The sequence below is a fragment of the Columba livia genome, chromosome 2, assembly GCF_036013475.1.
Source record: "Columba livia isolate bColLiv1 breed racing homer chromosome 2, bColLiv1.pat.W.v2, whole genome shotgun sequence".
Lineage (NCBI taxonomy): Eukaryota > Metazoa > Chordata > Aves > Columbiformes > Columbidae > Columba > Columba livia.
The window spans coordinates 132,702,639-132,846,817 of NC_088603.1; the positions used below are offsets into that span (position 1 = coordinate 132,702,639).

Below are 144,179 nucleotides of genomic sequence, written 5' to 3' on the forward strand. Positions count from 1 at the left end.
AGCTTTTCTCAGATTTCCTGAGGCAATTTATTCCAGTGCTTGACTATACTCACTCATTTTCCTAATGCATAATTTAGACAGGACTAATGTGTAACTTATCACTAGATGAGAAAGCAGTGTGATCAGAGAAAGGTGATATTTCTACCTATCTCTAGTAGGACTGTAATGAAAGAGTAACACAATTAAGTCTCTTGAAAGAGCTAACCCAGAGAGACCTGTGTCCATACACACGTGGATGCGAGCATGGCAGCAGTGAACTCGTCAGGGAGCTATGCAAATGTGGTGGTGGGAAGTGCTGAGGTCTGACATTTTCTGAAGTTTCTCCCTCTCTAGGCCCTGGGTGTCTTAGTCAGTGCTAATGAAGTGACGCTTCCTCCACACAGGTTTCACAGCTCTGGGACTTCACCTGGAGCACCTCCTTTGGCAGCAGCGGCAGAGCTCACTCCCTTCCTGCAACACAGATTGGCAGGACGAGCAAACTCTCCTTATAAATCATTCAGTTGTGGAGCACTCATGCAAGATGATGAAAACTGGCTTCAGTGTCTTCTTTTGCTTAATGAGTCCAGGCTCATAAATTGCACTTGCCTGCAGATTGCTCACAGTTTTCCCCTGTTGCAATGCCCTGCTTGGTGTGAAAAAAGGTTTAATTGCACTGGAAAGCAAGACTGTGATTTTTAGCCTTGCAATTAGCTGCTCACATCGAAGCTTGGAACAGTGTGTCTGGGCCTGGCCACAAGCCTTGCATCAATATTTTATGTAATATTTGCTTTGTGAAAAATACGTACACAAACTTTGGCTAAAAACGCAGACATCACCCTCCACCCTCAACCACTTTTGTCAGGAATCATTCTCACTTTCTGTGACTCACCAAACATTTCACTTCTCCACACAGCAGAACAAGTTCAGCAGGTGAAGCAGAGCTGACCCTGCCCTCGGTTACACACGCTTTGGTGTGTTACCACCCTTCAGGATGTGAGCAAATGGTGGTTTGAATCCTTTCCCACAAAGAGAAGAACAAACCCTGTAACCCCCCTCTTGGTGGCTGCTGAAGAGCATTCAACATTTCCCACATAGCTGCATTTTGAAGGAAAGCAGCAGCTTCTGCTGAATCCAACTCTGGGAGCTCAGAGTGACCCTGTCTGCCCACCAGGCAACCAGGGAAGGGCCTGGAGGGGTTTAGACAAGTGAGGGCAGGAGCTGAGCTGCACATTGCCGCCCCAGCGGGCCCAGCAATGGAGCTGCTGCTGCAAGAGGGGAGGTCACGCCAGAAACCCCCATTCCTTCCTGGTGAAGTATGAGCAAAGATTTTGAGGGCCCCAGCTGGAAAAAGCTGGATGTCATTTTAAATTTAAATTGCCTTCCCAAGTACTCACAAGAAAACTACAGATCCAACAACTTCCCATGGCCCAGTGCTGTGAGCTAGCTCCTGAATGAAACTTAGTCCTATCACACCAATAATGTGTTGATGTTGATTGAGTTGTTGACTGCTTTTAAAATTGTTATCCTGCATCTTAGAGAACAGAGCATCAATTAATTAGCATAACCTTCTTGCTACTATTCATCAAAGAATTTTAATCTAGTTATAGTAGTTTACTACAAACTTTTCCCCAGGGAGTTTCAGACTGTGGAATTGCTAGGTGTGCTGAATAAGTTAAGTATGTGCATTTCTAAGCCATTCAGGAGTATTTTAGTGCCTAACTCCCACTGAGTTTCTTATCTCCTTTGTTTTCATTTCAGATGTGGTTAAGTTAATTCTGGAAAATTAATTAACAACCAGTAGAGAGAATCTGAGATTGAAAGCAGCTTGCATGATCATGGCTAGAAAAAAAGAATTCACAATCAAAAGCTGGAGAAAAAGGGACGCTAGGAAAACAAAACAATAGACCTCAAGAAAGTGGATTTGACTAAAATTTAATGGGAAGCCAATGAGAGGAAAGGGTAAGCTAAGGAGAATGGCTGCCACTCAGAACAAAGACAGGTACAGATAAACTCAGACAGGACACAGAGGCAGCTTGTTTCTTTGTCTTTTCATCACTGTCCTCAAATGGAAAAGAAAAAAAAAAAAGGAAAGAAGGTCATATTAATAGCTACAGAAAAAGAATTAGCATGAGCAATTAGGGACAGGATCCAAAAGACCAAAGCATGAAGGAAGATGCAACTTGAAAAAGATGGCAAATAACAAGAAATACAGCTATAGATGGCCTTAAGTAAGAGAAGAGCCAGGCAAGGGGTAGGCCTCTTCTTCACTTACTAAACAGATGTTGAGAAGGCAAAACCAATCATTTCTTCCTTTTGCTCAGCTTTCCATAAAAAGTTCAATGATGAGCAAATCTATAACAATTAATACTAGCTGAAAAAAAATGAAATATTTCAGCCTGGCATAAGTGAAGAATGGGGCAGGGAGATCTTGGAAGGTAAAATTCTTAGAGGTTTGATGTTTCATCATGGCTGATAAAATGCCTGGTATGATATTTAAGGACAGGCTGAAGCAACCTCAGTGGAGAGCATACAGGAGGGGAACAAAAATTCAGGAAAAATACCTGCCCTTGGGAGAGAGGGAGAGAACTGGAGAGGAAATAGGGAATAATAGGCCTTACTGACAACAAGTGAAAAACTAACTGCAAATATCTGGTTGATGAAAAAAATTCTGGTACTTGCCAACATAGATGTCAGGAGCAAATTACAGCAGTTCAACTGTACTTTTTTCTTCAAAAAGGAAATTAATGTTAGGGAAGAAGCAATATGCCATCTGTCCTGACTTTAATAGGGTCTTTTGACATTTCCTTTCAATGCTTTTGCAAGGGTGTTAAGAAGGCACAAGTAGGATTAAATTAGTAGAAAAGTACAACAAAAACTGTATTTCTCCATGATTTGCTGATTTGGTGTCAAAATGGAAGGACTGGGCTTTCTGTAAGGCCCTTACTTAGGTTCAACTCTGTTAAGTTTTCTACTTGATACAAGAACAATTTTTGACTTATATTCTCACTCAGGAGCTCAAGTTTAGCAAGATTCATTTTAGATACTACTAAAAACATTTCCTACAGTAAGCAGCACAAGGAGAAGGAAACAATTGCTGAGTGTCTGTCACTGGAGGTCTGTCATAACAGCTTAAACAAACATCTGTCAGTGATGGACAATTGTATGTGACCCTGACTCTTCTCTCCTTCCCTCCCTTTTTGATGGGATGAAAAGCACTCAAAAGAAAATACTTTGATTGCAAATGCAATAAAAACATATTTTTTACTGACTTTAAGAAGATAATAACCTTCCCCTTGGCTTGTGGAGGTAGGCACTTACACAGCTTTGAGAATCAAAGACTCTATCACATCAACTGCTGGTGATCTTTGTGAAGATCACTATTTATCTCTACTTTTTTATCTTTATTTCTAACAGCTATAATAATAATTAAATTCAAATATTACTGTTGTGGTTTGTGTTATACCTTCTTGCTTTGCAGTGGCATAGCTGAAACACTGATCAGTCTCTGGATTCTGTTAATTAAAGGAGGAACATTCATGACAGAGAACTATCAAAAAAATGTTATTGTAGTGGGAAGTTTAAGGGCTAAATGGAAACGCAGGCATCTGCTCTGGTGCCTGCTGGGGCAGCGGGTTCTGCTCTGACAAAGCCCTGAAGTCTTTGCACGTTCTGATGTGAACAACTGTAATGGTGGCCTTCATGGAAGGGTGAAAATTACTGAGCAAAAGAAAATGTTCTGCTGAAATACACTTAGAGAGAAAGGCCTTCCAGTTGGGAGCTGCCAGTCTGGGAACTAGGCCTAGGAACAGAAATACCCTTGAGAAGTGCAGCTGGCACCTCTGAAGTACAGCTAAAAACCAGAAACATCCTGAAATACCACCAAAAAGGCCCCAAACAAGAAACTACATTATAATTTATCATCTGAAAAAAAATTGAACCAGTGTGGGAAAAGAGAATGGATCTAAAATAACAGTAAATAGCATCATCTATTGGCTGTTCCAGATGAAAAATTGAAGTCAACAGCATCTATTGGCTGCTCAAGGTGGTGATGTCCTACACCCTCTTATGCCTCTATGATCTAAGAGGGAATTGTTTTTTTCTCCAAAACAAAGCCTCTCTCTCTGAGAACTTCCCATGCCGCATGCATTTTTCCTTTCATAAGCAGGTTGAATCCCACACAAACTTTCTACAAGCTCTTGGATGCTTACCAGGGATGCCTATCTGGCTCCAGGCTTGGTGACACAGATCATCTCCCAAGTGAGACTCTGTCTGTTTATTTTATTGGGCCCCCTTTTGGCCCAGTTTTGGGGTGTGTCCTCCCACCTTGGGGATGGTTGGGTTCCCCTCTGAGAATGGTTTGTCCTCTCCTTTGGGATGGCTTGGCCCCTTCTGAAATCTGTCTTGTTCACTTGATACTGGTATTATATACCCATATAAGTAATCTTAGAATGAATCATAGAATGTCCTGAGTTGGAAGGGACCCACAAGGATAATCGACTCCAACTCCTGTTCCTGCATATGACAACCCCACAGTTCACACCCTGTGTCTGAAGGCGTTGTCCTGTCTCTTCTTGAACACTGTCAGGCTTGGGGCCATGACAACCTTCCTGGGGAGCCTGTTCCAGTGCTCCACCACCCTCTGGGTGAAGAACCTTTTCCTAATGTCCAACCTGAACCTCCACTGCACATCTTCCTGCCATTCCCTTGAGTTCTGCTGTTGGTTGCTGAAGAGAAGAGTTTGGTGCTTGCCCTTCCTCCTCCGCTTGTGAGGAAGCTGTAGACCACGATGAGGTCTCCCCTCTGTTTCGTCCAAGCTGAGCAAACTAAATTACTTCTGCCACTCCTCATGAGGCTTCCTCTCCAAACCCTTCACCAGCTTTGAAGCCCTCTTCAGAACACTCTCCAGTAGCTTTATATCTTTTTTATCCTGTGGCACTCAGAACTGCACACAGTGCTCCAGGTGAGGCTGCGCCAGTGCAAAGCAGAGCGGGACAATCACCTCCCTGCCCGGCTGGCAATGCTGGGCTGGATACACCCAGGACACGGTTGCCCTCTTGGCTGCCAGAGACACTGTTGGCTCATGTTCAACTTGCCATCAGCCAGAACCCCCAGATCCCTCTCTGCAGAGCTGCTTTCCAGCATTTTGTCCCCCAGTCTGTATGTACAGCCAGGGTTGTCATGTCCCAGGTGCAAAATCCGGCATTTGCCCTTGTTGAACGTCATGCGGTACTTATCTTTCATATCTTATGCTGTATTGTAGACAAGTTGCTTCACTAAGGATAAGTTTGTGGTAACCTGTAACAGCATACACCTATTTGGCTGTTGCTGTCATTGGTTGTTGCTACAATAGGTTACTGCTATTATTAACTGCCACCATACTAATGATTGATACTATATGATTTATTGCTGATCATAATTTGTAATAGCTTGAGAGAGATATATATTCACTTTATTAATCATAGGTATATTTTCTAGCAGTGATTTTTGTGGTATTTGTGCTAATCTGTAATAAGGTAGAGAAATTTAGTGGATAAAAACCTCTGTGTCCTTTTGTATTATGGAGTCCTATCAACCCAGCCATGATCTTCACGCACCTGCAGGCCAGTTGTCCTTTAGGTCGTGACATATTCCCAGACATGTGCTTAGTTTCCCTAACTGTGCTCCATTGACCCCACTGGGAATACAAGTGAACCTAAAGGTAAGCATGTGACAAATTTTTTTGCTGGATATTTATGAAGCTATAAATATCAATAGCATTCCATCAACAGACAGGGTCATGTAGGAGGTTCAGGGAAGGGAAAATACACGCGTTCATCAAATGGCTTGTCATCCACTAAAGACACTTGATAATAGACTAGCCTCTTCATTCAGACCTGTGGTGTTGCAGGGTCAGGCTGCTGAGCACGCAGCCACTCACAAGGTGAGCTGCAGCTGAAGAAGAAGCCGGTGATCTGAACGTGTGTCCCACCCAGGAGCTGGGGATAAAGGGATCGTTCACCAGTGCTGCCTGCTCCTCTCCAACAAAATGTTGGTTGGTCACTGCTAGAAGTGGAGGCTCGGTGATGTAAAGAATTTAGGTGGTGTTGAGCAGAAAATACTTGACACCAGGTATCCCAGCCTAGCCATGAAAACAGTGAATTGGTGTGTACAAGTTAAATTAGTATTTACCAAGTTAAAGTTTAAGCTTCTTCATACATTAATTTATACACTAATTTTAGCTTCTCCAAACTATTTCTATTTTGATGTATGTGGACATTGGCTAGGTAATAAATACGTATAGTATAGAAGTATATGGATTTGGGCAGAGTAGCTTGACCTTTTCTCATGATGCCACCAGGAGTCATTTCTGCGGCTCATGAATACACAACTGAAAGTTCCAGCATGAAATCAATGGAGTTACACATGGAACTACCTTGCCCTTCCAGGTTTCCTCCCCTACTTTCAGTCACATCAAATTGCGTCAACTGCAGTCTGGTTTAATATGACAAAGTACCTAGTGTATGTCTCTTCAGGCCCACCTACGTACCTGCTGTGAATGTGTCTGCCTTCAAAAGCCAGGGAACTGAGAGCCAAAATGAAACCAAACCAAGCACACTCTGTTGCATGAAGCTTTTGTTTACCCAGACATCTTCCCTCTAGCGGAAAGCTATTGCAAAACGTTCCCTCTATCATTAACTTGCAATATCTCTGCCACCGTAAGACAGCCCTCCCTTACATGGCCTTTTCAAAAATAAATGCGTCCTGTCTTTAAAGCTATTTCGGTCTGAGTTCATTAAGTTCATGCCGTCTCTGAAGCTGACAGGAGACATTACAACAGGCAGGGTGGGAGTGGACCTATGGTTACTGTACTGCATTTGGAAATGCCATGGGTGAATTTTCACAGACTGTAATGGAAGAGTCACACATCTGAGAAATTGACGACACATGTCATCTTGCACATCCCAGAAGACATGAAGCAAGTGGGAAAAGAGAAAAAAAAATCCAAAACTTTAATGAGTACGCTCAGGTAAAGATTAGTATAGCAGAAAATTTGATATGTAATTGATACAATAAAATTTCTTCCCCAAGACATCTTAGGCTACAAGGAAGACTATTATTAATCTGCTCACAGTATTATCTATGAGTCTTGCTGCTATAATCCAAATAATTCTATTGATGTATTTGAAAACCTCACTTATTTTATTTGGTGCTTACGTTATCTCAACAGCTGTAATTTGATCTGGGAGGTTTTTATTGTAACTGATACCACCTTTAGGAAATCATTAATCTCTTTATAGGTTAAAAGCATAACTGAGTCCTTCCTGCTTTGTCATCTTCTATTCCATCTTCTATGCAGATGGTACCTTTGCTTGTGAAAGTTAAGTCAATATAATAGTTTAAATATTTGTGGAAAAACTAGCTGTTCTACTAAAAAAAAACTTAATTTTTCAACAGATGCAAATGTCTCTTTTCCAGAGATCACGCTCTAAAAGCTTCATTCTGGATTACCTCAGAACTCCAGGGCTCTGTGTGGAGCAGAGCCGCATTGTGAAGCTGGAAGTAACTGGTTTTAGTGGTCATTTCATTTTCCAGGTATTCACTCAGACTTGTTACCACAGAATACAAACTAAATAAGAACTGAGAGGTTTCATACAGTTGGCCCATTAAATGTACATGTGCGAACATCTCCACACAACTGCCATGGTTATACTAACCCTCTACAATGAACCTCAAACTCTTTCGTAGTCAGGAGACTCACCTAGAACGTAGGCCTGAGTCTCCTCAAGCAGAGAAGAAACTAAATGTGGACTCCTGTGAGCACACTCTGCTTCCTGCACAAGGCAGGGGAGTCTACTAGTTATTAATTTTCCATGATATTTAAATAGAATAATGGAGAAATTAACTGAACAGGGATGCACACTAGTAGAAAAGATATTTTCTCTTTTAATTGATTTGGTTGACTGAATAGCAGTGTTTTTCAGTGTCAGGTGCACAAATGGCTGTTGATGGGAATCATTATGTCTGGATTTGCCCTTCCTTCCTTGCCTGCTATTAAGATCTAAGTGCCTACAGCAGTAAAGCTTTTAAAGCCCCCTGCTATGACATTTTATCATTATGAATTCCATTTCAACATAGTGAGCTGAACAAGGTGAACAGATGAAGTGGGATACAATTTACTTTTACACAGCTAATATGTTGCTAATTAGACCCAAATAAATATTGACACAGGAATTTCTAATAACATTAAACCTTAATCTCTTTTAAATGTATTTTACTGGAGGACTGTTCAGAACTGTAATCACAATTTCAAGTATAATGAAGCAGGAATAAAGGGAGTTTTTATTATTTTTAGCTTTCAGTAGTGAGGTGAAAATAACAAGTATTTTCTAGCTGTTTACCTACATCAGGCCAACGCAACCATCCAGTAAAATGGAGGTTTCTGCCATTCATAATAAATAAAGTCATTATGATGAACTCATAAACTTCAATTAACTTTTTTATTCTGGAAAAGCTATAGAAAATTGAAAATCTCTACACAGGCTTTCTATATGGCTATATAGAAAAACCATACAGATGTCACTCTGCCTGTTCATCATGGAGCTGGAAATGAATGACCTTTCTAGAACTAGAAAAATTCCTTGTAGGTACTAATATAAGCTGGTCCCAAACTAGGACCTCTTGTCCCTTCTGCAGCTACCTGCTGCTGTTGGCCTTCTTTGCCCAGATCCTCTCCTGTCTCCCACAAGATCACACATCCCATGCATCCCCCAAGGTGACACATCTCCTCAGTTGGGATCTCTCTTTCTGCAGCTATTTTTCCTCAGCCAAAGTCCCCACTGCCAGAAACAGCATTCGGAGCTTTTCTCTTGTCTGAAAGGGAATTTACAGCTAAGGGTAACTGGAGAGACTGCAGATGTCTCGCAACACCATAGAGAAGTCATAGTAGGAGAGAGACATATCACATTGATTCCACACTAGTGTCCCTTGCTGATTTCGAGTCACTGTGGTGGATGCACTCGACCCTCCCACCAGCCAAACCAGCAGCAGTTTAGTCCAGGCTCCAGAGCAGGGAAGGGCCTGAGCCAAAGCCAGGCCAAGAACTCCTTCCAAGAGCTCCACAGGGAAGCAGAATGGCACATTGAACGCCGGTGGCTTGTGGGCACAGGGAGTCTCATGGATACCTTTCCTGCTGCATGCAATTTGACTACAAGTCAACCACTTCATTCTATAAATATGGCAGCCTGGATGAGCCCACTTTGAGCTCTCCCTGCTAAATAATTGAGCTGTATAGCAATGGTTTTACTGCTCACAGGTCAGTAAATGAGCCCAATTCAAGTTCAATGTTGAGCATTTAGCTTAAGTAGATGCACACCAAATGTAATGGATTATTAAGAGATATAAGTTTGTATGATTTTTAGTGTACTCTTTGATTCATGTTACTTGGTAGACTAGATTTGCTAAAAGTCTAAGCTGTAAGGTCCTGCTTGTGTTTACCAAAAGCAACTGCAGACTACACTAAACGCCTGCAAGATGAAGTCTAGCTTGCCTTTTGCTGGAAAAAAAGGAACTGACTGGGAAAACAATGATCCAAGGCTAACACAGAGACATTACAGATATCTGCATAGTGGGGTCTATTTTGCACTCCACTGAGAAAAAAGGACTTATCCAAAGGATATGGACCAAAAACAATGTTTACAACTGAACAAAATAAAGGCCCCACGTGGAGTCAGAGAAAAGGGGTCCAATGGGGAGCAAAGGACCTGGTGGTAAAATTTTGCTATTGGACTGGATCTTGGTGTGAATGGTCTGTAAAGATATAAAAGTAGTAGTAGTTTTGTAGTTTTCTATGCTTGGGCAGACCTCTGCGCAGGTATCTAGCTTGAGCCAGCCCTTCTGCTGTTCTACTCCATTAAATTTTTTATTTTCTGAGAATCTTGTCTCCTGAAAGTCTGCTCTGCTTATGGTCATAAGGCCTCGCCTGAAAGTTTGCTGCTGGAGTTCTAAAATACAGACTCGGGAGCAAACGCTTGTCAGGGAAAGAGGAAACCTGACAGTTTGCACCACAACGGATATGGCCTCGCCTGGAAGTTTGTCTCCAGAGCTTCAAGGCAGAGCCTCTGGAGTGAACAGTTATCAGGGAGGGAAGATGCCTGAAAGTTTGCTTTGTGAATGGGTACGGGCACCCGGAGAGAAGGTAAGCAGCATTTGGCTTGGCATACTTCCCCCGTGCAGAAAATAATAGAGTGAACCTGCTGCAGAACTCTTTTCAGTCACGCTTCCCTTTAAGAAATCTAAACATTGTTCTGCAGCAAGCAGAAGTAAGGAAGCCAAAGTCCTCAAAAATGTAATTATTTTGAATAATTCTCAGATATGCTCTTGTATCCAACAACAATTACAGAGAGCAGAAGGACGATGGGAGGGAGCAGTGGAAAAGGGAATCTTAATCTACAATAAAAGGAACCTTGGACCGTCTTCTGGTGTTTTCCTGGCTCCGGCTGCCACCTAGTGTTGTGTCAGGCACGGTGAGGTATGCGGTGTAAATCCTCTCGGAGATTAAACTCTGCTTTGTACACACGGGCAGCATCAATAGTACTAAAACCACCTCTCTGAGGGACATCAGGGGAGGAAGATTTAGCACAGCCAGGTGATAAAGAATTCCAATCAAATTAGTTTCCAAGCATTCGTGGTAGAATCCCTTCTGAATTAATGCAGAATCAACTGCTTGACATAGTTTTAAATGGGGTCTCTACTGAGAACAGACTTAAAAAACCATGAACTTGATCTTCCACTGCATAAAAAGGGGACAGGTTTCTGTTCTTGTCTGCCGCTGTGGTACAGAAGTTGTATTTTGGGCTTCTTTTCCTTTTACTTAAATGGGTGTACATAAGGCCTGATTCCTAACTAAAGCAACATTGGTGTAGGGAGAACCGTCTTTGGTGTAAAACTAGTCACTGCAACTGCAAGCCAAGTGTAAGTATGACACACAATGTTTAAATTCAATCTAATGTAGCGTTCATTGGCACAGGCAACCGTGTTTCCCCAAAAATAAGACCTACCCTGAAAATAAGCCCTAGCATGATTTTTCAGGATTTTTGAGGATGCTCAAAATATAAACCCTACTCCAAAAATAAGCCCTAGCTACAGTTCACTTTAAAGTCCATTTAAATAGTGTCCAGGCAGCTATACATGTACAAAAGTAAAATTAATTGACAACAGAGTGCAGCAGAACAGATGTGACAGAATATGGTAACATGACTATATTTGAACAAATGTTGATTTTCTGTTCAAGAGCAAATGTAGATTGATGTTCATGGAAAAATAAGACAGCTCCTGAAAAAAAGCCCTAACCCATCTTTTGGAGCAAAAATTAATATAAGACCCTGTCTTATTTTTGGGGAAACAGGATATAAGCTTCTGGAAGAGGATGTATATACACCACTATTTTTAGCATCTTACTAGCTTGAATTGTGCTAGGAAAACATTTCTTCTCTACTGCCAGAGAGCTATTCCATCCTTCACAAACAGGCAAGAGTTTGCAGCTCTTTAATACAGGGGTATAATGTGATCTCAGCTGAGCACACTCTTGCAGTTTGTTTGTTCTGGATGCCACACGTGGCTTTGAAGCGTGTTGGGTTTGTTTGCCCTGTGTTGTAGCAGGTAGACAGCGGGCATGGAGGACACTTCTGAAGCTCCTGCTGATCTTTGGGAAGCCTTGTGTGAAGATTGAACAAACTGAAGAGTGGTGTGACAGACTACGTTTGCTGTCACTTTTGGTGCAGGACAAAAAGTAATCTGGAGATCAAATGGATTATCTTGTCCAGATGTGGCTGACTCCAGCTCTGGCAGAAACTCCTGAGATGTCATGACACTGACAATGTCCTTCTAATGCCTGGAGCTTGTGTGAACGAAGGAAGCTGTGCTAGCTGCTGTAGATCCAAAACCAATTTGTTGTTGGAAAGCTGACTGTCAGCACTTTAGCAACAGGATCAGACTTGTGAAGCAATTACTTCACTCACATGTAATGAATAGAGCTGAACTGGTAGCTGGCTTTGAGAGGATGAGAAACAAGAAATGAAGAGATCTGTCCTATTTACATTGTTTTGTATGAGGTCGCAGGTTGATGTTTTGTAGCTAGTCAGGATGCCTAGTTCACACCTGGTATTAGACTATGCAGAACTAAAACCATAGCTTTGGGTCACAGATACGATGAGGAATAGCCCATATTCCACCGGGGGGCACAGGGGGCAGGAGAGGGATTTTCTGCAGGGTCGTTTAACAGAACTGGATGAGAGCCTGAAGCCTTATATGACTTTGGCAGTATTTCATGCTGGGAAAAGCTCTGAAGGATTGAATCTCCTGGAACCCTCTGCTTTGAAGGAGCAGAGCTTTGCAGGTTGTCATAGAAAACAATCACAAACTGTCAGTGGATCAATAAATGGAGAGGACTAGCAAACAGTGATTATAGCCAGGCTAAGGCTACCTCCCCTTTTTCATACCTATCAGTGCTAAAAAGTAGTATTACCTATTTTGTAGTACTGATTTTAGTACTTTAGTAGTACTGATTTGCAGTACTTTAGTCTCGTGCTAAAAATCAGTGCTCCTACTCTGAAAACCTTTGTAAAGAACAGCACTAGGCTCTGCAGCAACTATAGCAATGATGTTGACCATTCAGTCAAATTCTCAAAGAAATGTGAAGGGACTGGTTAAATTAAAGGGACTGGTTAAATGTGGTCCTCTAATTTCCAGCAGTATTTTTTGGAACTTTTCACTTGCTCCAGTTACTGAATCTATTTGTCTCATCTTCTCCTTCTTGCATGTGTAAGTTTTGAGTTAAGATTCAGAGTAAGTTCAGAGTTAAGATTCAAACCACAGCAGAATTTGCCAGCTGTTGTCACGAGCTGTTCACTGAAAAGCTATATAGGAAAGCTTTCCATTCAGTGAGTTGTTCATGTCTCCATAAGGAATATTGATGATTGTGATTTGACAGTCTTATCTGTTCAACCTCTGGTAATTTGTTTTCCTTCCCAATTGTCTCATTGCCCAGCAAATGCTATCTTTATTAAATATATATTTTAAATTATTAAAAAATCTGAGATGATTGTCACTCTTTCAAAGCAAGAAAATCAGGTATTTTATTGTTTTGAACATTCAGGGACTACCTCTCACATATAATCGCTTAAAAGCATTTTGAATACCCAACAATCACAACTTCTCTGTTTTACTACAAATAACACTTACTAAAACCATTTGTGAAAATTGCAGGCTAGCACAGAACCAAAAAGTAAATGCCCTTAAACTTATTACATTTCAGTGTCCTTTCACATGATGAAAGAAGTGGCCACATATTACATGAAGAGTTAACTGAGAGGATAATGCTTAGCAAACTAACAAACAGGGATTTCTCATCTCATTGGAAGGGAGATTGAAGTTAAAAAGCAAGCAGACAGTTGATAAAAGGTGCTACTACAGAGTAAAAAAGCAAAACTAGGCCAGTCTCCAACACAAACAGAGAAGATCATGATGTGAAATTCATGTAAATCTTTCCTCAAAGAGCACTATTAGAAAAGCTAACAGTGAGAAAGTGACACGCTTCAGCCAGCTCATGGGCCTCCAAAACAAATCACAGGCACAATAATCTGTGAAGTTCAAGCTCTGAGGTTAGAGATGCTTAAGGTACCATGGTCTCACAGGAAGGTGTTGGAATACTCACTCTAAAAACCTACTGCAGGTATATTAATAATCCCACTTCTATAAAGGTATAACAGTTTATTATCTATATACATCAGAGGCCAAGAAAGTGTTCAACTCAAAGTTTGAAGCCCACAAATCCAGCTTGTTGAGACCCAGCATTGTCCTCTGAGAAATGTTAAGAAAGGATGCACAGCTGAAGCCATTGCTGCTAAAGCAGATTTATTTTGAATGTGTTCTCCCATCTCAAAGATTTTAGACATCTCTCCGTTTCACAAATAAATCAATTTTAAAAGTTATGCAGAATTAGTTATACAAAAGCCACAGAAATGGTACAGTAGACATACTTCTCAAGACATTGATCCCACGTCATTTACAGCAATAAAGTTACAGTGAAATGCTCAAAAGAGTTTATATCCTTGTCAGTAGGAATTTAAAAAGTAAAATTAATGTAAGTCTGGCTTTTAGACAAGACCTTTAAATAGCAGGCTGATCTCACTAACGTTTATCATCTGGCACTAGATACAACTTCAAGTCACATATTTCTGCAAAATCTGCAAAAATCAACTGATATAAATGCCCGAAATTTATAATAAGAGATCTGTTGAATCTTGAAGACAGAAAACACCATCTTCCAAAAAAAAAAATAGTAGGACTCAGGTTTTCCAAAGCATTGCTGTGTCTTGACTGGACCTCTAATGAGACAACTTCCTTTAGGAAACTTTATGCACAGAAAAATCAGTCTAAAAACTGGTTGGTTTTTTTTCTTTAAGTGCATTAATTATTTGAACAGGAAAGTGATACTTTTAACAAGCTTAAATAGAAAAAAAATCAAAGAACCAATGTAGTTTTTGAAGTTTAGAACAATTGACACCAAGTATGAAATTACTAATATTTCTTAGATTTATAAACCCTTTAGGTTTAGATATGTATCTTCTTTAGTGTCTGTACACTCTATAACCTTAGTATCAGCTGATTGTAATGGCCAAACACGAATCATACTTCATCTTAATTTAGAGTAAGTCCATTTGGTGAGAGAAGGTGTGCTCAGAAATTTCTTCTGGGAGAGGCACATATTTTCTGGCACAAGAACAACTATTTTTCCAACTCTAATGAATTTGCAAGCGTACTGGCCACATTAGAGGCTAAAGGAGAGACTGTGTTTAACTACCATAAGAAAGGTAGACTACAAAAACAGTGACAGTTCAGTAATAAAGGCTTTAAATTAGAGCAAAAACTACAAGGAACTAAAAAAAGATTGGAAACCTGCAAACTACCTCTACAAAGAAAGAATGACTGATTCCACTGCAGAAAACAACAGATGACATACACAAAGACTGGATAAACAGTAATGCCTTCATCTTTCAGGTTGAGGATCAGACACAATGCTGTGGTGTTTAGACAGTGAATTTTGTTTCCTCACTTAGGGAACTAGAGATTTTTATTAATTTATACATAGACAGTCTCTTGCTATGCCTTCCAGTGTAGTATAAAACTTGAAAATATTAGTTGTACATATTTGCTTCTTTTAATAGATCTTTATGTAATTGTGATGTTAAATAAAATATTTAACAGGAAAAGCACTTAGCACCAGCACTGAAAGACTACCATGTATTTATCTATCTTTTTATCAGGTTTGCAGCATTAGAACAACCAACACATAGCACTACAAGACAACGTTATATAATTACATTTAAGGTGTAGTTTTGGTATTCAGTTGGTTGCATCATCCCTTTTCAGAGGAATTATTTGAAGTGCTTTGGCTATTCTCTCTGCTATAGCTCGACTACTTGCTGCAATTATTCTTCGAGACATCAAATCAAACGGTCCACCTGGAAACCAAATCAAGAAAAGAAACTAGGTTATAGCTGGAGAAAATTAAAAGTCAGTAAGAAAATGAACATTGAAAGAAATAAAGTGTAATGATACATCACTATTTAGAACCAAGCTTTGACCCCGTATAAAAATGCACTTATCAGAACAGATATCTCATATGAGCTACATATAAATTCTCTTCAGTGTATGTAGTCTTTTTTCATTCTTGCAGGTGCTCAGCCAAGGGAGTAAAGCCTGACTTGCAACTTAAGCTTATCGTACAACTGACGGTCTATTAAATGGGTTCTGTCTTTGTTAGCAGGATGGGAGCCCTGTTCAGTAGCAGTAACTTGGAAAGAGGATGGAAAAACCCCTTGGTCCTCTCATTTCAGCTATGTTTTGCTCCCAGTTAGCTATTTAGAAGGACAAAAGGGTAACACACATGCCTGTGTCTTTACCTGATACATCTAGCAGCACTCCCCCTGCTTCAGTAATAATGATTCCGGCCCCTGCCATATCCCAGCAGTGAATCCCCATTTCATAATAGGCATCAGCTCCACCCGTTGCCACAAGGCACATGTTCACAGCTGCAGTACCCACGGCTCTAATCCTAGAGGAGACACAGTTGTTTGTTTAATTGAGGACAGTTTGTAAGGAGGTCACAATGTCTGTGTACGCTGCACAGAGAACACAAAAGCATCACACACAAAGTGAACTGAGCTAGAGAAATGTAATGGAACGCTGCAGTGAAACAAACAAAAAATTGGGAATAGAGTTTGGCGTAAGTAGCTTGAAGACCCCTCCGAATTAGCAATTTTCCAGAAATAACATTTATTATTTCTACTGAACAATTTTGTTTTAGAGTCAAAACACATCTTAAACCACTTCTTAACCTAAAATATATTATTGAAGGCACCTAACCATGAAACAACAACATTTGCATTCTGAATACAAGACTTTAAGTAGAGGGTATGCTGATGTCGGCATTGAAAAAAATGTTACTTCAGATTCTCTGATGATGCTCAGTAAGCATCTCTACTTTGCAAAAAACCCTAACAGCAGTAATAAAAAAAAAATAATTACACAGCATAAATGTGGTCCTGATCACAGAATCACAGAATGTTAGGGATTGAAAGAGACCTCAAAAGATCATCTAGTCCAATCCCCCTGCTGGAGCAGGAACCCCTAGATGAGGTTACACAGGAATGTGTCCAGGCGGGTTTTGAATGTCTCCAGAGTAGGAGACTCCACAACCCCCCTGGGCAGCCTGTTCCAGTGTTCCGTTACCCTCACTGAGAAGAAGTTTCTTCTCAAATTTAAGTGGAACCTCTTGTGTTCCGGTTTATACCCATTACCCCTTGTCTTACCCCTTGTCTTGCCTGGCTCCACCCTCGTGACACTCACCCTTTATATATTTGTAAACATTAATAAGGTCACCCCTCAGTCTCCTCCAAGCCAAAGAGGCCCAGTTCCCTCAGCCTTTCCTCATAAGGGAGATGCTCCACTCCCTTAATCATCTTTGTTGCCCTGTGCTGGACTCTCTCCAGCAGTTCCCTGTCCTTCTTGAACTGAGGGGCCCAGAACTGGACACAATATTCCAGGTGTGGTCTCACCAGGGCAGAGTAGAGGGGAAGGAGAACCTCTCTGGACCTACTAACCACCCCTCTTCTAATATACCCCAGGATGCCATTGGCCTTCCTGGCCACAAGGGCACAGTGCTGGCTCATGGTCATCCTGCTGTTCACAGGGACCTCCAGGTCCCTTTACCCTACACTGCTCTCTAATGGATCATTCCCCAACTTATACTGGAACCTGGGGTTGTTCCTGCCCAGATGCAAGACTCTACACTTGGCCTTGTTACATTTCATTAAATTTTTCCCCGCCCAACTCTCCAGCCTGTCCAGGTCTCACTGGATGGCAGCACAGCCTTCTGGCATGTCAGCCGCTCCTCCCAGCTTAGTGTCATCAGCAAACTTGCTGACAGTGCACTCTATTCCCTCATCCAAATAATTGATGAATATATTGAATAACACCGGCCCCAGTACTGACCCTTGAGGTACTCTGATAGATACATCAAAATCCTTGTGTTACAAATTCCAGTTTATTTTTGGAAACGTTAATGCACTTAGCAAGTTTGACTTGTACAGGTAATTGCCATTATTTCAATTATCATTAAAATGTCCATTAAACTGTAACTGATAGCAGCTAAGATACTGCAAGAAGCAACTCAAATAAACTGCAGTCTCAATTTACTGTTTATGAATAAAATATCGAATTTGTACTGGCCAAATACCTAAAATGCATTCCTTACTCACAATTCAGCATATATTCTTAATGACATCAGATGACTTTTTGGAAGTACAAAAAAAATCTACATGCAAAGTTTCAAAACAAGAATCCTGAGAATCTCAGGATAAAACTATAGGCCCTTTTAGATCAGAAACGTGAGCAGGTTTCAGTAACAAAAAACTGTCTATTGAAAACAACTTTAGACATAAAATGGTTTGTGGAAATGCAGGTTTTGGCTTATCTGGAGAAGAAGTGAACATAACCAAAACAAGAACAGTTGAGGGACAATTTCAACAGGGTGAAAGAGGAAAGAGAGATCTATTTTTTCTTCTGAGATTATATATATAAATGATTTACATTACAACAGGGAAAGAAAACTAATACATGTAATATACTTTCTGTTTATCCAGTTTTACTCCTTGTGTGCTTCTGAGAAAAAAAACCCACAACATTGTATTTAATTTCTTTAACTAATAAACAATACTTTTCAGTCCTACAAGACCAAACCTGCTTCACTTCTCAGCACTGATTGTTAGGGTTCTCTCACATACGTCCCAGCTTGAAAAAATTTAACACAAAGTTTCTCTGCAGAAGCTACTAAACAATAACATGTAAATCATATTTCACATTTAAGGCGTCAAATGTAATGCAACCAGTCCTTCCTAAAACTGATCATATTTACATATTTACAATAGTAACACTATCAGTAAATATAAAAACCAGGAAGTATCTTACCCATGAATAGGAATACTGAGAAGTCTTTCCATGTTAGAAAGAATTATCTTTATAGTCTCTGGATCACGATTTGATCCCAGTTCTGTTACTAAAAGGGATTTTGTAATATCTGGAAAAGAAACAAAACCTCACTTTTCCAACAGTACAACTTGATAGTAACAGTAATTAGCAGAGTTTACTTCATTGCTTTCTTAAAAGACTGAATAAAAGGTATTTTAATGTAAATATTACATATCTTGAATGTATTAAAAATCTGTCCTTACATGGAAAAAATGACAGGAAAAAGAAATACAGCAAACAAATAATGATGTGGTTCTATTGTGCATGTCATTAGTAAATAAAATTATATTGCTATAAAAAGTAGAACAGTCCTCAGATCTTTAAAGGTCCCACTTTAAGTGTGGATTTTACTTTACATATAGTGGTAAGTATACAAGCATGACACTGATTTAAACCATTAGTTTACACATGGAAGAAGTTGGATTGTTTGGTAGACTGGTTACAGACTCTCAAAAACAATCACAGAGGGACTACAGACACACAGAGAATTAAAAGCAAACAAATCAACCACAACACGCAGAGAACAAAATCTTCAGTTGCTGAGTCCCGATTTTGCAAAGATCACAATCATGTTATATGCAAAGAGCACATAATAGCTGTTTCCCAAAAGTGAACAACCCATGGCCAAAGAAGTTGGCTTTGCAAAACAAAACTACGCACTAAGAAACAGGAATCTATCTAAGTGTAAAACTGTTGATGTCTCATTTGCAAAACAAATGTAATTACTAAAAATAAGTTACTCAATTTGGCTTACCTTCTTGGCCTGATACTTGAAGTTTTTGACCATTGCAAAATGCACCTTTTCCTTTTCTGGCTGTATACATCTTGTCTTCTATACAACTATACACAATTCCAAACTCTATCTAGAAGAAAAAGTAAAGATACATTATGGTTTTTTTCCCTTTTTTACTATTTACTGTGAAAATACAGATCTTAGTTATAAGTAGCAACAAGAAATTAATTTGGTTTTGCTTGATTAGATATTAAGTAAGAAAAAAATATACCTTTTTGTTTACAACAAAGCCAATTGAAACTGCCACAAATGGAAACCTACAAAACAAAACATTTTACTAATTTATAGTGAGATACTATGCTTCTCTCATAACCATGCTTATTCTTAATAAAAACAATGTTCAGTTAAATGTAATGTACATTTGAAAAAGAAACTGGGACTATATAGGAAATTATTAATTTTCTGGAACTTGCACAATTCACTGTGAAAACAGACCCCACAACACTGATTACCATTTAAAATACAGACTTTTTCACCCACCAGCTCAAAGACTGCGATCCCTGTTGCAGCCAGTTACAGCTGTTACTAGCTTGGGGACTGTCATTTTACAGTCACAGAATACAACAAGCCTCTGTGCTACTAACCTTTCTCAGAAGCAACAAGCTGGCCCAAATGGTCTCACCAAAAGAAGCACGTCACCTCTGCCCCCACCTCCACTTTCTCCACCAAGGCAATGAGAAAGACAGATATTGAAGTGAGAAGGATGAACGGGAAGAGTGAGGGCAGTGGGAGTACACAGGACACTGTGGGCTGCACTCCAGTCTTACCAAGTTTTTAGCAATCAAACAATTATTTTTTTTTTTTTTTACTCTTCAAAATTTGCAGTTCCAAAACATTTGCTTTAATTACGATCTACAAAACATACAAACATAAGTCTGTAAATCCAGCAGAATGGGTTATTTTTGTATAGATTTTGAACACATCACTTAGCAGGATTCAGCAGCTGTTTAAAGCCATAAAGCACATAGTGGCAGTCATTTCAAATTCGGAATCAAGTACACTCAGAAAAGCTCACCACGGCCAAAATCTATCACATTTCAAAGAGAGAAGGGATAGGTAGTCAGCATTACACCGAAAGTCCCCTCCTGACCCTAGTGCAAAATGCCACTAGGTGATCACTGGTGATATTCTCTTCTCTTTCATAGTAGTGGCTCCTAGACCTCAGTGAATTTGAAATTTCTTAGAAATCAGCCCTTGGAGCTGTTAGTGCTTCTCACCAAAGCCTCTCTGAAGAGGCTCCAACTCCTAATTCTGAGTCCTGTTGCTATACTGTTAAAATCTGCCCACCTATCTTTGGCACCTGTGTGTGCCAAAGGCTGCTGACCCTTGCTATAGTACAGGCCTCTCATGGAACAACTGCTGTTGGTTACAGAGTGACACTACTGTAATACTTTCAGAAATACTAAAATTATTACAAAAATTGTCCAGTGGCTCTCAATAATGCAAATAGTAATTTGTAACTATTAACAAGTTCATAGTACCTCTTCTGAAGCAATTTAAAAGTGAAAAAACCTTACTTTCATGGAACTGGAGAGAGAAAAAAGGTAATCAGTTGTAGCTGCTAACATAAAAAAAAGAGAGGTGGACCTGTGTACGAAGTTCGTAGTTCCATCAATAGGGTCTATAATCCATGTGGGGTTATCTGTCAAAATGCTGCCCTCTCCAGCTGCAACAGATTCTTCTCCGATGAAGCTACAACAGTAAACACATTTAAAAGATATGAAGAAATTGTTTAAAAGGTCTGAATTACACCACTGTCCTTGAAATTAAAATTCGTAAAGTGAGATGTAGTTTTGGTACCACCAGTGATCATATGTTAAAAGTTGAGAAATACACAATTTATCTGAAAAGCACCAACCACATCTGATGAAGCTTGCATCAATATTTACGATGTCAGAGATAAGTACAATATGTGTGGAAAAGGACTTTATATTTTAATATCCATCACTGGCATTTAGCGTTCAGAAGTTTTCATAACTTTCTCCAGTAACAGCAGCATCAAATTTTGGTCAGAGTACTTGTAGCTATTTATACCTTTCAGTTTATTTGTACTACAAAACACTATTTTCCAGCTTGTGTTTTAACTGAAGAAAGCCTTTGTGGTCATGTGCACCTGGTTATATCACTGCAGTATCTGCTCAATCTGTCTTATTTGGGTTGAAATCAGATTACAAAGTTATTAGTCTCAAACCTGTTCAGTTTTACAAGCATTACAAAAATTATAATGTGGTAAAGGGATGAAATCCAAACCAGGGCTCCTCCTGAAGAAGATGGCAGAGTGCACGCTCAACCGTAATACTAAATCCAAGGGATACACAAGGCACAATGCCACAGGAACCCAAATTTCACAATTTTTCCTGCTCATGAGAGTATTTGTTTTGAACTGCAAAATTACTGGGATGAGTCTAAGAAGGTGGAATTCTCTTCTATGCCTTTTGCATGTTGTTAAATTTATCACGTTACTCAACCTATGAAAAATACGCATCAAACACACGCTTTCCTCCACAAACATGTAAAATGAGGAAAACTGCTGAGAGTAAACAAATCAGGTCTCTTTAATGTTAATTAGGAGTTTTATGATTAACTATGGAGGTGAAGATGATTGCTCAGAAAGAAACAGCATGTTTCCAAAAAGAAGCAGATATTTGCAAAGAGAAGAGAGAGACTGAATAGCTATCAGGTGGATGAGTAATTCGTTAGAAAAAGAAACTCAGTACCAGTATTTCTAATGTGATACCAATTATATCATATAAAAAGAAGCTAAAATACTCTAAAATGCTATTTCAATGTCATTCCCTAAGTCTGTATCACTTACACTAATCTGATTAGGCTACTGACATTTTGCATCACCTCAGTTGTTCCAATTTTATGCATAGTTGTTATATTTCACATATACAGCTACAATAAGAAAATCTTCAAGAAAATGCAAGAAAAATTAGCAAACCCACTTTAAGGAAACTGTATTAAACTCAAGTCATTATGTCAAAATGGGAAAGAAGTCCCGTGCAACTAAAACACATACAATTCACCCCTCAAGAACAGATATATTTTGGAGGGCAGGAGGAGGAGTGGGAAGGAAAAAAAGGAAGAGTGATTAAAAAATGAATATTTTATATGACAGACTTTCAGTTATGCAGAATCAGAACATCCTGTCTTCTAAGGACGTTTGATGTTCTTAAACTGTATGAGATTCGCCAAAGGTGCACTCAGTACCAATGGGACCCATTAAGCACAGACGGCAAAGACATGCTAGTTCTAACAGCCAACAGCAGACAAGAAGTTTGGGTTCCAGGTATCTTGGGGCCACCTTTGATTCTCCAACACAAATAACAAAGAAGTTATTTACAGCTCGCTTAACTTTCAGCATGAGTCTTAAGCAAGGCTAAACTCATGTCAGTAGTCCCTGGAGACACCTTGTTTTGTTACTACAGCCCTCTAATATAATGATAAAATCAGCTACCAATTTATTTAGAAACATTGAGACTTAAACCCACTACTACCATAAATACTTAATATACTGATGGGAAGGGAGATTTTGTATCTTTCCAGCACACCAGTTGTAATGAAATTTTACCAGGCAAAATCACTAACTTTCCATTTTCTTCTCCCCTTATTCTATGAAAAGCGTATTGATAAGAAGTCATACCTGTGAGAAGGATATTTTTCTTTTATCAAAGAAATGAGAAAGTTTTCTACTTTTTGATCAGTTTCTGTCACCAGATCTACTGGTGAACTTTTAGTCATAACAGATACTTTTTCTTTGAGTGCTCCACGGACTATCTGTTAAAAAGAGGAAGAAAAAAAAATAAAAAAAGGGAAGAGAATAAAACTTTCTCCATTAACAGTATGGAAAATATTAGTTTTCCCCAACATTTGAGCATAATTTTTACTGTAATCTTCTATAATGCCCACACAATACACAAACACACGCAGCGACAAAACCTGGATTTAACTGCAGGAGCTGGAGTTCACCCTTGCATCTATCTCCAATCCTTACTAAGCACAAACTTTACATGTTCTTAAATCTATGTAATACAAGAACCACTGGCACATGAAACTGAGCTCTATTTTGTTAGAACAAATTTTAGATTTATAAAGTTACATACCAGTGTTAAATGAAACACTTAAGACTGAGCTTAAGTCAGAAAATTTTAGCCATAACCTGCATTTGTGATCTTAAAACTATCAGAATCAGCTTAAGCAAGAATCCATACCGTACAGTCCGCAAAATTATTTTACTATAACTTAGAAGATTTTCTGAGGGAAGACTTCAATGAAGTCATTGCAGGGACAATGTTCTGCAGATTCTGTGGCTCCAGGGGACAGAATCAGTACTTGTGCAATCTTGTCTGGCTGCAACAACATTCAAATGTACCAAGCAGAACTACCAAGAGTCGAACATTTGGTAAGCGCTCTTATGCTGAGGCTCTGCCAAGATTTTCAAACTCTTTCTTGTTCTAAGCCTTCTTAGATCACAAATGGGCAAAGTACCACCACTGCAAGGGATGCTTCTTATTTACAGAAGTAAAACAGTCTTCTTAAAGAGAACACAATATGGTATCTTTTGCCAACAACAAGCCACTGCATAAAGTTCACTGAGGTGTTCACAAGACAGACAGTCAAGAGCTTTCCCGTAGCAAAATAATAAGGTGGGCAGGTACAGTTTATTAGCAGAAACAGAGTTAGTTTTTGTTTACCACAACTCAGATTTATTTTTTTTAATCAAATTTAAGGGACAACAGATACTCCTCGGTCTTTAATCAGACTCTGGTCCAAAGAAAGATGCAAAATTGTTTTCTTAAATTAACCAAGCTGTAAACATGAAAGACACTCCAATCTTGAACATCACCAAATAATTCTGCTAATTTATGTTTTTGACAAAATACTCCTCAGAAGACTATCCAACATCAAACTCCTTTAAAAACTACATACATACTAGACTCCGTAAATAATGTTATTACTTATAAGTAGTTTATACTTACCTCCCCGGCTTTCCTTGCTAAATCAACTGCATAATCCATACATTCTTGCCAAGGATCTGCCATCTTTTCTTAGATATGCAGCCTACCAAAAGGATAGATTAACACAAAAATTATTTTGGCTATGTTTTTTTCCAAATCCTAATTTTCTGCCTTCCCTGTTCTGGACTGCACTGTTTTCTCCTTACTGGAACATGGAAGTTTGTCCTACACTTGACTTTGGGAAAAAAAAAAAAAAAGTATTAAAAGCTTAGTCTATGTTACCATATTTTTTCCCCACATTTTGTAATCACCAACAAGGCATGACATCAAAACATGTACAGAAAGTCCATTGAAAGATACAAGAATTTACAAGGCTCTACATTTAGACACTGACCTCAATGTACATAAAGGCTCTGAAAAGCAATAGTGTGGTTACACACAAGCAACTTCATAAATACAGTGTACAGCTCAGGGCCTTTTTGCTTAAAAATACTAGAATCTTCAGTGTAATTTACTGTAGAAGACTGCTGACATAGAGCTGAGTCTATTTTTAAGTATGGTTTAAATTACTTTGAATATCTTAAATTAGAAGATTAGTATCTTAAACCCCAAATCTATCCTTTCTGGATTTCAGTCCTTCATGCTTTGTTCTAGGGGTTTATTCCGAAAACAAATATGAAATGGTTTTGATTCTACATTAGAAAGTTACAAGATCCCATAGTCATTTAAAAGTGTATTCTATATTCTTAAATATTATGAAGCAATACAAGCTACCTTATTCTATGTATCTCTGCTTCTCTACTTTAATAAGCAATGTGAAATACAAAACAGCATATCATACATTATTTTTGATACATCCCCAACAGTCCACAAATCCGTTCAATGCTGCAGTGGTATTCTGAATTTTGGAAGTCTGTTTCATTTTTGAGACCTAACCCTTTCAGAAGCCTTCTGGGTACTTCCTGCTTCAGCAATTAAGTCTTTAAGCAATGACCTGAGTAATAGTTTTGTAACACTTGCAGATTCGCAAATAGAAGGCAAATTACTATTAAAAAACCAGCACTAAAACAGTAGCAAAAAATCTGTGCAATTAACACGATCCATGAGTCCCCAAGTCCAGTCACCCTGATCTAACGCTCCTTGCCTTGTTCTAAATAGCTACAGATGGCTAGAAAAGCTAGGTAAAATGGAAAGGGTATGATGCCTCATTACGTTAATAATGCTCTTTACTTTTGGAGTGTAGGGTCTGTTACATAAATGCATAAATAATTTGTCAGGACACAGAACTGAGTACAACAGCAGTGAAGTTACTGTCATCCATAAAAGACAGGTAGCGGTAGTGGCGCCATAAGTACACTGACTGACATCCAGTACAGCCAGAAGAAATAAAAAATCATTTACATTGAAAACCTCACAAAACTGCAACTCCAAAACACGTTTTCTGGCTAAATACCAGCGCCTACATGGACTGGAGTAAGCGTATTATTTTTCCGCAGCTTAGTTTTGTCCTCTCTGGCTTCCCCGCGACGAGCTTGTCCCACAAGCTCAGGCCGCGGATACAGCGCAAAGGTTCGGATCCCGGGTCAGAGGTTCGGATCCCGGGCCGGCAGGTCTGAGGGGCGGCCCGCGCTGCCCGACCGGGCTGAGAGCGCTTCAAGCCCTGCCGAAGACAGGGCCACGCAGCCGCCGGAGCAGCAGCGCATCCTCCTCACAGTGCCCCGAAATGGCGTCGCAAGGAGCAGGAAAGAGCTCACCGTTGCCGCTCTCCGCCGCTGTCACCTCCAGGGCTCTCTCCGCTCCCGCTGGGGCGCGCAGCCGTCCAGTGCGCAGGCGCCGGGGAAGCCGTTAACCCCGCTCCCTCCCCGGTGCTCAGGGCCTGCACTTGCGCCTGCGCAGTGGGTGCTGGGGAAGGGGCGTGGCTGCTCCCGCAGCGCGCAGGTAGAAATTGCGGTTGAGGTGTTGAAAGTAACTTTTAATGTCGACTTCCAGTACTATTCAATATATTCATCAACGAACTGGATGAGGGAATAGAGTGCACTGTCAGCAAGTTTGCTGATGACACCAAGCTGGAAGGAGCGGCTGACACGCCAGAAGGCTGTGCTGCCATCCAGCGGGACCTGGACAAGCTGGAGAGCTGGGCGGGGAAAATTTAATGAAATATAACAAGAGCAAGTGTAGAGTCTTGCATCTGAGCAGGAACAACCCCAGGTTCCAGTATAAGTTGGGAAATTACATATTAGAGAGCAGTGTAGGGGAAAGGGACCAGGGGGTCCTGGTGGACAGCAGGATGACCATGAGCCAGCACTGTGCCCTTGTGGCCAGGAAGGCCAATGGCATCCTGGGGTGTATTACAAGGGGGGTGGTTAGTAGGTCAGAGAGGTTCTCCTTCCCCTCTACTCTGCCCTGGTGAGACCACACCTGGAATATTGTGTCCAGTTCTGGGCCCCTCAGTTCCAGAAGGACAGGGAACTGCTGGAGAGAGTCCAGCACAGGGCAACAAAGATGATTAAGGAAGTGGAGCATCTCCCTTATGAGGAAAGGCTGAGGGAGCTGGGTCTCTTTAATTTGGAGAAAAGGTGACTGAGGGGCAACCTTATCAATGTTTATAAACATGTAAAGGGTGAGTGTCACGAGGATGTAGCCAGGCTCTTCTCAGTGACAGCCAATAAGACAAGGGGCAATGGGTGCAAACTGGAACACAAGAGGTTCCACTTAAATTTGAGAAGAAACTTCTCCGTGAAAGTAACAGAACACTGGATCAGGCTGCCCAGGGGGGTTGTGGAGCCTGCTTCTCTGGAGACATTCAAAACCCACCTGGACACATTCCTGTGTAGCCTCATCCAGGTGTTCCTGCTCCGGCAGGGGGATTGGACTAGATGATCTTTCGAGGTCCCTTCCAATCCCAAACATTCTGTGATTCTGCAATAATTGTACGTGTTGGGATGAAGATACCTAAATGCTCTCCCATGAAGCACACGCTTGGCGGTTAGCTGGGCTTTCAGCTGCTGAAGGCGCCGCTTGACACAGCGTTATTCAACGTGTGGGAAAAAAAAAGAACCAAAGCCCATGAAAAAATAATGTGAATGTGTGTGCAACAGGCCACTAGAAGTAAAATGGTGTTTAATCAATTCAGGCACCGTGCTTAAAAAGAGTAAAAGCAGCAAATTTCTTACAGATGCAGTTCTTCTCCATTACGTCTTGACTTTTTCCTCAAAATTTGTCAACACCCCTGAAACAGCCTCTTTGGCTCCCTCACTAGCCCCTCCTGCTGACAGTTCTGCTAATGAGAATGATATCAAGTCAGCAACCAGATACAACTGATATTCTTAAAATATGCAGTAAGCAGATTTTCCAGAAAACGCCCTAGCTTTCAAACAAATTTTTGAAAACAATTTCCAGTTCAAATGATGCATTTTCAAGATTGCTATAATTAAAATTATATAGAAGGAAAGAATAAAACTTTCCCTTACAAGACTGACTGATACCAGTTTCATTGTTTTTCTTACGTCTCTTGACCCTATTTTATTTCAAATAAAGCTGAAACACTGAGGTGTTGTGTTCACAAATGGCAACTGATGTAATTTACTGTCAGATGCCAAATAGTGATCTACTGTAGACAGGACAAGGGTTGTGGTTTGCTTTATAGCTTAAAATGATCATAAAATGTCTGCACCACCACCATTAGCAGCCTTATCCCATTTCCCCATTGCCAGTCCAACCCAAAACTAGGCACTTCTTCAAGGCCAAACAGGGGTAGTTTTGTCCTTCTTTCCACATCGTCTGAGATATGGTTTCCATTCCTAGCGGGGCTGTTGCGTGGGATGAGTCACTGTGTCTTTTCATGTTTCCTCCTTCCCATTTTGTAAACAGGAGTAGTCACATAAGCCTGTTTTTTAAAGTATTCACAGTCCTTAAAGAACGGCAGAGATGATGAGGTATGGTTTTATTAATTATTTTGGAAGTCATTCTGTATGAGGTTACAGTAAAAGCACACAGCCAATTGAAAGAGGCATTTTGGCTCTGATTCAGTTTTTTTTTGAGGCAAGCTGCCAAATATGCCTCAGAACAAGCTATATTGGACTGCACCAGTATTAAGCAAAATGGCTTATTTGACATCATTAACAGTATACTTAACATTATAGCAAGTGTTTTACATGCTTTGTAAGGGAATTTCAAATTCTGCATTAATCCTAAAATCAGCAAAAGTAAAACAAACAGAAATGCCTGGAATTCCTCATAAGTGTAATAATATCCCTATCACAAACCATAATTTCCATTCCAGTTGAAAGGAAATTTTGTATTTCATGTAAGAGGCTACTATAAGGAGAACTGATCTGCAGGGAGGTTTATTATATGTGACACCTGATAAGCAAGAGGAACAGAGGTGATCTCTTGGTAAAACTCTTCAAACCAGACTGATCGCACTTCAGGGCACATACTTTTCTGTCTTCCTGAAACAGACACACAAAAGGATGAAAATAAAAGTATGCGAGATTACTGCCCGCTTTCTTAGTGTGACATACTATTTCTTGTTTGCTACAGCTTTGCCCAGCTGATCTAAGTCACATATCCAAGCAAAACTGAGCTCTTGATGTTAATATAACGCTTTCTGAACTCTGTTATGTATATCACAAGAATATGCCAGGCAATTTTGTAACAGTATTTGAACTGTAACAAGGACAGGAATTGCTACCAAGAGCATTCTTGGTGGTAAAATGTTTGCAAAGCCTTGACCTTGTGCATTCTCTAAAATTACTATACAGATATAACAACCAAAAAGCTTGATGTTCACCTATTTTCATAGTGTGGCTGAAAGTACTGTTTATTATAAAATCACTATGTGTTTCTTTTGACAAATTCATCCTCTCAGGTAACTTTGCAAGCATTTTCTTTGCATCTACTAGAGCTTAGTTTAACATTTTATTTATTAACTTCGAATTGGAACAGTTCAGCAACTTCTAAATGCACTCCTGTAAAATTAACAATGGTTTCAAATGTCAGATGTCTCCTCCAAAGTATGGTTGTTTAGTTGCTTTTGTTTTTTTGTTGGTTTCCTGCCCCTCCCCCCTCCCCCCCCCCCCCAATCCAGTTGTTGAACATTCCCTGTGAAAATGTGCTAAGATAATAAGCTTTAGAAAAATAAAAAATTGTATATGCTACATAAAGATATGCTGGAGTCTAAACAACTAAAATGTGAGCAACTCCTGCCTAGACAAGATACTGAAGCTCTGGGAAAGTTTCTGCTTTTGTTCCTGGAGTTATTGATTGGGACAAGTTTTCACCTCTCTTCAATTATGTCAGACTAGCTTAATTTGGCTTTGCTTCACAGTTTCTGAAGACTGAGTGGAATGAGCTTCTACATACAAACCCAGACACATTCCTGGAATAAGATGAAAGTAAATGTGAAAGATTTTTGGAGTTTTATCAGCTGTGAGTTGCCATATTTGTACTGTCATTGACAGACTGTTAGCCCTTAGCATTAACTGGCGATTGATGAAAGCAGCCTTCCCAGGAAAATCTTTGAGATCTGCCCAAAGATTTACTTCCTGCATCCCACATCTATCTTCACCCTATCCACAAAAAATATTATTTTAACTGTTTTGCCTGCAAATGATAGGGCAGAATAATCAGGGGCATAGGAAATGAGTAAGGAGAGAATGAGGATTTTTTTCTGAAAAAAAAAAAAAGACCCTTTTCTGTAGCAGCATTTTCCACTTGCTTCAATAGCAACAGAGGGAGTGAGTTCACTTTGGGGCTCTTCCCCAACTCACTTGTCTCACAGTAATAATTGGCCTCTGATTGCGTATTCCTTACCACAGCAGCCTGAGATGAAAAGAAAGGTGAAGAGAGAGTTGCAGAGGAAAGACAGAAAAGAAATAGTAAGAGAAAAGAGAACTGGAAAAGGGAGCTGTTCCTCTTAGGCTGGAAAGGGAGATGACAAACAGCTGAAGAGATAGTCAGGGAAAAGTGAAGAAATGCCTGTGTACTTCCCACTGTCAGGAACCAAAGATTTCCAAAATATTCAGCCACTGAAGACCCTTTATGGAAACCAGAAGCACCCTCCTTTTTGTAATGTCCACACTGCATCCAGTAAAATAATTTATCAATACCCAAGTCATGTTAAAAGTACAGTATGGAGTACTGTAAAGCAAAATAAGAACAAGCGTGACACGCTTACTGAGATGTTTATGCAAGTCTAGTGAACATATAGTGAACCTACAGGTATCTCTAAGTTGTGATACAGGTGTACTACTTGGTAGTACAGAAGACTATGACACTTTACAGCCTCTGGAACAAGACCACATCACTCTTCTGCCAATGGAGAGTACCTTTTACATTGTCCTTTTTTTTTTTTTTTTCAATTGCAGCTGTATCTAAAATGCGTATGTCAGGCATTGTTATCTGTTTTCCAACGGCTACACATGAACCAGAATGTAGCACTATAGCCAGTCGACAATGGTTCTCTTTAGGCAAGAACGTAGTAGAAGAAGAAAACCTGCAGCATTTTTCTCAGTGGACACAGTGGCTGAATCAGCCAAACCACCAAATCCAGATCTGAGAATTCCCAGGTGACTGTGGTGTAGTGTCCACCTCCGCTTGCAGGTCTGAGTACTCCTTACTGCCTTAGGTCAGCTCTTTGAACCAAAACTCCATTTCTCACAGGACAAGCAATATTCCTTAGCCTTACATGCCTTGCCATCCCCATAGAGTTTGTCCCTACTTCTGTGTATGTCCTTCAATGGTAGGAAAACGTCCCTGAAATGCATCACATTGATGTTTTTGAACAACGTAGATAGTCACCCTGTAGCCCAGTTATACCTCCAGACATTGCTGAGTATGTTCAGTCATGTTGCATGTACAAACTGAAACACCCTTGCAAACATGAGAACAGCACATTAATTTAGTTGCCTGAAAAAAAATGCCCCATGTCTGAAAAAGAGCTCATTTCAGTCTTGTCAAAAGAGGAGTGAACACTGATCGAGCAGTATGTCAGGGGGGAAACAGAGATTTCTTCCCCTCTGACTGCTGCACCATCATCACAAGCCACAAGGTGACTTCAATAGCAATGCATCACACCTTACATGCTGCAGCTGATGGCAAGTGAAAACCTCGCTAGCCAATTCACTATCAGATGAGTAGGTTTGCCTCAGTAGTTCATTCACACTACACAGGACCATGCAGTGGTAAAAACACAATACAGCTTTGCACATGGAGCTTAGGCTTGTGCTTTCCACTGCTCTGTTTGCACCCATTCATACATTGTCTCTTCTATCATTACAGAATTGCCTTCCCAGCTCCTCCCACTTGAAGAACATTGGCTAAATAATTGCAAATAGATGAAAGCAAATTGAAGGAATTGGTCTTGAAAGCATTCTCCTCTTCTGGCTTAAACAGAAAAAGGCTCAAGGCCACTGCAGAATGAGTTTAGATTGTAACAGGCCCGTTCAATAAAGGTTGTACATCAGAACTTACAGTTAGGAGAGTGAAACATTAAACATTTTTATGTTCCAGCAATTCAAAACACCTGTAATGTGATAAAGATAAATTTGTGGTTCTTCCTTGTTATGTTCACTTTGAATTTACAATCCAGTTTTGAAGTCTGCCAAAACATATTAAAAAAACTGGAGCACATCAACTACTGATATTCGGAACAATCTTCTTAATAAGCACCAACAATTTCAAGACACTGACAACTGAGAAAGCCATTAATTCTATAGGTCATACTTATGCAACCAGAGGTGTAACTTCTTTATGAACCAGGACTGTAAACAACTGCTTCAGAACATCTGAAGTCCATGAGCGCTGAAGAGGAAGCAATAGATACCCAAGGCTGGAAATGCCAGGATGAAACAGAAAACCATTTAATGTTATACTTCTAGTTAAACTGTATTTCTTCCTCTCTTATATTTCTTCCTCTTTTACACAAGAATTAAAAAATGATAACTAAGTTCTTGTTTTAGCTCCCACCTAATCACACAATGACAGAAGACAATTGTTCTTGGAGATGTAAAAGAGATTTTGTAATAGTGTAAAGTGTTTCTTCAGAGAACTGAAACACTGCAAATGTACATTTTATTTTAATACATACTTTTCCTATCATTTACAAAACATATTGAAGAAAACATTGACATTATACAGCTAAACAAAGCAATAATTTATTCCAGAAAGTGAATACCTGTAATATTAGTTATTATAGTAACTAATTTTCCTTTCAGAACATAATTCTTCTGTCAGTCATGCAACTGAGAAATTGATGTGAACTCTGTTTTTACAACTGAGGACAGATTGTGGCATACCAATGATTTTAAAAGAAAACTGGATTTGGTTTGAATACCACACTTCTAAAAATATCTTTTTTCTTTTGTGGTAATTTACTGATTAACTAAAGTATGACCCTGTATCTTCTATAAATAGAGCATCATTATCAAGATACTCCAAAATTATATTTCCACCATTGTACAATGGATATTCTTTATCAGATAGCCATGTTTCCAATGTGTGCTCAAATGGCAAGGCTTGTCCGGAGGCAGTATGGCATAGTCTCAATTTCTGTAAGACAAACAGCACAAAATTTAATATCAAGATTTGCCCGAGATGCAAGAAGCAGGGTGAGGGAGAACAAAAGGGTAAATATAACCAAATAAAATAAACAAACCAAATAACCAATAAATAACCAACAAATAAATAAGCAAACAAACCAAAACCAAACCCCAACAACCTGGAAGATGTTTGTTATTATTAATGATTTACCTGGGCTGTTGATTTGTTGTTGTTATTTTTAAGGCTTGCTAAGGAAGCTGCAGAATCTACTACTTTGCCAATACTCCACTTACTGCAAAAGAACATGGGCTTGCTTTTCTCTTTGTTGCCTTTTGGTAAATATACTTGAAAGTAAATTCTTTCTGTCTAGGAAAACATGAAAAAGAAACAAATTATTCAAAGAACAAATGCATAATTCCAGTCATACACATCTAATAGTTTTTTCAGTAAAATCTTAAACTTCAACCCCCAAATTACTGACTGAACCTTGTTTCCTAGTCCAGCAGGACCAAGGTCCCATTTTACTGCTTAAGACAAATGACAGAGATCAAGTCCAATCCCCTCCAGCTGCAAGCACACACACAACAGCTTCAAGTTGCACCAGGGGAGGTTTATATTGGCTATTGGGAAAAATGTAATCACTGAAAGGGTCATGAAGCACTGGAACAGGCTGCCCAGGGAAGTGGTAGAGTCACCATCCCTGGAGCTGTTTAAGAGACATGTAGATGTGGTGCTTAGGAACATGGTTTAGGGGTAGACTTTGCAGTACTAGGTTTACAGTCGGACTTGGTCTTTTATAACCTAAATAACACTCTGATTTTATGATTCTACATAATGGACAGTAAGTTCAGAAAGGTGGAAAGAACATCTTTTGCCAGAGTCTCACAGCTAGACTGTCATATATAGACAGACATGAAAAGGTGTCTGCCCTGGGTTTACTAGACAATAATGACTGCCCTGGGGAGAAAAAGCTGTGTTTAAATAAGCAGTGCTGGCTCTTGGCATCAGTGTAATGTCTCTAACTGGAATGCAAAGGTAGTATATATTACAAAGGTGAACTATATTACAAAGGGACAAGAGAAGCAGGACCCAAATCTTGCTAAAATATAAGTGACCACAACTTGTACAACAGCTAACACAAGAGCCATCCTTTTAGGACACACACTAACATCACTGAACAGCCATCAGTGCTCTGGCACCTTCCTACAGTTGCTCCTCCAGTTCCACGGAGGATGAGACAGTCTCCTACAGTTCACTGGAACTTATTCCACAAAACAGCTCATTTTACTGTTGCATCCCTAAACTATGGGATATGCCTCCTGGAATTTCTGTGCCATACCCAAGAAAATACTGGTCAGTCAGGAACACAACAATTAACACGATTTTGCAAGCATGGCCCTCCTGTTTTAACCTGGTCATTGTCAAGAAGGGTAACACATAAGTCTGACACCAAAAGAAGTAATCATTTGCAGAAATCTAATCTCAAAGAGGTCAGAGAAAAGGTATTTCTAAGATAGCCTGATTTTACTGATCTGTAGAATAAGAAAGGTCAGGAAGGACCTTTGGTGTCATGTGGTCCAAAACCATTCTCAAAGCAGGTGGAATTTTAAAGCTGGACCTAACTATAAAGGTAGATCAGATTGCTTCAAATCAAGTTCAGTCAAGTTTTGAATATCTCAAAGATGTAGATTCCACAAATTTTCAGAGCACATTGTTCAAAAGTCTGACCACGCTCACTGTGATTTTTGTTCCTGTTATCCAATTAGAATTTCACATGTTGCAGCTTGTGCTTATTGGCACCTGTCAATTTTCCATGCACCTCCAAGACAAATGTGTCAATCTTCTCCCTATAGCGATGAGAGAACTAATGTGTCTAAGATGCATCCCAGAAACTTCATACTCAAAAAGTCTGTCTCCAGACTGGACGGGAGGTGGGCAGAAAACTGCTAAAAGGAGTCCAAGAAGCAATTTAAATAGAGAGAAGTGCTGAAGGGTAACAGGATTAATTTTTCAGTGTTAGACATATCACTGTTCTAGATGATTAAACAATTAACGCCCAAATGAGAAAATGAATAGTATGAGAAATTGGCATACAGTAATTTGTGCTACACTTTTTAGAGCTTACTGGCTTTGGAATTAGGAAGCAACTCTTAAAATTTTCCTAAATCTATGTTGAGGGTGGATTTTTAAAATTATGTTACACAATATTTGAAATTAATCACTTTCCCTCCAGCACACTTTTAATAAAGTGCTACTATCTGTGCAGAATGCTACAGGCATGTCTTTGTGTTCGGATTTCTGCCTAAGCAAAGTTATCCAATTTGTGACCATGACAAAGTACAAAGAAGCTCATAAGAGGACTCAGTGATAGAATAGCTGTAGTTGTTTTAAAAACTATAATTAAACGTACTCTACTAACACCTAACAATAAGACAATCACACAATGTTTTCAGTATTATCACGGTATTATTTCAGTATATAAAAATCGATGTAAGAGGCCTAAATTTGTCGTGTTCCAACATAACAATGTGGTGAAAAGTAATTTAATACAGGCCTTTTAAGAGGATGAATAAGCACAGATCTTAAGTGAAACCCTAGATGAAAGAATCAATTTGTCTCAGCATAATCCTGATATTTGGAAAAGGCCTGAACACCAGGTTCGGCTGGCCACAATAGTGAAAAACCATAAGGAGTCTGTGAAATACTTCAAAAATCAAATAAATTAAAGGCTAAAAGAAACAGGAAGCAACTGTCATAACCTTTTTCCAACTCAAAGGCAGGAACAGCTGACCTCAGGCACTTCATACCTCATCCAGAGATGTCTGCTACATCTGAGTAGCAGAAATAAGAATGACTCTTTGCAGAACACAAATCTCAGTTTTATATGAGATGGGTTCAATCTGACTGGTACAGAGTTGTGCAAATGGTGTCCTGGCTGTGTCAGGAACCTCTCGGTATCCAGCATGAAACACATAACATTCAGATGGGTTTGCCATATGTGACTGGTACCCCTGCTCCTGACCGCTGGGAATAAGGTCAGCATAACTAACACTATTTTATAAAGCAAATGGATGCTCTCTGCAACCATGATGGCCACGTATCTGTTCCCTCTCCCCTCTTCCTGATGGCCGTGAAGACCTTGCACACCAGGCAGACAACTTCTCCCCCCCTCTATCAGCCTCAAGGTTCCTGGGCACCAGACCAACTACTCTTCTCCCTACCGTCCTTGAAAGCCCCAAGCACCAGCCAACCCGGTGGTGATGACCCTGTCACAGAACAGGGAGCGCAGCAGCACACAAAGCACTGCACATAAAATGAAGCACTTACAACCCCTAAGTTGGACTTGGACCAGAACTGCTGCTGGACTGCAAAACCCTTGATCTCCCAGTGTCCAGGGACACGTCCACCATCATCTGCTGCCTCCCAGGACTGAGAAACTCATTCTTTTACATGTTTTAAGTCTAGATGATGAGTGGGATATTGATACTGCAAGCCAAGTATTAAGATTTGACTGCAAAGGGTCCAGGTGACTGGGAACCATAAGCTAAGCTGTGCTGTAAAATTCTGTCCTATGTTACTTATAAAATTGTGCTACAACAGTTCCGATTATAAAAAATTTGTGGTACTCTAATAATAAAAGTCTATGCTATGCTGATCAAAGTCCGTTAAGATAATAAAGCCTTAATTGTAAGTACAACTTAATGCTGTTGTCTTCCTGCCAAGGATCCCCAAAAGAACCTGTTTGTTCCTGCAGTGTTGGGTGACAGCCGTATGGCAGGCAAATATATTTCTGCTATAAAGGAATTTACCCCAACTGCTCCGAACTCTACACAGACACCATTTAATAGCCACAATATTAGTCAGATTATTTTTGCGTGCCAGGCTGAAATATAAGTGATCATGGGTTTGAAGAATTAAATCCAAACCTGAAGTGAAAGATCTAGGTGAAGAACAAGAAATTTAGAAAACTTGCCATTTTCCTTTGGGAATTCAATTATTGAAAACAAACACGACTGACCTGAGGCAAGGACTTGTCCCCACATGCATGCATTTTCAGTTTCATTAATGCCACTTTTGCTGCTGTCTCACTGTTTTTTGCTCCTTTAAGTTTTTTGCTTTTTGCTTCTTCACTTTTTTTAGAATCTGAGAAGAACATTATTCCTTTTAGTGTGATGATTCAGACTGTCTCCTCAACATATATTGGAATTAACCTGTCAGGCCTCAGATCTCCATCCCTTTAATGTCCCTTCCACATCCTCCTGAGGCCATGATATCAGGTACTCCTATTCAAGAATATCTGGAATTGTAAAGGAGTTCTGAAACTGTCACATTGAGAAGTAGATCAACACTATCATGAGGTGAACACAGGTTGTAAAAGCCAAATAGATACAAGTTCTTAAGTTTCTACACCTGTGACTACCACAGCATTAATACAGCAACAGTTTCAAGTCATCCTTTCTACACATAATCACACTGCTCAGTTAAGCAGAGCTGTTCATTCTCTCTCCTGTCCTAGAACTTGTTTAAAAGCTGCAAAACATTACACTGTAGGCTCACTTTTTTTGCCATCTTGGTTGTATAGGTATAATCCCAGCAGACTGGCAAGCACACCCAATGCATTATTTGCACATGAATTAATATGCAAATAATAATGGCTCAGTACAATTAATTACATTATAGTACGTATAGAATGAGAACAAGACAAGAGTTCTTAAAGGAACCTGAGCCTCATTTAATCTTTAAAGATGCTCCTTATAGACATACGCTGCTGTTGTCTTGTCTCAGTCCAGGTGAATGGTATCACATGCTGACGTGAGTTTATGGCTATTTAAACAAGGAACTCCCATCCTTTCTTCTTATTTGGTCAAACCTGAACCCTTGGAGTTGGTCACAAGCTCAAATAGCCTTCTGAAGAAAACTGTAGAGTATGTATCCCACCATACTTGCCTATAATATGTTTAACTAGCTGCTGGGTGGCAACCATCCGAGGTTGTGGCGTCTCCAGTTTCTCACATTCATGGTCTGATTGATGGCGGTGTCTGTAAACAACAGTGTAAAACTTGTATTACCTTTTCCATACACTAATGAATGACTATTGATGCTTTAACACCCTGTTTCACTCACCTTAGGCAAAAATGTTTCTCACAGCAGGGACATAAAACTGGCAAAAGTTCTTTTCCATTGCAGCCCTTGTATGAGCATGGGTAAGATCTGTGCTGATCTGTTTTCACAGAACTGTTTCTTATATTCACCTAGACATTAGTACAAAATATTATGTGTAAATGAACAGATATTACAGATCCAAGTTACCACCCCCGCTTTCCAAAAGAACTGTGCTAGCTCTCCATGCTATGGACAAAACTAGTCCAGCAATTCTCTTCTAATTGTGTCCTGGTTAAGTTTAGCTCGGAGTTAGAAAAAGAACCATCATCCTACTCAAACTCAATTTACTTCCGACAGGCAGAAAATTCATTTATTTCAGCTTGTCACATTCTCAGTTAAATAATTAATATTTATATACTATATGTACTTATCTAATAAAAATAAACAGTTAAGTTGCACAAAATTCAATTTTAAGGTAGTCATATATTACTAGATTACCTCAGAACACCCATGAGCATCCCGGCTCCTGTGCTGAAGGCTTTGTGGCAAAAGAAGAAAATATCACACTGTTATCAACATTTCAGGAAAAGAAAGCTGCATGTCAAAACATTGAAGTGATATGAAAATTTTTATCATGGAACACTTCAGTTAAATAATTAATCTTCTCCAAAACTTGTTCTAACTTATTTGCATTTCACAGATTGAATGGATTGATCATATTCTTCCTGACTGTGTACATTTAGCTCTTGGAACTTGTGCCCCAAGATAAACTATTTCAAGAGAATAAGAATATTAGCATGTTTAAGAGTTCAGCTCAAAGCAACTGGAGGTTGTCTGTTTTAATGGATTTTGGAATCACAACAGCATAAAACCCTTCAAAGCTTCTAATATGTTAAAGTGAAATCTGCCCTCAGTTTATCAGGAGATACCTTAGCTGCCCTCTGCTAATCTGAAGTGTAAATCAAAGTACAAGCCTGATTTGAACATTAGAAGAAACAATAAAAAATATTCCCCCTGCTCTGGAAAACAAAACAGGGCAGAACAGGGTCCAAGCTAGATGGCTTCCAAAATAATCTACCCGTATTCTAGAAATACTCCCACTGATTCCCAGCTCTGCAACAGCTGCTCCAGAAGAATGTGGCAAGTGTGAGGATTTTTTTTAACTAAGCTGAACTGAGTTACAGAATGTTTCACACAACATTCAGGTCTACACAACTGTCACACTGAGATCTCTTCAGAAAACCAACTTAATTTCCTTTTATGACAAGGTAATCCACCTAGTTGCACTAAGAAAGCCAGTAGATGTGGTGTTTTATTTTAGCTTTTGATACTGTCTTTCACAGCATCCTTCTGGATGGACTGGTCTAGCTGGGTGCTGGACTTTCTATGATATGTTGGATGAGCAACTGCTTGATGGGCTGAGCTCAAAGAGTTATGGCAAATGGGGTTATATCAGGCTGGTGACCAGTCACCAGTGGGGTTCCCTAGGGCTTGATTTTAGGACCAGTGTTCTTCAATGTTTTTATAAAGTATCTGTACGCACAAATCAAACACGCATTAAGTAGGCGGAACTGCGGGCTCCCTTGAGGGTAGAGAGGCCTTACAGAGAGATCTGAATAGACTACAGAGCCAGGCAATCACTCACTGTATGAAATTCAGCAAGAGCAAGTGCCAGATTCTCCACCTGGGAGGGTAATCCTGGTTATACAGGCATATTAGGGGACAAGAGGCTGGAGAGCAGCCCTGAAAAAAAGAGGTCTGGGGCTCTGGGTTGATGGCAAATTGAATATGAATCAACAGTGTGTCGTGGCAGCCAGAAGGGGGTAACCATGCCCTGGGATGCATGAAGCACAGCACTGCTGGCTGTTTGAGGGGGGCAACTGTCCCACTCTACGCTTCACTGGTGCGGCCCCATCTCGAGTACTGTGTGCAGTTTTTGGTGCTTCAATATAAGGACATGAAACTATTAGAGAGTGTGTCCAGAGGAAGGCAACCAAGACAGTGAAAAAAAGGCCTTAAAGGCAAAGGCTGAGCTCACTTGGTTTGTTCAGCTTGGAGAGTGCTGAGGGGTGGTGATCTCATGGCAGCCTACAGCTTCCTCCAGGCAGGCAGTAGTGAAGGAGCTGGTGATCTCAGCAACAGGACACAAGGAAATGGAATGAAGCTATGTCAGGGGAAGTTCAAATTGAATATTAGAAAAAGATTCTTCACTGAGAGGGTGGTTGGTCACCGGAACAGGCTCCCCAGTGAAGTGGTCACAGCACCAAGCCTGTCAGAGTTCAAGGAACATGTGGATGACACTTTTAGTCACATGGTTTAGTTTCAGGAGGAGCAGGGAGATGGACTCAATGATCCTTACAGGTCCCTTTCAACTCTGAATACTCTATGAACTTACCAAAAGACACCTGAACAGCCATCACATACAAAGGGGAGAAAATCTGAAACAAAGAGATTTGTTTTCAGTTAGACAACATCGTTGTCGTTTTGCTAGTAGTTTCTAGCTTAACTTTTACACAATTAACTTTTTCTTACCTATGTCATAGGGCCAGTATCTTTACAAGGACACTTAGCAACTTCATCTACACAGTACCTAGAAGGGGCTTTTGTAACACAGTTACACTGTTAACACCTCTAGTGTTACTGAAAAACATGAGTAGGTAAATTATATTTAGATACATTGCAAAAGCCAGAATTATGCTTTAGTTTTGTTTTTTTTCAGTATCAAATGTCGAAACTAGAACATTTGGTTAGCTGTCAAACTCACCATTTATCCTAAATACTAAATTTATTGTGAAACCACTCAGCACTGGATATTTTACATTTTTGTTATATGGATTGCCAACTGGAGACACTATCCCTTCCAGAAAACCAGCATCTCCTCCATTTGACAGTCCTGATGATCCTCCTCCTTCATACCGCACATACAGTCCTCGTGTATTTAAACTGCACATACTTTGTAAGTCTCTGCACATCCCCCCATGTACCGCATCACCTCTTGCAAATAAAACCACTTCACTGCCTGCTGAACTCGGCCACATCACCAGTGACAGCGAATGCCCACCTCCCGGCCATTACTCCAGTTCTCCATCCTTCAGATTTGGTCTCAATGCACCACCACGCAACTGGGCCGCACAGCTCAGGTCACGAAGATCTCAGTCACTCCACCTACCAGACCGAGTGCCCCCATCAGGAAGCTCTCAGTGCCGGCAGTTTCGCTGCCTCTTCCTAACAGGTTACATTGCCATAAACATTTTTCCTGAGAACGCGGAGGGCAGGCAAAGGTGAGGAATACAAAAACAGTGGGATGAAAGACCCGGTGACACAACCGACACGACATGCCCTGACGATGCACCGTGCGAGGCCGCAGCAGCATGGGGGACGCCCTGATGGGCTCCGGCCCCTCACAGCGCCCTCACTGCCGCCCCCGGCCCAACCGTCCAGCCTCCCCCAGTGGCGGCCCGCGGGACACCAGGCACTGCCTCCGCGACCCTGCCAGGGCCCCGGCGCGCCCTCCCTTACCGAGCTGCCGGCACTCCGGCACCCCGCAGTGCTGCCCCAGCTCCAGCTCCGCCATCTTCCCCGCCCCGCGAGCGCCGCGCAAGCACCGTCAGACCACGAGACATGCCGCACGAAGCGTGTGTGGGCGATCCCCGCCCCGGGGCATGGCTGGCGGCGCTGTGGGCGGGGCCGGGCGGAGGGGCGGGGCTCAGCGGGGCCGGGTGGCCGTGGTCGTCGCACTGCCGGTTCCTGGCTGGCCCGGAGCGGCCGCGACCCTGGTGGGCTCAGGGAAACCTGCGCTGGCGAGCCCAGGTCGGTTTCAGCGGCGTTTCAGCGTTCCAGTCCGCCCAGAGATCCCCGCGGTGCTGGGGATGCTCATGCATCAGGCGCTGTTATGGTGGGGGAGGGGAATATGTTTTGTGTCTTACTTTTGCCATTAGCTGGGTCAGCGCTCCGAGCAGGGCGTGTTTTCAGGCGGCAGAGGTGGGGGCAGCGCAGCTGTCCGGGATGCTCTTGTAACTTGTGAGCGCCGCGGAGGCTTCCCTAGCGATGCACCTACACTGCTTGAGAGAGGCCAGCACAGAGCCACGAAGATGATTAAGGGAGTGGAGCATCTCCCTTATGAGGAAAGGCTGAGGGAGCTGGGTCTCTTTAGCCTGGAGGAGACTGAGGGGTGACCTCATTGATGTTTATAAATACGTAAAGCGTGAGTGTCACGAGGATGGAGCTGAGCTCTTCTCGGTGACAACCAATGATAGGACAAGGGGCGGTGGGTACAAACTGGAACACAGGAGGTTCCATTTAAATTTGAGAAGAAACTTCTTCACAGTGAAGGTAACAGAGCACTGGAACAGGCTGCCCAGGCGGGTTGTGGAGTCTCCTACTCTGGAGACAAAACCCACCTGGACACATTCCTGTGTAACCTCATCCAGGTGTTCCTGCTCCGGCAGGGGGATTGGACAAGATGATCTTTCGAGGTCCCTTCCAATCCCTAACATTCTGTGATTCTGTGATCCTGCGATACATCTGTAACAGCCACACTTGTGAAGAATTGAGTGTTTATTTTCTCAGTTCAGATCCGTGCACGTTCCCATGCCCAAGCGCTAAAGCCCGTGACTGACGCCTAGGTCTGTGTCACCTCCGATTCTCCACGATGCGATCACGAGTCGTTCCGCCCGTGTCACCTGTTCGTGGCGCACCGGCTGTTCTGCCCCGGCCAGCGCCGTCACAGCCTCTGGCGCTCCCAACACACCTTCCTGCGGCGTGGGGCTGAAAGAAAATGGGGGCGGGGGGAAAAGCACAAACTAAGCAGCCGCCTCCGCCCGACCCCGCCTGGGCCGCCCTGCGTCCCGCCCGGGCTCTGCCCTCTCGCCCCGGGGCTCGCCCGCACCTCCCGCCGCTGCCCCCGGCGTTGGCGGAGAGCACGCGTGAGGCTGCAGAGGGCAGCGTCCGACTGGCCTCCGCGGAGCCGCCCATAGGCGGGCAGCCCGGGGCCGGGCCGGGCCCGCCCCGCCGCCAGGTGCGGAGCCGCCGCCCGCGGGCGCAGGAAGTGCCGTCACGGCGTGTTTCGGGTTGGGAGGCTCCTGCGGGCCGGGTCGGGCTGCCCAGACCCTTCTGTCGGCGGGTGCGGAGCTGGGGCCGCTGCCGCCATGAGCAAGATTTCAAAGTTCTTCAAGGGGGGCGGCTCGGCTGCCAGGGGCCGCGGGGGGCCCTCGCCGCAGGAGGCGCTGGCCCGGCTGCGGGAGACGGAGGAGATGCTGAGCAAGAAGCAGGCGTACCTGGAGACGAGGATCGAGCGGGAGCTGGCGGCAGCCCGGCAGTATGGCACCAAGAACAAGCGAGGTGAGTCCGCTCGGCCGGGGCCGGGCCGGGCCCGCTGCCCTCCGCCAAGGCGGCCCGGGCGCGCCCTGCCGGGCCCTTGGCGGCTGCTGAGGTGGCTTGTGAGGCTTCAGGTCCCGGGGTTCGAAAGGCTCTGGGGAATGGGCTGTGTTCAGAATAGGGGTACTCGGGTTCTCGCAGGCTCTGCTTGCCCCACAGGTGTGCGGTGGGTTTCGTGTTTCTCCGAGTGAGTGTCCCCACGGTGCGTGTACGCTGGGACATGATGGCGGCTTCGGGACTTTGGGATCTGTTGAGTGCATTGTGGGTTCACTGTGGTGAGTTGATAGCAGGGTGCTTTATTCTTAACTAATTTAATGACTGCGGTTCGTTGTGCGATACTTTCCTTCGTGTTTTGCAGCACACTTGATGCAAGTTTCGGCTGGATAAGCAGTGCTGCTAAGCACTGTTAAACATGGGAAGGGGATCACGGCTTGGGTGTTGAGCATTAGTTGTGGACATAGCAGAGGAGGGGAAGCATGTGAGGATCTTCTGTGTGTTCATGGATGAATTCACGTTATCCTCACTGAGAAGGTTGGAGAATATACTGTTGGCAACTGAGGAACAAAGTGATTAAGTGATTTTTCTCTAATCACATAGGAAGTATGGGATATCACTAAAAAATGAGTGATAGTTTAGAGCATTAGTGCCTACTGGTGTGGGCTGTTGTTAGCTGCAAAGGAGAGGATAGTAAGGGATAATAAGGTCTGAATCCTGCTTATATTGATGTTGTCATCTCTGGGAAGCAAATGATGGTAGCCAATATCTCGGGGATATACAGGCCTTTGAGAAACAAGTTAATTAATTTTTAAAGTCATGTGGAGTCCTGTTTGTCTACTCTGCACTTTATTTTTCTTTAAATACTTCAAAACAGAAGCAAAACATTTCCAATTAAAGATTTGTGATGTAATGAGAAAGTAGCTCTTTCATCTGCTTTTTCTGTTGCTGGATAACTTTAAAAGTTAATGCCATGTGACTTGGAACTTGTGAGGAGTTGTGTGTTATAGGTGTTTTGGTTAGTCCTTTAACATATCTGTAATACTTTATAATTTAATAATGATTAACAAAAAGCATTTCTTTAGAAAGGATTTAAAAGCATCGGTCAAGATGGGCCAGATTTGAAGGCACAAACCATCGGAGGGAGTGAAGCCGGTTCAGCTGTGCCACGGAGCCTGCCGCTCTGCAGCACGGGAGCTGCCGGAGCTCTCCTGGCCCCAAACTTTCCACTCCCCTGGCTTCAACTGGAGTGTCTGTCTTGACCCCTTGTGCAGGTGCTGGCATCTGTGTGCTGGTGCAGTGAGATAGTTCGGGAGGGTCATGCACCTGAAAACTAATTTGCTGTGGGACAAAGTGACCAGATACCTCCCAGGACTAGTTTACTGTGCAATTGCCTGGGGGCTGATGCAAGAAAACAGGCCTGCTGCTGTGACTGCAGCAATTCCTGTTTAGATGCAGATGTGCTCAGTCCCAAGGCCGGACTTTGAGCTGGCATGGTTGCAGGAAAGAAGGAATGCTGCCTGCCTTGCTCCTGCCTCTGTGCTGCTCCCTTCCTTTCCTCGGCAGAGATCCCTGAAGGGTGTGTTTCAGAAAGCTGGATGCAGCTGTAAGATGTTGTGGTTTTTTGTTATGTGTTTTTTTTTTTTTTCGGGGTTATTTTTTTACCCAGTGTAGGTTAAGTTCCACTTATCCAGCCGAGTCTGGAACTGCACAGGTGCTCAGGCACCTGCAAAGAAGAGGGCGGTGCACAGGCAGGAGTGATGACTTGTTGGGAAAAGGTCGATCTGTTTCTCCTTTAACTTGGCTGGTTGATGCTGGTTCCAGGTGTTTGTCAAACTGTGGCCTTGGGCTTCAGGTGTGCAGCACTTGACAGTTGAAGCTTTTGTGCCAGATGTTTGTTTCCACTGCTATGCTCAGCATGCAATTCCCCCAGCTTTATCTATGCCATTGTTTGTGGTCATGCTGCAAACAGGACTGTTGAGCTGATTATGGTTAAAAATAACTCCTTTTTATCTTGTCTTTTGCTCAGGAAGCTGCAGTTCAGGACAGTAAAGAGACTGGAGCAGGGCAAGAAGTAGAGTGTGGGAATTTTTTCATGCCAAAAATGTCTTGAAAGCCAAAATGGGATATAGTCAGAGAAGAAACAAGGGAAACTAACCTTGCTGTGCCAAAGTACTTGAATTTAGCAGGCTAGTGAGTGAACTTAAATGAAGTGGTATTCTTGGAGATTTGATATGTCAGTTGCTTTACAGTTTAATTGCTGTTGATTTACATATAACAGTGTAGCTGTATACTGTAGCTGGTATACTGTACTATATAGTTCATAGGAAATCTGTGCTAACCGGCATATTTTGTAGTGTTATGTAAACATACAAATGAGAGAATACAGGTTTTAATCTACATTGCCTTGCTAAAATGAATGTTTCAAACAGACCTTGTAGGTAACTTCTAATGTTTTTTCTTAACTGTATCTGTGGAGAAGTCTGTGGAAACTGAAACAGGAGTATCCGAGACTGGAGTGAGACGTATCTAGGTATAGAAAATGCACTAAATTAGCATGATCTCATTTGATTTTTAGACATGTGTCTGAGTTATAGTGACACGAGAGAGCAGATTCAAGCACCAGCAATTTTTCATGAGTTCAGATGAGTCTTGAATGGGTTCATGTGACATCAGTAGGCTTAGCTTGATTTAAAACTCGTAACATGTTAGCTATGCAAATAGGTGTGAAACATCTCTTAGATATTTTTGGCTTCTCCTTTATGAAGTATCTGCAGTTCCTGTACCTAATCTGAAATTAGCTGTGCTTTTGGCATGATACATTTCCATAATTCCCCATTAATATCTTACTGTTGCTAGACCACTTGAGGCTTTTCGAAACGATGTGTGTTGGAATTTCTTCTGCAGAGGTTATGTCTTGATAAGCAGTATTTCTTTTCACAGTTAGCACTGTCTTTTAATCTCTCCCCATTCCAGATAGTAATGTTTTTTTGGCTGTCTCTTGCTGTACTTTTTGGAGTATCTCAGTTTCAGCCGGTGCACACCTGCCAGCTCCCTCTGCAAATTTGCCTTATGTCTTCAATATTTTGAAGGTCATACAGGAAAACTTAAAGGACAGAAAGTGATACTGAGTATTTGAGAACTCTGTTTAAAAGGAAATGTGTTTTCTGAAGTGCACCTGCGCCTATGAAAATAACATACATGCGAATGGGCATTGTGTCAGCCTGGAATCATTCACTGATCCAAAAATGTCTAAATGGAAAGAATTAAATTAAAATAAGGGATCCAGAGTAGGTTTACATCTTAACCATAAAGAGCCATATAGTATTACGGAGAACAAAACCTACATAGAAAGACAGCATAACAGGTAGGCTTTTTAAAGTGTATGCTGCGTGTTGTGTGGTGCATTTGGGCAGGGCTTATGTGGCCGTGTAGCATTCCTTTTCAGTGAGTGAGTTGTCACCAGAACGCTGCTGAAACCAAACAACGCTCTGGTAGTCGGTGTTAACACGGACAATGTTGTCACACCTGTGGCAGGGTGTGTGACAGGTTGTGTGTGAGGGTTGACCGTTTCTGGCGGGGAGATATGAGGAAGCCTTTAATGTCTCTTTGTTCTGTGAGTTGCAGTTATTGTTCTCTGGTCTTTGTGATCACATTTCAAGTGCCTTGCCGTGAACTGCAGTGGTTACCACGAGTCAAATGCATTATTGTTCTTGGATTAGTGCTTCGGTTGTAGCTGTATATGGCTTCCCTCACAGGTTTTAAGGATTATGAATGCTGATGATGAGCTTATTTAGGGTGGTTATGATTTTTATGGCCTCAGCAGCATTTATTTTGGTTGTCTCTGGTATAAGGGAGGTCAGAAGTTGTGATCCATCAGTTCTTTGCAGGATTGGAGCGGAGGTTTGCAAACCTCCAGGAATGAGATCCAGTATTTTGACATCTTCTGAAGAAACGCTCTCTTCCTTCTTCACCCGTTTCCCCCTGGGAATTTTAAGGATTACTAGACAGTTCTTTTATTTCTACTTCAGAAGATGAGATCATGGGTAATTCCTGTACTGATAGGTGTTGGTGGTGGGCTTGACAGATAAAGATGTTGTTATCACTGTACTGTCTCTTCTCATTCTGATCTGTCATGAAACCACAGGAGGGTGCCACAACTACTCTATGTTACTATGTTTTTTCCTTTATAAACCTGGATATTCGTGTGGCCAGGATTACTATTGCCCAGCTGACCATTTCTGCTTCCTTAGTGAAGTACGAGCATAGTACTGATATTGGAACTGTCCTTCTGTATGTTAATAACAGTAGTTATTTAATATGCATACTGATACAATAGTCTACTGTTGTTCTGGCCACTTGTCTTGGAAATAAAATAAAACTTCATATTAAAAGCAGTGTTTCCTGATCTTTGAACTGTATTCTGCGTGTGCTGTACTTCTGAGACCAGCAAGCAATGTGCCAAAGCCCAGCCAGTTGCTCACCTCTTCATTACCAAATGCAGGAGTTGAATTGGCTTCTTTTGAGCATGACAGCAATAGGGTATGAGGTGCCTTTTTTTTTTTTCCTGGAGAAGACCTCTTCCTGGTTGAATTGGTATTAATTACATTTGCCTGCTTAGAGTCGTCTTCCCTGAGCTGTCTCCCTTCTTCGAAATCTTTGGAATGGGCAACACCCCTTTTCAGTGCCATTCTTAGACCTTCAGCGAAGTAAGTTTATGTTCTCTGCTCAATTTCTTTATGTTTTGATAGAATTTACGTTCTTCTTCACCTTGGTTATTATAATGCAATGGCACTTCTGTGAAGCATTTCAGTTTTCTTGTAAGGGTTGCACACAAATTTTAAAATGCTTGTATGCACAGTAGAAAAGCACTTAAAATGAATGATAATCTGTAAAACACAGAAAAACAGAGTTCAAATAACAAGGAAATTCTCATACGTTAGCTATAGGAGCTACTATTACAAAATGCGAGTGAAGGGCATTCATTTAATATAAATGAGAAAAATCTTATAATGTGGTGTGGGAATTATGCTTTGGTTGATAAGGAAGGAGTGTGAATTGATTTTCTATGAAGTCATTTGTTCTATAAGGCACTGGTGAAGCTAAAGAGAATTAATAAAAATTATATGTTGCACTACAGTAATTAGGACAAGCTGTTTATGAAAAGGTGAAGTCACAGAGTTTAGCTGCTTGTGTGGTTTAATTAAATCTTAATACAGGAACCTTCAGGATTTTGAAAACAACTGCTTTGTGTGTAACTGAGGAAATCCATTTTCTTTCTGAGCAGCCAATAATAACATCACCATTACAGAGTCCCATTTCTGAAAAACGCTGACTGCAAGTTATTTCTCTGTGGTAGCTGCTGATTCCAGCTGAAGCCTTTTTGCATCGATCAGTTAGTGCTCCTCAGTCCATGGGGCTTCAGAGTCTTCTATGGCACAGCTGGTGTCATGCACAGTCTCAGACCATGACATTTACCTGCAATCTCTGGCTTCCAAACCTGAGAATCCAGGATCAAATTTTGATCCAACTGAAGCAGAGGGAGAGAGTGGCTCGTGTTCTAATAATAAGCATAAATAACTAGGGAAATAATAAGTAGGTAAAAAGATTATTTGTGATTAAGTCAAACAGATTTATTTTGGAATTGTCCATGAGAATTTCACAATTCTCACATTTGCATGACATCATCTGGGGTTCATGCTTCTATTTTCAGAATATGCATGGTTTTCAGACCATCCCCCAAAACCTGGGGAGATCTTGATGAGCAACTTTGATCATGTTGATTTAAGCATTTTTCAACAAAGCACTAAATTTTTTAGTGTGGTGTTACACACCATAAATCTGTGCCCCCTCCTTGGAGGGATGCTAACTTTATTTGAAAAGTTGTGTACCCCAGCGTCAAGATCAGTGTTATTGCGCACGGGCAATTATTTGAATAGGACGGCAACAGTAATTGCTGGTATCAGATGGTTGAGGTTGGGGGGCTGCAGAGCTGCTGTTGCTTCCTGGCTCTGAACCTGATATAAATATTGAATGTAAGAGGCAAGGGAAAGGACACGATTATTAATATCATTGAAAAAGCAGTGGGTTAACACAGTCTCTCTTGTGGGTATTTTTTTGGTTGTGGGTAGGGGTGTTTTTGTTTTCTTTTTCTTTCCTGGCGCACATGTAGTTTGGAAAGGACAGTGGTCAGGAAACGCTTGTGGCAAGATGGTGTGTGTTCCACACCCAGAGGCCAAGATAAGGCCCTTTTCTCCTCCTGCTTGTCACGTGCATTTATTGTGGTAATGATTTACTCTGGGCAAAGTATGTTGCTTATAATTTAGCAAATATAAAAGGCTAATCTCAACAGTTTACAACAATAATGGGGAATAGCTGGATTTGACTGTGGCCACATCTGCAAAATTCTGTATGTTTTCAAGTTGTAAGCTTTAAAGATCATGTTCCTTAATGACTGTAAGAAATAAGTGCAGCTGAAAGCCAGAGAAATGTGAGTCCTTTTCTGATGTGAGCCCTTTGGGCTTTCTGTTATACTTGAGAGTTTCTGCTGCTGAGACAATGTTTAGAAAGCAACATTGGTGGAGATGTGGTTATCATGACAGATCTTCCTACTCTGTCTTCTGTAGTTTTCACTTACATGTTGCAACCTCTTCTTTCCCGTTTCCTCCTTTCTGACTTCTCTCTGACGTTTTTCTTTTTCCTCCCCGTCTTCCCTGCTTTGCCTGTGTGCACAGGACGGAGTTCAAGATCTCCCGCAGTGGCGGAAGAAGCTGCTCTTCCCTGTGGTGCTAAGTGGAGTTAATCTAAAAGAGGCTTCGCAGCATGTTCGCGCAGCAGCATGTTGGTGATAAACAGGCTGCTGATCTGGTGTGGTCAAAGTTTGTCTCCCTACTAGTAAGGTAGGAGAGTGAGGATTATAAATTCTGCAGGTCGGCTCGGTGCTGAACTACTTGTCCTTACATTTTGCTGTGCAAATACACAGTGCACTTTGCCTCTTTGCCTTCCAGCTGCCTTACAAGCACTGAAGAGAAAAAAGAGATATGAGAAACAGTTGAGTCAAATTGATGGGACACTTTCGACCATTGAGTTCCAGAGAGAGGCACTGGAAAATTCCCACACCAACACAGAAGTGCTCAAGAATATGGGTTATGCTGCACAAGCTATGAAAAAAGTGCATGAAAATATGTAAGTGCTTTCTAATAGCTTTTAAGTTGGGCTTACTAACCATTTTTAAACCATTTCAGCACAGCAGTCTATTGTATCAAGTCAGTCAGTTTTGACTTTGTTTTTGGTCCAGGCATTTAATGTCAGGAATGCTATTGGTGCTTTAATGTTATATTTGGCAGAAAAAATACCTTTTCTTAACAGCCAGTCTTAGAAGGAGGTCCAGCTAACTAGAGACATCTGTGTGGTACCTGTTTTTTTAAGTTTGCTTTGGCAGAGGAGACTGGCCTCTGCCCTTGCGTTTTCCAGAAGAAAACTTATTTGAACAAACCGATTGGACTCTTTTCCTTGAAGTCCATAAGCTAGACTGTGTGATTCAAAGTACTAATTAGACCTGACTAAAAAAAGAGGGTAATTTTTTTTTTTTTGTGCGTGTGTAGTATTTTTATATCTTATATTGTTTCATGGGGCGTTTGCCTGCCTGAATAAACAGACTTAAATCAGAAAGGTTGTTCTGGAAGAATTAAACAGGAACAGAAGCAATAATGAAGTTAACAATAAGGGGAAGCTTTGAAATGGGGTGTGGTCCTGTTAAGTTCCCCCAGTTCTGCTGAAAGCTTAATATCAAAAAAGATCCGTCTGTAAAGATGCTGACCTTGGGAAGAGGTGGGTTCTGCCCATGGAGTGAGGCTGTTGGGTGGCAGAGGTATGAGAAGCACAGAGAGGGAGAGAGACACAGACTGCTGCATTTTGACTCCTGTTATAATCCCAAAGTGGAAGAAATTAGGTTGGCTAAAATGCACTGAAACTTGCCAGGAAACATTAAGGTGTAGGTGAGGGAAATTATTCCCTCTCAGTTCTTCTGTTTATACAGCCGTGGGCATTAAAAAGAAAATAGGATCTATTCAGGTTTCTGAGTCTCTGCCGCTGGATTTAAATGATATATCTTTAAATAATGTTTCTATGTTATCTTGCTAGGGACTTGAACAAAATTGATGATTTGATGCAAGAGATCACGGAACAGCAAGATGTTGCCCAGGAAATTTCAGACGCTATCTCGAACCGAGCTGCCTTTGGTGATGATTTTGATGAGGTTAGTACTCGGTAAAGCCTGCAAGGTTTAGCTGTTAAATGGCTCTATTGTGTTGTGTGGTGGCTTGTTCCAGTGGTTTCTCAAAAGGTGTGCATGTGAAATTCCTTAGTTTTAGCTTACCCTATCTAGGACATTTTTATAATTTTTTGTGTGTATATAAACACACACATATATATATGAAAACACTATATAAATTATATAAAAATAAAAGATCTAGATATGTAAAATATAAAAAATATTTTAATTTACATATAAATTTAAAAAGGCAATTTTAAGTGCATTCCTGTAGTTGTTATTCTCAATTGTACCATGGAAGGAGGTCACTAAACTGTGTAATTTGTACTACACCAAGTGGAGACTGAAACATATAATTTTTGTACTCCAAATAGACAGCCATTTGACAAATTGCATGTTCCTATGCCATGAAAGGCTGCTGTTGACAGTTCTGAATATTTGGACCAGTTTTTTAAGGTCTTTTTTAGTGCTTGACGGTGCATCTCCTTTCCCTGTTTTCTAGATTTTGTACAGAGGTAGATCCATTAGGTAGAAGTAATTCCAGTTGGAGGCAATCAGATTTCTTCCTTGAGTTAATTTGTTGCAGTAGCTTTCATCCAGCGTTCCTGGACTTGACTTTGTATATTTAAGCAAAAAATTACTTTTTTCTGACCCAATCATGGCTGAGGACTTAAGGGTCAGATATTCTTAAAATTCCTGCAATCTGTGGAATGCAGAGCTGTGGATCAGGCCCAGTATCACATCCAGTTTGGGTTTGGTTTTTAACCATGTTTTAAATTGACCAAGCACGAGGAATCATTTGAAGAATGTTCTAAAGAATCAAACAATTCACTTTCTCCCCAACTAGTTCATTCCCAAATGGACAACAAAGAAATATAGATATGCTATATCATATTTGCTTGACTGGCGGGGAGGGGAGGTTTCATTGAACAGTTACAATTTGTTGAAAATAGCGATGATTCTTTGTATTTTGTCCCTATTATCTGCTTTCCTATTTCTCCACTTTGTAAACAGACTTTTCAAGAAACTTTTAATCAATACTGGTATTAAGGAATGAGATTTGGCCTGTATAAACTGGGCTTCAAACAACTGAAAAACATAGTGCCATCCTGAATAGCTATATGGTGTCACTTACTTTTCATCAATGTTTAACATTTAGGAGTCTAGACTTAGTAAGCATGTTGTAGATTGACCTGGAAGTTCCTAAGGGATACTAGTCTAAATTGATGGGCTTGTTTTTTGTTCCGGGAAAACAATGCACTGTCACATGGGGCATTGTAGTACCAGCACCTGCATTTTGACAGGAGCCCAATAGTTGCAGCATTTGCCCAGTAATTGGGAAACCTGGTTTGCAGGCCATGGCAGCTTTAGAGCAGGAGAGTGAATGACTTAATTGCTAGGATGTGAGGTGACTTGGGTTGGAGGAGGATATTTATTTTTTTAAAGGACATTTTGACCACACGTTTGGATTTCCTCTTCTCATGTGTGCTGCGAGTGTAAGGAGATGATGGAAGCTTGTCATTTCTACTGCTCCAGATAGGCGCAAAAACATCAGGGTTCTTTCTCCCTGAGTTGGCAAGGTGTATGTCATGAAGAATGCGAAAACCAAAAAAAAACAACTCTGTTGTACCTGAGTAGGATGCACACTGCGGGGTGATCCTTGCCAGGAGGCCTGTTTCTGATAATCAAGTGCAAAATACACCCCTTGCAGTGGGCAAAGCCTGGAACCTGAGAGTTCACACAACCTCTTCCCTCTGCTCTCTTTTTGGCCCAGGTTCCAGAAGAGAAATGGGATTTGTTGTTGCCATTGTGATATTCCATAGCATAGTTCCTGAGTTGTGGGAAACATAAGCTAAATCCGTGTTTGAGATTAGGATTAGAAGAATTTAAAATTTGTGTCTCCCACTTTGAGAGCAAGTGGGGTTTTTTTTGTTTGTTTGTTTGTTTTTGTAAGAGCCTGTCGTTGCTGACACACTTCTTGTTCTCTTGTTTACTTCTTCAGCAGAGGCTGGCTAGGGCTGATTTGGTGTGGGCAAGTGTTAGATGACCACCTGAAGAGAGGTCTTCAGAAACACCTATTTCCATTGACTTTAAAACAACTTAGATACTAACTTTGTAAGAAGCTTGTGTTCACACTGCTGACCAGGGCACTTAAAGTACAGACACATTCGCACCTCAACTAAATGCCTAAGTTAGACATGGGGCAGCAGCTTGTGCATTTCTTTGAGAAATCAGCCATCAATTGAGCATGATCAGATATAGACCTGATGCTGAAATTTTTAGATTATATCCTAGGATTTGCTTGTGAACTAGGTCAAGTAGGCAAACTGCCTTTTTTTTTTTTTTGTCCTTAAAATATAAAAACCACGAGAAAGTAAGCCTAGGAAGGCCTGTGGTGACTATGTCATTATCATTTTTAACTTCCGTGTTGGTGATAAGCACTATATAAAGGGGTAGGCAAAGCCCATTGCAATACATGGTAGATCTTACTTTGCTACAGGTGCTTTTTCCCCAGACACTTTTGCCCATTGTTTCTTCTAAACCGTTTTATCAACGTGGCAAAGGTACATTTCTCTACAAGTATGTGATATTTAGCTTCCTTTCTTTGGGAAACTCCAGCCAAGGAGACTCCAAAGACTCCAGTCTTCAGCTTTTTAAAAAAAGTATATAGCTTTTTTATTTTTAATATTATACAAGGGGATTAGGTCATCTGTCCAGAAGAGTGTCCCATGCTTCTGGAGTGAATAACAGGACCCATGAGGACTCCTCTGATTCCAGTGCTGCTTTGAAATCATATATAATCATAAACTTGTGTGATATGGCTGAAGCATAATGATTAATGCCAGTCTACCTTATAATCAGTGGAAGCTGTTTATCCAAAATGGCAGAAATCACACATTAAAGTTAGAATCCGTTAAAGAGTGCAGGCTCTAGATTTGGAACAAGCCTGAGGAAGACAGAGGGATCATTTTGTCTTTTGCTCTTTTTGATGAGTACTATGCTGCCTTCAGTTTTCTTTCTAATTTTATTCCTTGACCTACTTCTAACTTCTGTTATCCTTTTCCCAGCTCTCAATTAAGTTTTATTGTTATCTCCTGCACTTAGTAAAAATTAGACTCGTGATATGCTGGTTTTTGATACTTGTTTTCAACAGTAAACTATTTTTTCTGTAGTGCTTTGCTTTCATGGTGGTTGAATGTGCCCTTGCCTGAGAGCGCTGTCAGGACAATGAATTTGTAAATTTGTTCTCCTTGAATTTAGGATGAGTTGATGGCAGAATTAGAAGAACTGGAGCAAGAAGAATTGAACAAGGGAATGCGAGATGTCAGGTTGCCAAGTGTTCCGTCCACATCGCTGCCTTCTCGCCCTGGTAAACTGCTTCCTTGCCATTTTATGTTTCTCATGATTAAGCCATGTTGTGAGTAGGAGGAGGGGAAGAGTGAGTTCCAGATATATGTTTAACTCTGTTTTAACTTTTAAAGTACTGTGGATTACTTTTTATATTTTTCTATCTGTTTATCAGGAAAAAACAGAGTGGAATTCTGATTTGCTATATTAAAGCATTTAGTACCAAATTCTCTGTATATTTGGGGAGACAAACTCTGGGACCTTGGCCTTGCACATTTACTGATGCATGTCCTACTGAAATGTAATGAGATCACTGAGGACTGAGAAGGCTTTTTTCTTTTTGGCGATTAAATCCTTAGTTTTTTTCTAATAAGAGTCTGGCCTAGATTCAAAATTTTTGCATCACAAAGATCCAGCTTTGTAGGATAGTGGTTTGATATTTGCCACTGGTATTTTAATTAGAAATGAAGAAATATTGTCATTCCTTTCCTCTCTTTCTACAGAACAAACTTATTCTTGGCATTAAACAGTAGGTTTATTTTTCTGTAGTTCTGCTCAGTTCGTTTTTGATTAAGCTGGAGTCAGTTACATCACTTTTCAATGTGTCGCTGTTGTCCTTTGTCAGCTGAAAAGACTTGTCCTGTACTGGTGCTAGTAGAAGAGTATAAATATTTGGTGGCAAGGAGAATGCACATGTGGCACAGGTTGTTTATGGTGTGTTCTGCTGCAGAATAGGTTACCTAGACAAGCTCAGCTCAAAGACTCTTAGGTGTGTTTTGGCAGACAGCACTTAAATCCCTGAGAAGCAGTTTAAAATATCCAAACTAGTATTGCGGCCTCATCTACTTAAGTAAATTGCAGAACAGCTAGTAAAAAAATTGACTTAGGAAAATGAATTGACTTAGGGCAACAAAGATGATTAAGGGAGTGGAGCAACTCCCTTATGAGGAAAGGCTGAGGGAGCTGGGTCTTTTTAGTTTGGAGAAGAGGAGACTAAGGGGGGACCTCATTAATGTTTATAAATATATAAAGGGTGAGTGCCATGAGGATGGAGCCAGGCTCTTCTCGGTGGCAAACAATGATAGGACAAGGGGTAATGGGATCAAGCTGGAACACAAGAGGTTCCGCTTAAATTTGAGAAAAAACTTCTTCTCAGTGAGGGTGACAGAGCACTGGAACAGGCTGCCCAGGGGGTTGTGGAGTCTCCTTCTCTGGAGACATTCAAGACCCGCCTGGACATGTTCCTGTGTGACCTCACCTGGGTGTTCCTGCTCCAGCAGGGGGATTGGACTAGATGATCTTTTGAGGTCCCTTCCAATCCCAAACATACTGTGATACTGTGTGATACTGTGAAAACCCAGGGCAAATTGCAGTCTGGGTGTTTATGGCTTGTTCATACATCCTCCTCCAGATCCAGCTGTGCCAGCTGACATTTTTATGAAACCCAGGCCATCTCCATGTGCTTCTCACCATCTTAATTTGCTACTTCATCTCTCTCTGTGGCTGCTTCAGGCAAAATTAGCTGGTTATATAGTTTAAGGCCATGCAAAACTAGCTTATCTTTTCTGAAACTGGATGCTTACTGTTTCACAGCAACCACAAAATAAGAACAGTTAATGGTTCTATAATGCTTCTAATTGGTGATGCGTGTTACCCTCCTGATTTTAGAGAAGAGGAAGCTGAGATGGAGTAGGGACAGAGATGGAGTAGGGACAGTGACCTTCCCAGTCGCACAAGGAGCCACTGACACTCGCCTCCAGAGCAAGGACTGGACCCCTGGTCTCCCATGTCCTTCTCCCAGCTTTAGTCCCTGAAGGTGGTAGTTGCAGCCCCTCTCAAGACGGTGGCTCCCGGCCATACGGCTGCCCCAGGCGGGAGCCAGCGGCTGCTGTTGAATGCACACGCAGGGTTGTTGTACCCAGGAACAGTGTCCACTGGTGTCTGGAGGATGCAAACCCTGACACACACAACCTGAAGATGGAGGCAGCCTGAGGCTGAACTGGGGCTGTAGGGCATCTAGTTTGTAGGTCAGTGAATGAAGAGAGTTTGGATGAGATTTTAGTTCAGGGGATGCAAAAGATGTGTGATAGAAGATTTGGGTAAAGTATGTGTGGGGCCTGGTAAGAGAGCTGGGAATTGGTGTTGCTGGGACCACAGCAGTTAACTGATGTTACCTTAGCAAAGATAAGTTCAGGAATTTCTTTCTCCCTTTTAATAAAGGACACCTCTCGTTAAATGCGGTGAGTTCATTTGAAGGCTGGACCTGCACATGCAGAACCCTTCAGCGCTATTTGGAAGGGGAGCAGGATGCACAGCTGGCCAGGGCAGGTCACTTGTGCCCTCTCAAGTGGCGGTGAGAGAACTTGTGGCATTCTGGTGCACGCTTGCTCTTTGTGACAGCTTTCAGAGGTTAAGTGTATTTTCTGTGGGAGTCTTTCAGCAGGAGTTACATCAGATCTACATTGTAAACCTCAGGGTTATATGTGAGATAATGGTGTGGCAAAAGAGTGGCATCTCTCACCAGCTTCATTACTGCATTACCTTTGTTTAGCTTGCCACTCCATAAATTGATCTGAGATCTTCACGCTGAAAAGAACCATGCAGGTCCTAATGCTAACAAACAAATGGTTCTGACTGTTATATTTTTAGATGATGGTTATTGTTAATCTCTCTTTCTGTGCAGCATCGACCAGGAAGAGAGCGGAGGATGAAGATGAAATGAAGAAGCTGGCTGCCTGGGCTTCATAAGAGCATGGTCTTTTTATAACACTGAACATCATAGTGCAGATGTAAAGAGCTGTACTGCTGTTTAATAACCAAGCCAATCTAGTGTGATTGCATTTCATACAGACTGTTTGTTTTTTTTTTTTTATGGCCAATCTTGCTAAAATTAGTGTTACTGCGATATTACAAAACCAGTTTAAAAACAAAAACAAAGAAATGCAATTGTTGGCAAAACCTCTAAGCATCAAAGATTTTCAGCCTTGGCCAGAGACTTGTTTTGTTGTTAGTATCAGTTTTTATTAGGTAATGTCTTACTATATCTTTCCAGTTTGTTAAACCTGTGTGCCTCACTTATGAACACAGCTGGATTCATTATTGAAATGAAGAAGTTTAATACGTCATCAGGGCCCTATCCTAGGGGGTTATTTGGTTCAGACTATTTGAACATTAGCAAAACAGCTTTATAAATGTCCTGCCTTACAAGTTCCTTTGAGCCCAAGAGCTAACAGCCATTCACTTGGGCTTGGAGATTTAAACAGTCTGCCTGGAGCAACTTACAGTGTCCTAAATGTTAAGAGGAGACTCTTCTGTAGATTTTTTGAAGTGGGATAGGTTGCTTGTTTTGTTTTAGCTTTGGCAAGAATATCCCATGCACTTCTGTAGGTCAACTTGAATTGTATTTTGAACTATTTCCAGCTCGTTTAAAGAACAGTTTTACAGTGACTGGAGAAAAGGAGATTTCCAGGTTCTTATAGATTCCTGCCAAACAAAACTGATTGCTGCTAACCCTGTCAAAAAACCCAGAAGATATTTGACTTTCCTGTGTTTTCCTCCATTGCGTCTTTCTAGGGTGAGTCTTTACTTTGTATGATAATATCCATTCTCAAAGGGGAATTAGTAATACATTTTTTGATTATACAATTTCAAAATAATTTTAATTTCTGAGCATTTGGTTATTTTCTCTTACTCAGTTTCTGAACAGAAATAATAACAATGTGTTGTATTTAAATGCCTTTTTAACCCTGGTTAAAAGGTGAATCTGAAGTACTTGTAAAGCTGATGTGTTATTGTCCTGCTGACAGCTTTTTAGCCTGAGGAAGAAACGCCACTCTGAGTGCTAAACTACTACATGTATAGAGAAATCACTGCACAAATAGAACACAAATCTAAATAGGCTGCTTTGTGCTAACAAATTTTACTAAATAAGGCTTAAGCTGTATGCTAGTGGCCTGCTGTCAGTCACATGGAAATAGTAAAACACTATGGAGTTCCTAGGGATGTGGGAAGTGGAGTCACATTGATCTACGTTTCTTGTTTTCAAGTTAGTTTAAATTTACTGATGATTGAACCACTTCGGCAATAGGGGGAGACTTGTTTTCTCTAGATCTACAGCAACAGAAGACTGACTCCTTCTCCTGAGGGTTTTAGCCTGTGATGTGCTGGGTGTTGAGCTTCAATAGGCTACAAAAGGCTTCAGCTTGTTGGGTTTAGGTTGAGAATAAGCTAATGTGTGTTTGTGGACATGACATACTGGCATGCTGACAAGCTTTCAAGTTGAGTTCCATTGATGAAACCCAAAATTTACAAACCCTGTGAGAGATTTAGTTTTTCAGGACTTTTTAATTCTCTGTAGTGGAATTGCTTTTGGTTTGCATCCATGTGAAAGGAGAATCAAGCTATGACACTTTATTTTAGATAAATTTCTAATTGGAAATAATTAAATGTGTTAATTCTGTCCCACAGTTTGGAGGTACCAAGCAAATTGTCCCTTTCTGTTGAGAGTAGAGAAAACTTGGAACTATTCAGTTTTTGATTAAAAACAATTATGGTTCTGCCTTAAATTTAAAAATACATTTTGAACTCTCAGTAAGAAATGAAACACTAAAAAATGTTACTCAGTTCTAACGCTTGCTGAAATTTGGGATGAGATGCCAGCTGAAAGCAGGCTTATTTAATAAAATAACAAATATCCTGAGTTATTTAGAATCAATTTGCTAATCCTTTGGGCTGGATTCCTGTTTTCAATATATGCAGTCTATACAAGTCTCTGAGTTGGGTACAGGAAGTGCTAGTGTACATGGATTGCATCACTGTGCAAGGCTGGCCATGTGCTGGTGGACACATCTGGTATTTCTAAATGCAAGGCTGTGCCAATGTAGTCCTGTGCTTAGCTTGGAAAAGCTGGCTTCCAGCAGCTGTTCTTGGTCAAACCAGTGGTTTTCCAATACTTGGTACTGACTTCCCCATGACGGTAGCACCTAATGTATTTAAAGTGCTCTACAACCTAACCAAAATAGGTCTCTAAGCTTTCAGTTTGAAACTGAAGTGAATTTTAGTCTGTCTTAGAAAATCTGGACCTGCTGGTTTTGCAGAAGAACTTCCCATGTGAACACCCTGCAGGGAGAAGAAATCCTAGGAAAGCTATTATCCTTTGCAACCTGGTGTCTGGCTGTTCATCTCCAACAATGTTTTGGCCAAGTGTTGATCCTGGGAAACTTCAGGTGTCTTCAGCTTATTAATTTCAGACCAAGCAGTTAGGGCACAAAATTAGGGAAGAGTGAAGAAAAGAAACTGTGGTCATTTGAGTGAGCTTCTCTGAAAGCTTTTGTGTAGTGACTGTTGATTCTGGAGGACAGTCACATAGCAGTTCACAGGCTGGGACATAGATGGTTGGGGAAGTTGTACTGAGAGATACTGTAGTCATGTCTGCAAACCAAAATGCAGTGTGGACCTCCAGAGCTGGAGTGCTTGTTGCCATATTTGTTTGGGAAAGCACAATTGCTGCCCTGGACTTCAGTAGGGCCAACTTTGGCCTTTTCAAGCAATTGGTAGGAGAAATCCTGTGGGACAGAGTACTTGAAGGTGAAGGAGCCCAAGGTAGTTGGCTGGCATTCAGGGACTGCTTCTTCCAAGCTCAAGATCAGAACATGCCAACAGGTAGGAAGTCAAGGAAGATAACAAGAAGACCTGCTTGGTTAAACAGGGAACCGCTGGGCAAGCTCAAGTGGAAGAGGAGAGTTTATAGATCACAGAAGGAGGGGCTGGCCACTTGGGAAGAATATAAGGCTGTTGTCAGATGGTGTAGGGAGGCAACTAGGAAAGCTAAGGCCTCCTTAGAATTAAACCTGTCGAGATGGGTCAAGGACAACAGAAAGAGATTTTTCAAATACATGGCAGATAAAACTAACACCAGAGGCAGTGTAGGCCCACTGATGAATGGGGTGGGTGACCTGGTGACAGAAGATACAGAGAAGGCAGATTTACTGAATGCCTTCTTTGTCTCTGTCTACTCTGCCAGAGGCTGTGCTGAGGAGCCCCGTACTGCTGAGGCCCCAGAGGAAGGCAGGACAGTGGAGGAGTTTGCCTCGATTGATGACGATGGGGTTAGGGAGCAGTTAGGCAATCTGGACACCCATAAATCCATGGGTTCGGATGGGATGCACCCGCGGGTGCTGAGGGAGCTGGCTGAGGTCATTGCTGGGCCACTCTCCATCATCTTTGCCAAGTCTTGGGAAACAGGAGAGGTGCCTGAGGACTGGAGGAAAGCAAATGTCACTCCAGTCTTCAAAAAGGGCAAGAAGGAGTACCCAGCTAACTATAGACCAGTCAGCCTCACCTCTGTCCCTGGGAAAGTGATGGAACAACTTATCCTTGGTGCCATCTCAAGGCATATCAGGGATAAGAGGGTCATTAGGGGTAGTCAGCATGGCTTCACCAAGGGGAAGTCGTGCTTGACCAACCTCATTGACTTTTATGAGGACATAACAAGATGGATTTGTGATGGCAGAGCGGTGGACGTGGTCTACCTTGACTTGAGTAAGGCATTTGACAGTCTCCCACAGCATCCTTATAGCTAAACTGAGGGAGTGCGGTCTGGATGATCGGGTAGTGAGGTGGACTGTGAACTGGCTGAAGGAAAGAAGCCAGAGAGTCGTGGTCAATGGGACAGAGTCCAGTTGGAGGCCTGTATCTAGTGGAGTGCCTTAAGGGTCAGTACTGGGACCAGTATTATTCAATATGTTAATCAACTTAGATGGGGGAATAGAGTGAACTATCAGCAAGTTTGCTGATGACACCAACCTGGGAGGAGTGGCTGACACACCAGAAGGCTGTGCTGCTATCCAGCGGGACCTGGACAGGCTGGAGAGCTGGGCGGGGAATAACCTGATGAAATTTAACAAGGGAAAGTGTAGAGTCCTGCATCTGGGCAGGAACAACCTCAGGCTCCAGTATGAGTTGGGGAATAACCTATTAGAGAGCTGTGTAGGGGAAAGGGACCTGGGGGTCCTGGTGGACAGCAGGATGACCATGAGCCAGCACTGTGCCCTTGTGGCCAGGAAGGCCAATGGCATCCTGGGGTGTATTAGAAGGGGAGTGGCTAGTAGATCGAGAGAGGTTCTCCTTCCCCTCTACTCTGCCCTGGTGAGATCACACCTGGAATATTGTGTCCAGTTCTGGGCCCCTCAGTTCAAGAAGGGCAGGGAACTGCTGGAGAGGGTCCAGTGCAGGGCAACAAAGATGATTAAGGGAGTGGAGCATCTCCTTTATGAGGAAAGGCTGAGGGAGCTGGGTCTTTTAAGTTTGGAGGAGACTGAGGGGTGACCTCATAAATGTTTACAAATATATAAAGAGTGAGTGTCACATGGATGGAGCCAGGCTCTTCTTGGTGACAACCAATGATAAGACAAGGGGCAATGGGTATAAACTGGAAGGCAGGACATTCCATTTAAATTTGAGAAGAAACTTCTTTATGGTGAGGGTAACAGAGCACTGGAACAGGCTGCCCAGGAGGGTTGTGGAGTCTCCTTCTCTGGAGACATTCAAAACCCGCCTGGATGCCTTCCTGTGTAACTTCATCTGGGTGTTCCCGCTCCGGCAGGGGGACTGGACTGGATGATCTTTAGAGGTCCCTTCCAATCCCAAACATTCTGTGAGTCTCTGAGACAGTAGATGACCAGTTTTCTGCAAAAGCAAAGGGGTTCTACAGATTTAATTCAGTGGAGGAGGTGGCTCTTTCCCATGTAAATTCATGTGACGCTGAGACAAACAGATCTTCCTTTTTGAACATATGTCTCTTCATGCCAAGGTGATATTTGTTTGGTGTGTAAGCAGGCGAGGGTGAATAGTGTCAATGTCTCATTGTAAACGTACTCTCTGTTAACTGGAATGTGTTTTACAAGAGGACTGTGGCAGCAGATGGTGCACTACAGCTGACTTCCTTTCTTGTTTCTTATTTATTTTGAGAATGTTTTCTTCTCTTAGCTGGCTTGGACATTTTTAATCTTGATAGCTTTAGGACGGGAAAAGTATTAATAAAAAGTGAAAAGAATTGATATATATGCTGTAAATAAATATTTTGGTGTCATATGTGTTATATGATTGTATTAAATTTATTTTTCTATCAGGCAAAACTGTAAACACTCTCCTTACACTGTCATTAAAATACAGTGCTCTTTAGAGGATGCGAGGATATTTTGAAATATGTTTTGATGTATTTTTTGATCTTTCAGCATCTGGTTAGAATTGAAGTATTCTTCAAAGGTGATTTGTTTTAAAAAACAAACAAACAAGCACACACCACCAAAACCCCAGTGTATGCTGTGGTGTTTGGGCTGCATTCCTTGACACTTAACAGTTGTGTTGCAGGAGTTTCTGTTATTTTAATGTGTCCAAAGTATCTGCCTCCTCTGCCCCGAGATATTTTCATTGTTTCAGAAATGTATTTTACTTTCCAGGCCTTAGTTTAAAGGAAGAATGGTGAGGTCTTTTAAATATGAAAAATTACTGGGGTCCAGGATGAATTAAAACAATTAAAATAATGCATTTTTTCACGCTTCTCATGAGAATCTCCTTGTGTGTGTATAGTGTCTCACATTTTATGTACGCACACACACATGTATATTTACACATATGGATAAAGTGTTGGAGCAGAGATTTAAGGCCATCTAATCTTAAGTAGCAGTTGTATTTTCTCATGTGTCCCCATTGCAGAGGCTGTTGCAAAACCCACCATTGTAGCACTGTCCAGTCAGATGTATATTGTAGGGAAAATCTTCCTGGTTCATGTGACTTTGATCATGGTTTATGTGGTTTATTGTTTAGTTATCAAAATGTAATTAACTGGCCGTTGCTGAACTATACGCTTGGGATCAATATCTGCAGTGCAATAGATAAAGCTAGACAATATAGTTATGAAATGTTAATATGTGCCTGGAAACTTCTAAACATCATGTTTTGCTGGTACGTTTCCTTACCTGTTTGTTTTGGTGTGGTGGTGTGTATGGGGTTTGTTTGTTTTTCCCCCCAAACTGTCTCCTGGTGGTTCCTCAGTTGCTGTTTAACAGAGTTGATCATTGTCTTGCTCTTTACCAAGATGAACTTTGAGCAAACGCCCTCGGGACAGTGTGTGCATCCCACTCCCAGACCCCTTGCACCCCTGTGCTGTCTCACCAACGGTGTTACCCCATTTTTAAGGCAGCTGGGCTGTGGAGGAACCAGCTCAGCTGGATTTCTCAAAAATGTAAGCATCTGATTCTTCTAGACTGGAATGGCAACGTGTTGTCTAAATTAAGAATCTGTGGTCTGTCGGTGAGCTAAATGTAATAAAACAGGTGGGAAGCTACTTGGTCTGAGCCATTGGTCTTATCCCACGTCTCGATCCCTCTCCTTGGTCCAACATCAGCTTTCAAAGATGTATGGCCTTGGTGGGTGAGGGGTGTTTTGTGGATTCCAACAATTTATGTGACTCCCCCTCCACCACGAGTTTAGCACCCTTTCCACAGAGAAGAGAAAGTGCACGTGAGAAGGAATGGAAGTCTTCAGAGCTATTTAATTTGTAAATATATTCAGATGTATTATATGCACTTTTGTGGTTGGATATAACTTGCAAAGGGACCTCGGTGCAGCTGCTGAACTAACTGAAGTCAGCTAGGGCTGCCTATGTATAGGCATCTGTATGGTTACTATATTAACCCATATGTACCTATTGTACATCCTCTATATGAATTTGGGGTTGCTGATGTGCCCGGTGCAGTGCTGTTTGTGCCAAGCAGCAGCGATGAGCTCTGTCAGTGGCAGGGCTTGGACTCTGCAGACCTCCAGGAGGAGCCCTGGGCTCAGTCTACAGCAAGAAACTCCAGCAGACTGGGAAGGCTGTGATTTTCACACAGGACCTGATTTCAGTCTTTCTTACTGCTCATGCTGGAGGGAACAGGACGTGCTTTGAAGTGCTGCTCAAAAGCCAGGGGGAAACCCTTCTACCTTTCCCACTCTCCTCATAAACCCCCACTTTTTCAAAGCTAAAAGGCTCCTTTAAATACTAACCACCTTCTTGGCTGCTTTTCTGGCCTTTTCTTTTACCTTCTCCTGTCCTTGGCCACCTTGGTGCCCAGCTCTGTTTCCTGCTCTGGACTTGCAAACATGCAGGACAGCAGGACCTCAGAAGCAGACCTTCCTGCAGAAGTTTACCAGCCCCCTCCTTATGCACTCACACCATGACAAACTGGAGCTAAGACAAAGACTAAATCAGTTAAAAGTACCCTTTTTTGAAGAGAAGTTCAGCCCAGCTCAATGAAGGGACTTAACCTCTTTAATGATGGTTCAGCTAATTGTGCTCTGCAGTGACCAGCTGCGAGCTGGAGGTCCTTGCAACATATTGAGGATACTGAACTCCAAAGAGGAATTTCTCGGTCAAGTCTCTGTCCTTCGGCCCTTGCTGGGGTTCAGCACGTCTGTAATTGTGTAGTAAAGTCAGCGCTACATTGAGTTATATAGGAACATATGGGACATAGCTATGGGAAGGTGTTGCAACTGTTGTCTTTGAGGCTGTTGAAGATGTCGTTGGACTAATCACTTTGAGTTACTGAGGATTTGCATCTTAAAGTAATTTTACCAAGAACTAGCAGTCTTATTCGTCAAAGGAAATTCAGCATGAACTGGCATGTTGAGCAGATTGGTCCCGTTTTCAGGACTGGCAACGCACTGGAGCTGAATTGGGTTTGGGCCACTTGTCCTCTAAGGAACAAACTCTGCGGCCCTGTTGGTTGTTCTAGTGCTGTGTGTATGCGCAACAGTGGTCGTTTACTGAGCTCTCTGGAATAATCATTATGACTCTTAAAGAAATATTGCCGTACTCTGGAGCATCGCATGCCTCCTCCTTCAGGTATTGCAGTGGTCCTCCTGAAGGAAGATAATAGGCTGGAAAGAGGAAACAATAATAGGAGAATATAAAGAACAAGGAGAATAAATTATATAGAAAATACTTTGATTCTTTCACCATACCTTGCAAATGCAATTTTAACACTGCACAAGCAAGACCTTCAGAGAAAAAGTTCTTTGGATTTTTGGCAACAAGAGGTTGTTAAGAGTGTCTTGACTGAGCTAGAAATGCTGACAGTGGTAAATGCCAAATTTGGTCACAAGAGCAGCTGAAAAAAAACACCCCACTGCCTTTGGCTCAGGTAATTTCTGCTAAAACAAAACCAAATATAGTGGAAATTGCATATGGACGCACAAATAAAATGGATTATGTTGCTAATGACCTTCTTAGGGCTGTAATGCAAAGTTTTAGGAGTTAATAGCAAAATGTGGGTAACAGAGACCACCTCACACTTTTCAGGGTAAAAACCTTCAGCTTTGCAAGCTCTGTCAGCAAGATGCGTCTAATCCATTTAGTGTCCAGAGCTAGGAAAAAAATCCTCCTGCTTAGACCAGGAAATTATGGGAAAGGTTTGTAATAGCATTAACCTGACAACAGATCTTATCTGTATGTTGTATCAGACACTTGTGGTTGAACACAAAAGGTTTAGTTTCACAAAACAAAGGGAGAAAAAAAGAAATGATGGGGGGAAATTATAAGTAGTTGAGATGTTAATTTATGTGCCTGAGAATCTGTCCAGAGCACACACTGTGTCTGAATAAACTGAAATATGAGCCAGTGGCTGCTGCACCAGAGCAAACAGAGCGGCCTCTTTGTTGAGGGAAGAGATCTTGAGCTCTGACCTTTGGACAACTATTAAGTTGTGTGCAACTCAAACATCATTTGAGAAGTGAAAGATGTTGGTCTTTCCATGGTTTTCTAGATTCAGAACTGACATGCATATCCCGTGGAGGGTGCCAGTAGCGGGCTACAGCATGCTGACAGGAAAGACAGATAAAAGTAATTATTTGCATGTGTTCTGTTTCTCAGGTTAATTCGCAGCAAGGTTGAGCTTAATTTTTCATTGTTTAATACTCCTTCATAACACATTACTTTGCACATTAATTTTGCAACACTCTCAACTTATTTTTTAATTGCCTATTTAAGGAGGGATGATTAAGTCAGAGCTGACTGGTGTGAGATGAAGAAGCTGTGATCTCCACAAGAAGCTGGCTTATCTGGGCTCTTGTACACATAAGCAGAGATAACACCTCTAGAGGCACATCAACATTGTTTTTTTCCAAAAGATTTCATATAATGAGACAATTTTCTCATCTGCCTCTTCCCACTCAAGTTGTTATTCCCTTGCCCAATTCAAATCTAAGAGGAATTGCATGATGTTTTTTGTTAGGTTTACATTATCCCCCCCAAAAGGTATGTTGTAGGATTGCCAAATTAACACTGCACATCAACACACAAAAAATAAACAATCCAGGGCAAGAATTTGTCTAAAAGTACAAAGTAGTGGCCACAGTGGGGTAGATCTCTTGCCTGATCTGCTTGTCCCTGTAACAGTCATTTATCTACTACAGAATGAGGGGGAAAGGGAAGCCCCTTCACATCACAAGCCCTCCACCCCATGACCCTGTCATCAGAAATGCCGACCACATTTAGGAAAGAGCAGCAGGAAATTTGTGAGGAGAGACCCTGTAGGAAGTTTGCCACATGTTGCACCTGCTTCCTAAACTACAGCCATCTAGCTATCTGTCTATTTATTTATTTTTCAAACATGCAAAGCAGTAATGAGATCTTGAAAGGTCAATGTGCAAGCTTGTCCACATCTTGCCAGATGAGCAATGCTTGACAAACCCACATTAACTGTCAAACAAACAAATGAGAAGCATTTCATAGTCATCCTCAACGTTTCCATAAAACAGCTGTGGCAGCTATCATTTCTTCCAGATGAAAAGCATTAATCTGCAGGGGGTTCAGAGAGCAGAGGCTTGTTTCTCCACATTAATGCAAATGTCCTGGTGTTTTCAGTTTGAACTGGTAGAAGAAAGGAATATTATAGAATCTAGAAGAAGCTAATAATTCATGAGCAAGGATATTTAGACCTACTTGAAACCCAGTTGAGATATCCCAAGTCACACTTCCTGTATCCAGACAGTCTCACTGCATCAGCGAATCATCTAATTTTAACCTGCTGACAGGTGTGTGGGATCAGCAGTAACACTCGGACTGCACCAACTCAGCTCGCAATTAGGGTGAATCACATAATTGCTTTCTTCCTCATTTCCCTTATTTGCAAAGCAGAGGGAAATACAATACGTATCTCTCACATACAAAGTGGGGCCAAAAATCATTATCTGGAGAGCCCCGTGGTGATGGAGTCACAGGAGTGCCGAGTACCAAACAGCAAGCACTTAAGATCTCTGTGAAGAGCTTAAAAGGGATAAAAGGGGCAAACATCTCCATGAAGATTGTGTTGAAAACCATGAAAACGTAAGTTAGAATAGTACTCCTGAAGGCTTAACAAAGGGTTGTGCAGAACCTGCTCTAACTTCCCTTCAGACAAATGAGACTCAGCCAGTGCTGGGAGTGCAGAATCCCATTTATTAGGCCAGTGCTTTAATGAGACGAGGCACAGCGCACACTGGCCGGAAGACCCAGGCTGGTGTTGATGGTCACTCATTGTGGAGTGAACCTCTTCTCTGATGACACATGTTCCTGTCCCTTGGAGCTGGAGGGTTCAGCTCTGGCCAGCAGCGACAGCACTTTGGAGAACTGAAATAATTTCTCAGGTTTACCACTTCCATGTCTCCTCCTCCAGAGCCACACTGCCCTGCTTGCAGTTTGGGATCTCCACACGCAATACCAGCACTCCAGCCTGGGCTGGGCCCCGACTCGACACTGTGGTACCCTTGATGAGACAGAAATGGCACAAGTCACACAAACAGGGACAGGCGGAGGGTAAGGATCTGAAGAGACAACAGGAGACACAAGAGACACAAGAAGAAACTTTTCCAGTTCAGCTAGAACATCATTAGCTTTCCTGAATCTCCATTTTAGCGTCAGGTGCTGTTCTGTTGAAGAAAGACTTTATGCTAAAAATATTCGATGGATGTTAAGTAAGAATGACATATATCAGGCTTTCTGATTTTTCCAGCTACACAGAATTATATTTGAGAACTCAGTAACTTTGACTATTTGCATAGCTCCTTTAGCCTTCCTATTACCTCAAAATGATAGTGAAAAATACCTGTCTTTCATAAAGAACCTGTCTGTGCACACACCCTGTGCTCTGGACAGCCTCGATCTAACTCAGACTGACACTTGTTAAACAGAATTCTTCAATACTAGTATCACTTTATTTTGATGATGGTAGATAAATCTGCAGTTGGGGGTTCTAAAATGTGCCCATCAGAAGAAAAAGGATGCTTTGTATGCTTAGACATATCTCGTAGCAGCCTTTTCCTGACTCTGGAACATCCCTCAGAATTCATCAACCCAAGGAGAAATTTCAAGAGAAACGTTGCCTGTTCCAGTGTAACACTCACGTTATCCAACTGGAGAATAATCCATAAAGCAACAGCAGGATAACTATGGCCAACAGTCACTATTAATCTAAGTGGGGATGACATAAGTTTGTCATTTGTACCTATTGCAAGATAAGAATACATTAATATTTTATTGTTAGAATAAAGGGCTGTGTTTTCTCACCTTTGCACTCTTCCAACTTTGCATCAGATAACAAAAGATACATCAAACTTTGGGAGAGGATTGAAAACATTTAAGGAAAGCCCTGGCTCAGTTTGTTTTCCTTGCAATGTACAACCGAGAAGGACACACAGCTGCCCTTTGAAACAAGCTGAGGATAAAGGTCAGCACAACAAGGGATTGCAAAGAAACACCCGTGCTACGGAAGAAGAAACCTTAGAAAAAGGTTCCTGAATGGGTTAAGATAACACAAAACCTAAACCACTCTCAACACAGGCACTAACATTTAGTGGAGAAGTGCTTCTGCTTAGCAATTGATGAAACAATTTTCACTTTGAAATGGGAAAGATGCTCAAGTGTAAACTATGGACAAGGCAATCCCCTCTTCCTCCTCTGCCTTTTCCACTCTTTTGCTCATAGGGTTGTTTGTGTTTTTTTTTCCTGCTAGGAAGTTAAGGTCTTATGCAATAAGAATGTGATGAATACTCTAAATATAGAACGACAAACTGCACTGGTCAGTACACTGATCACCCGGAATACGAACTGTTTAAAAGGGGGGACAGCTGCACGCTCAGTGCCCCAAGTTCAAACAAAGAAACAGGGATTCAAGGGCATGATTTGGTTACCCACATCCCTTAAACCAAGCCTTGTATTTCATAGGAAAACCTCATATCCAGTTGCAAATGTTGGACCTCTCTATGCATCTTAATGTACTGATCTTTGGGACAAAATTTTAACTGAGATATAGAAAAGAATGATAGGAAGAAATACCCCTAGGCCTGGTATTCCATAAAGGATGTACTCCCTACAGGATTCTTCCCTTCTTTGGTGATTCATGGCCTTGACTTGTGTCTACATTTCTTAAAAAAGAACCTGATTGCAGCCACAGCCTCAGGGTATAACTCTTCAGAATCCCTGCCCCAACATGTGCGGGAGCCTGCTGTAGCACAGGAAAAAAACCCACAGACAAAACCACATCAAACTTTCTACAGAAAGTTGCATTTGTTACCAGTTTTACTAGAAATGCAAATTTCTGGCAGGACAATCGCCAGTGCTTCATAGCTACGTGTCAATGAAGGGACAGAAACCACAGAGAGAAAAATCAAACTACTTAGTGGTCTAATGAGATACACAGAGTGAAAACAACTGGAGCTTTCCATGTCCCTTTTCTCCACAACGACGACCTCTCAGAACAACAGGGAGATGCTGAACACAAAGAGATGCAGACAGCAGCCTCCTGGAAAACAGGCTGTGTAGGCTGCTCCCGCAACCGTCAGCACCACTTATGTTAATCACTGAATTTGCTCCCTTCCTTGAGCTGGTTCAATGGGACTATTATAGTCACAATAACTGATGGGGTCACAGTGGGAAAGGTATGAAGTGGGAGTTTTACATGGACTCGATTACCTACCAGTCAGCATTTTAGTTGATTTAGGAGTATACAAATCAAAAGCAGAGAAGTGGCGTGGGCAGACCGCAAATGCTTTGGAGGATAAAAAAAATCCTGCAGGATTATTAAATTTATTATTAAAAAAAACCAAACCAAAACTCCAGTAATATGGAGGTGGGTACAATGTATTAAAACCTAAAATTAAGGGAAAATAAAAACATTGTAAATCAGCGGCTGAAGTATTAAGAAAATTGCCTTTGGAATAATATAACTCCGACAGAAAATAAAGTGTTGCTGGTTGCAATTCCTGTAATTACAGTTCACTCTGTTACAATTCCAGTTTGAATACTTCCCTGCTCACTGTGAAGAGCACAGAATTCCACTGTCAAACACTCGTGAATGAAATAATTGAAAGCTGGCTTCTTCTGTACTAAAACTGCAGCAGTGAGTGAAATGAGAAGGAAATGGGTGGAAATAGTGCCAGAATGGAAGCAAGCACACTAGAAAAAAAAAGTTAGTATAGGACGGACTTGAAAATGACCTCGATCAAGATTTCAAGGCCACCATGGGTCCTACACCTCAGACTTCACCTGTTCCTTGCAGGGGTCGCCATTCATTAACCGATAACCCAGGCTAAGGGATACCACATGGCCGCTCAACAATACACATTTTTCAGCTCAGTTTAATTAAAAAAATTAAGGTCTCCCTAAACAAAACTGTCTATCCATGTGATACTAAATATTTGGGGTTAGCAACATACCTTACAAACCTTAAAGACAGAGCACAACAAAATTTCTATTCCTTTGCCCTCTCATGACTAAATTGTAAATTATATTCACGCTTTCTTTAGTGACTAGATTTGCAGATTTACGTGAGAACTTCAGAAAGTATGACCCAAACACCTTTTCAAGATTTAAAAAATATTTATACAGATAGTTGTAAAGCTAACACTATTTTAATATACACAGTTCAACCTTCTCTTCAAATGTGACATCTGACAAAAGATCACATGAATTTTCAGTAAGGTGCCAAAATTTTATTGAGTTCACTCAACACCTATGAGGATTCATGTAGAATGTAAAAAGAAAATAGTTCCTTTATCTTCAACAGAAGTACAGTAAGTTTTCTGGCGTCTTATTACACAATTCTCATTCATTTTCATGCAGACAATTTTTGGTACAAACAGAACTCAGACAATAAATTGAGTAACTGTAGGAAATCGCTGAGGTAAGAAATGTCTCTTTCTAATAGTATTATTATCCTTTTACTAGACAAGGCATTGAACATTTTTTCTACAATGGAGAAGACAGGTGTTTTGTCCATAGTTTTATTTCACCAGGAAGGTTTATACAGTTCTGCATGAAGGTCATTGTATTCACAGCCTGAAGTACAAAGCTCCCTTTGAAAACTCCAGCACAAAGACACTGCATATTGACAACATTAAACAACGATGGGGGTGGTATAGGGGCGAAAAAAAAGATTAAAACAGAACAGCATTCTTCCTATTGGAAAAGCAGAATAAAACAAGGCACTTTCAGTAAATAACTGAAGAACAGAAACAAGCTGCAAAGATTCCACAGAGCTGACCCAGAGCACTGTAACAAAATTCTGCAGTAATGAACAAGTAAAATACAAAAAGGCACTACACAATCCTCTCCCTGCAACTCCCCTTTCTCAACCAATTAGCCAACTGAACTTGGCACAATGGGGTCTTAATTATAAAGTGCATCGCCTGTCTTAATACATTTTGAAAAATAGGCTATAGAACACATGCGGAAATATCCCCATGTGTACAATATATTGAAACAAAAATACATTGCAACTAGATTCAATCTAGCTACGAACTGCACAGGAAAAAATATGGCTTCTTTACAAGTCTTTCAAACATCTCCATACAATCAGGAGTATTTTTAAACAGACATGAAGGTATGTTAGCAAGATGGTAAGAGGTAGTGTTCCAAGTAAAAGGCAAGCTCACCGGTTTTATTGTTAACATGGGTATATGGCAAATGTATCCCAGATTTTAAAAGCAGCATTACCAAATAAAAAGTATTACAGCATGCTATCTTGGGATGAAAATACACAGTGTTTTGGGGGTCTCGTATTAGTTCCTTCAGCAAATATGATCAGTTGTTGTTTTTTTTCATGTCCAACTATAATCCCATTTTGTAAATACTTTTCTCTTGGTACTGTACGCTTTCCTATTGTATTGCATTAAAATTTCCAGAGAAATATTCTTCAACTTTAGAATTTAAAACCAACACATTCTACACTCTAATTAAATGTAAGATGAGTCCATTTTTACTTCAACAAGCATTCATTTATGGCTATAAGAATATGAAAACACAAATACCAAACAGATGAACACATCAAATGTGTCACATAGGCAGTATGACATGACATGCTAGTTGGATGTGTTTGGTGAGTCAACGTGAAACTTTTGTCACTCCGCTAGGAAAGTCAGCCAAATTGTGTATGTACACTTTCTAAACTTCAGCTGATTTTAGCCCTTATTAGACTTCAATGTATTAAATATATAAAGGCTAGATAAAAACTGAAATCAAAGCAGCACTGGCTATATATCTTACATTAATAATTTGTAAGGATTTATGTAAACATTCAGTATGTGCACTCTTGCTCTTTGCTGAAAGTTCTTCGCAGCTACTCCATGTCCCCACCCACAGAGCACGTCCCAAACAGGAACCCTTCCCAGGTAACAGCAGCCGCTGCTGCTCTAGTGTTCTTCATCAGCGGTATACGCTACTTCAGCAACTTCAATTTCTGGTACAGAATTTTCAGCCACGGAGCCACTCCAGCACGCCTCATGGTTTTCTTTATCTGAGCTGCAACAACAGATCAATAAGCTTTGTCAAATGGGAATTAGTATGATTCTCCATAGTCTTTTTATGCCCACAATCCACAATACATTTACAAAGCTTGTTCAACTTATTACTTATTCCAGATCTGAAATTATCCATCGTGAGTACCTTTATGAGATATAGGCTAGCTAGAGAGAGATACAATAAAATGGTGAAATCCTCAGCTGTGCAAAATTTATGCAAGACCAAACATTTAAAAATATACTTTAAAACAAATTAAAATATAAGTAAAATAAGAGTATTTACCAGCTGTCCTCACCCAGCGTTCCCTGGTCAGCTTCTACTGCAGAGGACTCCACCTCACCACTGCACTCACTTCCTTCTCCTGACATTTGTCGAGTCATTTTTCCTAAAGATAAATCCCTACAACAAATAAGAACAGAGTACCACCAATCTGTACAACAAACATTTGTCACTGAAGAGCTGTTTCAATTAAAACTGTGCAGTTTCTGGGAACCTATCAATCTCACTCCTACATGCCCCATTTCTTCTATTACTACAGAGGTGCAGGGCTTGCACTGGATTGCTAGTTAAACCCTTTATTTGCTCCAGCTGCTTATTGCTAAACAAAACTCAATCCTCTCACTGCACCACAATTTAGTGGCTTTACAGAATTCAAGTTCCAGAGGAGTGACTATGACTTCAGGTAAGAAATTACAAGCAGATGATCTAAACCACACACATCTTGCCTGAATGGCAGGTGGTTTATAACCAAAACATAGTCAGATGGAAGACAGGCAGGATGATGAAAAGACTTCTTCAACACTTTCCCAAGTCTCTCATTGTAATTTTAAAGTCACCCATTAGGTTTCAGAGCAATAAATTTTCCTACTAATAAAAGATGAGTAATAATATTTTTCCTAACAGCAACACAAGTTGGCAGCCCAACTGGCTAAAAATAGGAATATAGTAATGAAAAATTATAAAAAACCCCCTTGTTTCCAAAGTATTGCTCTGTGTGGAAGCCACACATCATTTTAGTGTTGAGAGTTGCCATCTGAACTGGAAAGAAAATCTTGTGAACAATTTTGTATTAAAAGTGATACTACCGTATTTCACGTACTTTTAAAATTACTCTAATACTATTGTTTCTATAGTTTTATTTTAATGCACTCATTTTAAGTAATATGTCAGCAGTATTCTGATTATGTGCCTATGATTGGGCCAAATCCAGCATCACAAGTACAAGTCCAATGCCTTCTCCAATTGTCCCTTCCTACCTCACATGTATTTTAGGTACTTGGCCTTTAGAGCTATAGGCCAAAGATACTTAATTCTTGTTGGGCAATCAGATGAAAATTCCCCTTCAACAAGGCCAAAGGCAGACCTGTTTCCTTTGGTTTCAATTCCCAACAGACGAGCTGAATTTCTTAAACAAGGTCACAGGTTCACTTGGAAACTTTTACAACTAAAAATCACAGGAGTTATTTTCCATCCAGACTTCAGATACTACTTGACCAACTTGCAAGTAATTCTAAATGTCCGAGAAACTGGCAGAGTGTTTGTGTGTTTAAAAAAATGTCTGTCTTCAGGAAAAGTAATAAAAAATGAAATCCCTTTTTGTTACTCATGCCTTCTTATTTCTAGTCACACAGAATTTCTTATAATGACGTTTTAGCCAAGTGCAAGTTAATTAATTTTTATTTCACTGTTTAAAGCCAGCAGTACGTCATAACCATCTCTTCAAACAGGGAAAGCATCTTCCAAGCAGAATTACTTGCCTTCAGGAGTAAGTGACAAACTGAATATGGTATTCAGATCAGATTTTTCAAACTGCAACAATTCAATTTAAATCCTTTTCCAAATGTAGTTCACTTAAATCTTATAACCAAAGACGTGATTTGTTAGTCAAACTGGATATGCTAGACTCACCAACCCAAGTAGTATTACAATAACTTCTAAAGGGACCACGGGAATTTACTCCTTTGCTAAGGAAACCCCAGAATGAGTGACTTGGTAGGTCTATCAGGACACTGAAAAACCCAACATCAGCTCCTCTGGGCCTTCTAGAAAATTTAGCAGAGCAGCACCATAAAGTTTTATAATACAACTCCACCATTTTTGCCTTAGATTTACATGGACGATCTCCAGTGCTATTTAAATGCCGTCTGTGGCATCATTGTGGGCAATTCAGAACAAAGTTACACATTATTAATACAGACACATAATTGCTTGATCACTGCGCTCTGTCAAAACTTTGAGTACAGGCAGAATTTTATAACTCAAAGCAATTTTTCCACTTTTCTCAACTCTAACAGGGCATTTCACATATCCAACATTTCAACAGCAGAATAGAATATTTGCCTTATCTTTACAGGATTTAAAGGATCAGGAAACATAATCCCTGTTAGCTCAGAAGAAAAAAGATGGGACAACACTTTCTCAGTCACATGTACTAAACAACTTTTTAGCCAGCATATGAGGAAGAGCCTACTGAAAATGTTGCTTTGTGTGTGGTTATTTTGAGAATTTTTTTTCCAATAATACATTTAAAGCTGGTGTTTGTGACTACATAGAGAAAATACCTTCATGGAAATAAACTTCTAAACCCCATACAATTTCTACATACCTAATTCTTCTTTCAATAGCATCTATATGAAGTTGCTTTTCACTTAACAATTTCTTCAGCGATTCGACCTCCCTTTGTTTTTCAAGCAGTTCCTTTTGTAGACGGTAATTTGTTTCCTCCAGAGTTTCACAGAAAGCCTAGAAGATAAATTTAAGAGCATCTTCAATAACATCAGTCCACGAAGTTAAATGGATTTTTCTTTTAGAAACATCAACCTATAACAGAATGGTAGCTGCTTTTCTTTGTATTAATTTTCATTAAAAGGTACAAAAACCTTTTTTTAAAAAAAGTTCTGTCCTTAATAAAACAATGCTGCTTTGTTTTGAACAAAGAATTTATTATAATAAACTGCAATGAATATACTCTATCACATCATTTGTTTGTCTCACAAGAGACTTTAGAAAGAGGTGTCTCTCCTTTGGTGCACAGTCCCTACTTTAGAACCTTTTTGCCTATATGGAACATCATCTGAACTCCCCACCTCCCCTTCCCCTCATTTAAGCTTTGCTTTCATATGACTTGGAAGTCAATTTCTAAGTATCTAATTATTTCTAAGATGACAGAAATATCTGGATAAAATGCACGTTCTTCCCTTACCCAGGATAAAGACAAAATTGTACAGTTCTGTACCAAATAGCTGTTACAAATTCGACAATCATGAGAGTAAGAAAACCACTGCAAAAAAAAACTTTGAATAGGTTTAATGAAACGCAAAGAACACTAACTGCTCAACTGTGGTAAGGAAGTCGTGTAACTCTGCTGAGCATGACAGGTATATATAGCACACCCTGACGAATGTCACAGGGAGCAATCTCAAAGCTTAATGTGAAGAGCCAACGTATAATGCAACATCCACCGCATGCAGGGAGTGACAGAAGCGCTGGCACAGAGCCTGCTGGTCTACTACTGGGAAGAGCAAGTGTACCAACAGGAACGTGCAATTCTGATTTAATAGTTTACGTGTTCTTGCTAAACAAGAAACCAATATAAGAGGCTTTCTTGGCTTAACATTACATGCAACAAACCACTAATTCACAGAATCCACTGACTATAAACATTTCATAAGAACCAAGCTGGTTTTTCAAAGTTTAAAATGGGCTACAAACATCAAGAAGCTACTACTTTCTTAGCTTTAATTGAAGCAGACTTATCAACTTCTTGAAAATGTTAAGTTTTCCTGTAGTCACACAATTCAAACAAATGCAGTGTTTTTCAATCCAATAACCTTTCTTTTTTCCATGGAGTTTTAAATTATTTTATTGCCTCAGATAGCAAATTTATCTTGGTTAACAGGCACTGAAGACCAACCATCAGTTAAGCCACACCTTTATTCACATCTGCAAGAGCCAAGAACATGTGGTATGCAATTTATTCTTCACACAGCATTTTTAGTGATTCCTTTAGCAATCATTCCAGATAAGCAGTCATCCAAATAAGTGAATTTTAGTGTATTTCATAAAGCTGTTCAGGATTGCTGATGCTCTAAGTGAAAACTGGCCATTATTTCCTTAAGAATATAGTTAAGTTACATCACTCCCACCTTTAGATTTATGCACAGCTTAACTAAAAATATTCCACAGGTGTTGTGAAGTGTTTCAATGTTCTGAGAACTAAAAAAACCCTTTTGGAAAAAATCATCTCTAGTTGCAATCTGTGTATCAGCTGCCCAAGGGAAGGCAGTCACTGTTCACAACTGAATAGGAAAACACTGACACAGTCTGAAGGATGCCACCACAGCAGAAAAGTGAACAGAAGCTGAGAAAGACCTATCAGGGAATGGTGTGTAATGAGACATCTTGCACCTTGAAGAGCTGGACACCTGGAGCCTGGTGCAGTTCTAATACTCAGGTGGGACCAATTTTCCCTGTAAGTTCTGAAAGGGCAACAGAACCAGCCCAGCTGGAAGAGAGCTTTGCTTCCTTCTTCAGTAGATCATGAGGGAAAGAACTTGTGGAAACAGTTGCAAAGGATATGACCAAAAAAAAGAAAGCTTTAGTGACTAACTATTTTGCCTACATTTCTGTGACTGTTGTCCACCAAGACCCCAAGGCTCAGGATTCAAAGATAATTAAGGGACTTCAGCATCTTTCATGTAAGAAGAGGATAAGAGAGCTGGGACTTCAGTTTGGAAAAGAGAAGGCTTGGGGTCATCTTATTAATAGGTATAAATACCTGATGGGAAGGGATGAAGAGGGAGCCAGGCTCTTTTGCAGTGGTGCCCACTGACAGGATAAGAGATAATTGTCACAAACTAAGACCCAGGAAATTGAACACACAAAACTACTTTTTCACTGTGATGATGATCAAGCACTGGAGCAAGTTGCCCAGGGATGCTGTGAAGTCTCCTCTGTAGAAAATACACAACCTGACTAGACACAGTTCTGGACAACCTGCAGTAGCTGACCCAGCTTGCACAGAAGGGCTGGAGTAGATTCTGATCCCAAGAGGTCCGTTCCAACCTCAACCATTCTGTAATAGCGAGGAGTATCGCCTGGAGACCAGAATTTTATGACAGCTGTATCATAAACTTTACAGAAATGGTTAATAGCTGAAACTATAATAGTGCAGCTATTTTAATAGTTTGTCTAAAATCCTATGATATTTCACCACAGTATGCAGGATGAAAATCTCTATGAAGAAGGCACTTAAGTTTAATTAATTATCTGAATAGCTATGTATAGAGATCAAATATGAGCTCATAACACAAAAAACATACCACATCCTTCAGATGTACATAATAATTTAACAAGAGCCAAGGCAATCCCACTTAAACAAAACAAACTGGCAAATATAAATTTAGTTGAAGGAGCAGCACTTAACATCCATGATCTCTAAAGACATATCATTACTCTATAAAGCAAGAGAACTAAGATGACCCATTCTAGACAGACTTGATATAGCTCTGCATGCCAGTGAAACATACTTCAAATAAAATAAGCTGCAGCAAACAGTATTATTTGTTCAGTGTGCTTATTTGCATGTCAAAAGGTTGCTCTTTTACAACACTACTTGACACTTCTCAATTATCTGCAAGAACACTATTTTTCGTGGTCAGAATTAAACTTTCATTACATTCCACAGCAAGAACATTTTACTGCAAGACCTGAAGTCTAAGTTATACAGATTGTAACAACATGCTGAATGTAAACCTACAAAACCTCACCTTATATTTAATAGTTGCCTTATATAAATAGTTGCCCTAAAAAAAAAACTTCATCCATTGGTCATAAAAGGCAGAAAGGGAAAGATGATGTCTTGGGACAGGGATCAGTTACAGCAATCAAGGATTACCAGTGTGCATCAATAATCAGACTATGTCAGTTTAAGAAATACATCCATCTGGAAATTCTTGTGAAAAAGCAGAAATAAAAATGTTTCATTCCATACCATTCAGCAGATTTTACAATATTCTACCAATAACTACTGCCTTTTGCATTCTCCTTTTATCATGTTACATATCACTTACCCTGCTCTCTTCTAGACTGTCAAAAGGACCTGGAGCATCATCCAGACAAAGAAATTCTCTCACTGCAAGGCTTTACCAAGTAAAAGAGAGCAAATTACTTTAAGTACAAAAAACCAACAACACTTATATATGATCATACACGGGCAGTATTTCTTTAAGGGGCACAAACATCTATCCTCAAATTTACTCCCAAGTATTCAAAATAATGTTAAACTATTAAGTCTCAGTTGTATATGTTAACAAGGGACAGTATTTAAAATCTGACTTAAGTTGCACAAGTACACTTAAGAGTTTTCAAACAGCAAGTAAATCACCTTTAACATGATTTTTCAAATATTCATAGAATTGTATGCTACATGACAACTGACAAACAAGTTTATCACTCTGGTAGTGATGAGGTTTGAAAAATTATCCTGGTGAAATATAAATTTTAAAAGATGGATGAAAGGGTATGCTGCTAAAATTCATATGCAGATCCCTTCAGGAAAAAAGAGTGGAAGTAAGCATTTTTCAGTACCTCTGCTTTGTTAAGATCACAGTCAACTGATTTATACACAGTATATAATTTTAATACATACAGTATATATGATATATACACACAAAAATAAGTTATAAAAGAATAAGAAGTGACAAGGTTAATGTGCCATGGATATACTACATAGCATCTCTAAAGATGCAGGTCAAACTAATGCATTCAACTTAAAATAGTGTAAAATTGTGTAACAGTTGCCATCCCCCTCTGTGCACTGTTTTGCAAAGGCCAGAAGGGAGTATGAGTCATCTCATAGTTTACTAGAGTACTTTGAGCGTCTTGCTCGTCACTTTTCACAGAACTCTTCAGTATCTTCAACCATGTTCCTTCACCCACCTTTCTAAGACTTGCCTGCTCTGTTGTATTCATTCTTCTATAAATAACCTCCAATCAGAATATCTATTCACAACTAATTAGTGAGTGGCAACGTATTGGCAATTCTGTGATTTCACTCACTACTATAAGTCTTTAAATCATCTCCTACTGCAACGAATGCACAAAGATAGAAGATGCAAATCCAAACTAATTCCCTGTCTCTTCCTCCCACCCAAGTCCCATGGGAGGGTGTGGGCAAAAGGAGCTAATTTTCTGGCTTCCGATTAGCGTCTGCATTTGAGGCAGATGCAAAGTACAAACACAAGAAATGAAACTTCTACCCAGCTACCAATCTAATAAAACAGCTTCAGGTTTGGCAAGCAAAACGTGGAGAGAAATTTCTTCGCCTAACAGCAATAATTGATTATACCATCACTTTTAGTTTCAGAAAGGCTCTGAAGAATGTTTATCTAAAATACATTAAACTTTCATTTTGTTGTTGTATTTTTGTAAGCCTGTTTTCAAGTGTTCATTGCACATGTGAAGACAGAGGTATTCTTTTTGGGCCAATGTTTCATGAGAATTCTTGTCTTCATATCCACCTTTACTTCATAAACATTTACACCAACCTGAAAAAATTTCTCCTATAATCAATCATCATTCCTTTCCCCACTTCATCTACATGACAAATATGATAAATTTTTTCTTTTTTCAAGTACTCTCCACTGTTTTACATTAATCAACCCATGACCTCTGCAATACATAGTCTAAACCTGTACTATTAGAACACCTTCTCCCACATACTCAAAAAAAAAATCTGCTACTTAAACCAAGATTAGCACTCAAAGTCATGACTTAAATTATGAGAAAACAACCTCAAACCAAATGAAAAGTCATTCAGGCATGTAAAGTACATTTTCAAGAAGACTGGGGTTGTTATTTTCCTCTCCAGTTTAATCTGCTTGAAGAGACACTTTTCCAGTGTGATGCCCAAGTCCATTTTTTAATGGTTGAATCGTTCTTTTCATAAAGATGCTGAATGAACTCACATATGCCTAATGCAGAAGAATTCATTATGTGGAAACACTTCCGCTTGTCATTTGCTTCAATACCTTCATCCTTAGTCACATAGCTCAGTTCAAACATATTTTTAAAGTATTTAATTTCTACGTTTTGCTAGTAATTTTGCGTTATTAAAGAGCAACATTAAAATGGCATAACATGTAGTTATGCTTGTGAGTGAAAAATGTAACATCCAGAAAAATAAATGTGCAAAAATATCTAATCTACATATAACATCTACTTACATCAAGTTAACTCCTCCCTTTTTCTTCCCCCTACAGATGCTGGCAAAAATCTGTATTTTTCTGTAGTTTTCAAAACTTCTTGACATTGAAAGCTGTAGATTCATTATTATACATAAGGAGGTCAAAAAACTGAAGCCACAAGTCCCTGAAAACATTTTCTCTAAAATATGCACCTGATGCCATAAATGTTAGCATCATGTAACAGAGATTAGTGTACATGGCTTCTTTCTTGGCTCTTGTGCCAGCCGACATCCCCCTCAGGAGCGGTCGCGCTGCTGGTGCACACCAGTGTACACCAGTGCACAGCACACAAGCCCCAGCAGCTCAGCCAGTTTGTGCCTTTCACGCTGCTTCTGACATAGCGTGGAGGCAGAGGAGAGCTGTGTCATCTCTAGAACGTCAGGTGACACTTCTGTTTAGCAGGTTAAACTTCTTTCTCCTACTTCATGGGTTATATGAAACTTCCTGGATAACATTAAATCTGTGGGTGGATTTCAATTTCATCACTGAATCTTCAATACAAGGCAAAATAAGAGGAAAAAAAGACATAAAACACAGACTCCAAATTTAGTCACCTGCATACCTTCCTATATTGTACCTTTAAACTACTTTGTGAACCTAGTTTTACTAAAAAATAAGTATACCAAATGACGTCTCCTATCCTTGAAGTGTGTATTTCTCTCTGTCAATAAACCTCAATGATAATACATTGCATAAAGAGACATGAAAGAGACTTCTCTGCAAAGAGAAAAGGCTCCTTCCATTTTGGTGCAACCCAGTTTGACTTACTTCCAAAACTGTAGAAGGAAATAGCGAGCTTTTAAGGAGGAAGCTGGGTCAGATGCTCACCACTGCTCATGTAAGGTGCAAATATTAATTTCCATTAATAGTACCTTTTATTCTCTAATAAGTGGGTGAAAAAAATAAAAATCAGATCAAATCTCCCTAGTTTTAATAGTTTCCTGAGGAATCCAGACCTTCCATAGATACAAACATTAGAACATAAGCCATACCAGCAAGTTATGAACTTATTAAAAAAAACTAATCTTCATGCAGAGCCTGACGCAGCCAAGATCAGAGTTTTCCTCAAAACCACATTTAAGTTAACTAGCTCTTCATTAACCAAAATACAAACTGATTCCACAAACATTTAAATTCCCTTTTGGATCTGATGAGCCAGGCAGGCTACAAGTTATGTTTTGGGGTTTTTTGCCTTCAATTACGGAAAACACTTTTGTCCAATATGCACCATCATCAAGATACAAACAAGCCAGCTGAAATATCAAACTACCTGCATCAAAATGAAGCAAAAAGCCTTCAGATCTATTTAAGCAGACTAAACATCAACATAGCTCGCTAGTCTGTCTCCAGCAGCATAACATTAAGTGACATTTAGAGAACAATTCCTTTTTTGGCACACCTGTTATTCTGTAATTTAATAATAATGAAGTTCTTAAAATTCTCAGCCACATATTTCAGCCATATAATAATGTTTAATAGCCACTTAGAGAGAAACTCACATGTTGATCCCAATTTCTTTTTGAAACCATTTAAGCTTTCTGTCTCTGACATCTCACAACAAAGCTTCACAAGTCAGTGTGACATACTGAGAGATGACTATGAATCATCCAAAATATTAACATTCTTTACTCACCTTCCCTATCCCTTTGATGATTTCATATGCCGTGTTTAGCCAGCCCTTTCTCAAGACAGCAGACTAAAGAGAACAGAACTCCTCTTGCAGGGAAGTTCGTCAGTAGCTTCATCTGCCCTAGCTTGCCTTCTCTGTGCTTCTAGCAGATCCTCTTTCAAAATCAAAAGCCACGTTTCAGCACTGGACTACGTGGAAATGCAATTCATATTCCCACAGCAAGAACATTTTTTCTTCTTTCAAGTTCCCGTTCAACAATTTTTAAGCAACTTTTTGACTACTGTTGAATACTGAACTGGTTTCAGAAAACTGTATCAACACCAACACTTATTTTTCAGGTTGTAAAAACCAACTGATTTTATAATTCTGTATGTATATACTTACTACCATCTTGCACTTCATGACATGACAAGTGATATTAGTCACTCAGCGCCTTGGGATCTTTCTATGATACTTCATGATCTCATTGTTCATTCCCTTTTCCAGATAACTTCCAGATGTTCTGAATACCAGTGTCCATAACTGTGATCCAGAACTCCATATGTAATACTCCTAAATTTCCATCAATCGTTTTCCCCTTGTCTTTCAATAATTTTATATGAGCTCCCTCGTAAGTACTTGTAAAATATATTTCCCTCTGCAAAAGACATTATTATGTTTCCAAGTATTATTTTATTTACCTGCTTATCACTTCAAGTTCTTTATTACAAGCAGCACCAAAAGTCAAACTCACTTACTAATCTCTAGTTCTCAGATTCAAGAGTTAAATGCCTTGTAAAAATATACCAAATGTAATAACAGCCATTCTACTAAAAAGTAGATATGAATAGTATATGGTCTTACAACACAGCTCACCAATTTTACATTTTAGTTCCTTTAAAATTGAGGGAATGCTGTTTCCTCCACAGAATTTCTTTTTTAATGAAGTTTCAGATGAAAACAGCTCCTCAGACTCACTCCTCAAAGAATCTTTGGTACAGCAGCCTCATAGCTTTACTTTTGGTGTTGGAAAAGGTTTTCAGAACTAACTGCTCTGACTCTAGCAACTTGCTTACCAGAATTATCTTTTGGCCTATATTAAAAACATCTTATATTTCATTTGACAGAATTACACTCATGTTCCAGCTCTGGAAGAATTTCACACTTCATATGAAAAAATAAAATGTTCAAAGAGACTTCTGCACTTTGTTGCTTAAACATATTATGTTTTTCAGACTCAAGTATTTTTTGATTTGTGGTTTACATTTACGTAAATAAAACAATCTATAAAGGTACTTCTATTAGTATCACACCAAGTAAATTAGAATTATTTAGTTTAATACACATTTTAAAACTAATCACATAATACACCAGGTACCTTCCATTATGAAAGCCTAAAATCAATATAAATTAACTATGTATAAATTCTGCACTCAGTACATGGAAGTAATGTTTCAGGAATAAACATGGGACTAGTCTAACATTTTAAATATTACAGTTTTTAGTTAATAAGCAACCATGTACAGTTCAAAATACTGCAATTCTTCCTTTTTTGCTTAGGTTAAGATAGGATTAATTTAATAGGACACCAAATAATTCACATAATGACCAAATGCACAACACGAGTGTTAATGAAGTCCATTACTGTGTATGTCCCATACTGCTAGAGCCTAGAAGCCTCTATGAGGACTTTGAACACAAAAAAATCCCAAGCCCCAAGCAAAGTTTAATTACGTACCAGTTAGCAATATCTTTGTGAGCTACTAGGTTCTGGAGAAATGCTTGTAGTCCCAACTGACGATCTTCCAAGAAGTCAGGATTATAATTATCCTTGAACCAGCGCTTTGGTGGAAGGGCCAGCCGAAAGCCCGGAAACATATCTTTTAGCTGAAATAAAAACCAAAACCAAATGAAGAAAACCAAGAAAAAAAGTCCCGATGAAGTACTGAATTTGATGCAGGGCACTGACTTGCTTGGATCCAGCATCTTTTCTACATGTCTCTCCCCTACATCATCACATGTTTAGTGCTAGATTTAGGTTATGGTTGGACTTGATAATCTTAAGCGTCTCTTCCAAACAAAATGATTCTATGATAGATTACACATGTGACATGAGAGACAGTTTCAGGGAAAAATGGTTAATTTCTTCATTCATTATTTGTTCAACATCTCTACCAGCATAATAATAAGCTTCACAAAGTTCTTTTCCCACCATTTTTTGGTGACAGAAGGGTATTCTTCACATACTTCTCCAACCCACTAGTTGCTCTTAAAACAAAACTAAGCACTATGCATCTAGCCAAATGTCTGTATTTCAGCCTTTGCTCCTAACCCCTCATATTCTTTCATGTTTCAGCATCCACCAAAATGGAATTTTTTAATATTACAGCAAGAGACAGTATTTCAATCTTTTCTGTATCATTTGCTAGTTACTTCCCATAGTTTCAAGTAATAGATCTGTTATTTTACTGCCTCCTTCCCTTACTTCTGGCTCTAATGATTTATAGTACTTCATCTATTGCTCTTAGCATCCTGTGACAGTCCATCTTGCATCTCAGCACTTCTGCCTTAGTCTTTAGAAGTCTGTACTACTACCCTTGTGCCAATCTCTATTTGTGTTTTTTGTTTTGTTTTGTTTTGTTTTTTTTCCAGTTACTTTTGACTTTGAGATCATCACGTGGCTTCTTGTGTACCCATACAGGCAATATCTCATCTTTCCTTTACATTGGATTCCTCCGCTGCCATCTTTTATTTATGTTCTTTCAGTAAGTATGGAGTTTTCATAACCTTTTCATTGCCAGCAAAGTAGACAGCTTTGACATTCTAAAAACTTGTTGCTCACACTCTGAATCTATTCATTTCTTAACCTGGGGCTGCACTTAGTAATTTCATTCATAAAAGGAGAGTTCATGGTTTTGAGCTCTTTTACTCCAATTCATTTCTATTTTACTAGCTGTTCCTTACTAAAATTATTTCAGAAACTGGTGGAAGTACAAAACACCTTCTAGGATCCTACAGCTTATCTATGTTGCCTTCTTTATGTTATTTGACAAATCAGGGCAAATAAAGATACTAAGCTCACTAGCTGCTTCTATTAGTTAGTTGAGCTGCATTCACTCAATCGTCTAATCCTTATTTTATCTACACGTCCCCACTGTGACATCATTCTTATTCTCACATTCTGTCCATTTTTAGCCACTGCCGAAGTCCAGCTCTCACTTCAGTTTGGACTTGAGCGTAAGTAAATGCCTGACACATACAAAACATACTGCTCTTTTGTCTTTGAATGGTCGTCCTGAAAAGCCGCTCCCTCTTTGTTAATACTTCAAACTGATCCATGCAGCCATGATAACGATCGATTACTCAATTCAGTTGGCATTTAATGCCAAGTTTCTAATACCACTTCAGGAAACTAATAATTTGCCACCAACCTCAACAAGCATGGTGGGAAAAGGATTTATAGAACAGTGTATTTGTCTTTGTATTGGATTTCTAAGAGGTAGGGTACAGAAAATCCTGAAAGCATACACACATGCAATTTCATGTCTGTATTTGCTATTAGAGAACAAGGAATTGGAAGTCTTTCACCAGGTCTTTTGAACCACTGATGCGTGCATATAACCATTTACTCTTCAGTTCATAAGACGTTATGCTTTTTATAATGCATCAATGTCAGCTCCAGGAACTGAAACATACCATAGTTCTGAAACTTCTAAAGAACTACAGAACAGGAACATAATAGAAGTTTTGATGTATACTGAAAGACGAAAAAGCTTCAGTCAGTGACACAAAGAAAATAAAGTTCTTCCTTTTAAACAGAAATCCTAATACCTATAAATCACGCTAGAAGCCAAACATTTTTGTTGAAGATTTGACTGCAAAACTAAGGAATTCACTTGTAAAATATAAATATCTAAACTAAAATGAATACGTCTGGCATTTTAATTTTTCAAACTACAAATAACCACACTAAAAGTCAACACCTGTAAGCCAGTTCTTGACCTATATATGGCGTAGCTGACCAAAATACAAACTTTTGCATGACTTGACTTCTAAAATAAGTTGAAATCCCTAGAATGTCATTATCTTAAAAGAAGTCAGGCTTTTGCCAATACATTCCTTAACTTAGGATAGACCCAATTAAAAGACAGAAATTTCTTCAGAAAGAAATCTCTATAAACTAATTCAGATTGAACAATGTGTGGTAGTTTTAGACCACACTGATGTTTTACAGGTAGCCTAAAAAGATACTCAAATAGGTCAAAGCAAGAACCCAGAGAAATGTGTAAGTTCAAGTCCATATTCAAAATTTCAGCAGAATGAAGTTCTTAGTTGATTAGGCACCCTGATCCAAGGAGCAGAACAGGTAAACAAAAAATCCCTTACTATTGGTTAAAAAACGGAGTGTTAAAAAGTCACAAGTTTGAACATGAAAGAATGTAATAGCAGAGAATATGTTAAACTTGGAATGAAAAGGAACAATAGGACAAGGAAAAGTGCAATTCTGTTCTTCTACTTCTATAGAAATAATGCTAAATGGGATAGCCAAACACTATCTACCAATTAAAAAAAAAAATAAAATCTTGTGCTTTTTAGACAAACATTTTTGGCTTTCAAGTGTTCTAAAAACATTAAGTTGCTGACCCAGAACTCCTATTTACCCGGCATTTCTGCCTTCAGCTTCCAAAATCTAATATAGTATTTCACAATTAACTTCAAAGACACTGAAAATAAATGAAAACTGACTATCATATGAAGAACTTGTTACATTCATGAAACCTCAGTTATATCATGAAAAAGTAGAGTTTGTTGCACTGAAAAGGACCGAATAATTGCTGGATCATTCCCTTGCAAGAGAATAGAGGCTTCTAGTTCTATTTGCATGCAAGGAATACAACTATTAAAGAGCTGATTTCTTTTATCACAGAGACTAGGAATAAAGTATGAAGCACACTAACAGCTTCAGATGAAGAAAGAACTTTACAGCAGCTGTAGCTATTTCATGTATCTTTGAAAAAAATGTGGAATCATATGTTTTTCATTTGTGAATATAGTATGTGTTTTATATGCAGCAAAAAAAGCAAGAAAAGGAAAAAAGTGACAAAAACGTTAGACACAATGAAATATGAAAGAAGAGTGAGGCAATTTAGCTGAGAATTTACCAGAATATAATTCTCACCTTGTCATTAAGCCTGGAGAAGTCAGTATACCGTCTGAAAACCACCCAGCTTTCCTCTGGACTTCGTTTTACCAGTATTTTGTACACCTGTGTGGAAAAACAAGAATATCAGAAAAATGTGCAGAACTTCACGCTGCCATTGTCTGGAAGGCTGAAATTTTCCTTTATTTCTTAATGAAACAAAACTCACAGATTAAAAAAAGTCCTCAATTGGATTTTAAAATAAAACAAAAACTCCCGCCCCAACTTAATTATCAGTACAAATAGTATAAATTAATTTCAGAAATTAAAGAAGCTTCAATAATTCCTAAATACATTTAACTAAGTTTTCTGTCTGTAATAACGGGTTTGTGAAATTGCATCCAGATTTCTTCCCCAGAAAAAAAACAAGTCTCAGCTCTCAAAGAGGTAAGTGAAGTACGTTTTAGCAATCTACTTCAACCTTTGCCAAATTTTTTACTCACTAATCCTTGAGACTAATCTGTGTTTGAGATGACTGTAATAATCAAGTACTGAGTGTTATATTGTTTTAAGATGTCTCATCTGACTTGTTTCACAAGGAAAAGTGATACCAGGATAAAAATAACATCCTCCTCTGGTTCCATTTGTCTTGAATATTAGGTTTTGTCTTTCCACGCAAAATACAACCACTTCCTGAGATAACTGCATCAGAATGATTATACTACCACTGTAGAGCAGAAGTAATGGATCCTTTGAATCAGATTTAGCAAGACAACAGCACAGCAGTACCATTATCCTATTTAAAAGCAAATGGATAAACTTTTTTTTTTTTTTTTGTAAAGCAAACCATTACCTTTTACGAGGACTGATATTCAAATGCCTGAACACAATGAGTCTAACAACACACAACTTCAAACAGAAAAATATTGAACAGTGTGTACAGAAGAAGGGTTCTCATTTTACAACCTCACTTTCTGCATGGGGCCATCTTTCCCAGTCTTCGTGTTCTCTAGTTAAAAAATACAATGAAGAAAAAAATGTTTTTGGAATCATAATGATAAAGAATCCCTTTCAGGCATTCAACCAAATTCTATTTAAAACATGTTCTAAAGTGTTACATAGTAAAATCTTCTCCAGTATTTTGTGTTTTCACAGCAAGTTGTCTTAACTGATAAATGTATTTTTCTTGTTGCAGTCTCAGCATGTGATAATCCCAGTGCTATCCAACTTTTGTACACATGTGAGGGTGCTTTTAGCTTTTTTGTATTCCATGATACATTAAATTGCAGACAATTACACAAACTACATATAACTATGGTGCAAATTGAAGCAAGTTTTCAGCTAGCACTTCTCTTATCTACTTTTTAAACACAGAATTCCACTTTCAAGCAGTATCATCTGTGGAAGTCTTGGACTCCAGAGGCAATATTTCAGTCATTCACAAAACGCTATTAGAGTTTAAAATTCAAGCCGCAAGACATGTCTGTGAAGCCAGCATTAAAACTGAACTCTTCTGCCTTTCATTTTCTGTATAAGTGTTTGTCCAAATGTTTTACCAAAAGTACAAACATTTTTATTTTCTTAAAATTTCACAAACCAGAACTGCTATATAAAATTGTCAAGGTTCTTTGCTAGTACAGTAAAACACAGAACAAGAAGCTCTGGAATATACTTCTGAATTTACTTGCTAAAGGTATTTTATTATTTTGTTCTACTAAAAGTTCTGCAAAGGCATTGCTTACAAATGCATACATCAAAAAAAATCCAGTTAGTCTGACCATCACTTTGAATAGTTAGACAACTTTAAAAATGTCTTCACAAATTATGGTCGACTTAATTGTAATAAGGAGCACAATTGACTCATGATTACTGGTCAAAAAAAAAAAATATGGTCAACCTGAAACAAACATTTTTTCTTGCCAAAGCTGAGAAAAATGTGGGGTTTGTTTTTTCTTTAAGATTTATAATTAATAAAGAAGAAAAACTAGAATATCACAAAATCAAGTGTCAATTCCTTCACATAAGGTCTTGGGGGAAAAAGCCTACAAATATCGACAAATTAACATAATTCCAGGTAATCCTGAATTGCCTTATTCCATAAATACAAAATATTCAATGAAGATATGTAAATATTTAGTAAAAATCTCTGGCTGATTGAGCTTCTAATTATAATTTCTAGTTGGTTTAAAAAAAAAAAAAAAAAAGAAGTGCTAATTGACCATTCTGGGATTGCTAACTCATTTGAGACTAATTGCTTATAAACACAGACATTTTTCAGCCTAGGTTTCTTCTCCCATAAGCTTCAGCAGCCTTGTGTTCCAACATGCACTAACATTTAACTCTTGAAGTTAGTACATCACCCAGCTTAAGTAATTCAAAATCATACTCCTGGGAACTATGAGATGCTAACAAACAGTAAAAAAATTTCAGCAATTGAGTCTCCCTCTCTTACAGTTGATTTCAACTTCATTTCCACTGTCTTCTGTCTCACTGATTTTGCACTGCAGAAGCAACCAAAACTTCTAGGACTAATTACTTGCTGGTTTTAATGCACAATAGCAAGCTTATTTTCAACATGCAACTGAAAGAAAACCCAGTTAATTATGCATTTCAGAAACAAACATAACAGATATGAAAGAAAGAGCAAAAATGCATCCAAGCATTTTAACAATATAGAATGTTTCATGTGTACTGTAACCTGGCCTTCTACATAAAATAAGGAGTCAAAGTTGTCATGGTAACTACAGTTGAATAACATTGTACATGCAAACTGGAATATGCCTTAACATATTTTCAGACTGATCCTTGTCAATTTAATAATAACATAGTTTTAGTTTTGAAGGTATTATTTAAAATTTTAATCTACATATAAAAAATAATTGGTTCTTATGCTACCCTGCACGAAGATGATAGAAACTGAAAACCTTATGACAAGACAAGCCATCACTCCCAAATAATTAATAAACAGCATCAATTTTTTTGCAGAAAGAACCTGATGATTTTATTAGTATTTCAACATTAAGGACAGCAGATTCCACAATTCTCTAAAAGAAAACAGGAGAAAAAAATGTTGTCTGCTATTTCCTCATCCTTACCTATTTGTGATTGTTGCTCTCCTAAAGTATCACTATTAATAACTAACTAGTAACAACCAACCTACATCAGTCCCACAAGCATTGCTGAGTTATCTCAAAGAAATGTTTCAATGACAAAAACAAATGCACAAATGTGTTAATATATTTATGGCATGTAAAAAAAATCTGAATTGCCGCCTACAGTACATTTTGGAAAAAAATCCATATAAATCAGTTACACTGGTTTTCTGCCATGAGATATTGCAGATGCGACATATCACTCTGCTGTTTTCAGAACATTTCCCCAAGTTAGAAACTAAACATAACAATGCAAGAAGCCAAAAACTATGTGTCTGCATTTTAATGCAAATGTTGTATGTTAACAATAACTGTAAAAGGCAAATATCAGCATGTCTTACCATTCATTTCAAATAAAAGACTACATTTTATTCAAGATATTTAACTATCCAGAGCTTCTACAAGTTCAATTTCATAAGGACTTGTAACTTTGCAGGAATTCCTGCCTTTTCTAGCAGAAAGTGATACCTGAAGTAGAATGAATTCCTTCTATTCCACGTGCACAATTAGAGGAAACACTGCCTCCAAGTTTTAATTTTCCCACCTGTATAACAGGAATGATATTCTCCTGTACTTGGAAGTTAAATTAGTATTTATAAAGTACTCCAATATCCCTGAACTGCAAGATTGACTACTAAAAGAGAATGCAAAGTACATTCAATTGATATCTTGTCATTAGAATATGAACTATACTATCTATCCCCAAAACTTACAGTGAATTTTGCCCTTTCCTCCATCACCTCATAACCCAGTATCGTAGGTGTGGATGGTCGATCTTCCCAGGTCCTGGAATCTGAATTCTGCTCTATTTCTTCTACGGGCTGAGTAGAGTATTCTATGGATGTATCCATACCTATAAATTTAGTCCTAACAAGTGGACTACTACACGCAGATGATGTAGAACCAATCTGGTCAGGCACGCTCGTCTTTTTAAAACTACCAATGGCAGAGTCCTCCAGCTGTCCTTTTGATGAGCTGGAACTTGTTGAGATGCTCCCAAAAGAAGAACTTCTTTGGTTTCTGTTTGTAAAGCTGGGTGATGAACTTCCAATAGGAATTGGAACAGGTACGTATGGTGTTGCCATCTTTCATGAAAGAACCCTGTTTTAGGCCCAGGAGTTTAAGGTTCATTCACTGCATATGCCATGTTTTCTCCTCTTTTCAAGAACAATACCTGCAGTAAAGGAGAGAAAATATTGTTGTAATTTTAAAGTAAAACCAACACTAAGATACTGCTTTGGAAAAATTTCTATCAGTGTTGAGATGGTATTGACAGGTACACATTTTCACAAGAAATTTGGCTTAATTTAAAATGCTGCTTTTAAATTGTATATCTACAATTTGATGGATAGCCTTACATTCTCTTTCACTCTTAAAATTAAAATTTACTAAGTTAGATTGCAAAAGAGAGAATTTTTTTGTCCTTTATGATTTAAGTGCTGTTTTGCTTTATTGAAAAAGTCAGCAATTTTTATAAGAAGTTGGTGTAGTTTTAGCAGCTGTTTAGTATAAACGGTACAGAAACTTTTCTCAGAATTGCTTCTCTAAGACATCCAGAGCAGACTACATGAGCTAAACATGCATGCAACAATGTACATGACATAAATCAAAAGACTGCACAGTAAACAACTTAAATGAAAAAACCTATTGGCATCTATTACATATTCACTGAAGTTTAATGGATCTGTTTTCAAACAAATTTTTTCAAAACAACTCTGTTGCACATAATGCTGCAGACATTTGTAACAATGTTAACTGGGTGCCATTTCTATAGTTCAAATTGGAGCAACTAGGTTTTACAACCATTTACATCAAAAACAGGGTTATAATAGCAGTTAGTTTTCCATTCCAGCAGATTAAAATGGAAAAAACAAGTCCAGGGAAAGAAAGATAGATAGAAGACTTTGTATTTTTCTTCAAGAGAACCATTTCAAGCAAAAATTAATCTTTCGTGCGCACGTGTGTACATTTCTTTAAAAAAGCAGAAGAAAACTAATATGACAGTAAACTGCCAAAAAAGCACCATCTCCTTATTTTAATAAAGTACGCAAAGAGGAGCTCTTACAAGATGCAAATTAGAGGTCACCTCTTTGGATTAATAGGATTTGAGTCACCACCCATTTCACTCAAGAGTATTCCAATCAACCACGAGGCTGCAAGCGGCCGTGAAGAGGGAAACCATCAACCTGATTCATGTCATATATACAATCAATCATCTACTGGAGCAAAAACCAAATGAGTTTCCTAATTGCCAGGGTGAAGTGATGCTTTCATTCTCTTGCTAAAATAAATCCTAGCGAATATGAATAAGGAAATAAATATCAAATGAACCAGCTTCAACAAGAAAGAGTGAAAAATGCTTTTGAAAGAGTTTGAGTGAAGGGGGGGGGGGGAAAAAAAATAAAAAAAAAAAATCAAACTTCTTCATCCTTTCAGCTACGTAGGAAAATCTTCACATATTGTGTATGTCAGAAAGCTCAGGGAACTTAACCAACAAGAACAATTTCAAACTGTCAGTGACTCCTTGGGAGAAACTCTGCTTTACTGTGGGATGAGGCTGGACACTTGCAGCATGTGAGGGAGCAGAAATGTCATTATTGTAAACTCCTGTTGATTGACCTTGCTGGTCAGGTACAAGATTTGGACTTTCCAGCAGCTTCTGTTGCAACATGGTCTTGTGCTTGGTTGTGTGACTTAACTCCACGTGTCAGACAACTGATCATATAGTCTGAAAGCATCAGGTCACATCTGTCTTGGAGACAAGACATTCTCCTGGAGTTAAACCAAGATCTAAATCCCTTTTTCCACCAATATCTCAGCAAGTGAATCTGTTTTCTGCCCCGAACAATAAGCTTTGCAATAAATTTTTTTAATAGATATAGAAATATCAAGACAAAGTATTCTCTGATTGGTTTTCTCTAGCAATATTCTCTTCTGCATAAAACACTAAACAGGGTAACTCCTTTTTCACTTGACACTTCACTGACTTTTCCATGTTACCAGAGTAAGGAATTGAGAGCATCCCCTTAAAGAATCACCCACCCAGCTATGTTCCTGGGACATGTGGGATTAAATCACTATAAACAGAAGAACCCAGTTGAGTCCAAGTTAGCAAAAAATCAAAGGATCTGTACATTTTTTTAAAAGTGGTTATTATGTTCTACTGCATGACTTTATGACTCTCAACCAGGAAAGGAAAAGGAGCCCACATCTCAGGGAATCTTGTGAAATTCACTCAGGAGTTAATCAGATTTCGAGAAGAAAAAAAAGCCTGTGCTTTTCAGGACTTTTTGGGAAAAACAAAACAAAACAAAATAACGACAAACCATGACAACGCTTTTACCAGTCACACTTCTGAACAGTGTCTCTTATGGAAGAACTTCTGTCTTTAAAAGTGAAATGCCAGTCAAGAACTTACTATCTTGAGCTTGTATACTTACTACTGCTCTTAACTGCACATACGTGACTGAAAGGCTGTAGAGCTTCGCAGAGCAAAGCACTTGACACTAAGAATCCGACATCTATACTGCACATGCTTCAGCAGCTTTTATGTCAGACAAACTGTAATTTGGTACCATTGACTGAACACTTATTAGCAGTGGGACTGGATTAGGTCTGCTCCCAGGGTACATTTTCTGTTTTTCTTTAGTACTCTGCAAGATCATTGCAAATTGTGACCCAGTGCACATTAAATGGTCATGACATTTGCTTCTAAAGGATACTCTGAACTCAATCTGACACAGTAAGCATACCCATAGATAAATAAGTGGGAATGATACTACCAGTGTCACACCCAGATTCCTATAAACTCTGAAGAATAGCATAAGAGTATTCTTTGAGTAACAGAAATGTCAGGCCAAGTGAGAAAAGGCCACACTGTGTAATTTATTTTTTTTCCCCAGAAAACAGATATTACATCAGAACTCAGGCTCATAAACACATACAGTAAAAATATAACAATTTCTAAATATCTAAAATATTTACATGGTATGAATGACAACAGGGTTTAAAATCACATTAATTTACACCTTATGAAGACTAAACATTATAAAAAGAATACAATGCTCAAATGAGTGTCATAACCTTCAGACTCAAGCCTTTTCTATTAACATATAAGTTTACTATGAACTCATGCAATAAAAGGAAAAGAAAACCATTTGGTAAAAAAACCCCAAACTTCTGGGCAAACCATACAGATCCTTGTTTACACGAGTGCAATGAGGATGGAAGATATAGGTGCACAGTCTGCTACTACCCAAGCTTCACCATGGACTGGTCTCACATGTCACTGCACTAAACCAGCAGAATCATTGCACCACACCAGCTTCCAGAACACCCAAGAGATAATCCAGCAGCTGCACTCTTTTCCTTGTCTAGGTATTTACTTTACTTTTTGTAAGAAATTTGTTCCCTGTTCTGAACCTGTATTCAGTTTAGTTTGATGCCCAACTGTAAGGTAAGAATGAAATAAAAACAAGAGAATATTTGCTGGATGTACTGAACTGCTCCATCTGAAACAGGATAGGGCCGAGTCCCAGGAACCCTGCTGTCACATGCTACAAAACAGTATGACACCAACTTACCCCACAGGGTGTTTACAACAGCCACCTCCCTTTTTGTGGGTGAAGCAAATGGACTATAATAAAAACCACTTAAAAATGGTTTGCCTCCACCTTGCAGCTATCGCAATTCCAAACCCTTTTAAGCTAATGGTTTGAATGTTCACTGACAAACACGTAAGCCACGCAATTCAAGGATAATAGATTAGAAACAAAACAATCCTTATTTAACAGTTCTAATTGGATTTAGAAGACTTTTAGCTATGCGATACTATTTGTGATCTGGTTACATGTATTACGCCTCTGGACAACAGTCAGGCTGGCTTTTGTTTAGAATTTAAGTGCTACCATGGAAGAAATAGTAGAATATTTAAAGAGAAAACTTGTCGAGTTAGGTTTAAAATTAAAAACAAAACAGAAAGCAAAACCCCAACATTTTGTGCCGACTTTAATCAAGTTAGTTTAGTGACACATTTCATCTGTTTATGAACTCAAAACTAGGGTCTATTTATTCACACCTCGCACGCATAAGAACACACAAGAGGGCAATTCCTGCCCCGAAGAGCCTGTTACCAAGTTGGAAACAACCGAGGAGAACTCCCTTCCCAAATTCCACAGTAGGACGTGGTTACGTTGCCTACCTCTGCCTACAACTTCATGGTTCTGAAACAGCTGGAAACCAAACCAAACCCGTCGGTATCTCAGTCAGCTCCCAGCGCCCGGCACAGCCCTGGAGCGGCGGTCCGCGCTGCGGGCGTGGGGCGGGCAGCGCCGCCCGGAGCTCAGCGCTCCCGCCGCCCAGGCCCGCCCGGCGCTCGGCACCGCCGCGGAGGGGACGCAACTCCCGCGCGCGGGCGGCGGCGCTCGCCGAACGCGCTCGTGCCCTTTTACGTAACTTCAGGAGCGGCCGCCGAGCCCGCGGTACCGGCGGGTCGTGCCCCCTGCACGGCCTGCGAGCCCTGCCCAGCCGCACGGCCCCACACACCGGCAGGTGCCACAGCTGAGGCACCACCTCGGAGGTGCGGCGCCGCTTCTCACCCCCGCCCTGCCTGGGGAAGGGGTTTACCGTCCCCGCCGTTCCGCCCTGGTGTGACCAGCCCCGGCCGCGCCGCAGCCCAACCGCCGGCGACGCCCCCCACCGGCAGGGCCCGGCACAACCGCCTCCGCACAGGTGCGCGGGAGCTGCGCCGCCGGCGGGGGCCGGCGCGGGACGGGCGGTGGCGGGACTCTGTTCTCCCGGCCGCCCCGGCCCGAGCTCCCCACTGCCTGCCTGCCTGCCTGCCTGCCTGCCTGCCTGCCTGCCCGCCCGCCCGCCTCCTCACGGCGCCTCACACTTCCTGCCCCGCTCGCCCCTTCCCGCCTGCCGAGCCGGCAGGGCGAGCGCCCCCACTCACCTGCTCGCCGCGGCGATCGCCTCCCTCTGCCGCGCTGCCGCTGGGGCCGCCCCTCCCCCTCGGCCGGCCCCGCCCCCCCGCGTGGCGCCCCGGGGCGGGGGGCAGGCTGGTACCTGCGGCGCGCGGGCAGGAAGCGGGCAGGGACCACGAGTCCCGGCGGCCCCGCCGCAGGTAGAGCCTCCGCTTCCCGGCAGGCAGCGCGGCAGCCCGCGGCGGGACGCGGCCGCGCTGCATCTCGGGTGCGGTAGTTCCTTGGCCTCGCGGGGCTCGCTGGGACCTGTAGTTCCGCGCGGCGCGGGTGGCTGCGGGCAGCGCGGCCCGGGCTCCGCGCTCCGCGCTCCGCGGCGGGGTCAGCCCGGCCCTCGGCGGCCCCGCGCCGGAGAAGCCGGCGGGCACGCAGGGTGGGGCGGAGGGGTTGCGCCCTCCTGGCTCCCGGAACCCCAGAGCTGTGTCAAGCGCGGGGTGTTAACGACCCCGAAGTCCCGCTGTACCCTGGGGGCTTCTCGTACGGCAGCCGAACAGGTGCCGTGGTGGAGCGCCGGGGTAAAAGGGATCAGAGAATTTTCGGGGGTCGGGGGGGGAGCAGGGGAGAGCGGGCGGAAATCACAGTTCTTATGTTCTTAAATAGCGGTGGGAATAAAACAGTATCTCTCTACACAGGCAGGGAACGAATGAACACAGCATGGTTTGTGGTAAAGGGTGCATTTTCTTCATATATTTTATATTCAATATGCATCTAATATATTCTATATGCATAACATATTCTATATGCATATTATTTTATTACATATTGTATTATATTACATGTTATTATATTCGAATATTACATATTATATTCTATCTGCATCTGTATATATATTCTATATGCATCACATATGAATGTGATACATGGAACTCCTGAGAAAGTCTTTTCATCTGGAGGCTACCACACACCTGCTTTTCTGGGATTTCCACCCCACCCCCCCGCCCCGGGATCTTTTATCTGGAAAATGCTTGAGCACTTCGCGATTTTAGGATAGCAGCCTGCTAGAACAGTAGCTGTGACTGCTGCCTGACGTCTGTCTCATAGTCATAGGTCTGGAAGCCCTTAGATGCAGCTCTTGGTCAAATGCTGAACAACTGATCTGCTGGTTTGTAATAAACCTGATACTTTTTGCAGGGCACGGGCACACAGTGTGGCAAAACCCTGCTGGGAAGGTGGTCTGCTCTGTGATGGCAAACAGTAGTATGGGCCTGTTGCATTACTCTTGTCAGCATATACTGCTCTGGGGGCTATTGTTGCCACCACTGGAATTATATTGTTAGGTTCTTAGGGATTTTTATTTTTCCTGTGTCATATTGCTTAAGCAGTACATCAGACTGTTTGGAATTAATTTTGAACTTAGTGGTTTTTATGGATGTTGCTCTTTCAAGTAATTTCCTCAGATTTGGCAGGGTAGCTAGCATTCATCGTGAGTAGAATTAATAGATTTGAAAAGCATTTGTGAAAGACTAGTTCAGAAACCATGCTGTGGGGATTTTTTTTTTTATATAATTGTCTCTTTAAATTCCTTATTCTGTTTTAAATATGCACTCAGTAAGACATAACACACTAGATTTTTGGAATGTGTTATATTAATGCATATATTAAATCAGAGGAAATGCAGTAAATTGCATTTTGCACTGCCAAACCTGATATGATGAACATATAACTATTATGTATCACTCAAGATGAAAATGTCCTCTAGCATATAGGGGCAGAAGAAAAAAAAACTTCTAGAAACAAGACAACCTTAACTTCCAATTGTTCAGAACAGTTTGGTTTTTTGTATAGTAGTTGATCATGTCTGAGCATTACAATAATTTAGCTGTATATTCTGTGGTTTTTTTTTTTTTTAATGTTTACTGTAAATATTTTTTTATGTTTCCTACCTGTACCAAGCTACTCTCTAAAAACAAATGAGGTATTTTCAGCTCTAGGAACATTTGATAGTTATAAGTGTATGTGTTTTAGTGTGTTAGTCAGCTATCCTGACAGCTTGTAACATTACATTTATTGTACAGGTTAACACAAAATTTTTGACAGCCCCCACAACAATAGTGATGTCACTTTTCACTACGATGTTGTCGATCAAACAAGAGCCCTATCCCGAATCCTTTGGAGAGAACAGGGCACTGTTCATCGCGGTGAGTAGGTACAGGGATACAGCATGAGCCTGCATTTCTTTGGTCACTTGGGAATTCCAAGGACGTCAGTGGGATTTTTGGCTGCTGAGGAATGTGGGCTCGGTGCCTTTGCGTCACACGGTGCCATTCACCCACAGAGTCATCAGGAATGGCTGTTGCTTCGCTGGGGTGTGAGTAACTATGCAGGATTAAGATGAATTGAAATTGAATCTGTGCCTTTTCCCGGTTTTCTCTTTGTTGTAGCTCTTCCTCGCGTACTCTGGCTGTAGCCATCCACAAAGCTTTGCGGCTGCCTTGCTTCAGCTGCTGGTGTCAGCAGAAAATCTGTGGCTTTCATCGCAGGCTAGACTGAGCCACCCTGTGGCAATTCCGTGCATTTCACCTTTATTGATTCGACAGGGCAACAAAACGAGCTACTGAATGTGCAACAGACTGGAAAGTATTTGCTAGGCTGCCCGAGAAAGTATTTGAAGGGTTTTTTTCTGCACAAATTGGTACCACATGCCTCCCATGTTCTGACTCCATCACTAGTTATTTGGTTTTCCAGAGGACTGGTACATATATTTTAGTCCTGATCAAATTCTGTCAGGCCATCACAATCCTTTGTGCCAAAGACGTTATTTTTTCTAATTCTAGCTGGTTAGCTAGCTTAATGTAACCTTGTTTAGGGGCTGGGACTTGCAGAAAAGCCTGTTAATGTAAAAGAACTTTATGCAACCTCTGTGAGCAATTTTATCTTCTGTTGTAAACAAACAAACAACAACAACAACAACAAAACCCAACAAAAAAAAAAAAAAAACCAACAAAAAACCACAAAAAACCTCAAAGATTTCCATAGGTGAGAACTTGGGGATAATCTGTTATTAAGTAAATGCAATCTCTGCTGTGCTAGTTGAAGCATGATGGAATGTTTTCCAAGTCCCACCTGCCCTCATGATTACGTGAAACACTGAGAGCAGATTTTTCAGTCAGGTCATAGGATTTCGGCACTCAAATCTCATTACATTTCAATTGGATATAGGCACTCAAATTCCAGTGTATTTTGAAAGAATTCAGGCATTCAATTCCATTATATTTCAATGGGATTTGGGCCTTTCTCAGGATACTGTGAAATCTATGACTTGGAGGATATTTCTTTTATGACAAAAAGGCCAATTTTGTTTCTTAGCTCTAGAGTTTTCAGCATTAGAAATGATGGAGTTTCTCCTAAAAGCAGTTATTTCTCTTATTCTAGAATGGTTTGGATTGGAAGGCAGCTTCAAAGATCATCTAGTCCCAACCCCTCCCCTGCCATGGGCAGGGACATTTTTCTCTAGATCAGGTTGCTCAAAGCCCCATCCAGCCTGGCCTTTATCACTTCCAAGGATGGGATATCCACAGCTCCTCTGGGCAACCCGTTCCACTGTCTCACCACCCTCATGGTACAACATTTCTTCCTTACTCCAGATCTAAACCTACTGTCTTTCAGTTTAAAACCTGTCCCTTGACCTGTCACTACAGGCCCTGGTAAAAAGTCTGTCCCCATCTTTCTGTAGACCCCCTTTGAAGTACTGAAAGGCTTCAGTAAGGTCTCCCAGGAGCCTTCTCTTCTCCAGGCCGAACAACCCCAACTTTTTCATTTTTTCTTCCCAGGAGAGGTGTTCCAGCCCCCTGATCATTTTGGTGAACCTCCTCCAGACCTGCTCCAACAAGTCCACGTATTTCTTGTGCTGGGAACGATGGAGCTGGACACAGTGTCCCAGTTGGGGTCTCCTTCCAGGTTCAAAAACTACACAACTTTAAAGAAGTACAGCTGGATATTTTGACAGTAGGCATAAGCAGTGAAACTAAATTTCATAAAATGTGGATTTCCAGGTCCTGAGTTGTGATCCTGAAATACTTTAAGCAGTTGCTGTGTCATTCTAATGTGTCTCCATCTCATAGATACTGTATCGGTGTGTGTATATGTTGCATTTTAATACTTCCTATGTCTGTGAGATGCTACTTCAGCACATCTTCAGAGAGACCCTGGCTTTTAAAGGGCTGAAAAAGCTGACATACCCTTTGAGAGCTCCTGTCCTTGTGAGGTTGTACTACAGTTTCAGATATCCTGTGGTCAAAAAGGACTGAGGGAAAGGTAAACGATGGGATTTACACTCTGTTGCTGGTTGGCTCTTTGCCGGTTTGATCTGCCTGTCATTCACTGCTCTGTGGCTGGCTGTGTCCACACTTACTTTGAAATCATCATGAGGCATCTCACCTGTGCAGTAGCGGCTCCTGGAAACCTGCACTCCTTCTTCAGAATTTAAAGTATCACACTGAGGACTAGGCTCTCCCAAAGTCCAGTTCCTTGTTAGCCCTAGATCTTTTATGGTTTCTAGGACTTGGTTTTATCTGAGGTTTTGAATTTCAGACTTGATCCTTGTCCAAAACGCTCAGGTGTGGGATACTGGTGGCCCGTTTGTTTCCTAATAAGTTACTTTCAGCCTGGTAACATCTATGTGTTATCTTCTGATGCTTGCTATAAGCTTTACTCATAATATAGTTTTATACCTCAATTGGTTTCAAGGTGGTATCTTGATAATAGACTTTTTATGTAATAAAAATAGACTTAATAGACTCATGTTGTGGATACTAGATTCACAGGTATAGTTCAGCTGCTTTGTATTATTCTGACAATTCACTGAGGTACAAATGGGACTTACCAGCTTTCTATTCTGTTATGCCTGTTGAACTTCTCTCAGCTGGGAGTCCTCACATAAGAAAGCAGAAGAACCCTCTAAGGAATTAAAACATTCCTGCCTGTCAGAGTAACAGGGAAGTTTTCTCTCTCAGGGATTGCTTCTGAGTAGAGAAGCTTGCAGGTCTTATGGCCAGTATTTTCTGATGAATTAACTGTAGGTGTGGATTTGGTTTTGTTGTGTTATAACATTTGCCTCTGTCCTGTGGCAGGTATTGAGATCCCTAGCAAACTGTGTCCTTCCTTCTTCCTTTTTATCCTCACCGTCAGCATTTTGAACCCCTGTCCTAGCTGGGCATATCTTGCTTTGGCTTTAAAATACACAAGTAATTATGATTACTAACTGCTAATACTGGTGTGTCATTAATAAATACGAATATATAGAAGTATTCTGATCATTGATTCTATTGATACTTGTGCAAAATTGTCCTTGTTGATATCTGGCTACCCTCTGGAAAAGGAACAAAATACATATTTTTGACAATAGGTAGACTTCATGATATTCCGCTGGGATCCTGCTTTCCCTATTGCCTTTGCCTTGGTCTTTACTGGTAAAATCAACTTTGGGGGCTCTCAGTCCCCTGTGATCTGTGGGAAAGTTTAAAGCAAGGCAATTTACCTTGGTGAAAGAAAATTACATTGAGGAACATTTAAATAAACTGTACAAATGAAAATCCAGCAATCTGGTGGGATATGCCCATGAATTTTGAAGGGATGGACTGATGTCACTGCAAGGCCACTCCTGATTTTGAAAGTTGGAGAAGAAAGAAAATGTCAAATGACAAGAGAGTCTGGGAGCTATGGGCCTAATGTTAATCCCTGAGAAGGTCATGGAGCAAATAATTCAGGGAACTGTTTCTGAACATGAAGGACAAAAAGGTGATCAAGAATCGTAATTAGGAAGTAGGAATAATGTCTGACCAACCTGACAACTTCCTATGATAGGCTTGCTGGGTGAGGGAAGAGCAATGGAAGTTGTTTATCTTGAATTAGTTAAGACTTTTGACACTGTCTCACATAAAATCCTCACAGATTAACTGGGTAAGTAGCATCTTGATTAATGACCTTGATGATGGCACAGAGTACACCTTCATCAGGTTTGTGGACAATACAAAACTGTGAAGAGTGGCTGATATACCAGGGAGTTGTGCTGCCATTCAGACAGACCTGGACAGGCTGCAGGAATGGGCTGTTAGAAGTCTCATGAAGTAAAACAAAGGGAAATACGAAGTCCTGCCCTTAGGGAGGCAAAACCCCATGGGATAACCAGTATAGGCTGGGAACCAGACAGCTGGAAATTAGCTTTGCAGAAGAGGCCCTGGGGGTCCTGGTGGACACCAAGCTGAACATGAACCAGCAATGAAGCAAAGAAGGCTACTGGCATCCTGGGCTGCATTAGGAGGAGTAATGCTGGCAGGGTGAGGGAGGTGGTCCTTTGCCTCTCCTCAGCACTGGGGAATAACATCTGGAGCACTGTGTCCAGTTCTGGGCTCCCCAGTACAAGAGAGATGTGGACATGCTGGAGCAAGTACAGCAAAGGGCCATGACGATGGTTGTGGGCTTGGAGCATCTGACGATGAGGAAAAGCTGAGAGAGCGGGGATTGTTCAGCCTGGAGGAGAGAAGGTTCAGGGGTGTCCCGTCCTTGTGCAGAAATACCTGATGGGAGGGTGCAAAGAAACTGGAGTCAGGCTTCTCTCAGTGGTGCCCAGTGACAGGATGAGAGTCGGAGGGCACAAATGGAAACACAGAAAATTCCATCTGAACATAAGAAAGTACATTTTACTGTGCGGGTGATCAAACACTGGGATAGGTTGCCCAGAGAGGTAGTTGCTTGATGATATTTAAAACCTGACTGGACACAGCCCCGAGCAACCTGCTCTGGCTGACCCTGCTTTAAACAGGGGCTGGAGTAGATGATCTTGAGAGGTCCTTTGCAACCTCATATCTTCTGTGATTCTGTGAGCTTAGAGGCCCACTGTGCTGTGTTGCTGCAGAACAAAAAGGTAACAGACACAGTTTCTGTTTTCTTAAAAGCATCTAAAAGCATCTACTTTTCGAAGACTATGTGAGCAAAATTTGTTCTCATTTGCTGTTGTGTGATGAAATAAAATTCAGTTTGTTGCAAGTTGACAGGTAATCTTTGGATGTACTTTCTGCTACTTTTATTTTGAATAAGAACATTGTAAAGAAAACCCAGGGAGTAGATAATAAATAATTATTGTTAATTGAATAGTAGACTACATGGTTTCTTCTCAATCTAAATAAAATTATTATGGCAGAGATTTCAGACACTTTGATTGAAGAGTCATATTTGCGTGCAATAATGACTTCATTACATGCATTTGAAGCTTCAAGTTTAAAAATGGTTAGTTTCCTCTTAGCTAGAAGAAGTGGTTTTACATGTTCTTTGTTTTACGTCATTGAAACATTCACTTACTTTCCTGGCACGGAAAAGGCTGTTCTTTCCCGGTAATAACCCTTTGGACACAATGGTACCCTGTGGTGTAATTTGACATGGCAAAGCTTCTGGTTCTTGGTTACAGCCTATGTAGAAGCTTTTGGTTTCCCATCTAATGATCTACAACTTACTGTTTTGTATGGCACAATGTATTTTACTATTGATTTGTAAGAGGTATCAAAACTATTCATTCTTCTGTAGGGTAAAGAAGAAACTGAGTCTCGTTAAAACATGAGCAGACACACAAGAGGGACAGACTCTAACTGTTTCAGAGGTTTCTGTGTGGCTTTGGACAAATCACTTAAATTTCACTTTACTGCAGATTCTCAGGTTTTGCTGCAGGCTCATTAAGCAAGCCAACAAACTTATGGTAAATATAATCTTCTTCTAACTCTGAAAGGCATCACCCTCACTCGCTTGACCCTGTGTTCTGAATTTAAAGTGTTGCTTGTCTTTCCTGCACAACACAGCTCTGTTACAGTATGCTCGCTCTGCACGCAACCGCTCATACAGCCCTATAAAGGGCAGTGTTCAGTAACTGTATCCTGTGCACAAAGGGTGTGAGTTTCATTGCTTTTAGCAACAATACAGAAACCTTTCCATTTATTTCCAAAGTTCAAATAGCAGCAGTGGTGTGAAACAGCTTTGTCTTGGAGAAACATGAGGCGCATTGATATGGAAATGAGCTCACCCTGTGCTTCAGTAAGTGCCAAGGGCAGCAGCGCTGAGTCCTGCCACACTTAAGTCAGCTTTTGCGTTGTGCTCAGCTGGTGTTCAGCTAGCCAAATTTCTAGCAGTGTTTCCTTCTCCATTAGACTCTGAAATACTGTTATACTTGACATCGTTGCATGTACACAGTTGGATAGAGTCATACTTCCACCCTTTTTTTGTGACGCGGCAACATATGGTTAGTTATTTTTGGATCAATATTACACAATAATGTATTTTGCCTATGGTAAAAACACTAGATACTTTTGACTTTTGGCTTTGAAGAGGAAAAGAAATATCTGTCCTTCAGAAGGACTTGTCTATTGCTTTCTGTTTATTTAGCCTTTTAGTATTTTTCTATTTCAACTCCACCTTGTGAATTGCAATTCAAGAATCTGTTGCATACTGATGTCTTAATTTAGCATTAACATTTACAGGCTATTCTAGGGCTGGAGGCTACTGTTTAGTGATTATTATTATTGCTATCTTGCAGAGCCCAGAAGTGTGCTAAACATTTGCAGACACATAGAAAAATATCATTATTTTCTGGATGGATTTGTAACCTTATATTGAACAAGATGAAACAAATGATGATAACAAATCTTTCAGGCAGAAGATGGTAAGAGAGAACAAAGGTTATCACATGAAGATCAATCACTTACTCATTTTAGGCCCTGATACAGAATTTTTTATTATCAAACAGTGTTTATCGTGATGGATGATTACGTGGAGCAAAGACTTTTAGGAAAGATGAGCTGTAGTGGGAATGCCTCAGCCAATCTCAGCTGCAGCAAGTTTCACTGAGTGAGCATGGTACAATACCCCCAAATCACAGAAACTCAGAGGCAAATCGGCTGCAAGGTGTGTTCTTCACAACTTGTCTCGCTGTCATCCGGACACAGTCCCAGTGGCTGGAATACCCATCCCTGCCTTCTGAAATGCCCGTGGGTCTTATTTCCCAGTGGATATAAGAATATGGGAGGGCAGCAGAGAGTGGGATGGTCCCAGTGTGACAGTGGGACACAGCCACGTCTTACACCCTTGCCCAAGATTGGGGAAGAGCTCCCAGGTACCACGGCTTAGAGTTAGTAATAGATACCCAAAATGTCCTTTCACCTAGAAACTTGGACACAGTTGATCACTAGCATATTGAAACATCCCCCAAAACTAATAATTTCAAACAAAGGGGAAAATTGGTCACTCGAATGAGTGAATAGCATCTTTTATGTGCTGAGGAGGAAGGCAATCTTCAGGATGCCTTTTGAATGAATACATTGCTGTAGCTGGATGTAATGGGAACAGCAGGTGTTAGAAGTGCAGGGTGAGATGGCAAGAAACATAAGGGCAGTTATAAGGTCAGCAAATATCAGGTGGAGTTTTGCTGTCAGAACTGTCAAAGATATTTCTAATGAGACGTGATGAAACCAATTGAATATAAAATGGTCAGTTTTTAATAAGAAATCAATATTGTCTTTCATCACTATATGACTGAATACAGATATCCCAGCAAGTGCATACTACCTGTGTAATTTAAAAATGAACTTAATGTTCCTAAATGATCTTATGTGCTGGCCTGACTCTCTCACTGTGTGGTATTAAGGACATGAAGTTTTGGCATGAAGACTTTGGCTTACTAAGTCCACATTTACCACTGAAAATTGTTTTAATCTTTTAATAAAGACACAGAAAAAGAGAATTACTTAGAACAATTAAAGTGCAATTTATTAAGTAAAGTTTTGAAATATATATTTTAAAATAAAACCTGTAACTATAAAAATATGTAATACAATAAAACCTAAAAAGTTTTCATTTCACCAGCATCCCCTAATTGCTTTCCTTTGTATATAGAAGAATCCTAGAAGGCAGTTCTTCTACCTGTTAAACTATATTATAGCTGGTATTAAAGACTTTATCAAATGTCATGTTTTTTTGGAAAAAGTTAGTTGAGATGGATTCAAGCTATCACTTTTCCTAAGTTTATGCTCTGATAGGGCTTTACTGCGAATAACAGCAACAAAAATCAGACACAAGAGGGGAGAAAGCAAAAGCTGACATTGCACTTTAAATAGTTGATGTTGATTTTTTTGGCCTGCAGCTTCACTGGTTGGAATTACAGGCACCCGGTGCCATCTTAGCATCCAGCCTGAGACCCAGCAAACCTGCTTTGGCCACTTTTCAGGTTGACAGCGAAATGAAAAGAGGTTGTGTCTTGGTTGACTAAATCAGATTTCTTTCACACCAAAGCGGAAAAGAGAAGCAGGGAAGAGCAAAAATAAACCAGAGCAAGAAAAAGAGAATAGAGGAAATGTTACATGTAGAACGTAAATCTTATATTCTGGATGATTTTACAGATTAATCTAAACAGCAGTGAAAAATTATGTGGCAAAGGGAGCCAGACTTCTCTTACTCTGTACAATGTAGAATACAGGATTTTACACCACAAAGTTTCGTGTGTGAATTCTTCTTGCCTGGTATTAAATGGAGTTTCTTTGGTGGGGAATGAATTGTGTGCTGTAATTTGAATGTTAGCAATCTGACTTCTGTACAAGAGGGATGGTTGAGAGGAAACATAAATAATACTTTACCATTTCTTTCTGACATGTAGATCATGCTGCACATTAGATGATGAAGATATTTCTGTTCTTTGATATCCTGTGTTCTCACAACAAATTATTATACATCAAAGAAATGAGCTCTAAGTCAAAATGATAGTAAAGTGATGAGCTAGAAAATAATGTAAAGAGCTGGTGCCTATGAAATTACTGCAAATGTCTGAAGGAATGAGGTAAAGAAAATTGCTCACAAAGTTGTTCAAATGACTTAAGCTGCTGTCTGAAAAATAAATAATCTGGGGTATGACTATTAAAAATGAAATGTGGTTAAAAGCTGAAGTTTCTGAAGTACTGTATCTGATGCTGCATTACAAGCCTTCTTTCCTTAACCTCCTTCCCTGATTAAAGTTTTAGAAAGATTGTAGTGAGGGCAAGTAGAGGGCAAAAGGATTGCCAGTGTCATAAAAATCTTTCTTCTCTAAGTCATTAGTTCTTTTCCAGCCATGTCAATAGTGGGTTGAAGTCATTATTGCCAGAAGACTATTCAGTGGTCTATGTGAAATGAACTGTTTAGTTCTTGTTCCTGTTAGATATTTACATCACAAGAAAAGATTGCTAGGATCAATACCAGCCAACTGATACCAGAGACAACATAGTGCTTCAGGATTCATTGCAAAGGGAAAATTGTAGTTAACATGTTGGATGATCCTTTTAGGAAGGGGTTAAGTGAGTCCCTTTTTGCTGACTGGGCTCTTGGATGACCTGGTCTAGTCTCACTTCAGTGGAGTGTCTTTCCACACCCACCTGGGGACAAGGCTTCTTCTTACCTATGTTTACTCACCTAAGTTTATGTTTGAGGTGGTTGTCTAGGATCAGACAAAAGTGTTTTCAGAGGACTTAATTTATCTGAGAACCGCATTTTGGAGATTTTCTGGATGACTTTGCACAGGTTGTTCATGCAGTACCTTCAAGAAATGTTGAACTTGGGTTGTCCCCTCCTGCGGAAATGGTTGGGTCTTGGTTTTATTCATATGCCCAGAGAGGAAATAATAGAATGTCCTGAGTTGGAAGGGACCCACAAGGATCATCGAGTCCAACTCTTGTCCCTGTATTGGATAATGTAAAAATTCTCAACAAAATGACACATGGGTTAACTTTTCCTTGATGTCTACAAGATTAAAAGCAGACATGAACAGAAGACAAAATGTTATGTATTCTGGGAAGCTCTGCCCATGAGAAAAAACAAAGGAGAAGAATTTTAGCGGGTGTTAAATATTCACACTGAAAATGTTAATGATGTAACTTACTCTGAAGGCAGAAAGCAGTGTTTCCCATTACTCAGAGCACAGACTTTCCACAAATTCCTGCAGCATAATCTTGTCTTTGATAGCTCTTCATTCTGGGCCTCAAATTCATTACTTAGCTCTCTATTTCACTTCCTAAGTCAATAAAATGGGGATAACAGTACTTTCTGTCTCCCTTGAAAGATGTTACTCAAGACTTCAGTGTTGAATTATATATGAACAGTGGTAGGTGTGTGCTGAATGTGCTGAAAGGCCCAGAGTAGTGCCAAGATCTCTTAAAGTGAATGTTACAGACTAGACTTAGATATCTTACTATCACAGTTCTATCAGCAGATAGTTATAAGCTGTACGTAAATGTTTCAGCTGCAGCTTTTGAGCCCTCTATTGTGCTTCCTTTTTGCTTGTGACCTTGTTATTTATTTATTTATTTATTTTAATTTCCAAAGGGAAAATACAGAGCAGAAGGGTTACTGTGAGCTGTACTCTTGGTGTTATATTTCAATGTTATGGAAAATTGGAAAACAAATTATGGCCATGTCTTGTTAAAGATCCATGTGTCTGGACCAGATGTTTGCTCTACAGCCAGTCCTGCTAATGAGGAAAAAAGTAACTAACCATAAAATGATTGATTTCTGGGTGAAGGTCCACCTTTTCCTCTAACCCTAGCAGGTGTGTGTATTTTCTGTATTTCAGAGAACACACATTTTTTACATTGTAGAGAATATTATATAGCTTGTCCACTACTAGGACTTACAAAAGAAAATATGTTGGTAAAGACCAACAGGTCAGGACTCTTTCTTTAGGAAAAAAATCACCCCGCATTATTTATTAAAAGTATCAAGACAAGTGGCAAGTGAGTTACTTTGATTGTAGTTATTTTACTGCTTCTGTTGCCTTGAATTGTGAATTGTGATTGCTTAGATAAATCCACTGAAAGACTATCTGTTCTCACTTTGGCTTCCAGAAATACCTCTTTATGTTTTTCAGTGAGGTACTGAGTTGTAATTTACAACATGAGTCTTATTGTGTGAATCTCTACAGATGTCTCAGCAACCTCTTCAGGAGTAATACAGTGCGGGTACCATTTCCTCTGCTTTCCAACAGTGAAAGAATAATGCTCTCACAAAGCGGTGCTAAATTAGAAGGCTAGCTTTTTGTCTGATAACTTCCTATGTTATGTACAATTCTAGTCACTATGGTTAAAGAAAAGGATGAAGCACTCCATCTTTCTGGGTGGTCTAAAAAATCTGTCATCTCTCCTCAGGTTTTCCTACAAATGTACTTGAGCTTTTCTTTAAGTCTCATGTCTGAATTTGAGAATCCCCAAAAAGGGAAGATTCAAGCAATCTCTGAAAGTAAATTTCAAAAGTTAGAAATAGGACTAATGAAATCTCAGTGTGTGTCCCTAAAAGATAATTTAGTGGTATGTACTGAATAGAGCATGCTGTGTGATTTGCTGATGAATCCTGAGATTTACTTAGATGCAGGTTCACCCACACTGACAGCAGAGCAGTAATTCAAGCACTTCTCCTGGGTGACAAAATTGCTGTCTTCCTGTTGCTGATTTAGTGCTGAAAGGTGCAACAAGCTAGCTCATATATTTTCAATAGGAATTTTTTTTAATAAAAGGCAATAAATTTAAAGCACCCAGCTGTTCTATAAAGGCATCATAAAAAAGAGACAGTGTGTCATAAATTACCCATCATTTATTTTAAAAAAGGGTTTCTAATGAAAGCTTAGCACTAATTGGATCTAATGACACTGGGAAAATTTGGCTATTTTTCAAGACATTTAGATCTTTTTCATAGCTATTCTACTTTCACAGAATCACAGAATCACAGAATCGACTGGGTTGGAAAAGACCTCAGAGATCATCGAGTCCAACCCTTGGTCCAACTCTAGTCCGTTTACTAGATCATGGCACTAAGTGTCATGTCCAATCTCAGTTTTAAAACCGCCAGGGACGGCGAGTCCACTACCTCCCTGGGCAGCCATTCCAATGCCTGACCACTCTCTCTGTAAATAATTTCTTTCTAATATCCAGCCTAAATTTCCCCTGGCAGAGTTTAAGGCCATGCCCCCTTGTCCTATTGCTAACTGCCTGGGAGAAGAGACCAATCCCCACCTGGCTATAACTTCCCTTCAGGTAGTTATAGAGAGTGATGAGGTCACCTCTAAGCCTCCTCTTCTCTAGACTAAACAACCCCAGCTCCCTCAGCCTCTCCCCATAGGGCTTGTGTTCAAGTCCCTTCACCAGTCGTGTTGCTCTTCTCTGGACCCGCTCCAGCACTTCAATGTCTTTCCTGAACGGAGGGGCCCAGAACTGAACACAATACTCCAGGTGTGGCCTCACCAGCGCCTGGGATATGTCCACTGTTCTTCAAAATCTGTTTTTCCATAAAGACCAGAGACTTCACATCCTGTCATAAACTATAGCTTTATGGAGGCATGCAAAATTTGAATCTTGCCTAAATAGTCCCATTTACAGAGTTATTCTTTCCTTTTCACAACAAAAAGGATGTATTAGTTCTAGCAATGTGCATTTGCTCTCACAAGTCTTTAATCTCTTTCTCCATATTTTCTTAGCTTAGTTTTATGTTTCCTGTTCAACAGAAAAAGCTTTGATTTGTGTGTGTGTCTATGTGTGTTTTCTTTTTTTTCCCCTGTCAGTCTCATTTTCATTTGTCCCCATTTAACTGCATATGTTGTCTGCTTGCTTGAGGATTTAGTTTGAAGCTCTTTTGTGTCCTCTATCATCATTTGCTGTGCTTCCAATTAAGTGTCGTCTGATAATTTGGCCATTTCCAAGACATTTAAACAATTAATATTTTTATTTTTGCCTTCTTTCTGTTCTGTTTCTTTAAAACCCCTTAAAAACTAAAGCAAACCTGGTCTTTAAACAGGTTTACATCCCCAAAAGGGAAGAGACCTTGTTAAATAAATGAAGACATGTTATTTCTTGGAAAACTCTCTTCTGTTCATATTTAACTTATTTCATTATGTCTGAGTCAATTCAATGATTTCTAGAGGAGAATATAAAAAATACATAGTTTAATGCAGAGTAAAGACACTGATACACATAGTTTTGCATTTAATACCATCTAATGTTCCCTGTTTTTTCCCTCCATGCAAGCAGAGGAGGTTTTTAAGGACAATGACCATACATGGAAGTGGACTGTTTTTCCTTTTTAATAATTTTTAAAGAATTCTTTAGATAGTCCTGTTCTTGTGGTCTGCAGGCTGAAAAGAAGACTTGTATCCTCACAACTCTCGGCAGTGTTTGATGGGGGAGGGATGGTGAATTACTCAGATGACTGGACAAGTCACAGTCCCAAGATTTTAAGGTAGAGGCAAGAATACTGCTTTTGTTAATATTTTCTTTCTCCTCAAGGTGCTGAGAAGTCAGGTGAGATGAAATCAGTCTTTTATAGGAGAGAAGCTTGCCTGAAGACACTTCTACATTTCTACCTTATACTTGATTCATGTTTAACTCTTTTACTTTCATCTAAATAAATGTTGCATATCATAGGTAGAAAAAGAATTAATTTGCTTCAGAGCCAATCATCTCAGGTGGTGCTTTGCATAGTGCTTTTCCCCTTTTCTGTGCAAGGATCTGTGTCTGGCCATTTGAACCTCTGACAAGAAAGCAAAGCACGGATAATTGCTTTTACTCTTGGTGGCATTTGGTCACACACACCCATTCAGTCACTCATTGTCTGGCTTCTGTGCACAGGAACACCACCTGCATCTCCATCAGTCACGCTGTGCACCTTGCTAATGGCTTTGCAGCATGCACACATAGAAATGTGTGTGGGATGTGCCTGGTTTTGATCTAACATTCATATTTGTGCCCATTTAAAGGTCCTTTCATACTGCCAGAGCAGTGTAAACAGGCAATAGTGGTGTGTACCTGAGAACTAAGCCCTATTTAGACAGGAAGGGCTCAATTCTGTTACCCTGACTCAATTTCATGTAATATCTTCCTGTACATGTACTATTAGATTCAGTGGATCTGTTTATGTGACAAAGTGTTGTTTATGTGAGAAAGGGCAGCAAAATCAGGCTGCTTACACTTGAGCACAATGGGAAATAGAATATTAACTGACGCTGTTAGGGAAGAAGAGCTGTCGTAAAAGAAATATTTGACACTGGGAAAGAAAGAACAGGTCAGCAGGATGGCACACCTTGAAGAACATGAGCAGTGATTTTATGTCATTATTTGTCAGTATTCCTCTTCTGTAATCTCAAGCAGCGTTGGCAAGGTTGGCTGCAGAGCTTGGGAGTAACTCTGATGGGGCATTGGCCTAAGTAGTGTGAACTGAGCGTGCTCTACCTTTATTGACAGCAGGCAAACAGAAGGCAATTTGGTCGAAACTCCTGCCTTTATAATTTGAAGGATGCTCTCAGTAGAAGAAAACTTTGCTTTGAAATGTGTTTGTTTTGAAGAACTGATATTCACAGAGCTCATATTACCTCTGAGAGCTCAAGAACAAAGGTTTAAGAAGGACCTCTCCGCATAACAGACACTATACTCATGAGCTACAGTTTCCCAGCATGCATAACTCTAAATATTGAGTGATGGCAATTACGAAGGGCATTTGAAGAGTGGGACATTGAGGAATGTTGTCATATTATATTAGTTATGGGTAATAGCTGCTGACTTTGGAACAGTGATGTGAAAATCAGACCACTTCAGAAGCTCAATTTGGAACCTGGTAGAGTCATGCAAGGTGACAGATCAGTACTGATATAGAAAATGTCTTAGAGGCAGATAACTGATGTTTTATGCATAAGTAGTTAGGGTCCCAATATTTTTCCTATGCAAATCAATGTCAAAATTCAGGTTAACCTGATTAGAATTGTCTCCTTGCAGAGAAGGGTTGTCTGTTGATATATCACAGAGAAGAGTTATAATTACATTTTAGATGGAGAAAAGTTATGAATTCCATCATTTGCATAATATGTTGAATGTAGCACTTTCTAGGTAAGTTCTTAATGTCAGTTATTGTCTATATAGAACAATACTTGTTCAGAGAAACAAATGAGGAAGGTGCTTTTTGATGAATTTAGGAAGGCATTTTGAATTGCTATGCATGGTATGCATTTGTGCTGATCCTGCAATGTGCATTTCTCATAGACATATTCCTAACTCGCACTTATTCCTAGCTCGTACTTACATTTGGTGAGAGTACATTGAACATTCCAGCAGACTGCTTGCTCATCTTCAGTAGTTTGCCTAAAATAGTGTGATCTCCATAGCTAATGATGCTTAAGGTTTTTTGTTGCATCTCATTTCCCATCTACATGAGGTCACCTTTGCCATTTTTGTAGAAAGACTTCTGCAAAAGAAGGGTGTTGAGGAGAGATTGGCAGAGACCTGCAATATGTCTCAGGGAGGAAGGAAGATTCCTTCTAATCTGTGCTATAAATAATAAAATGTGGCTAGGCAAATAATTCTTCTTCTCTGGAAAAGTTCAAATAAACCATAAGGGAGATATTATGAACTCATCCAGCATGTAAAAAAACTCATGTTCTCATTCATTTATGAGGCAACAATAAAGAATTTATTTTGTGTCTTGCATATTTATCATTTTTGGATGTCAGAAGTATTGCTTTCTGTCATCACTCAAAAAGATTTTCTAGTAAACCCCTTACATCTTCCAAGAAATAAGAATATTGTACTGGAAAAAGAGTTCTTTTGCTGTCACAATATAAACTGTATTTTAGAATGGAATTAACTGTATTCACAAAGGACTGTTTTTAACATCTGGGTATCTAGATTGGGAGTATTGCCATTGTGAACAGAATTTCCATATGGGAAAATTTTATGAATGTGGAATTACTTTGGACTATGTAGTGGATTACTGAATGTAACAATGTGTATCAGTCTCAAGATTTCAATAATCTGCACCTAGTTAGCAAGAATTATAAAATCATAGAATCATTTTGGTTGGAAGAGACCCTCAAGATCATTGAGTCCAACATAACCAAACTCTGGCACTAAACTGTGTCCCTAAGAACCTCATCTACATGTCTTTTAAACACCTCCAGGGACGGTGACTCCACCACTTCCTTGGGCAGCCTGTTCCAATGCTCGACAACCCTTTCCATGAAGATATTTTTCCTAATATCCAATCTAAACCTCCCCTGGCACAACTTGAGGCCATTTCCTCTCGTCACATCACTTGCTACTTGGGAGAAAAGACAAACACCCTCCGTGCTACAGCCTCCTTTTGGGTAGTTGTAGACAGCGATAAGGTCTCCCGTCAGCCTCCTTTTCTCCAGGTTGAACGGCCCCAGCTCCCTCAGCTGCTCCTCATCAGATTTGTTCTCTAGATGGCTCAACAGCTTTGTCGCCCTTCTCTGAACTCTCTCCATTACCTCAATGTTTTTCTTGTAGTGAGGGGCCCAAATCTGAACACAGTATTTGAGGTGTGGCCTCACCAGCACTGAGTACAGGGGGACGATCACTGCCCTAGTCCTGCTGGCTATGCTATTCCTGATACAAGGCAGGATGCTGTTGGCCTTTTTGACCAACTGGGTACACTGCTGGCTTATGTTCAGCCGTCTGTCAGTCAGCACCCGCAGATCCTTTTCCACGAGGCAGCTTTCCAGCCACTCTTTCCTGAGCCTGTAGCTCTGCCTGGCGTTGTTGTGACCCAAGTGCAGGACTCAGCACTTGGTCTTGTTAAACCTCATCCAGCTGGCCTCAGCCCATCAATCCAGCCTTTCCAGATCCTTCTGTAGAGCCTTCCTACCCTCGAGCAGATCAACACTCCCACCCAACTTGGTGTCATCTGCAAACTTACTGAGAGTGTAATCGATGCTTTCATCCAGATCATTGATAAAGAGATAAAATAGAACAGGCCCCAATACTGAGCCCTGGGGAACACCACTTGCAACTGGCTGCTAACTGGATTTGACTCTATTCATCACAACTCTTTGGGCCTGGCCACCCAGCCAGTTCTTCACCCAGTGAAGAGTATGCCCATCCAAGCCATGAGCTGCCAGTTTCTCCAGGAGATACAGCGTCAAAGGCTTTACTGAAATCTAGGTAGACAACATCCATAGCCTTTTCCTCATCCACTAAGTGGATCACCTTGTCATAGATCAGGTTGGTTAAACAGGACCTCCCTTTCATAAACCCACGCTGACTGGGCCTGATCGCTTGATTGTCTTGTATGTGCCATGTGATGGCACTCAGGATGATCTGCTCCGTGACCTTCCCTGGCACCAAGGTTAGACTGACAGGCTTGTAATTCCCCAGATCCTCCTTCCAGCCCTTCTGGTAGATATGTCACATTTGCCAACATCCAGTCAACTGAGACCTACCCAGTTAGTCAGGACAGCTGATAAATGATGGAAAGCGGCTTGATGAGCTCCTCTGCCAGTTCCCTCAGTACCCTTGGAGTGATCCCATCTGGCCCCTTAGACTTGTGGGTGTCTAAATGGTGTAGCAGGTCACCAGCCTTGGTGATGGGCCTTGTTTTACTGGCAATGTGTCTTGGGCTTCTTTCTGTTTTTCATCCCTGTTGTCTGGCTCAGAGGTCTGTGTACCTGGAGCACAACTGGTTTTACTGTTAAAGACTGACGCAAAGAAGGCATTTAGTAACTCAGACTTTCCCTCATTCTCTGTCATTATGTTTCCTACATCCATCAAGTGTATGTTGCAGTGAGATTGTTTTAGCAGGATGTTTTGCTCATATATAGGAACACTCAGTGCTCTTGGCAAGTACATAATTTCAAAGTTAGTTTCCCCAGTTTGTCTCTGTCACCTCTTTCCCCCTCTCCAAAATATGAGGCTTCTATTTCTATAGTATATCCAGTGTCATCACCAGCATTAGTTCTTAGCTGATAAATCCAAACACTAATGCAAATTTTTCGCCATTGAAAATGATAGAAGTGTTTTTCTGTATGTACTCTTTCAAAGTAATTTCTTTGCTTCTTTGTTCCAGAGCTACATTTTACTTTTGTACAACCTGATTTTCTTTAAGTGGTTTGACAGAAATATAAATGTGCTGCTGTTTAGATTATTACTCATATTATTTTAGCATTAAAAAATGGATTGCTGTGCTGTGGTATGTTACTGAATATTTACAGTGGCATGCATCCTTGATCATTAGGATGAGAAGTGTTTTTGTTGTTATTGTTGTTTGTTTGTTTTTTTTTTTTAAGAATATAAAAGAAAGGAGAAGCAGAAAATTGCAACATTTTTGAATATATGAATTCTTATTGTTATATTTTGGATATAGGCCTGTTCTCTAAGAAGTAAGGCTCATGCTGATTGTAAGTACAGAAGAGCTGTGTAATTTTTAGTGCTTAAAATAAGATCTGGTTTTGTGTCTTTTGACAATTCTAATCCCTATTTCTTCTTAGGCATTGCTTTACATTTCAAGCAAAGCATAATGTAAGTGAACTGAAAATCCAGAAATAAAAACAGTATAATATCCTCTAAGTCTGAATCCATTATATGATGGTAGGTGTTGCTTTTGATAAGGGTGATTGTATTATTACCTGACCCGGACTACTTTTTGTATAATTTCTGTATTAATTTTCATAAGGTTTCCCTTTCTAAGTACTCTTATAAAAGGCATTTTAGAGACAAAATAGTGGGGGGAATGGTTTCTTTCCAAAGGAAACAGTCTGACGTCACTCCTAGGAAGTGCTACTGGTGTCTCTGTCTTCCTCTTGATAATTCCAGGGAAAAAAAGTTAAATTGCAGTAAATCTCAGTTCATATTACATGTTATATATTTAATTGTCCCTGTTCCCAGATAGATAAGTAATGACTTTGACATTCCTAGGTCTGTAATCTAAAGTGTTTTTTTTTGTTTGTTTGTTGTTGTTTTTCCAGACTTTTTTTCTTAAGTGATGCAATGGAAGTACAATGTAGCTTCCTTTCTGGAAGCAAGATGGTGATTTTTTTCTGCCATTCGAGAAACTTCAAAACCATAGGAAACTCTTGAATTTGGTGCATTTGCATGTACTTGGAAGAAGTCTACTTTTAAACAGGACAGCACTGTATCATTTCAGAGCACTGAAAAGTAAGTAATATAAAACCAACCGAGAGGATAATTTCTGACATTTACTTAGTTCCAAGTAAGTTAGCTGAGGCGATTTGAACCTCTAGATCTGAACAAATAAATAGGCATGGCTTGCCATCAGCTATTTCAGAAACATACCAGTATTGCTGTGGAGCTTTGTGCATCCAAATCAGCAGAGAGGTCTACCAGATTTATCTGCGGCTTCCTTCAGTCAAGACAGTGACCACTTTACTGGGAAGTATTTCACAAACAGGTAAAAATACTGTGTTGAAGAAATTTCTGGCCTTTCTGGAGTTTCTGCTGCAGTGTTTTAGAGCTGGTCTGAAAATAATTGGCTTGCAAAAGACTCAGTGATGGGGCTTAAAGGTGAAATCAATTTTGATGAAATGTTCCTGATGGGCGGATCTGGCTATAGTTTCACTGGTTCACCTGTGAAATGAGTCTGTTCTTTATACAGCTCTTTATGCAGTGGTTAGACTGTGTTGCCAGCACAGGCCAAAGCTTGCACTTGATCCCAAACTGCTTTGTCCAAATTCTCTGAACCCAAGACAATGCCAAAGCAGCTTTCTGCTCCTCAGGAGTGCAGGAGAACAATAACTGAGCCTGTGCAAATTTTTAGCATGGGCAAAGTGTGTGCTCAGTATCAGGAAGGAGAGCTAAGTTTAGGCATGCCTGCTCTTGCTTAGCTTTTGTCTTCTGCCACCAGTGCCAAAGTGACTTACAGTTGGTCACATAATATGGCCATGTGTGGATCAGGAAGACTGATATTATGGTCAGCAAGTCCTTATGGGAAATAGGTCATGGAACAGAATTGTAGAACAGTTTGGGTTGCAAGGGACATTTAAAGGTCATCTACTCCACTGCCCTGCAGTGAGCAGGGACATCTTCAATGAGACTGGGTTGCTCAGAGCCCCGTCCAGTCTGGCCTTGAATGTCTCCAGGGATGGGGCATCTACCACCTCTCTGGGCAACCTGTGCTAGTGTTTTACCACACTCATTATAAAAAATTTCTTCCTCATGTCTAGCCTGAAGCTCCTCTCATTTAGTTTAAAACCGTTACCCCTTGTCCTATTGCAAAGGTCACTGTGGCACAAGCGACCTCGTCCGTCTGAGCGTGAAGAGTGTGGCTTGAGGAACACGCCATGCTTCAGTCCGCTCTTTGGTCCAGCAGGCACATAGCAGGGTGGACACAGCTGCAGGGCTTTGCTGTGCTGCCTTGCCAGCAGTGTGTCACAATACAAGGGACAGAAGCACTAATTCTCATTCTGGACTGAAAAAATAGTTCAGTTCCCCACTTAATCTCAACCTGTCTTTAGGAGAAATCTTATTTGTTAAAGATATCTTCCACATTATTTCTCAGGGAAAATGTGAAGAAGAGGGAGTTGAGGTGTCTGAGACAGCAGTTTGAGGGACAAAGGAGACTGAAGGTTGTTAAGTAGACATCCCAGCAATATCTGCTCAGATGCTCAAGCATGACTGTGCAGAGTGGGGCTGACCAGTGACAGAGACCCCTGGTAGGACAGTATTCATCAGGGTCCCAAGTCTCTGCATCAGCAGTGCTCAGGTAAACCTCTAGCCCTCCAATCTCAGCTCCAACAACTTTAAATATTTGCCTTGAGAACCATTGACGGCAATTAACCTGATGTGATGTTCAAAACCAAAAGCTTGATTTAAAAGTAGGGAATTTACAGAAGCACAACTGAGAGTTAAATTTGGCTTGTGAAGCCTTTATTTCTGGTACTAACGTTTAAGATGGAAAAAAGCCAGTTTGACTTCCAGTTCCCCAAAGTGAATTTGTAGGCCTGAGATTTAGAACAAAAAGCCCCTTTACCGGTATACTGAGGTATTTAACCTGCAAATCTATGTGAGAAGAAAAAAATGCAATTCTCATAATGCTTTGATTGCATTTTTTAGGGGAAAACCACATTTAAAAACTGGAAACAGCGCTAAGTGCCAATTGGAAGACGCATGCTTTAATGCTGATTTCCTGCTACCATCTGTTCTGTAACAAAAAGGCAGTCTTAGTTTCTGGGTCAGAAACAAGGCTCTAGTAGTAACTTGGTGCTTCTTGGAGGATGTCATGTGCTTTAATACAGTTCACTCCTGTGGTGCTGTGCAGTGGGGGGTCATCTGAAAAGTTTAAGATAACCCAGGACAATTTAAATCACACAGTTTTAGCAAGGGGCTGTTAGTTTTAAGCACTAGCACAGTTTGGCCAAAGACTATGTGTAGTTTGATTCTTCAAAGTTGAGTGCACATCTAAGTAAGACCTGGAGGCTTGCTGCAAATAGTTTTATGTTTATTCTTTTTCGAGACTTCTTTTATGAAAGTTTCTGACTGAGTGACACTTTCTAGTTTATACCAAACTTTTGTAATGGTAAAACTTAGAGTACAGGATGATCACTCTGTCTGTAACTGCAACTACAGCCTCATGGAGTGTAAATCTGTTATCTCATTCTCTACATTATTGTTCTAATGAATGCCTTTTTTTTCCCCCCAAAGATGTGTCAGAAGTTATCTTCTGAGTTAACAATATATTATATTTTCAAAACTGTTAAAAATTTGAGTTTTTAAAAGTACCTGAAATAGTTATTGACCGCTGGTAAAAACTGAGAGGGCAAATTATTAGTGTGCCCCAGTGTGTAATCTAATGCTTTTGTGTGTATGGGGTTTTGTAGGAGATAAAAGACTTGCTTTTTGTTGCCAGCTTTCTGAAATTACTCTTCTGCCTTATTTTTTGTCTTATTTTTAATCTTTTTCCAGGTGAAGTTGAAGTTCTTTGAAAAAAAAAAAAAAGATAGCAGCTGGTAAACATTTTCATCTGTTAGAATACCCTGTTTTGGCAGGTTTGGTTAGTGTTGTTTAGAAGAAACACTGGAGATACTTAAAAGTCTCACCATTTTGGAATTGCACATTGAATATTACATGTAAGTCTGGAAATGTCTTGAAACTGGCAAAAGAAAAGCCACCACCATTCAATGAGGACCTTGTTTTCCTAATGTGTCTTTCTCTCTGCACTGCCGTTGTAGGGAATGTTCAGTTAAACTGAGGCACTTCAGCTGGGAATACAGGACAACCATAGGACACACAGGGTGGCCCCAGTCACCAGTCTGGTGTTGGCATTGCCGCCCACCTTTACACGAGAGTCAAGGAGCACCCTAAGAGAAAACTGACATTACAGCCCCTGCTCCTGGGGACAGGCATGTGCTTTGTGTGTCTGGGTCACCAGATAAGCACAGATGTGGTGTCCAGTGAACGGACTTTGCTGACTGCTTTTCCACTCTTCCATGGGATGAGTGAGCACCTAGGAAATCCTGCTCCCTGGCTCTGGGGCTCACCCTTCCTGGGACAGTGTCCTATGGGCTGGCTCACCACCCCGGCACAGGGCAGCCTTCTCTCCCGTGTCAATGAAAGTCAATCCCTTGTAACTTTTTTGGGGTCTCCTCATGCTTGTCTGCCTTGTCTTGTCCTGCCCTGGATCTTCACTTTCAGGTACAGTGATGGGTTCCCAGTGTATTTAGCAGCCTACAATGTTGGTAGATGTACTTAGTCACTTAATAATAGATTATGCTTGAAAGTAACTGCTTGTATTGCTGTCTTGGACATTCAGTGGGTTTTCCAGGGCTTTCCAAATATTTTCCTGTCCTTCTAATATTTGAAGTGCCCTCTTTATTCAGACAAACATGGGCAGTGGCCCAGCAAGCCTGCACATATCACAAACACTTGTAATTTTGTCTTGCCTGTAATGGAAGCTGAGGATGGAATCTAAATGGAGAGATTAGAGTTAATCCTTGGAAGTAAGATGAAGTTCACAAATTGTTTATTTGACAACTTAGTTTATTTGTGTAGCTGCTGCTGTCTATATAGTCCACCTATCCCTTCTTGATAAAGAGATCATTTATCATTCAGAAACATGGCTCAGTTTTTTTCTGTGCTGGTGCACACCACTAATGCGTGTCATTAATGCAATCCAGAGGGAGCAGTTCAGAAGATGAGAGGATAATTTACTCACCATGTGCATTCAGTCCTCGGCCTCCTTGCTGAGATTCCCCTGCAGGTTTGAATTCTGTTTTCTGACATAAACCTGCTGTACCTGTAATAACCAGAAATCTAGTGAGCCTACTAGTTTAATTCAAGGATAGAATGGCACAAATTCTGTTTAAAACCTTTGGAATTCAGAAAGCTCAATTCTGTTTTAATCTGCAGACCCATGCCTAGTTCTGGCATTGCTACCTCTGTATTAGTTGAGAGCTACGTCAGGAAAGACTGTGAGATAATTATAATAACTAAAATATGAAAAAAATAATTCATGTTGATTACACTGGAAATAGTTCCGGTTTGACTCCACATTGAGAAAGAAAATTCTTGGGGTGACAATGGATTTCAAGAAGTGCTGTGCTGTAGGGGTGTTGCAGGGTGCTGGAGGTACCCAAGTGCCTTGGCCTTAGCAAAAGCCTTCTCTTTGCAGCTTTGCAGCCTCCCCTGAAGATGTGGAGCTCTTAGCTGGAGCCTCTGTGCCAACTTTTCTCCATTATTGTTTTCATGCTGTTATTCTTGTAGCATTTGTGTGGACTTGCAGCTGCAAATCCTGACAGTGTTGTTACAGCAGGATTTCTTGGGAAGTAGCTACCACTGGTTTGAGAAACACTCCTCTTTTCCCTCTTTCTTTCCCTCCTGTTTACAGATTTTAATTTATATTAGAGAAACCAATCACTCTGCACAATGAAGCAGATAGTAGTCATCCAAATGTTCAATAAATGTTATCCAATAATATATATGGACAAAAGCTTAACAATCAGTCAGTGTACTGTGCTTGCAACTGATCAGTGTGCTCTGGTCAGTGCTAACATCATAAGCAGGAGCAATCCATAGGGAATTTCAGTGGGTCTCAGTGAAAAGTCTAGAATGAGGGGAAAACCCCTCCTCCTCTTCATCATTCCACCTGCCTCCATGATCACTGGAGACACTGTCCAGAGGATGATTCTCACCTGGGATCCCATGGCTGCCCTTACTGACCTGCCTCTAAGGAGTTTTTCCTCTTCTCTGCATTTCCCCTTCTCCTGTCCTCTTTTCTCTGTTCTTCTCCTCTGCTTTTGTTTTTGTTTTTTCCCCCAAATTGCTTTGTCTGTTAGAGTCAAGGCATGTCATCAGCAGTGGATCCTGCTAATAAATCTTTGTGCACATTACCCTGCCTCAGCATCCTTTGTGCTGCAGGGGAACTGATGATCAAGGCTGAAGTAGAAAGCTGTAAGAGATAGTGAAAGCTTGTGACCCAGGCAGGTAAAAGCTGAAGAGGAAAGAGCGGTTGAGCAGCAGGACCTTAGGCCTGATGGATACGCTGGTGTGGTTGTGCTGGTCTCTGCTATCGAAGTGCTCTTGCTGAGGTTACAGGTTGTCACAGGAAACTTCTTGTGTGCTTTCAGCTGTCTCTGCAAAAGTTCAGTTTTCCTGGATAATTTCATCTGTGCAAGGACTTCACTGGCACTGATAATGTCAGTCACAAGGACTCTTAGTGCCAGGGTTTGTAGGACACCAGAGTGTGTTTGTGCATGTTGAAGAAAGAGGGATGTGCAGAGGCACAGGCTTACACACCAAGCTTTGTCCAGCACGTTTCCTCTGACAAAATGGGATGCAGAATGTGACAAATTTCTTCTGCAGACCATGAAGGATGCTGGTCTTCCTGCAGTTCGCTTATTAAAAGTTTAGTAAATGTTTCTCCTCCTTCTTGGTACAGATGGTGCTGGAAACTGCATAATCCCCCATACAGCGGGGCGAGCATCCCAGGCAGTGAGCTGTCTCAAGGGTGCGTTAGCATGGGGTGGGCTGGGCACTACCTCACATCAGTGGTCCCTGCCTCTGCCCATCACCCCCATCAGAGCTGCCAGCCCTGATCAGCAGTCTGTCTGTAGATCTCTAGGGCCAGGAGTCTCTGTAAAGTGACCTATTTTCACATTTGCTACTTCTTTTGCTTACAAAAGCAGATTTGTCTTGGTCCTTATTTTGTTTTGGTTCTATTGCTTGTATACTAATTTTATATTCCATGGAAAAATATAACTAGCTGAGTTATTCACAAAGAGATACAATATCAAATATGATGTTATGTTTTTCTATTCATAGGTAATTGATAGAAAACAGCAGGTGTTATATTTTGTCTTGGAACAGATAACATTCAAGGAAGAAAAAAAGGAAACCTCTTCTTTTCCTATGGGCAAGGGACTGATAAATTATTCCATGACAGATAAGGACAGAACTCATATAAGTAACAAAGATTTGGAAAAAAAAGCACATAATAGTAATAGTGATAGTAATAATAGAAGATGAATGTATGCTTACACTGCTAAAAACTTGTTTGGATGCAGAGCTCTGAAGCATTCCATATTATTGAATCTAGAAGGAAAGCTTTTTATTGCTCTTAAATGAAACAAAAACAAAACCAAAAACAAACTACTGTACAAATGCAGTGGATTTGAGTCTTTGACAATACGTAACCCAAAATTCTTTTATTTTTACTTGTTGTTCTACATTTATGTGTGACACAAAATGGAAATTCCAGTCTAAAAAAAATTTGAAACTCCAGCTGTCTTTGCATCTATCAAATAGGGAGGATAAACATGTCAAACACTTCTAAAACACCAGAAAATTCTTCTGAGAGGAAGCTGAAGTAAGATAAAAAGGGGTATCGTGGTACCTTACCCATTTTGGTGTCTGGCTCTCCTGTCCATCTTCCCTTTGTTTCCATTGGCTTGTTCCTCATCACGATGTTCCTTCAGCATGTTTCTCTCATTGCTTTTGAGCTGCAATTAGTATTTAATAAGTATATCATATCCCCAATGAGGTGTCAAGTTTCCTGGTCACACAACATCTCTAAGCGTGCTCTCAGAGAGTTTAACTCAGGGACAAAATCAGAGTTTCCAGCTGTTTGTTGATTCACACTGAACTCTCCTTATTCCGGAGCTCCTCCATCTGTTCTTGGTGACCTGCTAAATGGTTTGGTGGAGCTCTGCTCTGTGGGAAGCTCTACTTCATGTCTGGGTCTGCTGTGGCAGCCCCACAATCTGCTGACTCAGGACTGCAGAGCTGCTGGGGCTGCTCCGATGGGCCAGGGGAAGTGTTAGAGAAATAAAGGTGGAGAAGTTTACCAGCGAAATCCACACCTAGGCCATGGCCAAGACAGTGTTTTCCAGTGTTGGGTGCTGGCTAGAGTCTGTCGTTGTAATAATTCTGTCAAGAACACAGCAAAAACATTTGCTGATTATTTTGGGCTAGATCATGGGCTCTGTGCACACATATACTGCTTCAAAAGTCTTGTTCATTCCATCCAATTCATCAGTATGAAAAAAGTGAAGAAAAGTTTAAAAGTTGTTTTTTATGAAATACAAGACAATTAACTCACAAAATGTGTCCACATTCTTGTATTTCATGCAGTCCCCTGCTTATTGCATCTTTTATTGATATCCATCTGAGTTGGTGATGAATCTCTTCACTCCTCCAGTGTAATTGAGCCTTACCTATCTGAGGTATATTTAGATAACTGACTGACTGTGGTGCTTTGCAATTGACTTTAAATTGGTGCTGAATAGTGGTATTTTGTGGTACAAAATAATAAACGGAAGCAGCTCTGAGGTCTGTGCAAGAGCAGTATAGAGATCAGGGTTAAATCAGACCTTGTGAAACTGGGCACAAATCTACGCAAGTTGATGGAATCACTTATGGCAGGGCTAAGTGTGGCATAGTGAGCTAACAGCTGTGTTTGCAAAGCTTTCTGGGTACAAAAAATACCACTTGAACCGAGCATTTCTTATTGGTCTTCATCTAATATATGGAAAACTTCAGCTATTTTTAAATTTGCTAGAAAATAATGAGAGCAATAATGGAAACTTGCTATACTGGAACAGAAACTATTCAGGTATTAGGACACTAGAAGTACATTATGTTAAATAAAGGTCTGAATCTGCATTCTCTGGCTTGGAACAAGGACTTAAACACAGTTGATCCTCTTTTTAAGGGGCCAACACAACATAATTTGCCATTTAGCTCTCCTGTTAGGTCATCATTCACTCATCCTCTGAAATGGCAAATGGATCTAAGACATGCTTCCAGCACAGAAGTTGCAAATGCCTCATTCTGGAAATGTTTGCATGAAATGAACTGTTGTCAAAAATTAAGCTTAACATTTCTTCACGTAGCTCCTTAGTACATCCTTTTACCTGAGAATATGGCCTGGCCTGATCTTCAGCCAGCTCTCTGATCTGTGTCTTCAAATCGACGTAATTTTGTGTTAGGTATCTAATCACTCTTTGGAGGTGAAAGAGGGTTATAACTTGTGATTTTAGAAGCTGGAAATTTTAGTATGGATGTCAAGAAAGATGTTTAGACTTGATGATATGGTAGGTAGAAGCTCATTGCAGTTTGCCCAGTTATGTAATAAACCTTTCCATTTTATTCACCCTGGGAAAACGGCACCTCTCTGCTAACATCTGCATGTCAAAGACAAGGAGGGGCTTATTTTAGTCTTAGCTTATTAGCAAAAAACTCAGGATCTACTCTCTTTCTTGGGCTGATGGTTTATAAATAGGCTTAGAGCTGAATCATAGATTTTGTATAGTGTTGCCATTCATTAAGTACTGAAGTAAAAGAAAGGGCTGTAGGTCTGACTTGCTTGGCAGGCAGCGAGGAAGAAATCCTGAGCTTGCATCTCTGCCATTCAGTTTAAAAGTGTTGAATGCGTCTGATGAAATGGAACATTATTCCTGCCTCTTTTAATTCTCTCTAAAACTTTACAGACTGACTTTCCACAACAAAATGTGAAGGTTTCTGTGCTTCTCTGGACATGTCCTGGAAGATGCCTAATGTTTCCAGCTACCTTTGAGCTAATTGAGCTGCAGCTCAGATAACAGGACTCAGTCTTCCTAGTTGTAATAATTTGAATTTGTCCAGTAGGTGAGAACAGAAATAAAAATAACTGAGCCAGGATTACATTTTCTGTGGCAAAATTTGACATAAGGAAAATGTCCTTTTACTGGTTCTAGCTGAAGGGGAAGGTATATTTTACAGATGCTAAGGAATTTTTGCTGAAACCAGTCTTGTCAATTTTTGTTGAAGTGAAAGAATGGAGTCAAGTTCTGAACCAATTTATTTTAAAATAAAAAACTCACTTGCAAGGAATAAAATATTGCAAGGAATGAAAAATAGTAAAAAGCATGTCTGTGGACTAAATTGCACACTTGGAAGCTTTTGTCAGTTATTTCCTTTGATGTGGTGTTTTGTTTATTTGAGATAATATATATATAAGAATGTTTCAGATTCTTGACACAACAGTAGTACAGATGTTTAATATACTTCAGAATTTTTTAAATAGCAATATTTTTAGTAATATTTTGCAGATTCTAATGATGATTTTGAATTCTTACAGTCTTCCTCTGTTGACTGATTTTATGGTAGTTTTTTTCAGTGGACTGAACATTATAAACTGGGGATGCCCTAGTAAAATGCTTACATTGGTTTTCACATTTCTTTCAGTGATGGAGGCATGCTTTCTTGCTTTTAGAATATTACATAGCTTTCACCTAGGTGTTCTCTCTTCTATCCAGTTACATTCTAAATAATCTGTGTCAATTTTGATTAGTCTTCTAATAGAAAAAAAAGTTTTGGGGTTAAAATACTAAACTGATTAAAAGCAGATGTAGTGTTAATGCCCAGCTCTGCCACAGACTTCTTGACTTGTCCTTGATAAGTTGCTTTGTCTCTCTGAGCCTCCTTCACTGTCTGTTAAAGGATGGAGAAGTGCTGGGGAAGTGATTTCTCCCATTCTTCTTCTAGAAGAAACTTATTCTAGAGAGTGTTTAAACATAAATGCCACTGTATTGGTAGCTTAAGTACATGTTTACAGCTCTGCTGAAATAAGCACAGATGCCATTAATCCTTTCCTGAGCCAGGACCATGGACTGAAGGTTGTTCAAGGTAAGAAGCACCCCTGAGCGTGTGACTGTGTTTGTACCTGATGTAGGGACACCTGCCAGGGAGGAGAGCTTGGAAGACTTGAGGGGTATAAATAATTGTAAATGGTGTCACTGTTCAAGCTGTTCCCTTGCACACTAGACCTGCATCAGTTCTGCCACTGCAGCATGTCTGGAGGATGGGCTGAGGTTGCCGCTTCTCACACTGAAGGATTAATTTATGATCTATTTCTTTGATTGCAGCATGATTTTACCTGAGTTGCATGTGAAACTGCTGAGTGATCCTATTAAAACGGGAATGACTTTGTCTCACTGTCCTGCAGTGGAGGAGTCAGCAGCTACTTTCAGGCTGCCTGAGAAACTGGGACAGGGAGTTCTGGGCTGTTTCTGTCTTGCTAAGCTAATGGGAAGCAGAAGAGCCCAGTTAAGAGTCAGGTCTGGTCTAGTCTCTGCCAGTGAGTGCTGACCATGAATGCTGTGAGAAGTACTGTTACTTGACTAAAATTCTCACTGTGCTAGAAAAAGCTGTGCTGAAAAGAGGTTTTTACTGTGTTCAGTCCTGAAATGCAAAATGAGTATATTTTGATTCTGTATTTGGTTATGAGTATAATTGCTTCCTTATTGCAAACTATGTTATAAATAGCAAGCTGGATGGAGCCCTGGCAAGCATTATTGGCATTATTTGCAATCAGTGTGGAAGGAGGATACTTGGTCTTTTGCAGAATTGGACTGTTTATAATTGGAGTTGGTGGAAGGGAGGCTAGGCTGTAATTTTACTGAATCAGTCCAATGCTTGGAGATTAATTTAAAAGTTTTGTTTCATTTTTGTTTTGATTTGTTTGTTCATTTGTTTGTTTTCTTTCATTTTTTTCATTTTTTTTTTTTTTTTTCCCTGGGCAAAGGTTATCTGTTTGTTTGGCTTAACATTCAGTGATATTTACAATAGGTTTGAATGGCTCACATAACTTCATTTTAAAGTCTGAAACTGATTTTGCACCTTGAATCCCCTTTCTCCCTCCACCGCTCAGAAGGGAGCTGGAGGTTGTTTTAGCTGTCTCATCACCTATGAGCAACTTCATTATGTTTAATCAAATGGTATGTAAACAAAATCCTTGCTCCTAGGTATTGCTCCTGAATGTTGGGGAAGTAGCATTCATATAATTTTATAAGAAATACATTGATAAACTGAATGAATTGACAAACGTATTTTTCCTTAACACATGATTGGTAAGAGCTGTATGAGGACAGTGAGCATTAGAATTACCCAAACAGCAACAGAATGAAAAAAAAGTCTGCTAATACATTAGTTATGCAGGGAACAGACTGTAACAAACTGTCTATCCCTTCTGAAAAAAAATCTTTTTAGTATTTGTATTTTAAAAAATCTGAGTTATAGTTGGTGTGGTTTTGTGTTTGCTTCAGGGACTGTGTATGTAGAATATGATTTGGATCACCTCTGTGTGTGCATCTGGGCATCCTTTCAGAAGAGAATGCACAAGCATACTTTATCTGTCTTCTTGAGAATCAACCCCCAACTGCAGCCTGTTTAGAAGGGTATTGAAGCTTCCCTTAGTTTCTTTTTAGTTGCATTAGTTTTTCACCTGTATTTACTGGTATTTCTCTTCTAGTGTAAGCTGTGTGTGACTGATTCTCCTGTGTTACTAAGAACTGAAGCAGGATCTAACGAACTCTAATTGCACTTCCATTTGTAGATCAAGCTGTTCTCTCCATATGTCCCATGAGACTAAGATGTGGCATCAACTGTGAAGCCAGTTTCCATCAGACATATAAAACAATGGGGAGACATTACTGTGTGCATATCCATAAATTTAAAAAATGAAAAAAAAAGAGCTCCTCTCAGAGCTGGAATTAATTTTTTTGTGTTTTTTCCCCCAGTCCTATGTACCATGTAGAAAGTGTTTTATTCTAGGTGAACAGCTATGTGAAAGGGTATGTGTCCCTTTAGATGACTTGATTCAGATTTGAGTACAGATGAAAGCATGCCTGACATTTATTTCCAAGACTGTATTGGGAAACAGGGCAACTCTCTTCAGCTGCTGAATTTTGTGCTCATGCTGAGAGGCAGCAACTTGCTAATGTACCACAGAATCCTTTCTTACAGGTCCTAAATTGCACTGGGATTTCACTGGCATAATGTATCAGGCTTCAGCAAGTTAAATTTGTTAAGGTCTTACACATATTCAGTAGTAGATGTCAGTGACTGGGGCTGATAAATTTATCGTGAGGGTGAAAAGGAAAGATTTTAGCACATATCATGGAATTACCGTGTTTAGAAGCTGTTAGAACAATACAGGTTCCTTTTCATGTCTATCATACTATATCATCTTCAGAATAAAGAATTAAAAATTAGTTAGTTTTATTGCACAGATATAACTTCAGTGAACCGTCAGAAGTCCACATCTACCTCTAGCAGATTTTGTTATTGTTCCTGGTGGATGAAGGATCAAATCTTTCTGGTATGGATTCTCTTCTGCTGTGGGGAAAGAGACAAAAGGAGGATTGCTCAGCTGACATTATCAGTGGTGGTGCAATATAAAAGTTAAAGCTGAGAGTTTTATCAGTTTGCAATAGCTTCCACGCCAGCTGGAGATTGCCAGAAAGCATTGTGCTCTTGTCAGTTCCCATCACTGTTTCTAGAGCTTTTTGGAAAGGTGATGCTATGGGTCTGTTTCTGCTGAGAGCTCCCTGTGCCTGGGGAGTTACCAGAAGGGGAACGCACAGGTCATTTCTGGTCTTTCTGCACACCATGAACAACACTTAGAAAGTAGAACATTTGGCTTTATGTGCTGTGTTTATATTAAGCTGCTCCTTTCCCTCAGATACTGCCAAAATATATGTATATCAAAGTTAAGTTCCACATCATACCCATTAATAGCCTGAAAAAGTCATTGCACTGTTTACTTTCAGTGTAAAGTGTGAGTCAGAAGTGACTCTCTCTCCCTTTGCTGCAAATGGTAATAACCTCACTTGGAGATGGCAGATGTACAGAAAGACAGAGTCTCTTTCCCAGGCAATGTACAGGCTAAATCCAAGAACAGAAAGAGATGCAGATGTGTGGGAAGGGCACATAGTATATATATACCCAGCAGACAGGTTGACGATAGACATCTGCTGATGACAATTCCCACTCCTTATTGGTACTGCTTGAATAAATATGAATTGCTTCAAACTTCCCAGTCTTCAGATACCAAAAAACCAAATGGCAGCAAATTTTGACCATTTTTTTTCAGTGAGTGTGTACGGTATGGGAACACATCCCTCCATTCCTGGTTTGTGATTGGAAATCCTTCTTTGGCTAATGTCCCACTGAGGTGTTTTGGCTACCTAGGGCTTGTGCCACAAGCAGCTACTGCTACTCAGTGTGTGGCAGAGATTTGAGCTTGATGTTTGTGTTTTGTGTCAATACTGGAGGCTGTGGTGTGGGTAAGCTGCTTGGAGGACAAGACTTTGTGGTAGCAACTCCTCACTCTGGCCTTGACTGTCAAGGCCTTTGCTCTCCTGGGCATGTATGGGCAGGCTGTGGACCCAAGAAAATTAGGTAAAATGCAGCAAAGACGACACAATGTTTTCAGCTCCTTGCTTACCTGCCGCTTTAATCTCAGGAGCCCAGGATCAAAAAAGGTGCTGAGATTGTTGCAAACAAATCTTATTTTTATGAAGTTAAAGTGTAAGCCTCCAGGTAGGAGCAGGCAGGCTCTCACTCATAGTTCAGGCTTTGCTGAAAGCTTCAGCCTGCTCACCACTGAGCACTGTATTCACTGACTGTCACATGAGCCCCTAGTTAATTTTACTATTTATACCACGTTTGGATGAACTCAAGGAGTGCAGAATGGGACAGTCACATTCTGGTGACTCTCTGCCCATGCCTCAGCTGTGCCAGACCCAAGCATGGAGCCATTGCCAGGGGCAGCTCTGTCATTGCTGGAGGTCACAAAGGGGGTGTCCTGTCAAAAACCCTTCATTGAAACATAGATCAAAAAGTACAAGTGTTTGCATAATACCTGGTTATAACATGTGATTGAAAATTTCAGCATGCAAAATTTTTGAAGGGCTAGAAGTGAACACTTGTTTTCCACCTGTACTTTGTAAGCTTATTTATATAAACACTGGAAACAGGTTGACCTTGGAGTCATGTAGGTTCCTCACTTTGGAAATATTATTTTTATTGTGGTATGGTAGACTGTCTCCTGTAGTTCAGGGCTTGTCCTTGTACAGCTTTCTTTCCTTATCTCCCCCGAACCAGAACTATGCTCCAGAAAATGAGTTTTCATGTGGGTAGAATGTGTTTCCATTCCTTCATTTGCAGAGGCAACTTTTAAAATACAAACTAGTAAAGTCTGGGTGAGTTTCCAGGCATTCTGGCTATGTCTAAAATGAAGATATAACCAAGCTGTTTTTGAACCATGTAGCTTGCATGTAACAAGGACACTCTGCTGAATTGAAGTAGATAATTAACTGTGATGGAAAGCTGATATGTGGGGCTGGATTAAGGCAACTACCTTGCTTCTGGGCTAGCTTGTTCCAAGGAGCCTCCAGGACCTCTCTGCAGCACTGCGCCGCACTGAGTGAGCACATCTCCAGCAATGGAAGGTTGTGCACCTGCAAGCTGCCATTACCAATCTTCTCAAGGTGCTGTCTGAGGCTGCAGCCTGGTGCTATTTCAGGCTGTGACGCCGGAGTGCACAAAGCTGCTTCCTTGTTGCATTACTTTGCTCTAATTTCCACAGAAAGGAAAGTCAGGCAAGCTCCGGCGGGATCTCAGCTGGGCGATCAAAACCCTGGGGCAGGCTCTCTTTTTTCTTGGCAATTAGGTGCAGCCTTAGGCAGTAAGGCTCATGTAACTGCAAGTGTTGGGAAGTTAGCTGTCAGTTCTGGACCAGTTGTGTAGGTTGCCTCAGAAGGAGAGAGGCTGGTACTTCCAGTGGAACTTTATCTTACCTTGGAATAGACAAGAAGAATCACACTCTGGAGGTGTCTGTCTTTGTCCGTTGACTGTATAGCAGAAGCCTTAATGATTGTGTTGAACTTGATGTCTGTCTTTTAGACAACTAAAGTTTGGTGAGATGCATCTTTTGGTATTTGAAGCTGCATGTAATCTGTGAGCTAGAGCATTTGTTGTTCAGTGTATGGTAAGAGCCAGAGGAACTGAACTACTAGTTTGAGTAGCAGCTTGTTTAAAGTGATTACAAGGTGATATGTTGGAATAAACCATCTGAGAAAGATAAACTCAAAAATCCCACAAACCTCAACAGTACAGCTAAATCAGTATATGAATCTAGCTGGAGCAATTGTATAAGCAGCTAAAACTAGCATCTTGTTAGATCAAGTTAAGAGGACATATTTTATGGGTGGTATTCTAGGGAGTATGCTGTTTATTTTCCTTGATTTGACTCCTAATCTAGCCATGTATACAACAAATGACTTTCTATTTAATTTCAAATGGGTAGCAGCAGTTTGCACAGAGTATTTTTTTTTCATTGAATGTAGATGTGAGTCAAAGAGGATCATAAAATATCTCATTTTTACCCAGAAATTTCAATATAACTCTAATGCTTGCAATGCATGCTGATTTTGTCACCATATCTAATTTAAGAGGAGTATTGTTGAAGGATTGCATTTATCTTGAGACTGAGCCAATTAGAAACACTTTTATTCACAACACTGAGGAATAAAAATAAAAGAAGGGGAAAACAGGTCTTTTATTGGTCAATTTTTGTAGATTAAAGTTACGTTAAATCCATTAGTTCAAAGGCAGCATTATAAAGTGCATTTTCCTCAGATGCTAGATTAAAGTCAACTCAGAAGTTGTTTTAGGAGCTAGAAGTATCAATGATTTGAAATGCCCCCACAAACCATGTCTGTTTGACATGTTGAATCGAATTCTTCAGAGTTTCCTATTTTAGTGCACACTCTGGCTGTGTGAGAGTGACAGTTTTGGACCTCTGGATCCAAGTGGGTACATGGCCATGCATCTGCCAGGTATCTCCTGAAGAGATGGTGGGTGTACAGACCAAGTGAAAGCCATGATATGCTCTCACAGGTATTGGTTCTGTTCGGCTTCAGTGACCAAAAAGTCTTTTTTTGGACATTTTTTTGAGTAAATTGAGAGCTCATTTCGAGGAAATGCTGAGAAAAATGACAGTGTTACCAGAGGACAGACAGATCCCTAGAGGGCGGAAAAAGCAGATTATGAAACAGGAAAGCATTATTATTCTTATGTCGTGCTGTACATTTATTCCACCTAAACTTCTGAATATACTTAATACATTTTGATATGAATAATTTCTTTAGTCTTGCCTTTTGTCTAGGTCATTTTATCTGCTGTAAGTCTTTCAATATGCTCAGAATTAAAATTGTTATTCACTTATAATTATCTGAGATTTTTGCACAGCGTTTTTCTTCTGTAAGACCGGCTGCAACTCAGTTTGGTAGAGGCAGCATGCTGTGTAAAAGCATCTCACTTCCAATGACCAAAGGCAGTTGCATAGAAGTAATGTTTTTTTTTCATAACTGTAGAACAATTATGGGAATCTTCATCTGTGTCTACATTCTGAAAGTATGTAAAATATTCAGTAGAATAAAACAAGATAAAAAGATAAATAAAGGTCAATTCCTTAGCATTTTATTTTAAATATGTTTAGCTATTGTTGCAGTCACTGTTATGTATTTATTGCACCACTGAGTTGAAATCTGAGATGTTGGATTCATGTTTTGCCTGTTAATATTCTCTTTGTTTTCAGACCGTACATGAATTCTGAGGAGAAAGATGCAATGTATGATGGAGTCCTTTACCAGTCAAGCAGTTATTGAGTTATTTTTGAGTTATGAATTATTCACAATTGAGGAAGTTCAGTATGTGAGTCTGATAAATGAGTGAAATCTACATTTCTGCTACATGGCCTTAAACTGTCTGAAGGCCAAAGCAAACAGCACCTCCTCCGGCTAACTGGGAAGGCCTCAGTTGACTGCAGGTTGGCAAATGAGACACCCACCTACAGGAAGGGCTGGGAGGAGGATCCAGGAATTACAGACCTGTCAGTTTGACCTCGGTGCCAGGGAAGGTCATGGAGCTGATCACCCTGAGTGCCATCGCACACCACATACAGGACAAGAAATGGCCTGAAGTTGCTCCAGGGGAGGTTTAGATTGGTTATTAGGAGAAATTTCTTCCTGGAAAGGGTTGTCAGGCATTGGAACAGGCTGCCCAGGGAAGTGGTTGAGTCACCATCCCTGAAGGCATTTAAAAGATGTGTAGATGAGTTTCTTAGAGACCTGGTTTAGTGACAGACTTAGGTTAATTATTTGACTCGATGATCTTGAGGGTCTCTTCCAACCAAAATGATTCTATGATTAATTTGCAGTGTGCTCAGGACTGAGTCTGGGCTGAGATTTGCTTTGTGAGGGTCTGACCTGCTTCCAGGGCCCATCCTCATTCCAGTTACCAAACAAATATATGAATTATTTGGGCTTGGTTTTACTGCTGTTTTTGAAAACATTGAATACTTGACTTTGTAGCTTACTGAGGTTAATCAAACTATATTACAATGCTAGAAAAATATGAACTACCTGTTTCTTGTACAGTAATCAAACACTGCCTTCAGTTGCTAAACTGTGCTGCTAATGGCAGCAAAAAGCTTCATATACTTCTCCAAGGGTACAGCAATGTGAATAATGATGCTCCAGTGTTATTCTGGAGCTTCTTGTACTTATATTTAGTACCTCATTTTTGTAAATCAGTATACAAAAATATTAGGATGTATTATTTTTCTGACCAAACAGAAATTACTTTTTCCTAATATATTATCAAAGCAAATTCTTGTGGCTAGTGTCATTTCAATATTTTGGATGCTTTGTGGATTTGTAGTATTTATACACTTTGAGTAGGTATATAGAATTTGTCAGATGTCTCTCTTGGTTGACCAGCTACCATCAAGCTCTGGAAAGCCTGTCCCAACCACTGCCTGTGCAGGTATCCCAGCATGCTTTGAACCGGTGCATAGAGCTCCAGTTTTAAGCAGAATAGAATAAAAGCCACTTAGAAATTTAAAATAGTTGGTCAAACATGTGAAAGACAATTGAAAATACTTTGAATTAGTGGGTGTCTTTCAGGCTATGTTTAGCAAAGCTTAAACACACATGTTTAATAAAATCTTTTTGTTCAAAAATAGAACAAGAGATAGTCAATTGCACATCCAATAACTGAAAATCCTAAATGGGTCAAATTTGGCATCAGTAGCTAGTTTACATTCCATTATTTTTAATAAAATGACTAAACCTACCTCATTGTCTCTGTTTCTGCAAATAGTTAAGCAGTTAACTCCACATACAAACAGCAAATAAAATAAATGGAAACATTTTTTTATATAGTAGCTGGGAGGATTCTCCTGTACAGTTCTATGTCACCCATGCAATGTAAATTGGTTTATTCTCCACCTTCACAGATACAGTAATAAGCAGATCTGTGTGACACAGTGGAGTGTAGTTTGGTGATGGCGGCACTACGTTTTAATCAAGTGATTATTTTTGATAGTAGTTGCATCAAGTTATCTACATCCAAAGACACAGACTGGTAAAAATCCAGCCTACCAGTTGCATTTTACAGCTGAGTAAGTTGACTAAAAGAAGAAAGTCGATAAGAATAAAGTGAAACTAGAGAAAAAGTGAAATTTAGTTTTACATAAAAATAGTAAATTTGATATTTAGAATAGCATCTTGCTATCAGTTCAAAATCCAGTCCATGTGGAACATGGGGCCTTGAGGATTTAGAACATTATAAGTCTTAATTTAGTGATTTCTTTCCACATTTTAATTGACCCTGCTCCTGAAAACTGCTAAATGCTTCTCTTATGTGAAAGGAAGAGTCTTAAATCACAAGCATTCCCTGACCATGGATATTTGCATTTGGTGTCAACCGGTGATTTTTAGAATCTCTGTACACTCTTACAACAGATTATAAATCTCCATTATCAGCAGAGACAGCTCCCATATATTTAAATGTCTGGAATTCCTCACAGATAAACTTTTTATTATTATTTTGGTGAGCAGCAGTAGCATTTAGTGAGATGGCCCGGTGATATGGGTAATTCAGTGCTTATTCACCAAAAAGGGAAAAATAAAAATCCTCAGCATAATGGATAATGAATGTGTCTGACTTCAGTGACTACAAGAGTTGGATGGTGAATTGTCTTCCTGCGAGACTGAACACAGATTTTTTTTCCCCAATACTTTTTGACATTTTTCATACTGAAGAATACATAAATCTATCTTTTCTTTTCATGCGGCTTGGCTTTAATGGCACCGAGTAAGTTATGCTGAACAAATCAGTCTATTACTTCATGTCTGTTGCTAAAGTTTATTATTCTTTCAGATTATGTTGCAAGTTATTAATTGTTATGATTTCAGGTTCACAGTTTTGCCTGTATTCACTGACGTATTTACTTTGCATTGTTCTAAGGAAGTGATTGATTGCAAAAGACATGCAAAATATTAGGCCCTCAGTATTATCTTGGAAACTACAGATTTTCACCTTCCTATTTCAGAGCACATTACTTCTCTCCTGGCAACTTCTGAATTCTTTCAGGTTAAACAGTACTAACTTCTGTTGCTGACTGCTGGTTTTGCTTTCCATGTCGAGAAGAGACCATTATGATGAGATGATCTATCCCTCAGCAAAATACAAGCTCTTCACTTACACCAGACAATTTTGTATCAAGAACATAACTTTATGGTTGAGTTACGACAATTTTTTTAGGATATGTCATGCAGTAAATGCTATCTCAGTCCCTGTTCTCGCTCTCTCCCAGACTTATCCTTTCCCTGTCTTGAGGAGATCCCTTTTTCAATCTCTTTCTCTGTGCTTGCAGCACTCTCCAACGTAGTTCCCAGGTGGATGTGACTGTGGTTGCCTCTGCTGTTGGGAAATGCAACTGCTGGATTGAACACTGCTTGAACACTGCTTGGCTCTGGACCTGACAGTGATAGGGACTGTGTCACACATGAGTGACAGCACTTATAAAATGTTTTCTTGTGTGATAATGTAAAATGTGGTGTAATTGTTTCAGTCTCACTATTTGGCCCAGATAGACACATAATTGTCTTTATTACTGATTAGTCTCACCTATCTGGAACAATATTTTTAGTCGTATGAATCATGACTCCCAATGAGGTCCCAGAAGACAGCACATGGTTTTAAAAGCAAAGAAAAGCAAATATTGTTTTTTCTTCCCACAACACTATTTTTCAGTGCCAAACGTTGCCAACCTGCCAAAACTAAACATATATAATACATTTATTCATCTGCTTCTCTTGATTATCTCAAAAGGCATGTCAGTTCCAAGCTAGCTGTGATTGTATGGAACAGCAATGTGTTATAGTGGTGCTGAGTCAGCTGCACTCTGTGGAGATTACAGACTAGAGATTATCACCTGCAAAAAGTTAATCGAGCAGTGCTCAAGGCCATAGGAGTCTTGCTTTTGTCTTGTCACCCTAGGAAACAGATCTGGGAAAGACCCATTTGGCACTTAGTCCTTGGCAACACAGCTATCCATTTTAGCCACCCACTGGAAAATGTAGACCAAAGCATTCCCTGTACTAACATTAGCTATGATGAGATCACTGGACGTACTACTGGTGATTTCACAATTTTTGCATAATCTACTCTGCCAGTATAAACTAACAAAATGATTGTTTGGGGACTGGAATTTAGAGAGCGACATTTTTCTCTGTCCTGCTTCTGCGACCTGGGACATAGAATCACAGAATTATGGAATAGTTTGTGTTGGAGGGGACCTTTAAAGGTCATCTAGTCCAACCTCCTTGCAATGAACAGGGACATCTTCAACTAGGTCAGGTTTCTCAGAGCCCTGTCCAGGCTGGCCTGGGATGTCTTCAGGGATGGGGCATCTACCACCCCTCTGGGCAACATGCCAGTGTTTCCCCACCTTCATCATAGAAAATGTCTTCCTTATGTCCAATCTACATCTCTCCTCTTTCAGGTTAAAACCGTTACCCCTTCTCCTATCACAACAGGATCTGCTTAAAAGCCTGTCCTCATCTTTCTTATAAGCCCCCTTTAAGTACTGAAAGGCTGCAATAAGGTCTCTGGAGTTTTCTCTTCTCCAGGCTGAACAACCCCAACTCTCTCAGCCTGTCCTCACAGCAGAGCTGTTCCAGCCCTCTGATCATTCTTGTGGCCTCCTCTGCCCCTCTCCAACAGGTCCATGTCTTTCTTATGCTGAGGACCCTAGAGCTGGATGCAGGGCTCCCGGTGGGGTCTCACCAGCACAGAGCAGAGGGGCAGAATCACCTCCCATGAACTGCTGGCCACGCTTCTCTTGGTGCAACCCAAGATGCAGTTGGTTTTCTGAGCTGCAAGTTGGCATTTCTGGCTCATGTCCAGCTTTTCATCCACCAGTATCTCCAAGTCCTTCTCCCCAGGGCTGCTATCAATCCCTTCATTGCCCAGCCAGTGTTGATATGGGTTCACATGGGCCCACTTCTCGAGCTTGTCCAGGACCCTTTGGATGGCATCCCATCCCTCAGGTGTGTCAATATGATTGGTTTCTTTCCTATTCCTTCCTGGCATGCACACTTAAATTATTCCTCTTCCCTTCATGTTGATATATGCTTTTAGTTTCTTCTTGACCTTCAGGAAAACTCTTAAGATGATTGAACTTCAGGCAAACCAACTGTGTGGATGTGTCCTGAATGAGCAGGAGATGCTACTCAAGGAAGTGGGGAGGATGAAGGGGGAAGGGAGCCTAGCTGAAAAATTCAGTATATTTCTTAATTTTCCTTTTACAAATAGTTTTTAAAATTGTCCAGAAGAAGACCAAATACTTTGGCCAGGTAGCACTATTCTATTAATTTTCATTTTTTAAATTTTCTTTTGAATGACCTTCGTGGGCTGTTTTCTTTAATTGTGTATTTGCAACTTCTTGTCTTCTAAATCTTTAAGATAATTTATTTGCATAAAGAACATAATGAATTCATATTGTATGATTATTTTTAGTCACAGTTGAGCATATAACCAGACATGCCTGCAGCAAAATAACGTTGGTGCTGGCAGAAAACAGGTAGTTAAGCAGGTAGGCTGCAAATATCTACAATCACTGTTTGAAAGCTATCAGTTATTTATGTTTCCAAGTTTAACTGTTGCACTGAATATTTACCCTGCAAACTGAGAAACAGCAGCCAGTGAACAAGTAATTTGCTTTTCAGTATTAATATAGCTTCTTGTGCCAGGCTCTGTAAATGTTTCCTCATACATCATTGTCACAGTGCCATGCATTTGAAATGTCATATTATGCAGTGTCTGGTGTCATAGTGTTAGAAGCAGGGAGGGACAAAAAATACCATGCAGAGAATAAATACTTGTTTTCGGTGATTTCCTTACCTTGTGCTGCAGTTCTGCAGAGTTATCTCAGGGTTGTTTGGATGTGTTCAAGATACATCCTTTGAGTATTTTAGCCACTCCTTGAGGAACATTTTTCCCGTAGTGAAAACAAATGTTTTGTGCATTTCAGCTGCAGCATGCCTTTCTTTCCCTAGGCTCTTGCATACAAAGTGAGCATGCCAGAAAGGGCAGATAAATGCCATTCTTTTTAGTAGTTATTTTCCAATTATTGCTAGTTCACAAACCTTTTTGGAGAGATTATAGTGCTAAAGCAAAGTAAGAGGCAAACTTCCAGATGACTCTGTATTGTATGTAGGAGACAAGGGCTCTATTCTGCAGTCCTGCCCCCCATTTACCAGTAGATTTATACCACATTAGCACAGCAGCTGAAGATTAAACAGGGGTTAACCTTTCTGGTTATCCACAATTTCTCACACTATTTGTAGAAACAATATAATTTAGCACTGGGTTATTATTTTCCTAGTGGAGTAATACTGCTATAAAGGTTAGAGAAGTCAGGGCTGTGTAATAACCTATTTATAATAATAGGTGAATGATGATCACATTATTATCCTCAAGAGGCTTCACAGAAGGAGGTCCATGTTATGTTGTGTTTTGTCATTCAGATCATGTATTTCTACCCAAAGCAACAGATCCTGTGCTGTGTATCCCTGGAGCCAGCAATGCCAAATTGCCTCCCCCATTCCTGATCCCTTTTCATGCTCCTTCCCACTCCACCAGCAGATTTAACAAGGAGGTACAGAGCTATTTATGTCAGCATCTTTTCTTGTTTCTAGACCAGTGGCCAAGTCTAGAGGGCTGAAGTCCAAATTAAGTGACCTTGGGCTTGATTCATTTGCTCATGCATGAACATCTAAGTGCTGCCTGAGCTATCTGAGGGGATCTCTCCAGCAGCCTCCAGAAGGGAATGGGTCTCACAGAGGCCTTTTGAAATATATACCAGCTCTGCAGACATTTGTCAGATACTCTGGTCTGTCTCAAGTAGCACTAAGGCATTTAAATATGCATCACTGCATCAGGCCCTAAATATTCAGTTTGCAAATTGGAAAGGTGCCTCCCATTTTCTGAATACCCAGCCCTACAGGATGGCAATGAAGAGGCTGTGATGTTCCTGAAGGGAAAGGAATTGCTTGTCAGGATATCCAAATGCTCCATGTCATTGCTTAGGTCCAGGAAGCAAACACGTAGAAAATTTTTGGCATTTCAAGCAACTGCCTGTGTAGGAGGAGGGATGGGCTGGAATTGGACCCTCCATCCTAGTGGTGCTCCTATAACGTGAGGTGTCCGGTAAGCTTCTTCAGGACATGGATCATCTTGGCATAATATTAAAATTAATCATAATCTAAGCATTTTAAGCTAAGATGAACTGGTGCGTGAACTGGAAATGCGTGTCTGTTTTTATTGCCTCTACAGGCAACTTAAATGACTTGCTTAGACCACACATCTGACTTGCAGATCACTCAAGTCAGTAGAAATGTATTCATTCCTATTTTCAAAGAAAAAAGTAGTACTAGTTCGAGTCAGAGCCTTGACCCAGGTGGAGATATCAGAACCCAAGATTTACATGGAACATAAAATGTCCAAAGTATGTATTTTTCATGTAGACTTCATACATAAGTCACTTGCTAATCTTTTGCTAGAGTTATGTATTTCTTTAATTTATGGACAATAATTATGACAGCTGTTATACAATATAGCAGTTAATATTCAGATAAATTCCTAGTATCTTTCCAATAGCCTGAAGCCCACTGTCTGAGCTTTCAAAATAGCGCAAAATGCTGGATTTCATGATTTAAAGATGTGGCACATCTGTTTCCAACAGTCTTGGGAAATTTAAGGCCTCCAGTGCAAAGACAGTCATGGGCTGCTGTACACAATTCAGAATGAATTGTAATGTGTTGTGTTTCCTATTTTTGGTCCCTTCACTGGCCCCTAGTGTTTCATCCTGTGAATAAATCATATACACTTTCTATAAAATTATCTATTTCAAGCTATATAATTGTATTAAATTGTCTATAGTTCCCTGAATGTCCTTTTGAATTTATAAAAGTATTTTACTGCATTACTCTGATTTATAAAATACTTTGAAACATACAGGTATAATTAGCAGTACATATGTCTTGGTTTCATGTTGAGTATTTCTTGCTGTTGATTTTTACTTTTTGTCTTGATTCCAGTGTGGTTAGTCTCTCAGTGTTAAAAGTCATGAGTCAATCTGGAAGTCCTGGAATTAGCTTTGGCTTCATGAAATGTGATAAAGGAAGAATGCATGTGTGTTGTCCTTCTGTATTCCATTTATAGTTACATTATGGTAATGATCTTTAAATCTACCCATGACTAAAGAGATACTGATAAGAAATAAGCAAGAGAAATATGTGATATCATTGAGTCTCTTGAGCTGATCCTATAAGAACAATCCAACTAGCAAGAGTCCAATAATGCTTTATCTATTCTTGAAAACCTCTGAACACAAAGATTTCTTAGTTTCCTCAGCTTCTTCAGGACTTAACTCTCCTTATTGCCAGTTTCTTGTATGTAGAGGATACACAGAAAACAAATAATCACTGCCATGTTTGTGACAATATTTCACATACTCTCATTATGCCTTTTCTCTGTTTGAAACTAAGTCAATCTCATTGCTGTAGAGTCTCTCCTTATATATTGTGCTTATCAGTCTTGTTGATTGCTACTGAACTTAATTTCCTAAATTGCCACCTCTGTGTCTGATGAGCTGCATCCATACCTGCCCAATCTGGATCTGCATTTGCCTTTTTTGCATCAGCATTGCACAAGTGGCTCCAGTGCAGTTTACAGCTCCCTGGTCCTCTTTCACTATTTTTTGTTTGGTTGGTTTGGTTGATTTTTTTGCCAATCAGTTTTGATGATGGTGGTGGAGGTAACTGTGGTCTTTTCTCAAGAGCAGGACCCAACTGCATGAGGTGCTGTACGAGTAAAGCACAGACAACTCTGCCTCTGGGCAGGCCCTG

General features: G+C 40.3%; 4 protein-coding genes across 7 annotated transcripts; 1 reads left to right on the top strand and 3 right to left on the bottom strand.

Annotated features, from left to right (window-relative positions):
- Positions 1-13,852: 13,852 nt before the first annotated feature.
- IMPA1 (inositol monophosphatase 1) lies at positions 13,853-26,386 on the bottom strand. The gene is made up of 9 exons (XM_065053877.1): positions 26,055-26,386; positions 24,322-24,403; positions 22,986-23,119; positions 20,927-21,031; positions 19,551-19,596; positions 19,301-19,409; positions 18,487-18,595; positions 15,921-16,072; positions 13,853-15,479 (listed from the first exon to the last, which is right to left on the bottom strand). Exons 2-9 carry the CDS (start codon positions 24,382-24,384, stop codon positions 15,361-15,363), a joined length of 837 nt encoding a protein of 278 aa, XP_064909949.1. The 5' UTR covers positions 24,385-24,403; positions 26,055-26,386; the 3' UTR covers positions 13,853-15,360.
- Positions 26,387-32,138: 5,752 nt separating this feature from the next.
- ZFAND1 (zinc finger AN1-type containing 1) lies at positions 32,139-41,617 on the bottom strand. 2 transcript variants are annotated; one of them, XM_065053878.1, is made up of 8 exons: positions 41,464-41,617; positions 40,340-40,382; positions 38,443-38,482; positions 37,966-38,093; positions 37,789-37,880; positions 36,860-36,984; positions 33,052-33,207; positions 32,139-32,850 (listed from the first exon to the last, which is right to left on the bottom strand). In XM_065053878.1, the coding sequence occupies exons 1-8, from the start codon at positions 41,516-41,518 to the stop codon at positions 32,680-32,682; spliced, it is 810 nt and encodes a 269-aa protein (XP_064909950.1). In that variant the 5' UTR covers positions 41,519-41,617; the 3' UTR covers positions 32,139-32,679. The 2 variants fall into 2 exon arrangements, with proteins under 2 accessions (XP_064909950.1, XP_064909951.1); XM_065053879.1 differs by lacking the exon at positions 36,860-36,984 and having other exon boundaries at positions 32,300-32,850; positions 33,052-33,203.
- Positions 41,618-42,907: 1,290 nt separating this feature from the next.
- Positions 42,908-63,032, top strand: CHMP4C (charged multivesicular body protein 4C). The gene is made up of 5 exons (XM_065053880.1): positions 42,908-43,284; positions 50,322-50,499; positions 51,457-51,571; positions 54,848-54,956; positions 57,618-63,032. The coding sequence occupies exons 1-5, from the start codon at positions 43,092-43,094 to the stop codon at positions 57,680-57,682; spliced, it is 660 nt and encodes a 219-aa protein (XP_064909952.1). The 5' UTR covers positions 42,908-43,091; the 3' UTR covers positions 57,683-63,032.
- Positions 63,033-71,919: 8,887 nt separating this feature from the next.
- On the bottom strand, positions 71,920-97,987 carry SNX16 (sorting nexin 16). 3 transcript variants are annotated; one of them, XM_065053876.1, is made up of 8 exons: positions 97,849-97,987; positions 92,609-93,069; positions 88,783-88,869; positions 85,342-85,490; positions 79,820-79,889; positions 76,354-76,490; positions 74,044-74,147; positions 71,920-73,748 (listed from the first exon to the last, which is right to left on the bottom strand). In XM_065053876.1, the coding sequence occupies exons 2-8, from the start codon at positions 92,978-92,980 to the stop codon at positions 73,666-73,668; spliced, it is 1,002 nt and encodes a 333-aa protein (XP_064909948.1). In that variant the 5' UTR covers positions 92,981-93,069; positions 97,849-97,987; the 3' UTR covers positions 71,920-73,665. The 3 variants fall into 3 exon arrangements, with proteins under 3 accessions (XP_064909948.1, XP_064909947.1, XP_005499529.2); XM_065053875.1 differs by having other exon boundaries at positions 74,031-74,147; XM_005499472.3 differs by lacking the exon at positions 97,849-97,987 and adding an exon at positions 97,096-97,303 and having other exon boundaries at positions 74,031-74,147.
- Between the last annotated feature and the right edge of the window lie 46,192 nt (positions 97,988-144,179).

Coding starts and splice junctions, on each gene's coding strand:
- IMPA1 (XM_065053877.1), bottom strand. CDS start 24,384: ATGGCAGATCCTTGGCAAGAATGTATGGATTATGCAGTTGATTTAGCA. Junction 23,120..24,321: donor TAGCAAGGAAAGCCGGGGAG/GTAAGTATAAAC, acceptor TCTTTTTAACAG/ATAGTCCGTGGAGCACTCAA. Junction 19,597..20,926: donor ACTACGAACTTCGTACACAG/GTCCACCTCTCT, acceptor TTTGTTTTGTAG/GTTTCCATTTGTGGCAGTTT.
- ZFAND1 (XM_065053878.1), bottom strand. CDS start 41,518: ATGGCGGAGCTGGAGCTGGGGCAGCACTGCGGGGTGCCGGAGTGCCGG. Junction 33,208..36,859: donor GGGACAAGTCCTTGCCTCAG/GTCAGTCGTGTT, acceptor ATGTTTTCCTAG/ACAGAAAGAATTTACTTTCA. Junction 32,851..33,051: donor ACAACAAATCAACAGCCCAG/GTAAATCATTAA, acceptor TTTGTCTTACAG/AAATTGAGACTATGCCATAC.
- CHMP4C (XM_065053880.1), top strand. CDS start 43,092: ATGAGCAAGATTTCAAAGTTCTTCAAGGGGGGCGGCTCGGCTGCCAGG. Junction 51,572..54,847: donor TTGGTGATGATTTTGATGAG/GTTAGTACTCGG, acceptor CCTTGAATTTAG/GATGAGTTGATGGCAGAATT. Junction 54,957..57,617: donor ATCGCTGCCTTCTCGCCCTG/GTAAACTGCTTC, acceptor CTTTCTGTGCAG/CATCGACCAGGAAGAGAGCG.
- SNX16 (XM_065053875.1), bottom strand. CDS start 92,980: ATGGCAACACCATACGTACCTGTTCCAATTCCTATTGGAAGTTCATCA. Junction 88,870..92,608: donor AGGAAAGGGCAAAATTCACT/GTAAGTTTTGGG, acceptor TTTTCCACACAG/GTGTACAAAATACTGGTAAA. Junction 79,890..85,341: donor CACAAAGATATTGCTAACTG/GTACGTAATTAA, acceptor TACTTGGTAAAG/CCTTGCAGTGAGAGAATTTC.